Source organism: Lynx rufus, unplaced genomic scaffold (assembly GCF_022079265.1).
Source record: "Lynx rufus isolate CCGP_SWC_20201006 ecotype Redwood Valley unplaced genomic scaffold, mLynRuf1.p SCAF_7, whole genome shotgun sequence".
In the NCBI taxonomy this organism is placed as follows: Eukaryota; Metazoa; Chordata; class Mammalia; order Carnivora; family Felidae; genus Lynx; species Lynx rufus.
In genome coordinates this window covers 117,302,251-117,406,800 of record NW_025814889.1, presented here as the reverse complement: position 1 = coordinate 117,406,800, position 104,550 = coordinate 117,302,251, and the positions used below count along the sequence as shown (strand labels likewise).

Genomic DNA, 104,550 nt, shown 5'->3' with positions numbered 1-104,550 from the left:
TTATATATTTATCCATAAGTTTGATATTCTTGCAGATAAAACATGAAAAAATATATCCAGTAGTTATATAAAATTCTTCTTCCTAGGAAGTCCTAGGGATGTTTCTTCATTTTATTAAGGAATTTGGTATTTTTTTTTGATACTTGAGCACCACCATTCAGATCCTGAAAACTTTGCAATGAAGAGAATTGAAATGTAGAGATTTTGAACCTTGAACACTTATGATTCATCTTAAACTGACATGGTTTTAAAGGTAAGAGAGGATGCGTTTTTGTTTTCCTTCCAAATGATGCTATTAACACACATTGAATATGTCACTCTAGGTGTGTAGAAGTCGTTCCATTCTATCTGGTGCTTTATTATATTTGAAAGACTACTTGTTAACATGTTATAATAATTTGTCGTTTGGGCCCAGGACAATTCGTGAGGTTGAGGCTGGTTTATCTTGCCATTTTTTTACCCATTGTAAGTATACAATTTGGTGGCATTGATTAGAGTATTGTACAGCATTTACACTGTCTTCTTCCATAATTTTTCATCTCTCCAAATAGAAATTCTATACCCATTAAGAGCAACCACCCCACTTCCCCCTCCCCACAGCCCCCCGTAACCTTTAATGTGTAGGCATAACTCATTTTACTGCACTGCACTTTATTGCGCTTTGCAGATACTGTGTTTTTTTAATAAATTGAAGGTTCGTCGTAACCCTGCATTGAGCAAGTCTGTGGGTGCCATTTTTCCAACTGCATTTGCTCACTCCATGTCTCTGTGCTACATTTGGTAATTCTTGTAATATTTCGAGTTTTATTATTATATTTATTATGGTGATTTGTGATTAGTGATCCTTGATATTATCATTGTAATTGTTTTGGGGTGTCACAATTCACACCCATGTATGACAGTGAACTTAATAAATGATAAATGTTGTGTGTTCCGACTGCTCCACCAACAGGCTGTTCCCCCATCTCTCTCCCTCTCCTCAGGCTTCCCTATTCCCTGAGACACAACAGTACAGGAATTAGGACAATTAATTACCCTACAGTGGCCTCTAAGTGTTCAAGTGAAAGAAGAGTCACACATTTCTGAGTTTAAATCAAAAGCTTTGAAATGATTTAAGCTTAATCAGAAAGGCATGTCAAAAGCCAACATAGGCTGAAAGGTAGGCCTCTTGGTCCAGTTAGCCAAGTTGTGAATGCAAAGGAACAGCTCTTGAAGGACATTAATAGAGCGACTCCAGTGAACGCATAAATGATGAGAAAGTGAAACAGCCTTATTGCTGATATGGAGAAAGTTTTATTGGTCTGGGTAGAAGATCAAATCAGCCACGGCATTCCCTCAAACCAAAGCTTAATCCAGAACAAAGTCCTAACTCTCTTCAATTCTGTGAAGGCTGAAAAAGGTGAAGAAGCTGCAGAAGAACAATTTGAAGCTAAGGGAGGTTGGTTCATGAGGTTTAAGAAAAGAAGCTGTCTCCATAACGTACAAGTGCAAGATGAAGCAGCAGGTGCTGATGTAGAAGCGGCAGCAAGTTATCCAAAAGAACTAGCAAGGTAATTAATGGGGGTGGCTATGTTAAACAGATTTTCAATGTAGGCACAGCAGCCTTCTCTTGGAAGAAGATGCCATCTAGGACTCTCCTGGCTAAAAAGGACAAGTAGTAGTGCTTGGCTTCAAAGCTTCAAAAGATAGGTTGACTCTCTTATTAGAGACTAATGCAGCTGATGACTTTAAGTTGAAGCCGTGCTCATTGACCATACTGAAAACCATAGGGCCCTTAAGAATTAGGCTAAATCTGTTCTCCCTATGTTCTGTCAGTGGAACAACAGAGCCTGGATGACAACATATCTGTTTACAGCATGATCTGAATATTTTAAGCCTGTTTAGAAAAAAATTTTTCAAGATATTATTGTTCATTGAAAATGCACCTGGTCACCCAAGGGCTCTGATGGAGATATACAACCAAGGTAAATTTTGTTTTCTTGCCTCTTAACATCAATTCTGCAGCCCATGGATCAAGGAGTAATTTGGACTTTCAGGTCATACTCCTTAAAAATACATTTTGTAAGTCTATAGCTGCCATAGATAGTGATTCTGATGGATTTGGCCAAAATAAATGGAAAACCTTCTGGAAAAGATTCACCATTCTAGGTGTCATTAAGAACATGTGTGTGATTCATGGGAGGGGTCAAAATATCAACAGGAATTTGGCAGAAGCTGATTCCAAAACTTCAGTGGAGGAGGCAGCTGCAAATGTGGAAATAGCAAGACAACTAGAATTAGAAATGGAGCCTGAAGATGTGACTGAATTGCTGCAGTTTCATGATAAAATTTTAATGATGGGAAGTTACTTCTTGTGGATGAACAAAGGAAGCGATTTCTTGAGATGGAATATACTCCTAGTGAAGATGCTGTGAGGATTGTTGAAATGACACCGAAAGATTTAGAATATCACATAAACTTAGTTGATAAAACAGTATCAGGGTTTAAGATGACTCCAGCTTTGACAGAAGTTCTGTGGGTAAAATTCTATCAAACGACATGAAAGGAAGAGACCCCATCGTTTCAGTAGACTCTGTTGTTGTCTTATTTTAAGAAATCGCCACAGTCTAAAAGAAGGGCAGGGAGGGGGGCACCTGGATGGCACAGTCGGTTAAGTGTCCGACTTCAGGTCAGGTCATGATCTCACAGTCCGTGAGTTCAAGCCCTGCACTGGGCTCTGTGCTGACAGCTCGGAGCCTGGAGCCTGCTTCAGATTCTGTGTCTCCCTCTCTCTCTGGCCCTCCCCTACTCACGGTCTGTCTGTCTGTCTCTCTCTCTCTCTCAAAAATAAATAAAAATTAAAAAAAAAAAAGTCAACACAGTCTCCCCCCCGCCTTTAGCAACCACCACCCTGATCAGTCAGGAGCCATCAACATTCGGGCAGGACCCTCCACTGGTGAAATGACTATGACACACTGAAAGTTCACTAAGATGCTGGTTAGCAGTTTTTTAGCAATAAAGTATTTTTTAACAAAAGTCTATGCACACTGTTTTTTTTAGACATAATGCTATTGTACAACTTAATAGACTACAGTATAGCGTAAACATAATTTTTTTTTTAAGTTTATTTTGAGAGAGTGAGATAGCGCGCAAGCAGGGGAGGGGGCAGAGAGAGAAGGGGGGAGAGAGAGAGAGAGAGAGAATCTGCACTGATGATGCAGAGCCCGATGCGGGGCTCAAATTCATGAGCCATGGGATCATGACCTGAGCTAAAATCAAGAGTCAGAGGCTTAACTGAGCCACCCAGGTGCCTCTATACATAATTTTTATATGTACTGGGAAACCAAAAAATTCACTTGATGCACTTTATTATGGTATTTGCTTTATTACAACAGACTGGAACTGAACTTGCAGTATCTCCAAGGTATGCCTGTACTTTTCTTTTTTATTTATTTACTTAAGTAATCTCTGCACTCAACATGGGGCTCACACAACCCTGAGATCAAGAGTTACATGCCTTTCCACCCATGGTAGGCCTGTACTTTTTGTGTCTGAATTTGCCTTTGTAGATATTTCATATACATTGAGTTATACCACATTCACCCTTTTGTGTCGTATTTCATTCACTTAAGATGATGTTTTCAAGTTTTATCCATGTTGTACCATGTATCACAATGTTATTTCTCTTCATATCTGAATAATATTCTGTGAATATGCAGCATTTTGTTTAAACATTCATCTGTTGATTTCACACTGAGTTTTCCCCATTTTTTTGGCTTTTCTGAATAATGCTGTCCTGAGTATGGGTGTACCAGCATATGTTTGGGTCCTTGTTTTCATTTCTTTGAGCTTAAATACCTAGGTGTGGAATTGTTGGGTCATGCATAATCTATATTTACCTTTTTGAGGAACCATCAAACAATTTTCCATGATGACTGTACCATTTTACATTCCTAATAGTAATATATAAGAGTTCTAATTGCTCATTTTTACCAACACTTCTGTTCCTTTTTTAAACAAATTATTATATTCGTTATAGTACGTATGACTTGGTATCTTATTGTGCTTTTTTGATTTGCATTTCCTGAACGAGTAAGGATGTTGCGCATCTCTTCATGTCCTTATTGGCCATTTGTATATTTGCTTTGGAGAAAACTCTATTCAAGTCTATTACCCATTTTGAAATTGTGTTGTTGATGGTGGTGAGTTGGGTCATAAAGCTGTGTAGTTCTTTATATATTCTAGACATTAGACTCATTAGAGATACGATTAGCAGTTATTTTCTTCTGTGCTGTGGGTTTTTTACTTTCTTGAAAGCATCCTTTTGATACACAAGACTTTTTATTTTTTTTAGAGTTCACTTTTGAAAGAGAATGTACTCGCACAAGCACGTGGGGGAGGGGCAGAGAGAGTCCCAAGCAGGCTTCTCGTCAGTGCAGAGCTCGATGCAGGGCTTGAACCCACAAAGCATGAGATCATGACCTGAGCTGAAATCAAGAGTCAGATGCTAAACTGACAGAGCTACCCAGGAATCCCAGGACTTCTCATTTTAAAGAAGTTCAGTGTATCTTTTTTTTTTTTTCTTTTTCTGCTCTTGGTGATATATGTAAGACACTACTGCCAAATTTAAGATCATGAATATTTTCCTCTGTTTTAATATTTTTATAGTTTTAATGCTTACATTTAGGGCTTTGAGTTAATTTTTGTATGTAGTGTGAAGTTTGGATCTAACTTCATTCTTTTGCATGTGAATGTCTAGTTTTCCCTGCACTGTTTGTTAAAAAGACTATCCTTTTCCCATTAAATGGTCTTGGCACCCTTGTTAAGTCAGTTGGCCATAAATGTGAGAGTTTATTCTGTTTTACTGGTCTGTATCTCTTTTGGCCAGTACCAGTGTTTTGAGTGATTATAGCTTTGTAAATTTTGAAATCAAGAAGTGAGTCCCCCGACTTTGTTCTTTTTTTTTCAAGGTTGTTTTGGCTATTCAGGGTCCCTTGAAATTCCATATAAATTTTAGGATGGGATTTTTCTATTTCTGAGGAAATACGCCATTGGGATTGTGATAGGAATTGCATTGATTGACTCTAGATTAATTTGGGAGTTCTGTGATCTTAATATTAAATCTTTCAGTCCATAAATGCAGGATGTCTTTAATTTCTTTTAGCAATGTTTTGTAGTTTTTCAGTATATAAGTCTTGTGCCTCCTTGGTGAATTTTATTCCTAAGTATTCTGTTCTTTTTGATGTTATTGTAGACAGAATTATTTTCTGAATTTTTCATTTGCTAGTGTGTAGAAATACAAATGATTTTTGTTTTGTTGATTTTGTGTCCTATAATTTTGCTGACGTTATTAACTTTTTTTTGTGGGTTCTTTAAGGTTTTCTACATGTAAGACGATGTCTTCTATGAATAGAGATGCTGTATAATTTGGATTTATTTTTCTTGCCTAATTAACTTTGGTTAGGACTTTCGGTACTGTGTTGAAGTAGAATTGGCAACAGAGAGTATCCTTGTTCTTTATGTTAGGGTAAAACACTTTCAGTTACCATTGAGTATGATATTAGTTGCAGCTAAAAGAAATGATCATTTGTTTTTTTCCCTTCCTCATCACCTACCCTATCTTTCAATGTAGAATGATTGGTAAACCTTAAGATTTAAAAGATGAGGGGACCACTTTTCAAACCCATTCTCCTCCCCAACCCTCACCAATTCAACCTCAATAATTGTTTGTTTCATTAAATATCTCTTTGAAGCAGATTACATATACAAGAGCATGTTTTGATGTATCATATTTGAGGCTAGAGGCCAAGACTTATTTTTCAGCTCTTACCCATATAGAAAAGCAAAATTTGGATCGTTCCAAGTAAATGGAAGTAAACCAACCCACTTGCCTCCTTGCACCTTTTATCACAAAGTATTTATTAAACAAAAATAATAGTAAAATTGATACATATATGAAAGTGAATGAAGATATGCACTCATAGAAAAGGTGTGTACAAAGAGACCAACATTTAGGTTATAGTTCTATAAAACCTTAGCTATAGTAGTAGTTTAACACTGATCAAGCAGACAATAAAAAGGAAAAAGTTATTTAATATGTTCTTTGAAATCTATTCTCTGACTAAAATAACTGTTAAAACACACACACACACAGAATGAGGCAGAGCTATAAGAGTTACATTTCAATACCTCCAATTCTCTATTTGTGTCATAGTTTTCTGATCCATAAAAATTATGGTGTTTTTCCGTTTCTAATAAACAGCTAGAGTCCATAGTATTTCAAGGAAGGAAATATAGGAATTGGGTTTATAGTCATTTGAATATTTCCAATCAGCATATACACTTAAAAATATTTTTGGTTGAAGTTTTTGTACATTGATTAACTTTCTCTGTAAGAATCTTCCATTTGGGGTATGTTCTTCACTTATCCGATGAATTTTTTTTAATGTTCTAACATACAGCTTGGGGCCAGTAGTTAGTTACAGCCAGGAGTGGAAAAGCATAACTGGACTGAGCACCAGTCACTGTTCTATCTTTAATGAGCTGTGTGGCCTCAGGCAGCTCCCAGTTGTTTGTGTAATTGCCTTATGTGGAAACAGTGGTGAGAAGCATTCTCAAAGGCCCCCTCTACCTGTAGCATTTCATGTTGGGTACATCTCAGTTCCCCAGACCAGCTCTTTTATTTTAGTACAGAATTTTCCTCAGCCTATGAGGGAGTGACAGTAGTGTCTGTGGATTTTGGAATTTATATCCAGAGTTGTATATTGGAGATGTACAGAGATGCTTAATTCCAATTGAAAAATCTCGAGATTTTTAGAAAATTGCAGAAATGTTTGTGTTTTTACAAGCTTTATTTTTTATGCTTTTCCATAATCCTTGCCACTTAACACCTACTTTGGAGTCAGTTATTTAGCCATATTTCAAATTGGTTACTTACAGTTCAGGATGATAATCTGATCTTGAATCGAAAGTGCCGGACACTTTCCAGTTCTCTCCACATTAGAATTTTCCTACCTCGTGTACAGAACAGTGCCTTAGAGTGGCGCCTGATGTTTGTTATCACTGCTCTAAACTGTGCTACACAAGAGAGTTAACTGCTGAGTGCTCCAAATTGTTACTAATTCAGTTCCATAATGATGAGGTTCCTGAAGAATTTTATATTTCTTGTATCCAGTTTCCTTCATTCTCCCCATAAACTTAGTAATACATAAAGCAATGTATCCTACCTCTCAGTTTCACAGGCAAGGCTATGCCTATACACATGAAGATACTTGGTGTTCTAATATTGTTGTCTGTGAGCCTCTTCCAAAGCATAGGTATTTTAAATGTTAATTATGGTTGTAGGGGTTTACCCTAACTCATAATGGTACAGGAAATATATCAGGGGTGTGATTCTCTAGGGAAACTGGGAGAACCACAGCTGATTATTTGAAATAAGAACATGCTTACATAGATATTTCAAGGGCATGGGTAGAGTGAACTTGATGTAGATTTCCATCTCCGGTTTATGCTTGGGAGGAGTCTAAAAGATTGTAAACAGCTAGGTGGCTAGCCTTTCAAAGTTCATTTTTTAAAAAATGCACTTTAGAACATTTTCTTTTATGAATGTTTATTTTCTAAATATGGCTTGGTTTATTTTATAAAAACATTAACTTGGACATTTACTGAATTTCAGTTCAAAAGAGGTTCTAAGGCAATTCTTATACAATTGAAAGCGAAAAGGAAAAATATGAATATGCTTTCATGTTGCCTACTTGTGGAAAATAATGAAATTCTACTAGAGAGCTGTTTGATACTAATTTTTGTCTTTCAAACATTTTCTCTTAATACTAAAAAATATATAAATCATTTACATAAAACTAAATGCAAAGGAAGGCACAGCTGGTTATAGTGTCTATAAGCATAGTTCAGCGTATGCGGAATTAAAGAGAAAAAAAGCTTCACATCCTTATTAGTTATACTGAAAACCATTAAAAGTTCTTCACTGTCAACAGTGTTCAACACTTAAGAGCTAAGAAGATATAAAACAAAAACATTAAAATTCACTTAATGCCAAACAGATCTTCATATATACTTGAATATAAAAAAAAAAAGTTTTAAAAATGCTAACATAAATCTAGACCATCCATGTTATGAAAAGTGCAAACCAAATTAACAGAGGGTTTCACAATGTCCTTCTCATGACACAGGTAAACTAGCCCAGGGGGACAAATTTGTCTCATCAGTTAATAAGTCTTTAATTGTGGCCAGATGTCATCAGGATTTCTGAGAGTTCGAAGAAAGCAGTACTGGAGAAGCAGCTCTATCCAGACTGGGGATTGGCACTGGCATGTGGCCATTAAGCAGTGTTGGAAACTGTAAGGAACAAAAGAGTTTTAAAATAATTATTGCAGACCCATTGGGAAGAACCTGAGTTCTTTACATTCCTAGACAGACCATGGTGGATCACCCCTGGGAGACAGGTCGGTTGCAAATTATTTTACAGAATGAGATCACGGTTACACAGAGCAAAGAATAGGGCCCAGAAAATTTCCCTAATTATTAAATACCTAGGCCACTAGAAAAAAAAATGTATATATGTTGCTAAAGCATGTTCTAATACTTTTAAAAGGTTCCAAGCTACTCAGAATGCTGATTTGCTTTAAATATTGTTTTTGAAAACCAGAGACAACACACTCAACCTGGTTCACATGTAAAACTTCTAATAGTATTTTGAAAATGGCCATGGTTTGTCCAGAGTACTATAAAGATGCTTCTCAATAACTATTAAAAATAAGTACTTTACCTTAAAAGGCTTAGAAAGCAAGAATATATTTTGGGGCTGAGGAAGTATTCTTTTTAATTACAATGACAAATAATATCCTACTTCACGGTAACAATACTTAAAAAGTTAATTTTTGTATTGTTGGCAACTAAGATGATAAATGGGATAAAGGTACCTGGCTTTGATAACAACTTTCAGGTCTGAAAGAAATACCACAACTATACTCCCAACTGAACAAGAATAATTGAAGGCCTCCCTTTAATACATTACTATGCATAACTAGATTTTCGTTGTCCAGAATGATAGGTGTCAAAATGATCTCCCGGCTATCTTCTAGTTTAATTGCTATTTCGTCTAGATAAGTTAATACTAAATTTCAATACTGAACATCAAACTGCAAAACCTAGCACAAGGTAGAAGTACTGTACAATAAATACTTGTAGATTTGTCCAATTTTCAAACTATTTCAATAATTTATGTCTGGTGCCTTGCAGTTTATCAGTGGTTGTCACTTCAGTTGATATCTAGGATCCTGTAAGGTAAGTTTGGTTATCCCGACAGAGCATGTGGGGGTGCTCTTTAAATACTCTTTCAATTTCCTTAATGGTCATTAACATATTCAAGGATTTGTTTCTTTTCTGACACTTTGGAATTTTAGTTGTTTGTAGAATTTTACCCATTTCAACTGAGTTATCACACCTATTAAACATATAGCTTATACTCTTTTAAAAGATCCATGCTCCTAACTACTATTCTCATTGACTTGATTTTAGAGTAGACCCCGGAAGAAGAGCTGGTTTTGAATTTTCATTCCTTTAGCTTATTTGCAGTCTTATCTCATTTTGGTTTGTGACCATTTTACTGGTCAGCTTTTGGTTTTGTTAATCTTCCTGTTTAAATCTAGATATTATTGATTTCTGCCCTCTTCCCTTTATTTCTGTACTCAAGTTGTAGTTTCTCTTGCCTGGCTTTTCTGGCATGTTTCATCTTTATTGACTCCCCACGTCCACTCTCTTAAGTTGCAGCATTCCCCCAAACTTTACCCTCTGCCTGCCTTTCTTCCATACTGGACTCAACAGTCATTTCCTGCTATCAGTTAGATGTCCCCATCAGTGCGTCTTCCCCAATAGCCTGCAATTCTGTGCTCACTCAAGTCAGTCAGAGTGGTGATAGGAGCATGACCCTAAACTTGAATCCAGGTTTTGCTGCTTATTAACATGCGGTCTTGGGTAAACTGAGCAACATCTCTGGGCCTTAGTTTCCTTAGGTTTTCAAAAAGAACTACTGGGAGTACAGTTGACTCTTGAACAACACAGGTTTGCAGATTTTTTCAGCAAACAGCATAATACTGTAAATGTCTTTTCCTTACAATTTTCCCTAGCTTACTTTTTTATAAGAATACATACAGCATATAATACATGGAACATGCAAAGTATGTGTCAGCTGTTATCAGAAAGGTTTCTGGTCAACATTAGGCTAATGTTTTTGAACAGTCAGAAGTTATACATGGATTTTCAACTGCAAGGGGGGGTGAGCACCCCTAAACCCCACATTGTTCAAGGGTCAACTGTATTAAATGAGAAGCCACGAAAAGCACTCTAAACAATGTCTAACATATAGTAGCCCTCAAAAAATGTGAGCTTCTTATACAAAAGTAATCTTTGTCTCTTCCTAAATTTCACTACTTCTTACTCCTGAAACCCAACTAAAAGTCTTCCTCTCAATTTTACCTCTGGAATGTCTTCTAAATATATTCCCATTTCCACTGTAATCTAAAAAATGATTTTCCCATCAGTGTTTGAAGTAATACAAATTTTTCTCATCTCTTCCTTCCCCCTCTTCAATCCTTTCTCCACATGCTGTCAGCAATATGTTTCTAAAATAGAGATTATATAGGGGCACCTAGGTGGCTCAGTCAGTTAAGTGTCTGACTTTGGTTCGGGTCATGATCTCATGGTTCATGAGTTCGAGCCCCACATCGGGTTCCATGCTGACAGCGTGGAGCCTGCTTGGGATTCTTGCTCTCTTCCTCTCTCTCTGCCCCTCCCCCACTCATGCTCGTTCTCTCAAAATAAACTATAAGAAATATTTAAAATAGAGATTTTTATTATACTATCTCCAGCTAAGAAAGCCTCCCATGGTTACTTAAGAGATTAAGGTGGAAAACTCTGAGCATACTATTCAAGGCCCACAGCTGCTTTTCCAGTCACCCAGTCCCTTCCTGAACAGACGGTGTACCTGCATAGTCAAATGATGCAAATTATCTAGAAGGTGCTTTTCTCTCACCCAAAATCCTGTCCTTTCTTCCCAGCTCAGGTGCCACTTGTTTCCTGGAGCCTCCATCTAGTCCCCAGCTAGAAAATTAGTCCCTGTTGGGTTCCTACAACGTTTTGTTTATATATCTATTCCCATATTGTATATCCTCTACAATCCCTGATAACACAGCACTGCAAATCTCTTCTGGGTTAGATCTGTTGAATTAAAAATTACAGAAAACCTTCTTAATTGAAAACCTTAATTAGCCCTGCCTCGTTTTGAGATATTAACTGTACCTATTCCAAATTTGATCAGTCTGTTTTGAAAGTGGAACAGACATCCTATAGATAAAAGTTCCAAATACCAAACTGTTCAGACCAGAATCACTTTATTTTTAAATATACCTCTTCCAGAAAAACTAGTATCTTCTCTCCCCTTCCTTTAAATTCTTCAGTATCTGCTATAACTTGCCACAATAATTATACCAGTGGACCTTCTGTGCAAAAACTCTTCCACTCTGTCAACTGTTACCCTAAGGATTCTGACTTACTTTTCTAATTATCACAACGGGAAACTTGCCAGCATCATTTAAAGCTTACTGTAGCCCAAGTGTATTTCTTTTATTCCTCCAACACATTTACAGTATATGTGAAAAGTTTGTTATTTTTAAAGAAAATTATTAGTTTGAAAGGAGCACTGTTGATAATCTAAATTTCGAATATTCTTACGTTTTACTTACTGTTTTAAAAACTGCTGGTTCCAACTTCTATCACAACTGCTCTTATCATAGGAAGAGTGATAATATTTTAAAGGGCACAAAGTTGTTTTTCCTTAGTTTTATGGACCCTAATGACAGAGGGCACAAGGCCCTGCCAGCCATCTAAAAATGATTATGTTCCTCATCCTGACCTTGGGTTGTAGTTCTGTTTTAAATGGCTCTGGTGAGAGGAGAGGTACATTTTGTGAAATGAAAATTTTGAAGCAGGTGGTCTTTAAATGCAGCAGTTTCTTCTGCAGAATTCTAATTGTAAATTAGGAACCACTGGTCTGCAGTGGTTCTCAAAGTGGATTCCTAGAGCAGCAGCATCACTGCGATCTCGGAAAGATGTTATTTTCAGGCCCCAACCGAGATGTTCTGAATCAGAAACTCTTGGGTTGGGGCCCAACAAGTTTTTAACACCCCATTTAAGCTGATTCTGTTGCACACTAACTTTGAGAGCTACTGGTTTCTCCATGACCGAAGAGAAGAGGATATGTATATCCACCCAGAGTTCCTATTATCTTGACAGTGTGTAGAAACACTACGGACATGGACAGTTGTCACTGTTAGGAGTGATGGGCTGGAAAAGGTTTAGATTCTAAGGCAAGGGATCCTAAAGAACTCCCAACTAACAGTTTTCCATGGATTCCTTAGGAGATCACTAAGCCCTGTACCAGTCAGGTGGCAGAATTCCCAGTAAGGAAGGAAGGGAGATTCCATTCGTTATTCACAAACATCTAGTGAACCCTACGGAGGCCTTGTTAGATGTAGGACTGGAGTAGGACTTCAGTCCCCAGGCCCACAGAGCTCACCATACACATGCTCCAAACAACTTGTGCTCTAATCAGGAACTCGAATACTAGAAGACTGCTGCTCCAACCTGAATACCAGGAAGTAAGGTCTTTTAACTCTACCAAAAGATTAGTAATCTGAAACTTTGCCAGTACTTCGCTTGCTCACTGCTTTTTGCTCACTGCTTCTAGTTTTGTTTCCCTGCCTGAGTTCAGATGGATAAGAATCAACATGTTGGCCGTGTATGGCCGTAGCTCAATTTCTTGTGATGAGAAGACAGGCCTGAAGAGAAACTTGATTACTCTAGGGATATACAGTCCCTACCTCAACCTTCCTAGGAAACCAGAGAAGCAAGATAGCAATCAAAACCTCTTTAGCTCTACCTTTCTTCCAAGACCCTAAATCCCAGCATGTATAGCCCCTGGCACAGAGAAGGTAAATATTAACTTTGACAAGCAAAATGACCCACTCAGAAAAGCATGGAGACCTGATCTTTTTAACAACATTCTTAGACAATTCTTATTCTTTTCTTTTTAAAATAATCTCTACATTGAACATGAGGCTCCAACTCACATGCTCTACAGACTGAGCCATCAGGTGCTCCAGTTTCTTGGTGAATTCTTAGACATCCATTCATTTAGTCAGTCAGTGATAATTACTAAGCATCATTTGTGTGCCCAGCGATGTGCCCGACACAGGGGGCACACCGCAGTCAACAAGAAACACGATGCAGTTCCAGCCTCCTGAGGGCCCACAGTCTAGTGGAGATTGCCAGGCGAACAGGCAATCATAAATACAGAGTGGTCAGTGCTAGGTGCAAGGGGAGAAAAGAACTACAACTATCTTGGGTGAGCCACTCGGGGGTGGGGGTGGGGGCAGGCATGGGATTTAGGGTGGATGAGATCAACAGGCTAGAGAGAGGGTGTTTTCACTTCCCCCAGCTTTGCTTCGCTCCTATCCCTAGGATTCTATTCTCTTAGTAATAACATCTTGGTCTGTGAGAAACAGTCTTTGAGTCTTTCAAAGAGGAAATACTGATTACCACACGATAGCAGGCAATGCTACTGCGTAATTGCAGTGTGTGAATGAATAATAAACGTGCCTACCTAGTAACAGGACTTGTGCAAGATAAAGCAGCTAAGATTGTTTTTAACCAAATGCCCTGGATGTTCCTTTCTTATGGAACAGGGAGAACTTGAGGACGATTCACAGAATTCTACAGATCACTTTTCTATTACAGTATGGAAATTCTTCATTATTTTTGTTTTTCAGTTTATTTCAAGTAATGTCAATATGTTGATTAATTTTTTAAAGTATGAGCTACTATAAAATCGTTTTAAAGTTGTCCCTTTTCCTGAATAAATTTCCAGTTCTTATAGGCAGTGAAGATATCCAAATACTTCAAGAATTAATTGTTCCATTTGTGGATATCTGACACAAATACGCTATTTCTGCCTCAGTGAAAATGTCTGCCTTTGAAGGCTGGCTTTTACAGCCTCATCATCTCCCTTTGGAAACTTCACATTTTAACCATGGAGGGTAGTGGTCTGTAACCTATGCAGGATTTACTGGGGAAACACATCCCTTAGAAGTTTAGTGTGTACAAGTTCATTTCTAAATGCTCACCTGGAACAGCGTGTTTGGCCCTTGCAACCGGGCAGGACTCAGAGGAGCAACTGGACTAAGGCTGCTCCAGAAATGTATGCTGGATAGCAGTGGACTCGGGGTCAGAAGCAATCCATTTGGTGTCTGGGAAAAAAGCACACAGATTTTGATAAAGGTATCAGCTGACTCTAGCCGTGATCAGCATTGAGGCTAGGTACACTAGCCTTGAACCAAGAAACAAGCCTCACCATCTTAGGAAAATCTGGAAACCATGTTATTTCTGCAAGGCTGTGCACAGTTTAATTTTCTTCAATGCTAACTGTATTAGCAATTTTATAAAGGAGAAAAGTATGGACAAGTTACCTCCCCTAAACATTCTAGTTGTAAAACAAGTTTATAGCAACTTTTGTCCAGGTGGTCTCTTCAATTTGCCTCCCTTCCCCCATTAAACAAGATTTAGTGTACAAAATAGGACTCCATGAAGGGGCTATATTTTTCTCTCTTTTCTTATTTTCCTACAATGGACATCCATTACTTGGGTTACACACACACACACACACACACACACACACTTTTTAAAGAGCCTCTCGAGCTTCACTTTCCCAGAAAGCAGCAGCCCTTTCAGATTTTAGGATTTGCTGTTAAAATACCCTGTAGCAGCTTCTTCAAAAGTTCTGAACTAGGTTTTCCAAATTCCACTCCGGATGTGGGGCTGATGAGAATTCATCTCCCTGGCAATGGTTTGGAGGGGGAAAAATTCTTTCTTGTTAGACTGGGTGTAAAGCCAAAACTCTGGGTTTCCCAGGGGAGTGCCAAGGACTGCATCTGCTCGCACACACACAGCAGGAGTCCTGGCCTGCAAGCCAGCTAGAGGACAGAAGAAACAACTCGCCCAGCTGGTAAGTCTGCATGGCTTTTGTTCTCAGCTGAGGCAACCTCCCGGCCCAGGGTGGTTTTGCACCTTTGGTGACTAGAAGGAGCCCCTCGCGGTTTTATGATGTCAGTAAGGTGCTTTGTGTAATGAGAACCACAGCAAAGGCTCCAGTGTGCACACTGCATCATGTTGGATGCTAGAGTGTTATTTTTTCCTAGAATTGGCTTCAGCAGCTTTGTTAATTATCGGGAACATTTGGCATAAACCTAAGTTGAAAGGTCTGCTGTGTTCAGCGGAAAGGAGACAAACCTCCAAAGGTTCTCAAACTGTGAAGCTACTGAAAGGTGAACTAATTTATACCAAGTCATTTGAATCTTTGATTCCACAGCATTGCCTACACGTGGAATGACCAGCGAGGTTATTAGGATAAATACATGTTCTGGAGGTGCTTCCCAGTTCTAATGCAAGGCCGTTTCACAAATGCACCAGGCCATCTGGTCTGACGATTAAGACTTTTTTCGCATGGGCTCTGCCAGTGTTCCAACCTCAGAACCACTACTTACTACTAAGGTCATCTCTCTATGCCTTGGTCTCCTCATCTGTAAAATGGGGAGGAAAAAAATGCCTACATTACAGGATCGCTAGGAAGATGAAATAAGATGGTCCATGTAAAACTCTATACATGTGCCTGGCACACAGCAAACGCTCAAGAAGTGTTCATAAAAAGTGAACCTGACGTATTCTATGAATTTCATCTGTTCATGGGAGAAATTCTCAATGTATATATAACCGTACTCAATGTCCTGAAACCAGGCACCTGCCGGTACCTTCAAGGCTCTTCTCGGCCATATTAGGCTCAAGTGCACAAGCTCAAGTGATCGGAGAACTAATAGTTGCACGTTGCACTGGAACCAAATTCCCACCACAATATGCCACATTAACAGTGTGTTCAGGGCCTCCTAGCTTACTTACCAATGAAGCTCCCCAAGCTCGAAAGAGACAATAAGCCTGGACTACAAAACCCAGCTAGCTAGCTTTCTCTTATTCATGGCCATAAGTATACATCCACTCCGCTGTGATCTTTTGAGCAATACATGAAGTGTAGAATTTGTATTTTAGTCTAAAATGTGTGCACACTTGTTTCTCAGGGATGCAGGATGTACTCAGAATACAGCAGCCATCTATTTCGCATGTCTGAAATATCTTCCATTAATATATGCAAATAAATATTTTTGAAATGACTTCATTCACTCTTCTCCCTCCCATCCCCGTTCTCCCTGAAGATCTTCTGGCTATAAAGAAAAAACTATTTGGGTTGCTCTTTCAAGGGACGGCCCTCTTAACTAAGCTCACCGTGGCTAATCTCCAGTACAGCGAGTTTTCAGAGCCTCTTTCCACAAGCTCTTGGAGTCAGGCAAGGTGGTATGGGCTGGGCCCGAGGGCTAGAGGCTAAAGAAAGAAGCCACAGGCAAAATGCATGCTTCCTCTTCCTTCACCAAAGGATATTTTAGTAAATGGGCCCTTCGGGATGGCAGACAGGGAGTTCTTGATCCCATCAGCTGTAGGGAAGGAGAGGCCCGAGGACCCAAGGCAAAGGGTATTGATGTTCAAGGGGAAAGACCTTCCTATCGGGATCTTGTTTTCATCTCCCCCACCCCAACGCAGTTCTTCTTCTGCATAATACAGGGTCTCCTAAAAAGCCTGCACATTTGAACTAAACCTGGTGAGCTGGCATTGCCCAGACATACCCCATTTGAGTTCCCTGGTTCAAGGCCCTCTGCCTGGACCGTGCCCTCAGACCTCCTCCTCTACCCTACCCCTGCTTCCCTCTGCCCATCAAAACACCACCCCTTCAAAGGAGACTTTTCTGCTTTTCCCTCAATCTTTCCTCTTTTTCCTGAATCTGTATAACACTCTATAACCACTTTTTCCTTAACATTTTCTACCTCATTATGTTAATTTGCATATTCTTATTATGCCTCTTTCTGTAGCGTTTAAGGCATCTTGCTCATCTTTATTCCTCCTGTGGTACCCAGTTTCTAAATACTTGATGAGCTGAAGTGATCTGTAACCCCAGGTGCATCCCCTCACATATCTGTCACCTGTTGGACGTGTCAACTTGGAATGCCCTGCCTGTTCAAACCGGCCTTCCTCACCTTCTTTCCAAACCTAGTGTTTCTTAGGACTCCCCGTGTCTATCAATACCACCACTGATCTATCCACTCAAGAAATACTGAGCACATGGTATGTATCAGGTGCCAAGGATACAATGATAGGACAAGACACGATCCCCGGACTTACAGCCCTGTCTACAACCCAGCATCCTAGTCACTGAGATACAAAATGCCTCCCACTTGCTACAACTTCTGGGCACGGCCTGTGGATCCTTCTTTGAAGTGACTCTCTTATTTATTTCCCCCATTTCCATTTCTGCTGCATTCAAGGCCTATCACCTTACTAAATGGCATTCAACAAATGCCACCTAAACCAGTCCACCTCTGGCCTCTCTTCCAATCTAGTCTTCATTTTATTTTATTAAGTGTATTTATTTCGAGAGAGAGATAGAAAGCAGGGGAGGGGCAGAGAGAGAATCCCAAGCAGGCTCTGCATTGTCAGCACAGAGCCCGATGTAGGCCTCCAACTCCCAAACTGTGAGATCATGACCTGAGCCAAAACCAAGAGTGGGACACTTAACCAGCTGAGCCACCCAGGTGCCCCTCTTCCAATCTATTCTGAGCACCACTACCAAATCAGTCATCCTAACATACTATCTTCCTTTGAAATTCATTGTTTCCGGGGGAAAAAATTTGTTAGCCACAATTCTAGGTTGCCCCATGACCTGGTTTCATATGCTCCCTAATTTCCTTATATGAACCCTCCTACTTTGCTTCATGTGTCCTGAACACTAAGAATTCCAGCCTACCAGTCCTTTAGCACTTGTTCCAGAACCTTCCCTGACCACCCAGACCTTATTTCCCTGGGGTACCCTATTCCCATGATTTTAAGCACCCCTTACATGTTGGTGACTCCCTAACTTTATCTTCAGTCCCAAACTCCTTAGCTCCAGCTGGCACTGGATGTTCTACGTCATACAGGCTCCTCACACTCTAGATGGCCCAAAATGGACATGTAACCTTTCACCACGAGCTTATTCCTATCCCATGCTCCTCATACTCAACTTCTGGCACTCCCCTACCACCTTCACACCTGTGGATGGCATTCCCTATGTCTCTCTCACATCTGTCCCCTTTAGCCCCACCCAACTGTCACAGCCTTAGATCCCCCTTGTCTTTCATCTGGAATATTATAATAGTATCCTAACTGGTTCCAGCTTCACCCCTCCCCAATCCCCGTCATCAAGATGAGTTCTAAAACACAACTATGTCACTCATGCCCCATCTCCCAACCACGGGCTTCACCTTTGCAATTTGTCCCCACTCCCTACTGAACCACTGTACTGCCCCTCATTCACTAAGCTGTTTCATATCTTTATGGCTTGGTTCAAGCTGTTCCTCTGCCTACAATGCCCCCTTCACCTTATGTGCCAGATGGTTGCTACCCTGCCCAAGTGTGCTCATGCCTTCCAGGAAGCCCTGTCAACACCCTTCCCCATCCCCAGCAAAATTAATACCTTCTTAATATTTCTTCTGTACTGATCTGGGATAGTGTATCAAAGAATTTAAGGCAAGTTATAAGCTCCTAATGATCAGGGACTAATTCATGTTTGTATCCCCAGCTCCAAGCACTGCATCTTACATGTAATAGGTGCTCACTTCCTATATGTTGAATTGGACTGAATGATCTTTCCCCTCTTCTGTTCCTATGGTGCTTCTCTGCACTGTGTATTTGACCCTTGCCACATGCCGTGTGTGTGTGTGTGTGTGTGTGTGCGTGTGTGTATGTGCGTGCCTTGTTTTGGCTAGGTCCTAAGGTCATAAAAATAGGCACTGTACATACTCCTGGTATCCTTTCAGTGATTCGCAAATAATGCTCAATAATTATTTGTTGATAGATTCTAAAGGGAATTTGTTTTTCTTTAAAAATCCCAGCAAGCTGTTAATTTCTTATCAAAACGAGTCTGAATTCCTCATCCAGTTTTCAGCGTCCCCTATAATTTCACATCACCCTAAGTTATATTACCCCATATTCTTTACCTATTGGACAGCAAGCTCATGAGAGCAGGAACGGTCTATCTTGTTCACCTCTGTATACCTCAATCACTAGCAAAGAGTAGGTGTTGAACAGTTATCTCCTAGATGAATTAATTAACATAGTAACTGTTCATTACTGACCAAACAGGATGTGCATGAGCCGCTCAACAACAAGTATATGTGGCTTATTTGACTTGGGAATATGAGATACTGGTAAGTCTTTGGGGCTCTAGAAAATAAAGGAGAGGAGATCAGGATGTCCACTTAACATTCTGTTGTACCAACAAACATCACAAATCTTAGTCTCTCAGAATCCATGACAATGCCATTCTGGGGTTAAAAACGAATCCTCAAATAAATGTCAACTATTTCTGGAAGACTCCTGGAGTTGCCCAAACTCAAGTAAAAACAACGATTTTAAAGACTTTAAGAGAGAAGTTAAATCACACAAAAGTTTGTGTAGCACTCAATGTGCTGATCTTAATGAAAGGGTTCCATGAGAGTTCCAACAGAACTCCATGCGAGTCTACAGGAGGTGTAGCAAGTGGCAGGAGGGGGAAAGGAGTTAAGAGCAGAACTGGGGAGGAGGCAGTGGAACCAAGAAGGCAAAGGAGGGAGATGAGACAGGCCCGGAGGTGGAGAGAGGGAGGGCACTATCACAACTTGTTTATCCTGGGCAGCCCAGAGCCCAGGGAAGGAAGAACCTTCAGCTGGAGTGTCAAGTCACGCAAAACTCTACCAGCAACATCTTCCACTGCCGAGAGCTTCTAGAAGGACCACCTGTCCCCTATAGGGTCAGTATACAGAAAGCTTTAGGCTAAGCTGGAAAAGTGTTGTGGAGAGTGGTATGAAGGGGAAAATCGTTTTTGCTTTTGTGATAATGGCAAAGGAGACAGTAGGATGAGAAACCAGTCCAGAGCTGGGACACGAGGCAATATATCCTCAGTGCTCCTCATCAGACACATCCATTTTACTCCAAATTCCCACCTCATGATTTTGGCCCAAAGCTGTTACCTCCACCAGCATGTGAAGAAAGGAGGTTTTCACATTTCAGTCCTCTGCAGGTTCTCTCCACTCAATTAATGCCAATCAAGGCCGCTGCTAATAAAACAGCCTGGGGCATGCATGCTCAGACTCTGACGAGTTCATGCCCCGATGCCCGCGCATATCTGAGTTCAGCATCTTAAACATCACACGTGAGATTAACAGAGGCCTTGGCATAAATAAAGGGAAAAGCAACGTGGCAGCCTCCGGTTCTGAACTAACTGCACATTGAGAACAGGTGAGGAGGGAGACACCGAACAGAAGAGACAAATGGAAGGAAGAGTGACAGACAATACCACGGTGCAGAGGACGCACGGAACCAGCCAGTGGCACTCTTCCGGTCTCTATGGCGCCTGGCTAGGAACCAAGAGGGTTTCGTATCTTGGCTCTTCCCTCATCTCAACTTCTGTAGTTCATGCCATGAGAGAGAACATCCTTGCTCTTCTACCAACAGTCCAGTGTGACCTCAGTGGCTGAGCTCCAACTACATCACTGCTGGGTACGCAGCTGGCTTTTGTACGCTCTGTCCTCAGTTCCTCATATGCACCCTTGAGGGGTGTTTGGGTGATCATCACGTCCGTCTATATTCATAATCTTGGTTCCCAAGAGTAACCACGACTGGGCAGTACGGGTTCCAGCGGATGCGCCACACATAGTTCGGATTGAAGACGATCCCCGGAGGGAACTGTAACCACATGACCCTGCTCATGCCAAGATGCTCTTAATCCTACCATTCCTCCTGCCATATTTCTGGCTGAAAGTAACTGGGAATTATTCTTGGGATGAGTACAAAATAAATAGACGGTTCTTGGGATAAATAAACTAAATTCTTGGGAATTTCGTTTTCAGGGTATCAAGTTATTATGGCACACCTTTCATTTCTTCTAAAGACAAGGGTTAAGAAAGGTTGATAGGAGGTTCCCACTGGTAACAGTGTTTACGTACAAAGGTGTCGCTGCACACAGCACAGTCCACAGAGGAAAGTGATTTCTGTGATAGAAAGTGCGAAGGTAGGAGGGAAACCAATGAGCTGCAGGAATGAGACATCACTGCTGCCTGTGGGGGCAAAGGCCCAAGTCTCCTTCAGGCGAGGAAACCCCTGGAGTTGACCTGGAAGCAAAGGGAAGGTTTTCACTCCCACCCCCTGGGAGGATTTCGGGGAAATGGGCTCACCCCTCGGGATGAGGCCAGCCGCTGAGAGAGCTGACCTTGCCTCTGACTGTGCACTGAGGGAGAACCGTGGCTCCAGGGTTAGTTTCTGAGGCACCCAAAGCAGTTCCTGGGGGAGGGAATCTCTGAGAATCCAAATCCTACACTGACTCCAAGCCTGCCCTAAACACCTGGAGGACTGTCAAGCCGAGACAGGTGTGACCGTCCTGTCCGATCTCGGAGAAACGACTTGGATGAACACCTGACCCGGGTCCTGCCCTTGCTCTGGCCTCCCTCCGGTTTCTTCCTCCCTGTCAGCCACCGTTGGCTGCACTGGGTGCAGAACTGACGCTGCTGGAAGGTGAGGGAATTCAAGTCCTGAGATTCCACCATCCCCCAAAGGCAACCCTTAACTCCTCTGAGTCCATTCAGAGCACTACCCAGTGGCCACCCCCTGACCCCTCGGCTTGGTCCAGAGGCACTCTCAGCCCGAGGCCAGACCCTGCCCTTGGCCTCTCTCCCTTTGGAAGCCCCGATCCCATTTCTTGGGCTTCCTGACGCCAACTCACAATCAACATCCTACCCTCGCCGCTTGGCTGAGGACCACTCACTCTCATCTGCCCAAGGCACAAGTGGTTTATGAAAGCATCTGGCTTTCCTCTGGTTTCCCCTCCCTGGCTTTAGGCTGTTCTAGTGGGTCGTGTCTCCCAGTCCCGAGTTTAGCCTTCACTTGTTCATGTCCACGCTCTATCCCTTCTCATGTCAAGGTTCCTCCTCTCCTCGGCCCAGCCATACCATCCGTCCTCAGTCCCACTGAGCAGAGCCACCCTAGACCCACCGCGTCCAGTCCAAAACCACAGGGCTAGCCTGAGCTGCGTTCCTGAGACAGCTACGGGACTGGCATCTGTTCAGAGACGGTGACACAGGCTCACAGAGAAAGCAGATACGGAAATCAGAGTTGGCCTTGGCCTTGCTCAAGACCTCTCTAAACCTTACAGTTGTAAACACAAAGGAGGCCAGGGGAGATCATCCTCAGATTGTCCACCCTGGCAGTTACTTCTTGGAGCTACTCCAGGAACCGGTTTCTGAGCCATTTTACTCAGCAGTTCTCGGCCCCTGGACAGTTGTGTTTGATTAGAAGACGCCTGATTGAAAGCACACGTGCTCATTCTGACCAGTAGCTGAGTCCTGCGCCCTCCCTCCGCACAAGGGCAGCATGCTCGTTCTGACCGGCTCACAAGCTTGAGCAGACACAAAATCCCGGTGACACAATCAATTTGGGAGAAGCCATGGAGAGGAAAATGGCCAAGAGTGGCTTTCAGTGGCTTTGGCAGACTCCACAGACTGTTATGATCAGGGACAACTGGGTGTTTTCCCAGAGGGCATGCCAAGAACATTTTACCGAAGAGGATGGATTCTGGAGCAGACTGACAGGGTTCACATTTGCTTCTCCCACCTGTTATTGTGACTTTGGATGAGTCACTTGACTTCACGTGCCTCATTTACCTCAGCTGGAAAAACGGGACCTAACGGCATCTACTTCACAGGCCTGCCATGCAGAAGAACTGAAGTGGTGCATGGCCAGTGTTTAGAACAGTAGCTGGCAGACATGAAAAGCCATGGCGCTGCCTCCCCCGTGATGGTTACAGCAAGGACGTCTACGGCAACGAGTGCAGAGGCCAGAGATGGCGCTCCCACCTGCCTCCGAGTTCCAGGATCATACCTGCCAGCTGTAGCTAGCTCTCTTAGCGTGCCCATTATCCCGTTCGATCCGCACAACAACCCATTTCACAGATGTGCAAACAGGCTCAGGGAGCGAGCGCCCACCGTCACACTGCCACCAAGCAGCGTAGCCAGGAACGGAATCCGGTCTGAGACCCCAAGCCAATATGTCTAACCTCGGCCACCAAAGTGTGCCCCACTTTCCAGAGGAAGCAGAGATGGGGTTTACCAGCACCTGCTCTGCCTTTGCCCTACAACTGCCAGCTGGACAAGAAAGGGCATCTGTGTATCGTATTTAAAGGAAAAGTCCGGGGGTGCCTGGCTGGCTCAGTGGGTAAAGCATGTGACTCTTGGTCTCAAGGTCGTGAGTTCGAGCTCTACGTCAGGCGTAGAGGTTACTTAAAAAACAAAACAAAACAAAACACAAAACAAAACAACCAGCACCTTAGCGGAAAAGGCTGCCTTCTCGCAGGAGTTGATAACACTGAAGACTTTCTTACTCCACAAGTTTGCTTTCCTCCCCCTCGTGATGTGGACCCGTGAAACTGGGTTTTCTCAGAGGAGCACTGCTTTTATTGAAGAATCTCTTTCTCACCACTGGGTGTGGCCCTTACATTTCTTGTCAGAGAATACAGGACGAGGCACATCCACCCTGATGACTGCAGCGGCAGTATCGGTTAACATCTATCTTCTCATTAACGGAAAACAAACAGCTACTTTGTCAGGTGCCCCGAGAGAGGACTCTGTCATACAAATTTCACAAAGCCCAAACGCCTTCTGAAACGTCACTCGGCCTGCTTAACTTTCCCTAGGAAATGGCTGTTTGGATCTCCTTTGATGGCCAGGGCACATGCTCCATATTATGATCACTTTCAGCCACTAACAGCAAGAAACCAATTGAGCGTCACACTGCAGTCGATATCCCAAACCTTTTCTCTTTGAACACCTTGGTCTGGGGATGGAAAAGCAACTTCCCTTCACATCTACACCGTGACTTTGGTCTACGGGCCCTAAGGTGATCTTTCGAAGGGCAGAAGGAAGTTGCTTTGGTTGCTCTTTCTTCCTTTCTGCCCTGCCACTGAGTCTGGCGTGCAGCCCGGATGACAGGGACGGCTCTTACCTGTGCGGTGAAGAAGGCTGGGGTGAGGGATCCCGAGGGGAGAGCTGGGCTGTTGAGGGCGATGGAGCCGATGTCAGTGCCAGAGAGCACCAGCGGGGGCGCAGAGATTTCCAAGCCTTTGGGTTTTTTGGCCTTTGGGGGAAGAGATGGAGACCTGGTCTTGGAGCCCGATGACAGGTTCAAGGGCTCTAGGGAATCGGAGTCATGGCAGGCGGCCTCCAGGAAGAGGCTTCTGTGTTCAGAAGGGAGGGGCGAGCTGGGGGACAGGGACGGGGACCGAGACGAGGAGGGTGAAGCGGACGAAATGCTGGCGGCATTTGGCAACATTAAAGAGGAGACCTTGGCTGAGGCGGACGAGGCCAGGAAGGCCTCAGAGGTGGAGGGCAGGGGCACCACGGGCCTGCTGGTGTGCTTGTCGGTTTTATTGGTCACAAACCTGATGACAGTCCTGACTTCTTCCACGGGAGGGCTGTCTTCTGGCTGCTCCTCCAGCTTCTCTGTCTTGATTGCCTTGAAGGATTCTGGTGGGTTCTGCAGGGAATTAATGGTGAAGGACGAGTACAGGCCTGAGTGGATGTATTCGTTGCGGCTTGCGCTTTTGAGGGCCGACAAGCCGTGTCTGTGTGCCTCGCGGCCCTCGGGAGGCGCCTTGCAGTCGCTGTCCTGCAGCAAAAGGCTCTCCCGGCTGATCTCCACCGAGTGAGGGTCCATTTTCAGTATCTCCGGGAAAGAGACAAACTTGTACACAAACTTCTGCCCAATCACCTTTTTGATGATGTTCTGTGAATACAAAAGGAGACATTGAAAAGATCAATGCACCAGAGATATGGAGTACAACGTGCGTGGTCACGGGGAGTTTTGCCGGCAGAAGCACTATAATATTCCTCCTGGTTCACGCTTCTTGGCGAAGGTGTAGTGGAAAGAGGACTCAAGTTGGAGGCAGCAGAACTGGATTTGCGATTTGCTTCCTGTTCTGACTACTAATGGTGTGATCTTTAGCAAACTGGCTGTCTAAATTTTTAGTTTCCTCATCTGTGAAGGACAATCACACCTAATGTCATAAGTCACCATTTATTCAGCACTTACTAGGGGGCTGGCAGTGTCCACGCATCATCTCATGTACCCTGTACGGCGATCCTAAAAGGAAGGTATGATTAACTAAAAACTAAATTATTAAACTCTCGTTTTAAAACTTCAGGAAATAAGCTTGCAGTGCTTAAATAACCCACATAAACCACACGGTAGGTAAGTGGTAGAAGCAGCATTTCCTCAACCGTGATGCAGTATTGTCTTACCCACCTCTGGGAGGTAATTCACTTACGAGAATTCAATGAAATAATAATAGGAAAGCATTCTGCAAGCTGGAAAGCATTACAGAGATGTAAGCTATTATCACCAAACACCACAATGTTTTCTTAAATCCTGTAGCCATTTTTTCCTTTCTAATTTTCTGCCAAGAAAGCCACTGGAGGAAAAACAAAGTGTCTACTTTGATATTTACATCACTCCCACAGAATTTCCAGTTGCTAGTATCTACTTCCGGTTCTTCAGTTTATGGCTCCAGCCCTCACACATTAAGATGTAAATGAAAACCAATAATCGCTGCAAAAGTTTTCACATCCCTTTGGGAGAAGGGACCTCCTATGAAAGGCTTTATACCGTTCTTGAGGTTTATTAAATTGGAACATCAGCAAATATCTATCAAATGTCTATGGGGTCCAAGGTGCTCCAGGAGACAAAGATGGTCTTCCCTCAAGCACAAAGAGTCAGCAGCGCCATCCTGTGGGAAAAAGATTCAGAGTGGTTCCTTACAAACTGTTCCTAAAACTTCGGTATGAGTGAGGGTAAAAAAAAAAAAAAAAATATATATATATATATATATATATATATATATATATATATATATCATTTTGGGGAGAAGTACTTTAGAAGTAGTAGCTCCTAGTGAGCACCTACTGTGTACTGGGTGTTGCACATAAGCTCTTATCTGCTTTCACACTCACCCTCCTGCAGGGTGGAACGTGTCATCTTATGACACAAGCTCAGAGATGGGGACTCATCTGCCCAAGAACCAAGATCTACTCATTCTGAAGCCTAAGCTTTTTCACATTTCCACAATAATTTGAGTGGAGAGAATCAAAGAATCCCTTAGTAGAGGTAAAATTTTCATTTTTTTTAAGTTTTATTTATTCATTTTGAGAGAGAGAGAGAGAGAGAGAGAGAGACAGCATGAGCAGGGGAGGGGCAGAGAGAGAGGGAGAGAGAACACCAAGCAGGCTCCACACTCAGTACGACGACGTGGGGCTCGATCTCATGAACCTTGAGATCATGACCTGAGCCAAAATCAAGAGGTGGACGCTTAACTGACTGAGCCACCCCGATGCTCCCAGAGGTGAAATTTTCAAAATGGAGATGTAATTGACATGTAATATTGTTAGTTTCAGATGTACCAGTAATGACTTGACATTTGCATATATTGTTAAAGGACCACCACCATAAGTCTAATTAACATTACCACACAGTTTACATTTTTTTTTTCTGGGGTGCCTGGGTGGCTCAGTCAGTTAAACACCTGACTTCGGCTTAGGTCATGATCTCACAGTTTGTCGGTTTGAGCCCCATGTTGGGCTTTGTGCTGACAGCTCAGAGCCTGGTCCCTGCTTCAGATTCTGTCTCCTCTCTCTCTCTCTCTCTCTCTCTCTGCCCCTCTTTCACTCATGCCCTCTTTCTCTCAAAAACAAACATTTAAAAAAATTAAAAATTTTTTTCTTGTGATGAGGGCTTTTAGGACCTACTCTCTTAGCAACTTCCAAATATACCATAGAGACAAAATTTAATTAAATGCTGATGTTCCTTTTGCAATCATTGTTGGGTTTGTAATTATGTTCTTGCCTTCCCTCTTGTTACATCACAGCATTCTGATTTGCAGTTTTCTTCCTTAGACAGATCATCAAATACCAGAAGTGAATTTATCTAGCAGTCAGGAGGGGAGGGCATATTTACTATGCCACTGAGATTTTTGAGCAGGAATCCCTCTGGGCAGGTATCTAAGGGAGGGACACACAATGTCCCCATTCAGTACCGGAAATCCCAGTAACGCAAATCCTGGTGAATCTTTGCTCAGCATCAACACACAGGAGGCTCCCACCCCTGGGCACTTTCAGATTCAAAGCTGAACAATTCTAGTGCCTGGCATCCTGGCGCTGGGGACCGCGATTTAACTCACGGAATGCCACTTATACCCCCATCTGATCTCATTTGCACACTCAACACTAGCAAAGCTGAAAAAGTCACAAACCTTCAGAGAAATTTGCAAAACTTGCAAGTCCCACCTGGGCCTGCTTGGCATTATCTCAGCGGCGCTCCAGCACCTAGGAGAAATCTGCTCCCAGTAGGACAGGGTTAAATAAGGGTGTCACTGGAGCCACCTGACTCAGAGTGGGCTCTCAGCGAACAGAAAGCATGCTCGCCTGGTGTCTACCGCTGCTAAAGTATTTTTGGTTTTCACGAACATTTTTCTCCCTAGGGTTGGAAAACTTTCTTTGTCCTCAGCCAGTCTGAACATCCCTCTGAACTGCCTGAATTATTAGAGCCTAAATAATTACATAGAAGAAAAGAGAAACTGTATGGTCTGAATAGTTTCTTCAGGCACGTCTTGTAAACTTTCTCTTTAAAACCTTTAATTTTATTATGGGTATTCAAAACATAACATCTGAGCAGGGATTATATTCGTAAGGAAACCAAGGAGTAATTTGGGGCTGTGATAAAAATAACAAAAAGGCCTCGCCTCCTGATAAAATGGTTGGGAACTGAAAGGCAGTCTCAAAGAGTGGGGCTTTGATGTGTTCCAAAGAACATAAGGAACAACTCACATGACCGTCAACTGACAAATGGATAACCAAGATGTGGAATATTCCTACAACAGATTATCCAGCCACAATCAGGCTTAAGTATGGACGTCACTGTGGATGCACCTTGAATGCATTATGCTGAGTGGAAGAAGCCAGCCCCAAAGGCCACATATGTGATAGATTCTATTTCTATAAAATGTCCACAAGAGACAAACCTATAGAGACAAAAAGTAGACTAGTCATTTCCTAGGATTTGGGAGGGGGATGTGGAAGAATTGCGGGGTGACACTAAAAAGTAAGGGTTTGGGAGGGGTAGTGAAAATGTCCTAAAGTTTATTGTGCTTTTGGATTCACAATCAATATATTCAAAACCATTTCGTGTATACCTTCAATGGGTCAATTGGATGGTATGTGAATTATACTTCAATGAAACTGTTTCTTTAAAACAGAACATGAGAAATCTTCTCTGTCCAGCTTTACTGAGATATAATTGACATATAACATTGTGAAGTTTAAGATGTACAATATGAAGATTTGATGCACGTACACATTGCAAAATGTTTACCACAATAAGGATGGTTAACACACCTATCACCTCACATAATTACCATTTTGTGGTGATGGTGGTGATAACATTTAAGATCTACTCTCTTAGCAACTTACAAGTATACAGTAGGGTATTGTTAACTATAGTCACCATCTATAACTTAGATCTCCAGAACTTATTCATTTGTGGCTAGAAGTTTTTGCCCTTTGACCAACACTTCCCCATTTCCACCCCCCTCAGCCCCTGGTAACCACCACTCTATTCTCTAAGACTTCTGCTCTTTTAGATTCCACATGTAAGTGATTATACAGTATTCGTCTTTTTCTTATTTCATTTAACATAATGCCCTCAAGGTCCATCCAAACCACTTACATGTTTAAATGGCAGACGGTGGGAGCCTTCTATGGCTGGATGGTGACTGCCTTGACCCTACTCTGAATATAAAAAAGGAGCCTCCGCAAAGGTTACTGAACTCAACCACAGAAAAAGGGCCCTTCAGTAGCTGTTGCCTCTGTGGGGAGAACTGCCAGGACACCACCAGAGCTTTTTGGGAAAAGGTTATAGTGACAGGGATGGAGATGATTTAAGGAGCTGACCAAAAGGAGGAAGAACCTTTGGAAAGAACCAGGGAGGGGCTTGTTGGCCTATTCCATCAGAAAAGATGGATGGGGCGCCTGGGTGACTTAGTCGGTTAAGCATCCAACTCTCGATTTCAGTTCAGGTCATGATCTCATGGTTTATGAGTTCGAGCCCCACATCAGGCTCTGTGCTGACTGTGGAACTTGCTTGGGATTCTCTCTCTCCCTCTCCCTGCCGCTCGCCTGTTCGCACTCTCTCTCAAAATAAATAAATAGACTTTAAAAAAAAAAAGGAAAGAAAAAGAAAAAAGATGGAGTCGATCTGGCTACCTACATAATCCAGAACCTCTGGAAATGAGGCTGGGCAAGAAGGTGTGTGGAGGGTGCAGGAGGGAGGTCAGAGGCACTGTGTAGCCCCACTGTTTGAGAGCCTAACACATCACAGGAAAATCTGCTCAGGAGGGGAGCTGGTAAGGAAAGCTCCCCAACTAGGATGCCCATGGCCTGAGACCTAGGTAGTAGGTAGACTCAGAGGAGGTATGTGCCTGGAAGCTGACGTCACAGCCCCTTAACTTCCAGGACAGACCCTGGGAGCACATCAGTGGCATGTATCTTCGGAGATCTCTCTGTGGTCTCCGAAGGGAGATTTCCTTTCAAGAGTTTGCCCCAGGAGAAGTTTGCTGAGAACAATCATAGTATAGGGGAATAATAGGTAGTAGTTGGTGAGCACATATCATCTATCAGGCTGCGTACTAAGAATTTGACCGCTGTGAATTCATGTAATCCTCCAAGTGACTAGAACTATTATGATCCCCATCTTAGAGATGGGCAAACTGAGGCTCAGAGAGTATAAATTACCTCCGGTCACAAGCTAGTACGCGGGCAGTCTGATTCCAGAGTGCTTGGCCACAATGGAAGGTGACATAAGACTCAGGCTGAGACTATTCAGGACAGAGGAGCACTTGGGGACAGGCTCTTATTATGAAAAGTGATGAGAGTATTTACAGAAAGTCCGGTTTTTTTCACCCCTTCCTCCCAGACCCACAAGTATGTGTTGCTTACAGTTGCCTGGTAACCTGACCAATGCTGTCTGTGTCCAGTTGAGCTAAGTGACTTTCTCCAACATGGTTTTAGACCAACAGTTGCACACATCTGCTGCCCTTTACACATGTGAGATCAGCCTCCCTGCTGGTCATTTCCCATTAAGTATATATTCACAACCAGGGTGGACTCCTTACCCTGCATTCTGTGTGAGATCACAGGCAGCCAGGAAGAGACGGACTTGAGGAGGGGAAAAGAACGTCCACCTGACACACGCTAAGTGGGAGCTCCAGGGGACAGTGGGAAGCTGCTCCCACCATTGCCACTCCCCAGTTGGTGTTCTGAGATTGCAGGAGCCTAAGGGCAAGCAGCCTGTTGGGGGTAGGACTGTGGCTGGCCATCCTGTGCAAAGGAATCCTTCCTGACCCACCAGCTACCTCTGGCAACTGAGGGGCCAGTGAGTCTCCCTTAGTTATTTCATGCTAACAGGATGGAAAACACAGACAGCAAGTCAAATTTCCATTTCCCCCGGTGCTGTCTGTTGCCCTGACAGGGTCCAGGCTTACTGATAAAAATAGAGGTGTCCATAAGTGTGGTTTAAACATGTACACACATACTCAACTCTGCTTTCTCCTCCCACTGAAGAGAAAGAAAGAGCCTGTGTAAATAATGCCATAGAGCGGATAAACTAGAAATGCATCTATTAAGTATTGTGACCTTTTTAAAAAAATGGTAGGCAGTGCTAGGTAATGAAGAGATGCTTGAGGAATTCAATTTGGCCTCTGAATTTTGATGTTATTAAGGATAATATTAAGTTAACTACATGTTTGTTGAATGAATGACTCTCACTGTAAAGAGAATTGACCCGGGCAGGAAACCAGAGGCTTCACCCCATGAGAGATGCAATTTTCTGTGGCTAATCCCCAGGCTGGTTCAGGCTGCATGTGAATGTGTCCCACATGTATAACTACATGTGCTTTCTTGCTAGCATTTTCAAACGGAAAACTCCCAGACACCGAGGGCCATATGCGAAACACTACAACCCCACGCCCCCTAAGAGAGTTTAATACACTTTAATTTCACTCATCCATGGACTCAGCACATATGTGTGTCATGCATTGGCTCTGCCCTGGCACCCCAGTTGTGATCTAAGGTCATGCATCAGGCTTTCCGGTGTTCAGACTTCTTATCCCAGTGCTCCCCTGCCCTCCCCACTGCCGTTCCTGGACCAAGGAGGAGCCAGACTAGTTATGGGTTCTCCACAGGTATGGCTACAGCTCCCTTGATTTTCCACCAATTGAGGGCTTCCAGGAACGGCAGGACTCCTACCCTCTGATTCTGCAATTCACCTGTCTTGTTCTCAAAACTGGAAAATGTCAGCGGCTCACTAACACGGCAGGAAAGGCCGTGCAGGAGATTCTTCCTAACAGCCCAACCTTCTCCTAATCCAACAGCAGCAGCAACAGGGCTGAGAAGAGTGATGGATCCTTCCGCACACGCCCACTTGACTGTGTCACAAAGGCTGTCACTGGGATTATAAGGAGTGGCTCTAGAGTCACTGAATTCAACTACCGCTCCTGTCTCTTACCAGCCACGTGTCTCAGTTTCCCCATCTATAAAATGGGGACTGATCTACCACCTGCCTCATGAAATTGAATGAAATAATCCATTTAAAGCTTAGAGCAGAACACCTGACATAGCCACACACGATAAGCCCACAATACACAGTAGCTCTTAGTATTATTATTTTTACATTCCCATTTAAGCGAAAGCAAAACAAAACATAAAATCCACTCTGTATCCACCCCAGTGACAAATACATCGTCAAAATTAAACCCATAGAAGGCTGCGTGTATTCCCCTTACTTTAGCCACAGTTCTGGGTACTGAGCTGGGTCATATGGAAGAAAGAATTACATCTGGTTTATATATCTCAACCAACAGAGGAAACACGATGTTTTATTTAGTTGGGTTCAGACAAAAAATAGACACAAGGCTTACAGCAGATCATACCTAGCATGGCCAGCACTCAACATGCACTGTGAAAAAAACCTCACACACTCCAACGAATTCAGGGGTGGGGTGGAGGGGGCTGGCCCTCAGGGCAGCAGATGTGGAATCCAAGTGTCCCGCTCAGGAGGGAGAGAGGCAGCCCGTCTAGCCTGGCAAGCGGTACAGACACTAAGCAGACACTCCAGCCGATCTCCGCTGTTCTCCATCGCCTCTCAGAGCAGGAAACACACTGCCCAGACAGGAGGGAGCAGCCCCGCTCTGCAGTGTCTGCTGGGGCTGGGTCCCAGGGGAGGGCAGTGCGGGCTGCTGGCCCTGCACACCTGTCACCAAGATCCTTGGGCAGGGGAAGCAGGATGGAGTTATTTTGAGGACATTCATCTCACCACGGTAGATACCCTACATGAAAGGAACCCGGGGCCAGAAAGAGCAAAGGCAAGAAGCAAGCATTTACGAGAGCCTACCACATGCCATACTCACACAGCCACAGCCCAGCACTGGGATCCCATTTTAAAGATGAAGAAGTCAAGGCTATTGATGGGAAGGGAGGTTATACCCAACTTCCTGTCCCACAGGAGTGGGTTAAATACTGGGAGGGCCCTACAGTGGAATACCATGTGGCTATTTTACTTTAAGAATTTTTTTAATGTTTGTTTATATTTGGGACACACACACAGAGAGAGAGAGAGAGACAGAATCTGAAGCAGGGACCAGGCTCTGAACTGTCAGCACAGAGCCCGACATGGGGCTTGAACTCACAAGTCGTGAGACCATGACCTGAGCTGAAGTTGGATGCTTAACTGACTGAACCACCCAGGTGCTCCCCACATGACTATTGAAGACGACAGTGCATTGTGAACATTTCCTATGCCTTTAAATAAATGTACAGTAAGTGAAGGGGCACCTGAGTAGCTCAGTTGGTTAAACGTCAGACTCTTGGCTTTGGCTCAGGTCGTGATCTCAAGGTTTGGTGAGTTCGAGCCCTGCATCGGGCTCTACGCTGACAGCACAGAACTTGCTTGGGATCCTCTCTCTCCCTCTCTTTCTGCCCCTCCCTCACTCACATTGTCTCTCTCTCAAAATAGATAAGTAAACTTAAAAAAATAAAAATAAACGCACATTAAGTGAAAAAAGCAGCATGCATGGGATGCTTCCATTATTTTACCGAAATAACTATATAAAAGAAAAGAAAAAATCTCAAAAGATGTATAATAAAACAGTGGTAGGATTGCCAGTGATTTGTAATATTTCTTTTTGCTTCTCTGCATTTTCACATTAAATAACATATGTTTCATATGCACTAGTTGTCAAATCAAGCCCTTTGTTTTTCTTTTCAAGAATGAAGCAGGCTCTGAAAGAAACACTTACCAGCCCAAGACCAGCAGCTTTGCAAAGGGTGGAGATGAAGCTTAAACCAATCCTGTCCCTGCCACGCCCTCCCCCAGAAAGCAGCCACTGTTGGCTCGGAGGCTGCTGCTCAAGTCAGCAGGCTGGGACCCTGGGGCTCTGCATTCCAGAGTAACGGGGTGGGGGGTACCTGCAGAGAGCCTGGGAAAACCAGCTTTGTGCTAAGGAAGCAAGGTCCTTAGGAAAGGTCATTTCTGGCTCCTCGTGAGGAAGACCAGCTTTCGCTAAAGTCTATTCCTTAGCTGGAAATACAACTGCCTCTGCCCACCCACAGAGGAGAGGAGGGGCCTGCTCTGACAGGTCACCCTGCACGGACCTCAGAAGCCCATCTCAAAGCGGGTGACAGCCAAGAGATACGGTTGACCGAAGAAGAGCAGGAAGCTGGCATCCACACCCACAGCCTGGTCGTGGCCCCCACTAAGCAGCAGAAGTGCTCGCAGGCGAGCATGGGGAGCACGGACCAGCATCTCTGAGCGTCCACAGGCCGGATCCCGGGGGGGCCAGATGTTAAGGAACCAGCACTGGGGGAATGGACCTGGCTGCAAATCCCAGTTTCTCTACTTCCTCTGACCTTGAGAAAGGTATTGAACTTCTGTAGGCCTCCATTTGCTCACCTCTAAAGGCAGAACAAAAATACTGCACAGGGTATTGATTTTTTTTTTTTCTAAAAAATCAATATATATCAGTGCCCCACTCAGAGGTCCTCAACACAGGACCTCTCATCAGTGCAATTCTGCTTAGCAAGCAATGATCTAATTGTATAGCATCCCCATTGTATCACAGTGTCTTTTCATCGGATTCTGCCTTCAAGTAACCTAAATTCTTTTTTTCTTTAAGATTTTATTTTTAAGTCATCTCTACACTCAACATGGGGCTTGAACTTACAATCCTAAAATCAAGAGTGGCACATTCTACCGACTGAGCCAGCCAGGCACCCCTCAAATAATCTGAATTCCCTATTGGGGCACCTCACCTTATAGTTTACTGAAGGCTTACGCATAATCTCACATAATCCTTACAACACGCTGATACCCATTTTACAGATGAGGGACGTGAGGCGCCAAGCTTAGTTCACAAACTGGTAGCGGAGACGTGTCTCTGGGCCACCAGTTCCCAGCCAACACCCTTCCTTCAGTGCCTCATTTTGGGTTCCCATCCAGACCACTGGCTGACTCACTCTTTCCTGACACAAAACCTGACTGTCCTCTCTCCAAAGTTAGAACAAGTACTCACTGTAGGAGTCAGGCTCAAAGTTCCTCCTCTCTAACAAGCAAGCATTCTTTCAACAACATTTCAGACGCTTTCATATGGAAGGCTCCTTGGTAGGCCCTGAGGAACAGAAAAGGAAGTGAATCCGGCCTCTGTCCCTGAAGCATCTGACGGCTGCTTGCATCTGGCCCCTCTTACTCACTGCCATCTGAACCCAAAGGCACACAGAGCAGTTGGAGGGCCATACGGAGCTCCGCTGCGAATCTGTCGTGGGCAGGCTCACCTCACACCTGCCATCCTAAGGAACAGCTGTGTGAGGACTCCGACCCACCAACTTAAGCTGCCTCTCCCTGGGGCAGTCTTTCCTTTCCCTAGTGAGTTGAACAGTGCCTCCCACAAATTCATTTCCACGCAGCACCTCACAATGTGACTTTATTTAGAAACAACATCTTTGCAAATGTCCTCGGTTAAGGATATTGGGCTGGAATCATCGGGGAGAGAGTAGGCACTAAATTCAACACGTAGAGTCCTTACAACAAGAGGAAAGGCACAGGGAGACACACAGGGAAGAAGGCACAGAAGAAGGAGAGGGACCGACACAGAGGCTGAAGCCACACAGTCACAGCCGAGAAACGCCGAGGGCTGCCGGGGCTACTGGAAGCTGGAAAAGGCAAGGAAGGATTCCCCCCTAGAGCCTTCAAAGGGAGCATGTCCCAGCTGACACCTTGATTTTGGACTTCCGGCTTCTGGGATGTTGAGAGAATAAATTTCTATTGTTTTGAGCCACCAAAACATAACCACCCTCCCTTCTTAAAGGCTCTGTCCAGCAGGGCAGGGAGGCATGGCCCTTCCTGAGAGCTTGGCCTGCCTGTACACGGCCAGGCTACCGAAGGCACCGAGACAGATGACGCCAGGGCTGTCCTCTGTCTAAAGCTTAAGCTTGGAGCACACACACTAGCACATGCACACACACACACATCCGCCTTCCAACTTCTAAGAATAATGTGCTGCCAATAAAGGGCTCCAACTCTGTCTTCGAATTGGCGGACTCCCGGCGGAGGTTTCTTTGTGGTTTGGGTTGAGATTTCTTTATTCTCTGGCACCGCTAAACTGCCGTGTGAACCGTCTCTCCAAATTCGGCCAGCCTGACATTGGAGGGCTCCTCACCCTCGCCGCCCGAGTTACTGTGCTATCCTGGGGGCCTGTGAACAAGAGGAGCCTGGCCGGATGCCCAACCTGCAAGTGGACATTCAGAGCATTTTTCCATCCCCTCCGGGCTTGTGGCTGCTTCCCCTGGAACTGAGAGTCTTGTCTCCCTGCTGGCTCTCTTTCAACACTCAAGGGTATTTTTATTAAAGGCCTCTGGAGTGTTAATAAAACCAAATGTAAAACCGTTCCCCCAGCACATGCTTTCCCGTTTGCCCTGCGGGGCAGGGAGTTGCCAACAATGACTTTGAGCAGCCACCTCCAGCGCTGGGGCCGGGAGCCACAGGTGGTCTGGGAGCGTGTTCTCACCCTGCCTTTGCCATGGATTTTCAGATTCACCTCCTCCTCACTTACTGGAGGGCGGGCAGGCAAGCAGGGCAGGTTTCTTAGGCCCTTGGCAGTGCTGACATTCCACGATGACGGACTTCTTTCTACGCTACAGAGAATCAGGTTTGCTTCAGGCTTGTCCATCCCGTGTCCGTCCTATGTTCCTTTGGCACCCACTGCGTGCCAGGCGATGCACAGACACGAGGAATGGTAAGGAAGACCAGCACCCCATCAGCGAGGCAGGCACAAGGGCGGGGGAACACAGCGGAGAAGACAACGCCAAGTGCAGGCATCGGGTGGAGGAGAAGCAGAGAGGCATCCGAGGATGAGCTATAGTGGGCCAGGCAGGAAAAGCGGAGGGAGAGCCCGGGGAAGGATGAGGTCGGAGTAGGTGCCATGACGGGGTGGCAGGCTGGGGTGGTGCGGGAGAGGCAGTCTGGCTGGGGCCAGATGGTGAGGGAGTTTGGAGTCTTTCCAAGAGGCTGTAGGATGCTGGGCAGGTGCACAGGCAGGGGGGTGCTCTGCCCTGCTCTGGCTTCTTTAGGAAGCATCACTGGACACGTGGGAAGAGGGTGGGGGGGAGGGTCCGGGGCTGCCAAACCTCACATTTTCGGCTGGCTCCGAGAACTCAGCCAGCAGTTCTTCCACTGTCATTTTGAACAAACAGGGGTTAGTCTCCTTTCTCTGCCTACCCTGGGGTAATAACCAGCGATATTAGGAATGCGGGATTCAAGTTTGGGCCCGTGGCTCTGTAGCTGTGCGATCCTCCAGTCTCACAATCCTCAGCATGAACGGGGGGGGGGGGGGGGGGGGCGGGGTGTCAAGCCTCCTAGACGGAAGGTTCTGCTGCTTTACCAGCTGCTCTGTCTCGAGTCTCTTAACCTCTCGGAGACTCAGTATCCCACCACTAAAATGGGCCTGTTGCCAACTGTGACGACAGGCCTTTCACATGTTAGAAAATGAGTCAATAAATGTAAAAACATCTACCACAGGGCTGGCTTAAGACAAATCCTCCACACAAGCGAGCTTCCGCTCCTTATGTCACAAACAGGGGGTAGGAGCCGGGGTAAACTGTTGTCAGAGCACAGGCAGGAGGTGGGGAGGAGGCCCGCCCAGGGGAGCAGCTGGGCTGGTGGGTGGGTGGTGGGCGGTATGACGGGAACGTTAAGGGTTCTGTCAGCGTGTCTACACAACCACTGAATTTTCCTGCAGCGAGAAGCCGCCCAGAAGCAGGAACACTCTCGCCGGCAAACCAGTGTGGGCTTGGGCAACTGCCTGACGTAAGTGGATCTGGCCAGGCTGCCGGGGAGCACTGGCAGCTGAACACGGTCCACAGCAGCCCCGTCAACACAGTGTTGAAGGTCCTCAAGACTCCGGGTGTTTCCTAGCAACAGCCCTACTTGGGGGGGACGCTGAGTGCCACCACGAAGCTAGCTTGGAAGCATGTGCAGAACAGACAGCACCCCCCACCGACGTGCGGTGCCCCCCCTACAGCCCAGCCCCCTCGGCCGGCTGCTCACGCCTGGGGCAGTGTGACCAGGCTGGAAGACCTTCGTGAGGCAACCAGCTCATTCCCCGCCCCGCCCCGCGCCGGTCTCTAGGCAGCTTCCAGGACCAAAAGCTTCCAGAAAGTCCCTAGTTTTCCCCTTGGCCCCCAAGCAAAGTGTAGTTACCATCTGTGGTACTTCAAACCATCTGAGCAGCTTGATGTGACAGGAAGGGAAAAAAAAATACCCAACAGAAACACCAGACCCTTAACACTCAGATCCAGGGCTGGGCACAGGGGGGCACAACTTTGATGTACAAAACACTCCTGAACACAGCCCAGGATACATGGGGCTTCTGTGGAATTTCACAACCAACAAGAGTGTTCTAGAAAGTTCCAGGATGCAAATGCTTGCTGGACTTTTGTTCCTCCTCCACTCTGACAGACAATACATCGTTTTATCTTTGTAAAATTTATTTTGGGGAATTAAAGAACTCTGCCAGGGCCAGGCTTCTTGGCACAGGCAGGCGGTCTCCGATATGTATTATTAACACGAACATTTTCCTGTCGTGATTGCACACCCAATTTAAAATGAATTATCCAATTAAGTTAAGAAGGTGACGCGTTCTACTTCCAGGAATACTCTGCCAATGACTCTGTCTTGACTGTTCTCCCCTGAACTTCTTCCAATTAAGCAAAGACCGTTGGGTACATTGTGAGGATAAGCCGGGATGTTGCTGTGGAGACAGGAGGATTTTTCATCATATCGCCATTTCAATCTCCTGATGAGAAGGGAGCTGGCAAAGCCTCCAGCCTCCCCCTGGGATGAATGCTCACCGCCAACAACAACAAGGACAAGAGCTCTGCTGGACGAAAAAGGACAGGGATTGCGTAAGCCTCCAGGTCTCCCGCAGCCAGCTCAGGGAGTCTGCGGTTGGGGCTTCTTCCACGGAAGTCAGCTGCTGCGTGTGCAAGGGTGAGCAAGCGGCAGCCCCACTGGGCTCCTTCTCCCCCTGGGAGGGGGGTGCACACCCCGACCTGAAGGCGGGATAGAGCCCACTCAGCCAGCCCAGAGAGATCCGTATGTGGTAACTGGCCAAAAAGATCAGCGGGGTGGGGGGGGGGGGGTGGGGGTAGGAGAGGTGCGGACTGGGACAGCATCAACACCAAGAAGAGCAAGAGGAGACAAAGATTTTTATTTCTAAAATGCAAATCTGGCCACGGCACTCTCTCGCTTTCAGCCCTCGCCACGAAGTTCCAACTCTTCAGCATTAACACGCTCCATGCTCTATTCCCCACTCATTCTTCCCTCCCCCTCCTCCCCTTCATTCCCTGGAAAAGCCTGGGAATTCCCCTGGGAAACCAAAAGTCAAACTCTCTCACGCCTCCCTGCTTTTGCACATGCTGTTCCCTTTCTCAGTATATCCTTTCCCAACGTGGTTCAGCCTGAAACCCATTCTCCTTGCTCCACACTGGGGCAGGTGTCTTGCCCTCCGGGGGCTTTCTCTCTGCCTTTACTTCCCTCCCCTGTCCTGGCAGATGCTGGTGTCACAGCCAGGCTAACGCTCTATTATAACTGCCTGGCAGTTGTGTCTCCCTGACCAGCCCTGGAGCCATTCAAGGGCAGGGGGTATGTTTTCAAAGGAAAGGCTGAGCCAGGGAAGAAAAAAGGCAGAGGTGAAAAAAAGGGTGAAAGAACGAGATGGACATGTGACTGCAAAACCACCCAGAAGCTACTCAAGAGGTGGACAGATGCTGTAAATCATGGCAGTGCCTCAGGTGCCTCGACCTTGGGCCCTCGGGTGTGGCTAGTTCACGGGGCCACTTACGGGCGTGCTCTGGGCTTTGACCCCCCTCGCTTCTCCACCCCAAGATGATAGATTTAAAAACCAAGTCTGTCTGATGTTAAAGAGTGAAAAAGAGTTGTTAAATTCGTTAACAAGGAAAATCTCTGAAAGAGATCCTTACTATCGCATCGGATTGTAAAAGGACCTTCCGGAAGATTCAGTTCAGAAGACTCTAAGAAAGGTAAAAAACAAACCCTCCCCCCAAAATCCAACCATCAGAACAACAACGAACAAAGCCATGTCCTAGGACGTACAGGGAGACCGCAGGAAACACGTGGTTTGGGGAGAGTGATTTTGAACTGCCCAAGCACAAAGGAGCTCTGCTTTCTGTGCTCGCGGGCTCAGACACAGGCTCCTCCCTTGACCTGCATGTTTCCAAGCTGACCAGGGGCCTTCAGTCCAGGCCGGAAACACAAAACATGCTGCATCCCAGCCTGGGCATCGCTCCTTTCCTGGGATTCTACGTGGGTTTGCCCAGCAGCCTCTTCAAACGTTGTGCATGGGGCAGCAGGTTCTCGGCAGTGCTCAGTAGCAGATCCTGACCATCCAGCCTTCCCTAACACACGTGTGATGGGCAATCCACAGAAATGCAGGGCCTCACGCCACAGGTGCTGCGAAGCCAGGATTGGAGCTATTAGGGTAGTCTTTGTTTTCCCCCCTTAAGTACACTTCACGCCCAGCGCAGGGCTTGAACTCACGACCCTGAGATCAAGACCTGAGCTGAGACCAAGAGTCAGACGCTTAACCTATGGAGCCCCCCAGGCGCCCCCAGGGTGGTCTCTTCTTCCCATCCAAGTCCTCCATTAGAACTGTTGGCTCTCGCAGAGCAGGAAGGTGCTGAATTCCCAACGACCCTGACTCCTTCCAAGGCCAGACTCATCTTCATCTTTGCTTCCACCCTGGGAACCCAGCACAGTGCCACTGCCATGATGTGCCTGGCACACAATCTAGCTTCACACCTGCTGTTGGGTCTAGCCACTGTGCGTGTCATGGGATGCAGTTTTCCTTCAGAGGGTGTTGCATCAAACCATCATCTCCAAGGCTCCCCCTTTGTAATTTTGTAAAACTAAAAGAGCCTAGTAGTGTCTGAAATACATGTATACATTACAGATTGAAGTATGTCCCCGAAACGAAAATGTGGAAGTCCTGACCCGTGGTACCTGTGAATGTGACCTCACTTGGAAATAGGGTTTTGCAGATGTATTTAAGAGGAGGTCCTCAGGGTGGTCCCTAATCCCGTAGAACTCGTGTCCTTGGAAGAGGGAAATTTGGACACAGAGACACACAGGGATAACATCACGTGACAAGACAGGCAGAGACTGGAGTGATGCAGCTAAAAGCCAAGAACACCAAGGACCAACAGCCACTTCCAGACGTTAGGAGGAAGCAAGGAAGGATTTACCTAGGGTCTCAGAGGGAACACGGCCCTGCTGTCACATTGATTTCGGACTTCTGGTCTCCACAATTGCAAGACGATAGACTTCTGTTGTCCGGACCCCACACTTTGTGGCTACGACAGCCCTAGGACACTAACACTCTGTGAGTTGAGCATGTACTTAATGTCACCTTTCATTACATAAGTGATTTGTATCTGGGTAGCGTCTGCTTCATTACGTTATCCAATCGCTCTTTCGTTTCACATTTACCGAGCAACTCTTATGTGCCAGACCATATACAAGGTGCCAGGACAACAAAAGTGGGTAAGCCGGGAGACCACAGTGAAGATGGTTTTGTGAGGAACACAGCTCTATAACCAGGCGACTGTCACACGATGCAGTACGTTTCATAAGCACAGATCAGAGAAATGACAAGCATATATCGAATGTCTACCTAACAGGTACCTGACGCTGTGCTGAGCACCTCGTACACGTGGTCACATTTAATCCTCACACTATCCAATGAGGGAAGGCGCTACGGTGATGCTTCCTCTCCCATGGGTGAACTGAGACTCAGAGGCAGAGGGACTGCTGGACTCCAGCCCGGAGAGCGGAGTGTAACACCCCTGCTGACTGCTCAGGGAGCACAGGGAAGATGGAGACCGGCTCCAACTGGGGGTGCACGGAGAGGCGTGCACTTTGATTCAGAGGGGCAAGGAAGCATCATTTAAATATTAAAAGCATCTTGGGGGCACCTTGGGGTGCCTCAGTCATTTCAGCATCCGACTCTCGATTTCAGATCAGGTCACGATCTCATGGTTCCTGAGTTCAAGCCCCGTGTCAGGCTCTGTGTTGACAGCACAGAGTCTGCTTGGGATTCTCTCTCTCCCTCTCTCTGCCCTTCCCCCGGTCGTCCTCCCTCCCTCCCTCAACAGTAAACATTAAATAAATAAATAGACAAATAAATAAATAACTATTAAAGCATCTTAGTCGCTGAATTTCAGAACAGCACACATAAATAAAGACAGGCAGTTGGGTAAACAAACCGTGGTCATCCATCTTTAGCCACCGAAAAGCATGACGACAAAGCACTCGTGGTAGCTCATATGCGACAGGAGCTGTTAACCCCCAGACCTCGTGTGCTCGTGCGGGAAGGAGGTACACAGGTCTTAATTTTCTTCTGCGCACCTGTCTCAAGCTTTCAAGTTACAAGGAAAATATCATCTGAATCATTACTCTGGCTAATACTTTGTAGCACCTAATGTATTTTGAGCACTGTTCTCTGAACTGACCATGTGTGAACTCAGCTAACCCCCAGCACCACCCCGTGGCTGCCCCATGGTGCAGGCTCTACTGTTTTACCGGTTTTAGGAAGGAAGCCAAGGATGCACAGGACGGAAGGACGGAGGAGGGGGCTGAGGAAGACACCAAAGGGCAGCAGGGTCACTCTGAGAGCCAGGTCACTGTGAGGAACGCCAGCAGTGAGGGAGGGGCACCTCTATGAGTGTCCATGGGGCCAGGAGCTTCACAGTCACAAAGACTCCTCAATTCTGTCTCTCAGGTTAGAACCCAAACCATGTGACCCTGCCATTTTTGTGGGTCAAAAATAGTCAGACACCAGCAATTTCTTATGGTTCAACATATAGATACAGTCACAGAGTAACTCCGGCAAAGTCGAAAGAAGTGTTCACTGTGAAATGTAAAACCTACTAAAATTTTTGTGACTGTTGCCATCTCTCTTCCTCCTCTCCTCTCCCTCCCCTCTTTTTTTCCTCCCCACTCCAGGCCCTCTCCACTCCCCCCTTCCCCTTCATCCTCTGCCCCCTTTCTTGCCTCCCTTTGCATTTTAAACTGTATCAGGAGCCTAATGATCATACTTACTCATCGCTTGAGAACATTTCATGAGAAAGATTCAAATGCCCATGTGCACACATGTGTATTGTGTACATGCCCATGTATATTGTGTACACACGTGTACTGTGCACACATGCATGTATATTGCATATACTCACATGTGTACTGTGTACCTTTGGATGTGTGTTGTGTATACATGCATGCATACATGCATGCTGTGTACATGCACACATATACAGCATGCACACACAAGTATACTGGGTGTACACATAGTTGTGCATACACATATACTGTGTATGCATATGTGCATGTATTGTGCACACGCATTGTGTGCATGAATGCACACTGCATACATGTACATGTATATCACATATATGCACGCCGTGTACATACACATGTACATTGCACACACGTGTGTATAGTGTGTGCACACAAATACTGCATATGTGTGTGTATTACGCTGTGTGCATGCATATCATGTGTATACATATGTATGTTGCGTACACAGACACGTACATGGCATACAAGCGTGTATAATGTGCACACAAGTATAGTGTGTCCGTGCATGTGTATTACATACACACGTGTATATTGTGCACGCACATGTATAGTGTGTCCATGACACATGTGTTGTGTACACGTGTGTATTGTGTACGCACATAGGTATTGAGCACGCATGTGGAGGGAAGGACATAAAGCATCTTGCCCTGGTGGCCAAGCCTTCATGACACACTGGACAAGAGCTGCTCCTTCTCTGTTAGCACCAGCTGGCTGCTCAAAGGTCACGTGGCCAAACCTCAAGCTCGGCCCCCGTGGGAGAGGAAGAGGAAAACAGGGTGAGTAGACCACACCGGCCATTGGGACCCAGTGCCGTGGGCTCAACCTGAGGCACGGCGCACGCCAGGATTCTTCAGTATTTGATAATAAACAGAAATATAACGTTTGTGCTACCTGACTGCCTACCTGGAACTCAAATATTCAGGAGGCAAAGGAAACAAATGGCCCAGAGGGTAGGGCATATGCCTTTTGGCCAGGAATGTGGGCAGACAAGCCGGGTTCAAACCCTGGCTCTATTACTGTCTCCTGGGGACAGGAGCGCGGGCATGTTTCTCCTCAAAGCCCTCCTGTGTCGTGTGTAACAGGAGAGGCCGTCAGGTCCATCTCGGGAGGCTGTTGTAGTTTAAATGAGTCAAGGGCAGCAGCACAGTGCCTTAGACACAGAAGGTACCAAAACACACCCAGTGACGGGAGGCCCTGAAGTTACTTTCCCTAGACATTTAAGGTCTTCCGAGGGAGATCAAGTATAATTTAAATAGCAATGGTTCTGCTCGTCTTTTGAGGAGTCACTTCCAGCCCATGACCTTCCTTCATGCTGAAGACACATGATCCTCGGCTCCAGTGCCCAAGCCACAAGAAGAGAGAGAACGAGTCACAGATACTGAGGCAGGACTCCATACCTTTGACACCTTAGTTTAAAACAATACGTTTTTTTAGTCTCAAATCCATGCTTTCAGGCCCCCTGCCAAAAGGCATGATGACTGTTTTCCTTCAGAGGGCCCCAATTCCCATTGTGCAACTTAGAACCTGGGGGAAAATGCAAAACAATAAACCCTCTGCAAGTCTTTCAGACCAGGCAATTTGCAAGAAGCGCTTTCACATCTTAGTAGGACTCTGCATTAGGCCAGAACTAATTAATTGCTACATTAAAGGAAAGCACCTTTAACATTTCAATGACATAATCATATGTAATTACGATCATATAAAGGAACACTTTATAATTAATGATGTCTCCACTTCCTGAGATGTGTAATCCTTCTGTCTTGAATTCCAAAGAGGTTGGCAAAAGGCAGGCACTAAATATAGATCAGGAACTAATATTTAAATCAGCTTTTAATTCACCTTTCAATATGAACAGTAAAACCAGAACAAAAGCTTACCCTTAATAGGACTCTAAGTCTTTATGTCTATGGGGCTAAATATACAGCAACAACAGATCCACGCAGAAATGGCCAAAATCACAGGCCTGAAATGATTACCCCTAAATAGCAATAATTTTGCCCCAGCAGGTGCATTAACTGCTTTTCCAGAAATGCAGTAAAACTCACCCCAACTGTCCCTGCTTTGGCAACTATGCTGTGTTATCGCTTAACAAAGCACTCTGACTCATCTCTGAGACTTAAAAAGGAAAATGGTTTTTCTTTCAATGAGAGAAATTTCCCACGAAAGGTGCAAACCCCAGATTGGTAGCAAGCATTCTAAGTGCTGTACGTGTTTAGTCTTCGTAACAATCCCAAGATGGAACTACTAGGATCAACCATTTTATAAATGAGGACACTGAGGCACTAGATTGTTAATGAACTTGCCCAAGCTACCAAATTCCCAGGAAAAGACCCAGGATAGACAGACTTTGTAGATTTTAACATTCATCCTGTCACTCAAGCAACTAATGATGAGGGAGGCCCTAACGATGGGGAGGCCCATCCCCAATCTCTGTTGTTAGCAAAGGTCTGCAGCAATCGCAGGCGAAAACGCAGAGGGAACACAATCTGACCCACAGGAACACCCAAAGGGCTTCCAGAAAACAAATCCCCAGAGCACAGCTCTCCCCTCCACCAGCTGCCACCCCCCTGCATTAATTGCCTCCATTTGATTTTTCTAATTTGCTTCATGGCCCGTGATTACCTGCTTTCATCAATGAAATAGGCAGGTAGCGCTCTGCCACCCACGGCCGTCTCCCGGTCTCCTGTAAGGTCGAGGGCTTACCTTGTCGTAGTAGTATCGAAGGGCTCTGCTCAGCTTATCGTAGTTCATGTTTGTTTTGTTCTTGCGGAGTCCCCACAGTTTGGCCACTTCTTCCGCTTTGAGGAGCTTGAATTCGCCATCGCTGGAGGTCCAGCAGATCAGATGCTCATGCTTCTGGTCTAACAGCAACTGCAACAGGAACTGCCACAGCGTGATCGCGCTCTCCATACCTGGGGGAAGGAGGCTGGGTGAGAACCTGTCCTCATAGGTGTGGCTCAGGGTGCTAGGGAGGGGGTCTCGGGGCGAGCGCCTCAGCTCCTACCGTTCCTCCCCCAGTGAACCTATAACAAAAAAGTCGCTCTCACAGGCCACTTGGACTCAGGTGCCTTCTGAGTTCATTTTCGTAAATGGCCACGATTCAGAAACACAGGGAAGCCCGGTGATCCTTGTGGTCACAGCACACATCCCGTTGGGCAGCAGGGTGGCACTGGGAGTAACTTGAGAGATTCATGAACCGCCCACTTGCAGAATGAGTCCCCAGTCAAGCGATTCCCACTTAACACTATCGTCTGCTCCCACCCGTCCCATCTACGCCGTTGGTGGTCAGCCGCCAGTCCTTGGTTTGCTGTGAAATGCTGGATTCCATGATGAGTGCTTTTAGGTAGGGGACTGGGGTCTATCAGTCACTGTAACTACAGGACGCGCTGCCTCCAGAACTGATAAAAACTTCTGGAACTGAAGAATCACCAAGGCCACTCGAAGAGCCCTTGGCTTCCCCATGACATGTTGGGGACATGTTGATCATGTTGCAGATCAAACCCACTGCCACACACGCCGAGATGGGAAAAGCATTTCTTCCCTGCTTATAAAATACTCTCTGGTGTGGACTTTGTAAGTGTTCTTCCTTCTGTCCAAAATACTGCTCCCTAGCCCTGGAGCCTGATAAAGTCCTACTTATCTGTGATGACCCAGTAATAATGAAACCTTCTCAAAGAAATTCTTCCCCAACTCCCCCAGGCAGTTTCATATCTTCAGACACTTAAGAGCTTTCATGGCAATGTGTACTGATTCTACTACTAATAATAATCCACTTACATTGTCAATATTCATTAAATTAGTAGGATGAAGGAGGTCACTTATCACGATGGGCACTGACGGATGCATGGAATTGTTGAAACCCTATATTGTACACCTGAAACTAATATAACACTGCATGTTAGCTATACTGGAATTAAAAAATAAAAACAATAAATTCTCTCAACTAAAGGGGGGGGAGCCATTTGTTATATTAGGAAAGAATAGTTGGTTGGGCTGGCCTCCAAAGCTTCACCTCAGACCACCTGTCATGGTTGGACACATGAAGCGTCCTGGCTTTTAGTCTGGGCAGGATAGGGGCGACATTCCAGTACCAGGATGAGGAAGCCAGGGATGACCAGACGGGGGGAAACTGGCTTCTGGCCCGAGAGAAGCTTCAAAGGCAAGCTGTGAGGTGGGGGACAGAGTCGAGAGAAAGAGGGCTCATCTGCTATGAGAGCAACAAGGAGATGCTGAAGCCGGGGTGCCCAGAACAAGGAAGCGGTGAGGAGGTGCCTAACTCCAGGAGACCCGGAAGCCAGAATAACCTCCTGCGGCGACTTCTCTGTACCAATTTTTGAAAGGAAATAGGCAGGTAGCGCTCTGCCACCCACGGCCGTCTCCCAGTCTCCCGTAAGGACGACTCACATCTTTCATGCATTTGTCTTAAAGGGGCAGCTTTCAGACTGACAAGCTACATTCCTCCCACTCAGGAATGGACGTGGAAGTACCTAGCCACCCGAGAAGTAGTCACTCACTTCTTCCTTTTCACATGTTTAGCTGAAAAAACACATTTTATTATTTCCCTAAGCCACCATGGGGCTTTCCAGGTAAGAGAACGCAGATTAGGAATGTTCTCCAAAAACCCATAAGGCATTTTATTTACAGCTCTTTAAAGGAGATATCCTTTACAGAAATCAATCTTCACCACAATGGCCGCTCAGTCTGTAAGACAGTAAATCATTTCGTTGTTGGATCAAAACCGCCCCCCTGCATCTCACGCACGAGTCTCGCTAAGCACAACTGCTGGGATACGCAGCCTGCTGGCTCCAGTTCCTAATATGAACCACCCTCCCGACTATTTGTGGAAGCCACAAACTTGTTTCTCATCACTGGCACTAAGAATTGCTAACAGTCGTCTCAAATTTTGGGGTGTTTTTTTGGCCAAACACTTCAGACAGTAAGCTCTAAAATATCTCTGAAACTTCAAGCACATGCTCAGAGGAACCTGCTCCAAAGGGCAGAAGGCTGCCGTGGGTTTGGAGGTCTGGATGGCAGGGTTGGCTGGGCCTGTGGCTCACGTGCCAGGTAGGAAGGTGGTCAGCGGTCCGCACTAAGGGACTCGAACCATCGTGTTCCAGATGGGACAACAGAAACTGATTCATGTATTTGAATGTATTTTACAGTTATTGTTTCTACCAAACAGGACTCCCTGCAGTTTATGTTTCCTGGAATCCCGGTCCATGGCATTCCAGCCCCAGGTATCAGAACCATGTTCTCAGGGCATGACTTAGGGGGATAGATGTTCTCAATCTTTCACCCCTTCCCCCATTCACCGGACGGTGCAGCACTGTGCTCAAGTGGGTGGAGTACTCTTTTCCCACCCACTCCAATTTGGGCTTGACCATGTGATTCAATTTGGCCAATGCAATGTTCAGTAGACAGGATAACCATGCTGATTCCAGGTCTAAGAAGGTTCACATGTTTGCACTTTTCCTCTTGTGCTCCTGTCACTGCTGTGAAGCTGCTGCCCCCAAATGAGACACATGGAGCCAACCTGAACTCCACCCAAAGCCTGGAGCTAAGTTCCACAGCCCACAGTCTGAGGCAGCATCCCTGAAGCTCATCACGAGGAACACAAATGCCGTGGTAAGCCAGTGACTCTTGGGGCTGCCTGTTATGTGGCACCGTTGCAGCAAAAGTTGACTATGACATTGTCTAACATCCTTTTTTTTTTAATTTACCATTTTAACCATTTTTTAAAATGTTTATTTACTTATTTTGAGAGCAAGATAGAGAGAGAATGCAAGTGGGGGAAGGGCAGAGAGAAAGGGAGAGAGAATCCTAAGCAGGCTCTGGGCTGTCAGCACAGGGCCTGATGTGGGGCTAGATACCATGAACCCTGAGATTATGACCTCAGCCAAGATCAAGAGTCAGACACTTAACCACCTGAGCCACCTGGGAGCCCCCAAGTGATTTTTTTTCTAATTTTTTTATTCTTTAACGCCTAGAATCGTTAATGAAGTACTAGGTCTTAAAATGCAGGTACAATAGGGGCGCCTGGGTGGCTCAGCCAGGCATCCAGCTTCGGCTCAGGTCATGATCTCACAGCTTTTGGGTTCAAGCCCCATATCGGGCATTGTGCTGATAGCCCAGAGCCTGGAGCCTGCTTTGGATTCTGTGTCTCCCTCTCTCTCTGTCCCTCCCCTGCTCTCACTCTGTCACTGTGTCTCTCAAAAATAAATAAACATTAAAAAAAATTTTTTTTAAATGCAGGTACAATAAAGGCCAATTTACCTGGCTGCCATTATAAGGAATGTGGGTAATTCAGAGAGCATACTGTGGATCTTTAAGTAAAATGTTCAAGAAACTGTTGATACTTGAGATTTAAGTTTCATACATTAAAAAACAATTTTTTAATGTTTATTTTTGAGACAGAGAGACAGAGTGCTTGCGTGGCGGGGGGGAGGGGGGGAAGGGAGGGAGGGTGCAGAGAGATAGAGGGAGACAGAGGCTCCAGGCTCTAAGCTGCCAGCACAGAGCCCAATGCTGGCTGGAATTCACAAACTGTGAAATCATGACCTGAGGCAAAGGCAGATGCTTAACCGACTGAGCCACCCAGGCACCCTAGGTTTGATATGTTATTATGCAAACAGAGACCTGCTTCAGTTAAAATACTTCATCAGCCTAAGCTCCTGTACTGATTCCCCACAACTCTCTGCCTAAAATACAATGAACACATGAAATTTCTAGAAATCTTTTAAAAATATTCCCTGAACTTTTTGCTAATTAGAAAATTCTTCTCTTTCTCGTTCCCCTGCCCAGACTTTATTTTGGACGTACACATTTTATCCAGTATTGTAATGCCATTCTTTATGCAAAATCAAATTCTGCACTTTTTATATTTAGGAGGAAAAGTCCACTTTTGAAGGCACCATTGCTCTTATAGGAAGAACGGCTTTTCAGCAGTAAACACTTTGTCTTCCATTGGCCCCCCTCAATCTTGCCCCTGACAGTAGATGTTTCCCATCCTCTCTCCTGGAGCTAACCAGAGACAACAGCCTCTCCAGAGAACAAAGCCACCTGCCCTTTGTCCCAGCCCTCCTTTTCCTTTGTAATTTACAGCCTAGATCTACCCACAGTGGAGTTTAGTTATTTAAAGCCATTTGTCCAATTTGAATAAGATGCGTGCTTCCTTTTAAAGGGAAAAAAATAGGTCCCCCATATTGACAAATTATTTTCATTAAAATTTTTGTCATATTCTCCCTTCAGTATAAATAAAACTGGATCTAAGCTCAAGGCTTACGATTCTTATATGATGATAAAATGAAGTTTACAAATTAAATAGCTTCCTCCCCTGTCCCACTCAAATTAACAGTTTTACAGATGACAGATGATGTTTAGTTGAAAGACGTCCCACACTCACAAAAAGGTTATGGCAATGACCGAGCCAATGTAAGCTCTTTTGAGTAAGATGTGTTTATACCACTATTCCCTATAAAGATTCAATTCTCTCCTCGCTGCTTTCAAAAAAATTTTTTTGAGCATCCACTTTATGCCAAGACACCATCAGGGTATTTGGGAGACATCCATGAGCAGAACAGACGACGACCTCTTTCCTCATGGAGCTCCCCCTTCCAGTGGGAGAAGACAGGCCACAAACAGCAAATGTGAGCATCAGAACAGCGCTACGTAGAACAACAGTGCTATGGCCAGAGCAGGTTAAGGGGCTGGGGGCCTGGGGGCGCATGAGCAGAAGGTCACGGAAGGCCTCAGTGAGAAGCTTTAGGTGGAGAAATTCCTTTGTTATAAAATAATTTTCCAAGTGGGTAAAATCATTCTTCTCATGCAGACATAAAAATGAAGGATTTTATTTTACTCACTGACCAAGTAGGAGGGAAGTAGGCAGACCTTATAACAAGTTAAAAAATACCTGAATAAGAGAAGCATTTATAGATTAGAAATATTGAAATGAATGCACAAATGGGGCAAAATCGAGGGTGGGAGAGAAGCCCACTGAACACTGCAGGACAGAACAGGATTTGCATGTCTCTAGACAATCACTACTTTGCTGTCACTTATCTATAATTAACAAAGTTGTCAAACAGCTTCCCTAAAATCAGAATCACATCGCCCAGAGGGGTTTTCTCCTGAATTCTAGACAATGCAGTTTTTCACCAAAGCACAAGTATTCCCTACAAATTGCAGCAGGTGAGGGAGTGAGCCACTTTGTCTATTTAGAAGTCTACACGGTGGGTCGGAGCAGGTTCAAAAGCCAGCCTCCCTGGGTTCCAATTCAAGTACTGGTCCTGTCTGGCTGTGGGACTTTGGGTAAGTTGCTTAGCGTTTCTGTGCCTCATTATCCTCATAAGTAAACTGGGGATGATGGTAGTACTGGGCTGCTCGAAGGATTGCTTGAATTACTAATTAGGCACTTGAACTATACCTGCTACATAGTGTTACTCAAATGTTTACTATTATTTTTCAAGCAACAAGGAAACCTCTTCATAGAGCATGCTGCTTTCACCTGGCACGAAGGCATCACTTAGATACTGTATCGGCTTGGTTGTTTGTTCATTAGGCAAGGACCCCAATACAGTCACTGGAATCCAGGGAGGATCTTCAGTTATTCAGTGACTGCTGTTTATAAAGTGACTCAAAACATGCTTATATTTTTTTAGACTACCATCAAAAAGGAAAGGACATTTTTTTTTTTTTAAATTCTGAGAAAACTCAGATCCCTGGGCACATATTTGCTGACTCCAGCTTAAGAACCACCGGTTCAAAATGCTTAGCCTCCAAGCTGCTGTGAGCCCCTGGGTGCCCACACCTCCCTTAGGGCTAGTTTTGCTCCATCTCTCTTGTGCTCCTGGAGGGTGTGGGGCAGGGAGTCACATAGATGAAAGCTGTTTGGTCAGGAAAAGAGAAGTGTTCTAAAGTGACCACCGAAGGGACATCTGTGACGACATGTTTATGACCACTGGTGATGGAGCCCACACAGGTACGTTCCCCGTGGCCGGTCAGGGCAACAGATGCGGAATGCAGAGGGGTGGGGCTCGCCACGCCAGTAGACAGTAAAGGGCTTGTCTACTGGCACAGACTGGGAGAGAAACCGAGGCAGACTGTTACTTTCCACCCCCAGTCTGTGTCTCCAACTCTGTTATTTTTAAAGAATGCAAATACTACCCTTGATTCAGTCTTTAATCTGGATGGAGCCGCACAGAGAAGGATCCTATAGACTGAACGCAGCGATCACTCTCATTATCCCTGGTGCCCTCCTCTGCCCGCTTGAGAGCCACCAGGCCACGTGCCACTATCACACCTGCGGCATCTCCATGTCTCTCCCTCCAGTCAAGGGCACTAGCCCCCAATCCCACCCCAGCACACTAACTCCAGGCACACTTCCTCTGGCTCCTGGGGGTCTAATGAATGCCCTGCACAAAGAAGTGGACGCTGCTCCCTCCACAGGACCAGGAAAAACCAACACTCATGAAACAGGGAGAGAGCACTTTCCTGTATTATCTCAATTTGTGTTACACCCCTATGGGTCAGATATATTTACCACTCCCACTTTGTAGATGAGAAAATTGAGGACCAATTGTGGAAGAGCTGGTGCCCCCTAGAACCGTCTATGCAGTATGTGGTCAACACACCAGTGCTAACTGTTGGTCACCAGTCCAAGATAAGAAGAGTATAAAAACCCAGAATAAGTATATAGAGATTTCTACTGAAATTTGTCATTATCACTACATCCGATTGTGTGTCAGTGTAGGCTCATCTTACTGGCACAAGCTATGCACAAGTCAGAATCATGAAGTAGGACCATGCTAAGATGTGTGATATTCAAGGTTTTTCAACTGTAACCCAAGAGTATACAAAAAAATCTAGAATTCATTGATTAAAAGATTTAAATATAATTATAACTTTACAGGGAAAGTTGTGGGAACTGGCAACTAATGGATTGAAGATGGAATTTTAAAATGCAGCCATACTTGCTTTGTTTTAGGTTATTAATACTTGCTTAATTTTAGGGGCGCCTGGGTGGCTCAGTCGGTTGAGCGTCCGACTTCGGCTCAGGTCATGATCTCACGGTCCGTGAGTTCGAGCCCCGTATTGGGCTCTGTGCTGACAGCTCGGAGCCTGGAGTCTGCCTTGGATTCAGTGTCTCCCTCTCTCTCTGCCCCTCCACCCCTCCCCTCTCAAAAATAAACATTAAAAATTTTTTAAATACTTGATTTTAGATGAAAGTTAAAAAAAATTAATATGCCAAGTTTGTGGAAATGGGTTGCAAAATCTCTTTTCTAGTGCTGTCAACATACCTCTATCAGACTGGCTTTTCTTCAGTGTAATTGAAACAAAACACAGAAATAGTTTACATACATCATCTCCCACAAGTAGCAGTGTGGTATCCAACCTAGATTAAATTCATCAGTTAGCAAGAAGCAAACTCTTTCTACACTAAGCATGAGGTATTGATAAATGTGGTGTTTGTTTAAAGTGTACTTACAGGCATTTAATACAGGGAAATCACCAGTTAACTTAGAACCTTTTTTGTTTGGTTAAAATTACTGGATGGCAAAAAGTTACCAGTATTAATAATGAACTTCTATATTATTTGCCTTTGTATGCATTTTCAATGAATAGTTTTTGTAATTTTTTTTCTTATTACATTTATTCCAATTGTATATGTTGAAATGTCATTTCATGCCCATAAAATCACTAAGGCTTATATTTTGGTATCTTTGGTCATTATTTTCCTAGTAACCTAATTTTTCTTGCATTTCACAAAATTATCAGTCCACCGTATGTTGGAAATTCTAAAAACTGGTCCTTTTCCCCTGCTGGCTTGAGAAGCACTGTTCCCGAATGCCGATGTGGTGAGTACCAACCTTTGTTTTGCTTGTCGACGTGACTCCAGCTTAGATCAGTGACAGGTCATACTACACACCCAAGAGACATTTGTCACATGAATGGATGAATAAATAAAACTGAGGTTAGCACACACCACAATGTGTACTCTTACCTGCTCTGTAATACCGCAAAGGAACATGCATGAGAATTTGGAGTAGGCTCCTTTGGAGAAGGCCTTCCAGAGGAGCGAGCGTGAGCACTCATCCTTTAAACTAAAGGGTGTGTACAATTTTAAAGGGGTGACTGGAGAGAGGCAGACGTCTTCCACAGGAAGAGGAGCAAGAGCAAAGGCCAAAGCAAGAATTGGGATGGGGGTCTGGAACAAAATGCACCTGCAATTTACCCAGAGGCAACCTCCCCCACTTGAGCCTGAAGAAGTCACCAAGTAGCAGGCGTGATGTGCTCCCTCCAATTCCACCAAACCTCCAGCAGCTGCTGGGCTGATGGGAGAGTCAGTTCCCCCACGACTGCCAGCCCTGCTTTCGCACCTGGAACCTGAGCTCTGAGACCAACTCACGGTGACATTAATAGTGTAAGTTAACGCTTCAGGAACCACCTCATTGCTAGGGGTTCTAGTAATTCTTTATTTCTAATTTGGAGGGAGTGGTACAAAGAGGTACCAAGAGGGTCTCTCCAAACTGCTTAAGCTTCAAGCCCCACAAAGCGTGGGCCTGCCCCTGTAGAGCCTCTTCAAGCTGCCTCTTTACTCAAAGAAGCTGCTTTTCCTCTTCTGGGAAGTGGGCATTCTCTCTGTCTGCCACAAGGTGGCGCCAGACATCTTAATGGGAGATGGGGCTGCGCAGAACCGCTTTATGCAAAGCATGAGGTTTTTGCTTCCATTCTTAGAAGTTGAAATACCAACGTATTTGTTCTTCTTTCTATTGATGGCAACCTATCACTTCTCTTTGCATGTTCCTGGTTTCATTTTTAAAGTTACACTAAGGTGGGAGTTGAGGGGACAGCACTATTTGATTTTCTAAAGCTTACATATTGTGCCAACTAAAGGAATTAGCCAACTTAAAAAAATTTTTTTTCAGTCAGAAATTAGAGAGCTCAAGGAAAGAAGAAAAGTGCCTATGTAAGACCCAAACAGAGCAGGCAGATGCTCAATAAGTACATGTCTTTCTGCTTGCTAAAACCTGAATGGTTAGAGAAAGGAGGTTGAATGTTAACACTTTGTACTGAAAATTCTCTCACCTTCCACTCCTCTGTCCAGAGTAGCATCTAGTAAGCATTTGTATACCATTAAATCATCAAGGTCCAAGAGGAAGGGCAGAAACCATTTCATTATATGAAACAAACCCTACACTTACCAAGAATTGGAAAACAACACTTTGTATTATTTGAGATGGCTGTAACAGTACAGAACACCTTTAAGGCATTAAGTAAATGAGGATAACATTTGGTAACTATGCCCAGACGTGAAGTCTTTTTCATTATTTTTATAAGGTGGGACAAGGATTATTTAAATTTATTTTCAAACGGCATTTTAATTATCGTCAACCCCTGCATTAAAAAAAAATGCCATCTGTGAGGCCAAGTTCAAGTCCCTCAAAGCTCTTTTTTACTTAGTAGCAAATGTTTGTATTCTCATTCATTCTGGGGACGTATACACAGTGTGCATTTTTTAAAGAGCAAGGTGAACAGGAAGAGAGGGAGAGGAGCCATTGCTCAGTCTACTTATTCACGCTTTATAATAAGTTCGCAATGTTTTCGCAAATACAATTTTTCAAATAACTCTTCCATCTGAGGAAAGAGAGGAAGAAGGCACTGTACTAGAAACTTTGGAAACTGTATTGTCTCTGGGTAAATTAGAAGCAACTTGATTGGTTCACTGGATGACTTTTTATAAGTGAGTTTCCTTTGGACAAGTAAATGGATGACTACGTTAACTTGGGCTGGGAAATCACGTTTGAGCCATTCTACTTCCTCCTTCATCTGTATATGCATGCCATTTCCCATGCCACCCCACTATTGCACAACCCTGCCCATCTCATCCCGTATTTTCAGATAGACCTGCACTGAGATGGAAAATGGCCTATTTTCCCACTATGCTGCCTCACATGGGCACTTCTATGATCCCTAATTTGGCAACATCCCCAAATTTCCTAATGTTTCTGGTACAGAGTTTGTTCTTTTCTGTGCTTGAAGAGGCAGCAGGGAGCAATCAAGCCAGAGGATTAATAAATAATTGGCTGCCCCAGAAGCACACACCTATTTCTCTGTACCTCAAAGAGGCAAGTCCATTTGAGGGGGACGGTGATGGGGAAAACTCAGCACGCTGCCCTATCCATTACGAGCCTTCCACAAGGCTTGCTGTTGCCTCCACATATGCCTTCTATGGAGCCTTCAACAAGGCTTCCACAGGGGGAGCTACTCAATGTTGGCCATCATTTCATTAGTGTCATCAGCAATTCCAACATGGCACCTGGCAAACAGGCGTTTTCTAAACAGGTGTGTAGGGAATCTAAATTTCTTTGGGTCTCAATTTCTTTTTAAATGTTTATTTATTTTTGAGAAAGAGAGCACAAGCAGGGGAAGGGCAGAGACAGAGAGGGAGACACAGCATCTGAAGCAGGCTCCAGGCTCTGAGCTGTCAGAGTCCAACGTGGGGCTCAAATCCACAAACCGTGAGATCATGACCTGAGTTGAAGTTGGACGCTTAACTGAGCCACCTAGGCACTCTTCGATCTCAATTTCTTTACCCATAAGGAGGGGATTGTAATATCTGACTTCGGAGGCTCTTCTTTAATGTGCTAATGAGTCCAAACAGAGAATAATTTTTTTCATCTCTTTTTTATCTCAGGAGAAAGATGGACTTACTCACTTCTCCAGTATCTTCTGACTGCATGAGCCCTGCATCTCCCCACTTGGCTCGTCAGGTAGCCACACAAACAGAATGTGCGTTCTGCAGCCTTAAACACACACATCTCCATTTAATCTCTTCTTTGAAAACATCACACAAAATTTTATTGGGCAGTTAAAGGAACACAAGCCTGCTAGATCAAAGCAGCCAACTGGTCACCCAGCCTTCCCAAAGTGAGGCTATAGTTCATTATAGCCACTCGGTTAACCACATCCACCTCCCTCATATATCAACATGCCCAGGAAACAGATTTAGAAATCCTGGGCACTGCAGGGGAAATGTTTTCAGGTAACCAACTGTATTTAAAAAGCAGACCACGTCTTGACAGATGAGTAGGACTGCAAAAAGAGGTACCTACAACCAACCGGCGACAGTCCCCAGGTCTCTCCCCCCCCCCCACCCCCCCATAGAATCTCACAGAGAAGCACAGGCTCTACTGACAAACGTCTTTTCTTTAAACAGACGGGTTGTTCCTTCCCAGACAGTTTTGGACTAAAACCCAAACGTTCACTTTCTTTGCAATTGTTTTTGTTGCCCGTGTGTTTTGAGCACATCTTAATTCTGGCCTGAAGCACGTCGTCCCCCTTTAGTTCTCATACTCGGTAACACTCAGCTTCCTCTTCTGCAGGTTGCAGGCAGGAAACTGGAAAATGGGCCACAGGAAACCTGGCCTCCTACATCTGTCCCACTTTGTAATTGCAGCTCTGGTTTCATTTTGCTTTGTGTGTCAGCTCTGTTTTAACCCTCAATACGACGGCCAAACTCTGCTTTCTGGAAGAACACAGCTATTCTCGTTGCCCAAGAAAACTCACTGAGACTGTTTTTCCCTCCTCAGAGTAATTAACCCTATGAATTCAATAGGGAATAAATACTAAGCAAATTCTTCTTCAACAGTAGCCATTTGGATCAAAAGTGCATGGAACTAGAAAAATGATTCATTAGATGTCGTAAAGCTACCAATAAACCCCTGGGGAAAATCAAGTCTATTTTAGAGTACTGTACACAGAAGTTATTGTAGAGAAATAGGATTACCAGTGGTCCAAGGCTCCCTGACAAAGTTTGACTTGTGAGGCTCTGGTAAATAACGTATGAAAATAAGCTATACTCATACCTCATTATAGTCTCTTTCATTATGACACTGTCTCAAATTACATTACTTAACAATTACCACCATTAGGTTGAACTACATGAAATTGTTGTTTTTATGGCTCAAAAACCAGTCAAATATCCACAATCTCATATAGGCAACTTAAAGCATATAATCATATACATAGAACACACACACACACACACACACACACACACACACACACACGCACAGTCACATCTCCAGAACAGTATCTTCTTCCTGTGTTTGGGTCCATGGATCCCTTTGAGAATCTAAAAGTTCCGGGAGGGGGGGGGGGCGGGGAAGGTAAACTACAAAATACACATAATGTCAACGTGATTCATAAAACACTAAAGATAATTTATAAAGCTCCAAGAGCCCCATTCTAAAGGAAAGGTTAGGTATATCCTCCCTGACCAGCAATACTGAGAGTCCATGGAATAATCAAGAAAAGGGCTCATACCAAAATAAAAATCTGTTCCTTCTCTAAATAGGAGCTTTTCTTTTTTAACACTTAACATTTTGATGATCATTTATCATGTGCCAGGCATTGTGCTCAGCACTTCATACACATCTCAATTTAATCCTCCACGAGGAAGTCATGACTTTAAAAGGTGAAATAAGGCGCTCACGGCCACAGAATTGACATGGACAGAGACTCCTACCCAGAGGAATCTGGCTCCAACGTCCAGCTTCTCACCATTGTTCCTCCAGCAGGGGCTTCATTTCTTGCATGCACATCTCACTGCTGCTAAGCAAGAAGTCTCATTTTAACTCAATGGAACATGTAACATTCCCATTGTGAATCAAATCAGGAAATTTCCTTGTTCATTTCTGGGTTTTGCCTCCTCTGTGACTCCAGTTATTCTGATTGGTTCTGTTTTAAGAAAGAGCCTTTGAACCCATGCTACCATCATTTTTTAAACTCATTTCCCTTTTAAAAAGATCTGCATGTTGGGATGCCTGGGTGGCTCAGACCATCAAGCATCTGGCTCAGGTCATGATCTTGCAGCTCGTGAGTTTGAGCCCCGCATCAGGCTCTCTGCGGTCCTCACGGAGCCCACTTTGGATCCTCTGTCTCCCTTTCTTTCTGCCCCACTCCCACTAGCGCTCTCTCCCCCCAAAACATTAACTTTTTTTTTCTTAACAAAAGACACGTATGTTGGTTTAGACCCACTCCAGGTTCATTCAACACTAAATAATCAAGGTTGGCTCTTGCTAATAAAGACAAGATGTGGGAAGCTGCACCTTCTGTAACTCAGCTCCTCCTCAGCAAGAGAAGTCTTCCTCTCGCTTGGGGTGTATACACAAGCCAGTGGAACAAGAGGATGCGAGTCAAGAATAGAAATTCTATGGACCGAGCCTGGCTCCAGAGATGGGGTCTAAAACCTGCCTGCATTCCTCCAAACAATAAAAGGAATCGTGGGTATCACTTCACCTGAGAATAGGGACAGACTGGGAGCCCCTCTGAAACCACATGATAGGACCTAGAGTGGCACCCAGCAGAAGCTCACATTTGTTCCTTTAAAAACAAACACCTCTGGGGAAAGCCCTGTTTCAAGTTCTAAGAGAGCAATATTTGGGATTTCGTGGAGGATCATAACAAGCACATGAAAACAAAATGCTGCCTTGGGTTCAGTACAACTTACTTAAAATCTTGCCAACCATCCTTAAATGTGAGCTTCCATTGAGTGGAGCTTCCTAATTTCCAGTGGGTATTTTCTCTCCCATACTACCCTTGATTCTTATATTTCATAGGCCTTTGAATAGAAAATTTTTTACCTAAACTTTGTCCTATTCCTATATTTGAAACTTGATCCTGTGCGTAAGAGGAAAAGTTGGAAATCAGAACATAAATTCTCATGACAGCCACGGCCTTAAAGAGTTGCATGATCTCCGGCAGGGACGTCAACTTCTCTGTGTTTCAACTTTTTTTTATCTGTAAAACAAGGATAAGGCCAGCCCTATCCCCTTCCATACATGAGTGCTATCAAATTGAAAGACTTTATATGTTTATTTTGAAAATAAAAATCCAAGTTATCCTTTTGGCCAATACACTGTACAAATTATCTTTAAAATAGGAATGGAACAATGCCTTCAGCTTCAAATAAAACCTTAACAGAGATATTTTTTAAATCTGTGGTTGTCTTAACATCAGGAAATGTTTGTTTGCTTACTTTTTGTTATGATAGTTTTACAAAAGTCAAAAATAAAGGAAATCTTACATACTGCTTTCACTAGGATGAAACCGTAATCTCTCAGATAAACTTGAAAGCTTTTCTTTGCTAAATAATAAGTTGGTAACCGCCAAAAGAATATATACCCAGCATAGTAAGAAAACTTCTGCATGATACAAAATGATGGTGAATTTTCCACATCCAGAAACTAAAACATTTCCTGCCAGAGCATCCTCCAAACCCTTCTATTGTGTTGAAACTGTAAAATCTTTCTAAATCAGGACTTCCTCCTATTATGATTTAGAGGCGTCTTTCTGGGAAGGGTAGATCCAAGGCAAAAGGTAGGAACTCCCGCAGCACCACCCAGTGGAAATGTTGGAAAAAAAATACACACACACACACACACACACACACACACGCACACGCACACGCACACACAAGATAAAATACATTTAGTCAAAGAAAATGCAAGCCTTAGCTCTTCTAACTAAAAATCTGGACACCGCTTCTTTTTCCAATCAATGGCAAGCAGCGATATATTTTGCCTAATAACAGAGCTCTTCTTCCTGGAACTGTTCCTCAAATGCCACCCAGCCAAAGGATCACCAACATCATCTTCCCCGTCTCTCTCACACGTGTCCACACACACTGAGCGGACACCGGGGTGGGGGAGGAAGGAGGCCCCGGTGGGGTCAGGTGTGGGCTGCGACACCATCTCTTCCTCTCTGGAGAAGTCCCGAGGGACCCTGGGGACGGGGAAATGTGCACAGCTGTGCTCAGCATCCCAGACCTGCTGCAGCTCTGGGCATTTCCTGACAGAAAGGTAACCCTGTGTGCGCCTTCCTCTTCCCTTGGCCGGGCTGCACCCGGTCTGGGCCACCTCCAACATCTGCACGGCAATTCTCCCTCCCTAGCTCCACCCAGGGAAAGGTACAGAGCCTTTCCTCTTGGCCCATCTCCCCCGTGCCTCCAAATCTCTCCCCGGTATGACCATTGTTTCTGCTCCCTGTCCTGCCAAAGCCGCCATGGGTCCCACAGCCTCTCCAGGAGTGGTTCAGTCTCTGCTTCATTTACTAGCATTAGAACACGTCTCTCTTCACCAGTGGCTGCTTCTCACGCATGCATGACACATCAGGCTACTAATCTTAGGAACCCTTGACCTTCTCCTTCCAGCTTTCCTTCACGGCCCTAGTAGCAGCCTGGAGAGGGAAAGAAGCCGTGGTCTTCCCAGAGCAACTTTTCTGGTCTTTTCTATAGAACTTAAAGTAATAAAGTATCATTTCTTCTATCATTTCTGGATGGCTAAGTCACTGAGTGGCTCAGTCAGTTAATCAGCGGACTTTGGCTCAGGTCATGATCTCACAGTTAGTGGGTTCAGCCCCATGTCAGCAGAGCCTGGAACCTGCTTCGGATTCTGTATCTCCCTCTCTCTCTGTTCCTCCTTCTCTCTCTCTCTCCTTGTCTCTCTCTCTCTCTCTCTCTCTCTCTCTCTCTCTCTCTCTCTCTGGGTTCGAGCCCCATGTCAGCAGAGCCTGGAACCTGCTTCGGATTCTGTATCTCCTTCTCTCTCTGTTCCTCCTTCTCTCTCTCTCTCTCTCTCTCTCTCTCTCTCTCTCCCCCCCCCAAAATAAACATTAAAAACAAACAAAAAAAGACAAATGTCCCCAACATCTGCACTCCTGGCAAAGTTCTTTCCCTCTTCCTGGAGTAAATCTACAGAAACCATTTTATAGGTCTTTTTTTTTTAAACAGTATATCTAGAAAATGATACTAGTTAATGGATCTTGATATTCTTCAGAAGTATATGATCAGTGTTAAAACTTTATAATCTAGCATACTTGTGCTGATAATTTGCAAATGGCTAATATTATAAACATTCTTTCTTCCTTTCCGTTTCTGAAATTTAACATAGGCCAAAACGTGATGGCTCCTGGAAATGCCGCGATTTAGTTGGATAATATGGGCATCGGCTTGTGTCTGGGTCCTGCTGTTTACAGTACTGGTGTAAATATAGTTACGAGTTACCGGTATTTGTGACATCTTTAGAGACTGCTGAGAAGCACAAGGCGCTGCCTTACACGGATGGTTAGCTAAGCAAGGAAATGGCCCCTCCGGCTTCTAGATTCTGTGGTCACTTCAGCTGCTCAGCTATCGTTGGGTGCTCTTCTCAGCAAAACTCTTTCATGGTTTAGGAAATGCAAATTCTAGGCATCACCAGTTTTACATAATCTGCTGGGATAATATATTCACTTTGCAAGGGATCTATAAAAACCGGTGACTCTGCAGTCTTCAAAATGTCATCACCTGCTCATGTGGTGGACACCTGTGGGGGATTTTAGCTGCATCTCAAGCCGTGAAGGTAGACTATCCCTTTTATGCTTTTACGGTCTCCACATGCACGTTTCTCTCACATTTTTGTACATTTTGCTACATATGGTGATTATGGTACCAAACGCAGAGTTTCATCTAAACTTAAATAACTTCTAATCAAGTTCTTTTTAACACAAAGCAAAAATATGATGGCATTAAGATAAAGTGGCACACAAAACGCATCTCATTTTCCACTGAACGTCTATTTAAAATCGAGCCCGACTGGTCGAGAAGCTACAGTAAGTGGAGCACATTTAAAATATCTTCATGTGGAGTACAGTTATTTCTAAGAAAACTGTCGCAAAAATAGACAAAGAGTGACTTCAAAACTAATCTTCGCCCAATGCCATGTTATTTTAAACCTATTTATCAACCCCCCAAATGTACTGAATAAATGAACAAAAAAACCATTAGAACTGTCATCCAGTGAAGACCGATGATTTATTCATTTGTGTCTGGTTAATGCAGACATATTAACCTTCAAGAGCTCTGTAAAAACATCTGATGGAAGAGAATGGCTGTTGGTGGCATCAGAAACACACATCAGATACATACCCCAAAGTGTCTTGATGGCCCTTCCTTCCCATTCAGAAAGCTGCCATCCACTAACCTGGCTTGGCCCTTTCCTGGAATGTCACATACAACTTGATACTCTACTCTTCCAATTATTGTTCCGCAAGAGTATAGTAACTGTAAAAAATAAAATAACAGCAAGATCTTGCTATAGATGATCTTCTCCCTCTTGCTAAAGAAAGTCACCCTTCCTACATTTTAATCAGCTGGAGCATATATGATCTCCTATGTCAAGGTCTTAAAGTTTCTACTTTCCCAAAGTCAAATTAGTAGGTCTTAATATTTAGGTTAAGAAAAAAAAAAAAAAAAAGCAAAGGATGTGGCCAAGGCTGGAAGAGGATGCTGTGCTTGTGGTTCGGCTCTGATTTAAATCAGAGCAGGGCAATGCCCTTATTTAAGAGCAAACACTCTAAGCTCTGGAGAACCTCCATGTACGTGGGTCATTTGTTTGATTCAAGGCATCTAACAGCCCATACCTTTGTAATGAAAGTAATTCACTTTAAGAAAATGTTATCACCACTCAAAATTGCTCAATTTATCCAAGTATCCTAAATGCCAAACTGAGAATTAGCACTAAGGCACCCAAAGAAGTGAATGAAGCGAAGTCAGGGAATGTCGAGGGCTGAGTGGTATTTTTGCCTTGACTCTCAAAGATGAATTTAGCCCTCTGCTACAGGCTCAGCATGGATAGGACAACCTAGGTCTGCTTGGGGCTTAATCAGTTCCCAACCTGCACTCAGAATGTCACCTGTAGAATTTGGAGATATTCGTTCTAAAATACTTTTAAAAAGAAAAAATGAAATAGAAGTAAAAAGTAATTCTCTACCACCCAACACCTTCTGGTCTAAGTGATCAGTATCTTGGATCAGGGCTTGGATTAGCAGAAATAACTTCCCTACTAACGCTCATGGATTCTAGATTCCAGAAGATTTCAAAATGCAAAACCTGCATCCATATATGGTCTTCCAAAGACTATGAAGGGTTTGGTCTCTTCTTGTATGTTCTTAATGGGACCTGCTGAAATTATCAGGAATATTCACTTTCTCCTCTCCTATACATTATATTTTTTAAAAATCCAAGTTTTCTCTGGGTTCTCACAGTGAAATAATGGTGCTTTTGGATGAGAACTTTAGCAAATGTTCCCTTATGCTCCCGTCCTCTGTACAGAATTAGGGCTCAGATCCTACAGGAGAACAGTGGCTCTGGATGTAGAAGGAGCACGAACTGAGATTATACAGTACCAAGAGAACAGTACCATGTTCTCTTAGATGCCTGCCTCTTATTGCCAACATATGTGGAGGCATACCCACACAGACAGACAGACACACACACACACACACACACACACACACACACACACACACACACACCTGTCAATGCTTATCTTTTTCACTTTCAAGTGAACTCCAATCACCAAGGCTTATATTTTAGCCTTTAAAGGAAAAATTTCCAAACTCCAAAAAGGAGATAGTGGGGAGACTATATTTCCAGTTCACTGAGTATTAACCAGAGAAGCGCTCTTCTTAACTCTAAGTGTTCAGAAACTGGATGACCGTCTACCCCTTTTCTTGCTTAATCGAGCATTCTGACCTTTCTGGGCCTTGGTATCATCTTACTGAGGATGAAGAGAACTTGCAGGTGCAGATAGTGTAGGAGAATCCTGGCAATTAATTCCTACAGAGAATTCCTGAAGTTACCCAGGAGCACATCCTGGAATAAATTCTGGGGCTTATTCTGCTGTTGTTGTTTTGATCCTTCTCTTCTGACAGTTAACTGCAGACAGAGAAATCTGCTTAATCATACGTTCTGGTTAATCAAGGTTTGACTATCAACAAACTGCTATTTGGCAAAACCAGCTGAAATTCACAGCAGAGCTAGCCTTCCTCCACTAAAAGCAATGTAGATATTAGTCATTCATCCCTTCCAATACACAGGCAGAGTCTTTTGTTATTTTAAAAATTAATCAGAAACATCATCCGTTAATTACAAAAAGTTACAAACAAAAGCTACACACGCGGGTTTTAGTATAAGTGAAGGACTTGGAACTGTAAATATTATGGAATTCAGCCTAAAGAACTATGAAAACTTGGTCAATTGAAGTCCTGATAAAGACTAATGATGATTGCTACAGAATGATCAATTTTAACATGGAAAGAATTTTACATCAAGATCCTTCCAAGTTGTACTGACCTATGAATTAACTGTTAGCCAACCATTCCAGGAATAACACCGATATCAGCAACAGGGCTGAGGTTTGTCCTCTCAGATATTAACAAACTTGTTTTCTGTACCGTTCTTATAAGTCTGGATAAAAACTCTGGAAAATGACATATCCTCTATAGAGTTTCTTCCTGGCTGGCTTTATGATTTAACCAAGAAATATGCCTCTTATTAATCCCAAATAATTCACTGTCCAGGAGAGGGTTGGATTTATGCATAGCAATAAAGTGCTTTATCAAGTCCAGTGGCAAGTTTTTTCCCCTTCAGATTGTTTCTAATTCAATGAATGCCAGGTATTGGACAACGTGCTGGGATAAATACGAGGATGAGAAAAACAGAACAGGCCCAGAAGGAGCTTCCAGACTTCACAGACGTGAAACACATCATGGCGCTTTCATGCACGGGTACCCCTCACTCTCCGAATCTAATGGATTCAAGGGTTTGGCAGAGACTTCGGGTAACAAGGGAGGCTGTGCCATCAAATCTACTTGGCTCCTGAGTTTGGAATAATGAGTATCAACGAATAATCAGGGACACCAGACCCATCTCCAGAAATATAGATCACAAAGTGTTCACTACGTACGTTTGGATAGTAAGAATTTGGAGAGGGAGAATTCAGGTCAATGAGAAAACCTGTAAATAAAGGTGGCAGGGGTTCCAGAGGCCAGGGCTGATGACCAAATGACAGTGGGAGCTGAGCCTTGAAGGATGGCCACAAACTGGCAACACAGAGTGAGAACAATCTATGCGAGTGGGGGCAGGGAAGGGAATTCCCAGGAGAGAGAACAGCATTTGGAAAGGCCCAGTGGCCAAAGAGCTCACGACTGGTCTGAGGAATGGATGAAAAGCTAGGGTGGCTGGCCCAAATCACAGCTTACATTAAGGATTTGGGTCTTTACCCTGGCAGAAACCACTGGGAGATTTTAAGCAAAGGCGTGAGGCAGTCAGATCTGTGTATAAAGGATCACTCCAGCTTGTGGGTAGACAAGGGACTAGAGAAGGCAAGAAGGAACAGGGGACCCCCTCAGACACAGCAGTGGAGGATGGACACCATTTTCAAAGACTATAGGAAGGAAGGAGCAGGGACTAAACCTTGTGATCAAAATCCCATCTGGGCCTACTCAGCATATGACCCACACACAGTCACTGGTGTCTCCAAGAATGACCCAACCGTAAGCCATTTAGATATTGTGATGCTGGTCACAAACCTTAAGAAAAGAAGGAAATGAAGCACAGCAGCTAATACCAACCTTTCCTCGAGTGTTCCTCACTCAACAAGGGGCCAGAATGGGATTGAAGGGGAAATTTATGGGGAACCCCTTTTCCAACCACAGAATACTTCACTTAAATCGCTGTGTTATGTCTGAAAGTCGGCTGTTTGCAGAGGACAGCAAAAATTTTCACATTTTCACAACTTTTAGAAGAATTCAAGTTCCTTACTCCAAAAAAATAGTACAACACAACTTTTGGCTTGAAAGGGATTACCCCAGTCTCTACCTGGATCACTTCACCATCCAGCTGGAAAACTGAGTTCCAGGAAGATGGAGGGATAGTGTCTCAACCCAACTGTTTTTTTTTTTATTATTATTTTTAATGTTTATTTATTTTTGAGAGACAGAGAGAGATGGCATGAATGGGAGAGGGCAGAGAGAGAGAGAGAGAGAGACCCAGAATCTGAAGCAGGCTCCAGGCTCTGAGCTGTCAGCACAGAGCCTGACACAGGGCTCGAACTCATGAGCTGTGAGATCATGATCTGAGCTGAAGTCGGACGCTCAGCCAACTGAGCCACCCAGGCACCCCTCAACCCAACTGGTTTTAAAGGAATCTACTTTTTTCCTGCAGCACACAGATTACTTTGGGTTAGCTTAAGTGGCATTAAATAATGTAGAAGGGACTTTTCCTCCTATCCTATTGCTGAGGAAATCTACACATTTTAGTGTTTAACCAAGCAGATTAAATAAAAATACTGCAGTATTTTATGAAGGTGTTCTGGGGTTTAATAACCTACATGGTGGAATCATGAAATTGTCAGAACAAAAAGAAATAGCTAGGGCATGTTTTGGGGTGGTAGAAATATTCTATATTTGAAGGTAAGGGGTATAGATCTCCTGGATGTATACAAAAACACTGAAGATCTGTCCATTTCCATGTATGAAATTATATCCCAATTAAAAAAAAAAAAGGACACCTACGATCTCAGATTCCTTGTTCTACTGCTTGGAGTAAAGGACTCCTGACCCCAGTCTAAGAGAAGGCATTAGGTAAGTGTGTTTTATATCTACCCCATCATTCCCATATTTATATGTGGAAAATTAGGAATTATTATTAGATATGGAATCTTTAAAGATACTTATGATACCATGTGCTTTAGAGCCTTTTTTATTTTTTAAAATTTTTTTTCAACGTTTATTTATTTTTGGGACAGAGAGAGACAGAGCACGAACGGGGGAGGGGCAGAGAGAGAGGGAGACACAGAATCGGAAACAGGCTCCAGGCTCTGAGCCATCAGCCCAGAGCCCGACGCGGGGCTCGAACTCACGGACCGCGAGATTGTGACCTGGCTGAAGTCGGACGCTTAACCGACTGCGCCACCCAGGCGCCCCTAGAGCCTTTTTTAGAGCAGATATGTGAGTAAATTAATTTTAGTCCAATTCAAATTAGAATGTTAGTATAACCATCATCTTAATTTCTTTAAAAGTATACAAATAAGTCTTACGAATTATAAAATAACCCCATTTAGTTCTTAGAATTGAATAACTACCTTCCAGGAAATGCAAATTGAAAAATATCATCGATGAGTTACTGATTTCTAGTGGCAATTCACACCAAATTACAATTTATTGAAATGACCAATTCAAGGTTTATTTTTAAACTGCTGACACATATGTTAAGTTTCAGGTAATGGATGAAAGGCCATTTTTATTTTGGTTATAGGCAGGAGTCATAAGGAGTCAAATTTCTGCCCAGAATAGTTACTTAAACTGAATGATCTACCATTGTTGAAGGCCTTTAGGATTCGTTAACAGATGGTTTTATACACACACACACACACGCTGATAACTCAATTTCCTGGGGCTGCACTTTTGGTGGTAAAGACAGTTGTCATAGTCTCACTGCTGCAGTTTCAACCAAAAAGTTGGATGATCTTAATTCAAACTGGCCATGAGCAATAGTAATCTTGAGATACGAATCCATTTAAAACACCAATTTCAAAGTTTGGAAACTCTCTGGATATAAAATGAAACACTAATAACTAAGAATTGTCTCAGTGTGCAAGAGACCTCTTCCTCCCTCTTTAAAGTTCAAGGTATATTTTCGGTTTAACCTAGCTTCTCTTTTTTCATCATCTAACATTCTATTTTGATGTGTAGGGCCCTGGACTTCCTGTTACTACATCTTGATATTCTACTGCAAATCATGACTCATTCTTAAATCATAGAGAAACTCATCAAAATCCCAAATTTCACAGCACATATGAATTCAGTCTTTTAAGAGGTCAGCATTCTTAGGACATTACTTGGAGCCGCAGAGACAAAAACACTGAACAAGTCCATGTAGAAATTATGTCAATCCACTGTTGAGTCAACACATTTATTAGATCAATAAATATATGCTCTATGTGTAGTAATTTTGGTCTTGGTACTAGTTATGAAAATGTGTTACATGATATGTTAGGTAAAAATAAGTTATAAAACAGCAAGGATAGTCTGACTCCAATGAAAAGTTTTATGTATGTGTGCATGTACGTGGGTATGTGTCCATACACACACACACATTGTAGAAGACTGAAAAAAATATACACCAAAATGTCCACGGTGGGATTATGGGAGATGTTTATATTTTTCTTCATGGTTTTCTGACTCTTCCTAACGTAATTCACATTAACTATTTTTTAAAACAGAAGTAAAACCTCCTGACTTTTAGAAAATATTGTTATGCTAGTGTGATCTCAAATATACTATAAATCAATCTACAAAGACAAAGGGGGAATTATGGATAACCAGGACATAAAAAGCTCTTGCCGGAAACATACAGAAAAATCTGACAGGAGTGGGGTCCTTCATTCAAATGACCTGTGTTGCTCCCGTGTGTGTGTGTGTGTGTGTGTGTGTGTGTGTGTGTGTGTGTGTGTAGGTGCAGGCCCTCATGAAGGGGCAGAAGCCAGCTGCCTGCAGCCAGGGCACAGCCAGAATAGAGAACCCATTTCTTTTAAAGTTTAATGAGGAACCCCAGGTCTGGAGAACATGGAGATGGCTGAATCATTCCCTAGGACTGGAAAGGAGCAAAGCAGTATTAATTCATAGACAGTAATTCACCATCACCAAAAAAAAAAAAAAAAAAAAAAAAAGGACTCTACTCCAGGAAGTCACATCCTTGGACAATTTTCTGTTAGTGTTTTGGGTTTGTCAGTAGGTAATGTTCTATAACCATATTGGTTTTTTGAATTGGATAGGTATATAAAAATAATTGGGTAGCACAGAACACACAAAACCCAGTATCTGACAGCTAAGAAAGGAATATTTTAATTTATATGCACTGACTGGAAGGACTTTAAAACCGATTTCAGGAAAAGATTCAAGTTCCAAAAAGTTATTACAAATATAAATTTCAATATATGATCTCAGAGTTACATTTACTGTATATTACAGTTTTGAATTATTAATTTTTTTAAATAAGAAAAAGAGATCTTTAATAAATGTTTTAGGAAACTCCAAAATTCAAACAGGGCTGAAAAATCACTACTTTCCCTATCTGGGCTATTGCCATTCTGGTCCAAAAAGCATTAGTATCAAGTGAGCGAGGTTCAGAGATGGTCTAATTCAGCTCACAAAGGTAAACCATCACAATTCGTCGCTTAAATGCCCTTCTATTACGTATTACTGACCAAAAAGACAGAAAGGGAGAGAAAATTCATGCACACTGTATTACATATGTGGCAGAAAAGTACAACTTATAACTTGTAAATGTCCTATCCATTGAATGGCTGCCTATAAAAGACTTATCATCATTAATGTAAATAAAGCTTCTCAATCTGGCCACTACTGACATTTGGAGCTGGAAAATTACTTTGGGGGGCTGTTCTGTACTTTGCCAGATGTGTACCAGCATTCCTAATTCTTTACCCCACTAGATGCCAATAGCACCCCCTCTGGTTAAGACAACCAAAATGTCTCCAGATATTGCCGAATGTCACCAGGGGGAGAAAATTACTCCAGAAAGTCTGTTTATCCAGACTGTTTGTAGTTTGCTCCAAGGGGCCTTTCTTGAGCCTTTGGAAAGCTTTTTTCCCCTTATCTATTTATTATAAGTTCTGTTATCCTACTCACAGCTTTCAATGCAACAATTTATTGAGCATCTACTCTGTGCCAGGCACCATATTAGGGACATCTGTACTTGTGTCCACTGACTCACACCCTAGTTGAGCTGTTTTCAGGACATGCTTTGTGACCATAAGAGAAACGCCAACACCTCAAAAACCCTCAAGAGTATGTCCCCAGCAACAGGTTCTTGTCAATAAAGCAACCCCACAGTTCCAACCGGGTTCCTTAAAATTCTTTACCCTTTTTAGCAACTCTACACATTTCCAACATTTAAAGGTTTAAAAAGGAAAAAAAAAAGGCCAGAAGGCCTTTGCTATTTTGCTATATTTGGCACAGAAAGACCATCAGGGGGTTTTGCAGGCAGGATCATTACTGGAAACTCTAAAAACACTTATGGACAGTCTTCTTAACTGTCTGACCCACATGCCCTCCTAACACAATTTGTAATTTTATAATCCCCATAAATTGAAACCCATAACTGACCTATCCCAAATAAATGTGTGTCACAGACAGAGAAAAAGGGAGAGAGATCAGAGGGTATTTTGTTTGGCAATAAAGCAATAAGGCTCAGAAATCGATTTGAGTTCATTAATATATGCCTGGAACATGCTTAGTTTCTCATCTCCTCTGGCTCCCCACCTTCCACACCCCCTCCAACAAAGACATAAGCACAGAAGAGAGAGGATGGGTGTGTTTAAGCTGCTTGGGCAATAGAAATTTTACACACACACACACACACACACACACACACACACACACCCTACACACAACTGGGAAAGAAAAACCTGTAAGTCTGAAATCCAAAATGGCCAAAGTGACTTCAAAGTTTCAAGATAGTGCCCTGAAAAGGTTGTTGGCCAGCTGCACCTCTAAGTAAATAAAGCCGTAACTTGTCTCCCTCTGCAGCACAGGGCTCCCCGGGCTGACAGTGGCTGCACAAAACCCCTCCTGTGCCGAGCAGCGGAAACTCCTAATGAGATTAGTTGGTGTGTGTGCAGACATTACTTAGCAATGACTAAAGGGGCTCTCTCTTCCTGCAGCAGCCAGTGGAAAATTCAGGGAACTTTTTCCCCCTGCAGCAGCAGAATCCCTTTAACCCTCTCCCCAGCCAACTTCCAAAAACAACTCAGCCTCCCCCAGCCCCCGTCGGGCTGGGGTGCTGGGGGTAGTTAAAGACCGGCCAGGGGCTTCCAAAAGCGGGAGGGTAGGAGGGGGCCGGCGGGGAAGGGGCGGGGGACCCCTCGAACACTACAAAGGAAACTGTAAAAGGCACAAATACATAAACCTGAGAAGGAGCAAACCAGTTTCTTTGTGAGCTCCTCTAGTGAGTCATTTTCAAGATGCTGTCTGCTGCCAGTTTCAAAGCGGAAGCGCATGGCAATTAGTCTTGCCGTTTCCAGACAAGCCAGAAACTCTCCCGACACTCGTTTTTTTTTTTTCTAAAAAGCCCCTTTTGCAGTTTCTGAAATAACATTTCTTACTCCCACCCCCACCCGCCACCTAAATGCAGCTTGTCCTCACGAAGGTTCGGTTCAGAAAATATAACAAAACCGAGACCTCTTATTTTTCTTTAACTCTCCAAAATTTTAATTCCTCCTCCCGAAAGTTACAGTAGCATTACAGGCCAACATTCAGTTGCAAGCTGAAGAGCCCCTTCCTAAAGAGCTGGGGGCTCCAAGACCGTCTCCTGCCCCGAACCTCTGCCCAAACCGTGTCCAGTAAAGACTCCACTGGCTTTTAAAGGTCCACCTGGGCGTGCGCCTGGGGCGGTGACCCGGGCGGGGGTCACCTGCCGAACGAGAATGGAAGCGACCCCCAGCCCCACGCCTTCGCTCCCCACGCCCTCCGCTTCCCCCTCTCCCCGAATCGGAGCGTCGGTGCCCACTGCCACCCCAGGGGAATGCCAGCCCCGGCTGGAAGGTCGGCGGTGGTCCAGCCTCCAGGCACGCAGCCCGTCCCGCCGCCGTTCCTCCCAGGGACCCCAAGTCTCCACGTCCCCTCCTCCCCCCCCCCCCCCCCGCCCCGCGCGCCCCCTCCACCGAGCTGCAGCGCAGCCCCAGGGCAGGGTGCCGCCGGCGCGGGGTCGGACGCGGCGCGGAGCTCCCGCCGGGCGGGCGGCGCGGGCGCAGGAGCATCCCCCTCGGCGCCCCCTTCCCAGGCCCGCAGCCCACCCCGCGGCGCCCACCAGCCCCACCCCCACCAAGCCAAAGAAAAGAAAGAAAAAGCACCCCCGACGAAACTTTGCAACTGTCCGAGCAACAGGCAGAAACCCCTGCTACCTACCCAGATGTGGGGGAGCTTTCAAGATCCTTCTTCGGGGGAATTTCTAGGAGGAACCGGGCGAAAGCCCCCGACTTTCCATGCTGACAGGCGTCTGCAGACGGTCTGTTGCTCTTGTAATGAGATCCTGATTTTTCCCCCTTTTTTTTTCTTTCTCTCGCTCCTCTTTTTTTTTTTTTTTTTTTCCTCTGGTGTGTGTGTGAGAGCAGGAAGTTGGAGCAGTCAGGCCGAGCCGGCTCACTTCCTTTACTGCATTATTCCCCAGGCGGTGTGCAGTCTGTGTAAACAGGCTTTTCCGCCCCGCGCCGCGCGCCCCGGCCGCGGCTGTGCGCCGGGGCTGGCCGCCGAGGCCCGCGCATACTCCGCCGCCTGCGCCCCGCGCGCTCGCCCCGCACCGCGCCGCGCCCCCGCCCGCCGCGCGCCCCGCTTCCTGCTCGGCCACCCCAGGGGAGGAGCCTCCGGACCCTCTGTGACTCCGGGCGGCCGCAGCCCCTCCCCAAGGCCGGGGACTGCTTGGCCAGAAACCCAGAGAAGCGGCCCCCCGGCGCGCGGGTGGGGACCCCCGGCTGCGGTGGACCCGGGGATCCCTCCTTTCCCCTGAGCGGGGAGGGGGGGGGTGGGTCTCTGCGCTGAGCACTGCAGTGGGGTCGTGTCTTGCCCAGCTGGCCTGGGCTGGAAGGCCCAAAGCGAGGAGGCCTCTAGACTTGGCTGTTTTCTGTTAGCTGGGATGGCTGAGTTGTGGGGCAGTGGGGCACGGGGAGTGGGGTGCAGAGTTGGGTGGCTTTGGGCAAAGGGCTGCTTTTATCGTGGGTGGGGACGTGATTGCTTAGGAGGAGATGTTTTGATGTCCAGAAAAGGAGGCACGGTTTCTGTCTAGGGATGGACACAGTTTCTGTCTAGAGTTTAAAAAAAAAAAAAAAAAAAAAAGCCAGAGCTCAGAGTAGGGGGCCCACTTTGGGGAAAAGAATAAGGAGCCATAAATTGGAAGCCAGGATTTGTCAGGAAGAGACCTTTCTGGCCGTTTACTATGGCCTACCACAGGCCCAACCTTGCCTGCCCTGCAAAGGAGCTCCGGAGGGAAAGGAGCAGCCACCAAGGGGGCCCGAGTGACTGAGGCTTCAGAAGGAGGCTCTGTGGTCGCCAGACAGGACTATACGCCACAGGATCTCTCAAGGACCGCCCACCCAGAGGACTCAGGCCAGGCTGTCCCTGGAGAATTTGTCCATTGCCCTGAGACTGCTCTTAGGAGGAGGGGGTCTGTGAAAGGGTCCCTCGCCCCCAGCACTGTGCTCCACCCCAACTGCTCACCTTCCAGAAGCCCTCCATTTCTGTGCCTCCACCCCTTAGCAGGACAGCCGGATGGTTCTCAAACTTGAGTGTGTACCAGCATCCCATGGGGAGCTGGGGCTGATAGACTATGGGCCACCTGGGTCTCACCTGCCAGAATTCCTGATTCAGTAGATCTGGGGCCGTTCTCAGCCCAGCTTCCTGTGAGAATCACCTGGGGAGTATTTTGAAAAACTACTGGTCTCTATACACAACCAAAACCAATCAAGTCAGATTCCCTAGGGACAGGGCGTGAGTCCTCTCAAAAGGAACACACACTAAGAGTTCCTCCACTTGGTTTCTTATTTTTGCAGTCTTTTCTAAAGACTATTTGTTTGTGAATCTCTCACTTCTGTCTACTAACTATGGGCTTCTAAAGGGCAGGCATTGTATTTTACTCAAGTGGGTACCAGCTCTCAACCCCTAAGTGCCTGTCAGAGCACCTGAGTCCATTCCAAAGCGTTTGCTTCCTGGCTGGTATGGATAGTTCAGAGAGGTGAGACATGACCCACCAGGTCTCTGAGAAGGGTGGGAAAACGTGAGGATAGGGCAAGCTAAGAGGGCACAAAAGCAGGAGAAGGAATGGGGAGGAGAGCTGTTTATCAGCCCCTGATTTTCTACAGCTAATTTTCCACCTTAGGGATTATTATAATCCCTAGTTGGCTTCTCTTGTCACTCAGGAGAGTTCACTCCATGTCCCCATGTGATCCAGCAATCTGTGGACTGGGAGAATGTAAACTTATTTTATTATACTTCTCAGGGAGGAAAAAAATCACTCACACACAATTGAGAACACCACATCGCTTTATTTTAAAAAGTATAAGCCAAAGCCAAACATAAGTATATTCGAAGCCGGTAGCTTTCATGATTTTTATTGTATTTTTTTTTTTCACAGTAAATCTTTGGAGAATCCTAGTATGTATGAGAGAAAAGGTGTACATGCTTTCATCAGGCAGTTTGATTGTTCCGAAGAAATGCATCCCTGTTTCAAGTACACATGAAACATGGACGGCCCTAGGGTTTCTCAGGCCAAATGAAGACCTCTGAAGTTTTTCTGGTGTTTTAGATTCTCCACACCACTACTCCCAGCTCTCCATATGAATGAGTAATTCAGAGCTGACTCTGCTCTTCCTCAAGACACAGGGAATAACTTTTACTTTTATGTGTTTCCAGGTTCTGTCCTTAGCATTCTAAGGGAAAACTGCTGTTACTTGGACTGCTATCACAAATACCATAGACTGGGTGACTTAAGTGATGGACATTTATTTCTCATCATTCTGGTGGGTGGGAAGTCCAAGATCAAGGTGCCAGCAGATGTGGTTCTAGGTGAGAACGCTCTGCCTAGCATGGACCCCATATAGCCTTTTCTCAGTAGACACATGTGGGGAGAGAGAGAGGAGGGAAACTCTCTGGTGTCTCTTTTCATGAGGACACTAATGAGGGAGCTCCACCCTCATGACTTCATCTCAAGCTAATTACTTCCCAAAGCCCCCACCTCCTAATACCACCACATTGGGAGTTAGGGCCTCGATGTTAATTTTTGGGAGATACAAACTTTAAGTCCAAAACAACTGCTATTTGTTTTCCATGCTTCCTGCCCACTATCAAAAAGTAGCCAAGAAGTGTGGCATTTAGTGTCATATGATCCACACTCTTCTTTCTATGCTTTTCTTGCAAAACAAACAGGAGTTAAGACTAGATGGGTTATGAGTAAGATTTCTGTAATTTCTTTGGGACCCCTTTTGAGCAGGTAATGAGGCCCAGAATCATTAATTTCTGCTGGCCAAGAAAGTGTTAGTCTCTCTCAGCTTTGATGAGAAGAGCTGAGATCTCAACAGAGATGGGAGTTAGTCAGCATAATGTGTTGGAGGGTGCTGAGGCTGGATGGAGGAGGGTCAGCCCAACTAAACCCTATGGATAAAAAGTGGAGGAGGGCTGGGTTTCCAGAAGAAAATAAAAACCCTCATTCCAAAAGAAGGGATGTATTAGTCAGCTTTTGCTGGGATAATACAGTGTAACAAAAAAACTCCAACCCTCAGTGAGTTGGGTCTGGTTAGCTGGGTTCTGGTCTGCTTCACCTATCTTTTCCTTTTGGGACCTAGGCTGAAGGAATGTGTTCGACTTGAGATATATGGTTCCCTAGGAAGCCAGGAGGTCAAGAGAGATGAGTAGAGACACATGAGGTCTCTTAAAACCTCTGCTTAGGACTCTCACACCCTCACTTTCACTCACAATCCATTGGGGAAAGCAAGTCATATGGCCAAGTCTGAAGTCAGTGGGACTAGGGGAAGGACAAGGAGGGAAGGGAGAATTCTAAACAAGTAATACAATCTACCACAAGAAAAAAATGGATGCTGGATATACAAAAATAGCAAATCTGTCAGGTCCTTCATAATTTAACATTTCACAATGTATAACAGAATGGGATGCGATGAAAAGTAAAAAAAAAATACAGATGGATGAGGAAGCATAATTAGATAGGGCAAGAGACGAAAATGAGTTTTAGAATATATCAACTAAAATATTCTAGAATGTAGCAGAACAAATCATATATAAAACTTATGAATTGATGGTATTAAACATGAATTAATAAATTTTGGAAGAGACTCAAAAGTGGGTTGCCATCACTACTTTGAAGACTGCGTCTATAATGGAGGGATATTTAGGGGCTGGGAATGGAGAACCAAAGCCCGATGGAAAGGCAGCCTATTTGGGTGGAAAGTATACATTTGGAATCAGGAATTTGGGGATCCAGTCCCATACCTGACTTGTTCTAGCTATGGGACTTGACTAAGTCACTCACCGTCTTTGAGCCTGCGTGAGCGTCAGTTTTTACTGATTTTTACAGTGAATGCCAATTTTACATTAAAACAACATGTGTTATAGACTAGGATTCAAAGACATTCATGAACTTCATTTGAAAGAGTACTTAAAAGAATTTTATAGACTTGTAGGCAGACCCCTGTGGGAGTCTGCTTTCCTCCTTTTGTGTTGTTAGAGGTCTTTCAATGGGGACATTTGAGAAGCATTGATTCAGACCATCTTTTTTGCCCTCGGACTGGCCACCCATTGGCAAGAGTTTGGCAAATGACAGCCAACAGGGCCTGCTGCCTGTTTCTGTATGCCTTTCAAGTGAAGAAGAATTGACTTCTTTTAAGAGTTTTTAATTGTGGTAAAAAAAAAAAACAACATAAAATGTGCCATTTTTTTTTCTCTTCTGAAATGGTACATGCCACTTCCACTAATATTTCATTGGTCAAAGAAAGTCATCTGGCCAAGCTTAACATCAACGATGTGGGAACTGTAATGCTCCTACAGGGAAAGCCCGGTAAGGAGGAGCTAGTAGGAAACAATGATGAATGTTTTCACATTAATATAATATATCCAAGAATTATTCAATGCTACAAGCTTTTATTCAGTCACTCTTGCATTCTCACACTTATTTAATTCTTCCTACACTCCTTTAAAACTCCAAAACTTCCTATCCCATCCTACTCCCTGTTGATGACCTTGCAATCCCATTTCACTGGAAAAAAAAATCAAAACAATCAGAAGAGAAATCCCACATGATCTCCCTACCTGTCTACCTGCTTTTGTAGCCATATATGCTACCTTCCCTTGGATTCACTTTCCATGTTCCTACTTAGGGCTGACCCTTCATTTGTCTACTCCATCAGATTGCCTCCATCTACTCAAACTCATTGCCCCAGCTACTCTTTAATCACTTCCACATTGTCAGTTTCTACTCTGTACTGGACTATTCCCAACAGCATGCCAGCATGTTGTAATTTTTCCAATCTTAAAAAAAAAAAAAATACACAACACCTTGACCACATTCCCTCTCATGATACACCTCTATTTTTAGTTCTCATCTTTGAAAGGGTGGTTTATGCATGCGGTCACTATGTTCTCCCTTCTAATTCTCTCCTGAACCCACTACTCTATCAATGCCTCAGTGACCTCAGTGTCGTTAAGCCAATAGTCAGTTTTCAGTCCTCATCTTCCTTGACCCATCAGCAACCTAGAAATTTCTCCGCATGCCATTTATAAATGTACACATACCTGGTTTTCATTCTCTCTGACCACTGCTTCTCAGTGTTTTTTGTGTTCTCCTTGCCATTTCCCTGATTCCTCCATGGCGGAGAACTTTAGGAAGCAATAATGGATTTTCTTTTCTCTGTCTCATACTCTCTCCCTTGGTAAGTTCATCCAGTCTTATGATTTTAAGCACATTCTACTCATTGTTCTCTCTCAAATTTATAACTTATGCTTGGACCCCTCCCATTAATTCCATACTTGTAAATCCCATGCGTATTTTACATCACCAAGTGGATCTCTGATAAGCATTTTTAATGTAATATGTCCTAAAATCATCTCAAACCTCCCCCAAACAGCTCCTCTTATAGACTTTCTCATCTTAGTAAGTGGCACTTCTATTCATCCGTGTGTCCCAGCCAAAAACCTGGCACCTATTCATGATTCTCCTCTTTCTTTCCTTTAGAATACCTGTCTGACCCACCCACAAATTCTGCTAGCTCTACCCTCAACATATATTGTAAAAAATTGATCACTTCTTTCAAGTACACAGTGCAATTCAGTGTGTTCCTGTTGTTATGCAACCAATTTCTAAAACTTTTTCATCTTGCAAAACTGAAGCCGTAGATCGATTGAACACAGCTTCCCACTCTCCCTTACCCCATCCCCTGGCAACCATCATTCTACTTTTCTATGAATTTGACTACTTTAGATATCTCATGTAAATGGAGTCATACAGTGTTTATTTCTTCATGACTGGCTGATTTCACATGGCACAATGTCCTCAATATTCAGGCATTTGTATCACGTGACAGGACTTCTTTCCTTTTCAAGGCTGAATAATATTCCATTGCGTGTCGATACCACTTTTTTTGTAAAAAACCATGCATCTGTTGATTGATATTTGGTTGCGTCCACCACTTGGCTATCATGAATAATAAGAATTTACCTTTTTAAACTGTTGAAAACAAATCAAAGGAAGAATAATATGTTATAGCACGTAAAATTATATGAAATTCACATTTCAGTGTCTATAAACAGAGTTTTATTGGAACATAGCCACGCTCATTCACTTACATGTTGTTTAATGCTGCTTTTGCACTGCAATGGCATAGTTGAATAGTTGTGACAGAGACTGTGTGGTCTATCAAGCTGAAAATATTTACTTTCTGACTCCTTACCAGAAGAGTTTGTCAACCCCTGGCATAGGGCATCTGAGACAAATGAGATTCTGCTGTTTTGGTTTTTGGTTTGGTTTTAACTGCATTTTCTTCCATGTTCCAGAGAAAGCCCTTCCTTGGCACACTGGGTAAAAATCTTAGTGCCTTTAACACACTTCACATCCAGGAACTTCATATTCAGAGGAAACCAAGTTGCTGTGCTTCATTTAATTCCTCTTATTTGGTCTTCTGACAAGGTGGAAAATACGGTCCCAGCATCTGAGACAGCCTTTCAGGCCCTTCTCTCGTCTCTGACCAGATCTACGCCTTTGTTCCTGATGATTCCCAGCCCTGGTTACACATCAGAACCAACGTACCAGGGCCTCAGCCCTGAGAGTCTGAGGTTGAGCCTAGGAATCTGTGTTTCTCCACCCAGACAACCTCTTTCCTCATGAAACCTTTATAAATGTCTTCTTCATCCTTTGGAGTCAGCTCAGACCCCATTTCCTCTGAGAAGTCTTCCAAGATCCACCAGATGAAGTACAAGGCCATTTCTCCTGAACCCCCAGAGCATAGTGTTATGACTTAGCATTATTTATATGACTTGTTATTCTGCGCCCCCCCCATTCCATCTCTGTATCACCAATGCCTGCCCCAAAATGCTAATTTGTTGCTGTGGAATCAATCAATTCATCAATAATACCTTTTTGGTTGGATTGTTCAGCGTATTGTTTTTTTTTTTTTTTTAATTTTTTTTTTTTCAACGTTTATTTATTTTTGGGACAGAGAGAGACAGAGCATGAACGGGGGAGGGGCAGAGAGAGAGGGAGACACAGCATCGGAAACAGGCTCCAGGCTCCGAGCCATCAGCCCAGAGCCCGACGCGGGGCTCGAACTCATGGACCGCGAGATCGTGACCTGGCTGAAGTCGGACGCTTAACCGACTGCGCCACCCAGGCGCCCCCAGCGTATTGTTAATACAAGGAATGATATACCACAAAAGATTGTGAGTGATGTTGGACAGTACTGACTGAGATGTGAACAATCACCGGGAGGAAGACAACTGACGACTCTCACAGGGCATTAAAACTGATTCCCAGCCTCAGATCTTTTAATTTCAAAACTCATTGAAATTCATTAACACTGCAACCTCCATATCCACCCCAAGTTTACGTTGCATCAGTAGAGGGGAAGGGAGAATAAAATACAGCGTTAGGGTGTCACAACTCCACCAACCGTGAGTCACTGCTGTAATTTCCAGGATGAGTGAAGCGGAGACACTGTGCTGAGCTGCTGGTCAAAATCACTTCCTTCATTGTAGAGATGTGGCGTCCAGAAAGATGCAAATGGTCTTGGGCCTTTTCTCTTTCAGTGATGCCCAGAGTTCCGGTGTAAACAACTGCTTTGGATTTTAAATGTGTAGATCGAGAAAAAGAGGGTATTTCAATCTCTTGTTTTGATCCTACGGGTTGCATACGACTTTGTAGGAAACTGCAATCCTTCTTTTTCAGGCAGCATCAGACAGAGGAAGCCCAGGAGATACCTGGTGGGTGGGTAGGACGTCATGCTGTGCATTAATGGCAAAGATGGGTAAGCGGCTATTTAGGGGGTTTCAAAACTAACTCCTTAATGGTAGAAAAAGCTAAGGGACCGGAGGTTGATTATCACCTTTTAAAAATCCCTGAAATTCAAAAGAGAATAGTAATTTGAGAGCAGGAAAGGAAGGCCAGGGGCCACAACTAGGCTTGCCAGAGATAATAGTAGAGTAGGAGTCTTCAGAGCAAGTAAAACTCCAGGGCCAACCACAATGATTCAATCCCTTCTCAAGGGTCTATTTGCATGGGTTGATAGGCTTTGTCTGGGGAGGCTGGAGCCAAGTGAGAGATTTGACACAAAATCAGAATAAATGAAGTTGTTTCACCTGGAATTTCAGGATATTCTGAAATGGGGAGAGGGCGTTTTCCCCACATTGGCTCTGAACCTCGTACTCCTTGCAATCAAGAGGAAGCCCCCAAACAAGGAAGTCAGATAACTCATGCCCCTAAGACACAGGGGGACACCTTTATTCCCTCATGTTTCTGTCTGGGAGAATCTCTAGTAGGAAAGAGAGAGAGAAGGTCTCTGACTGGCAAGTGTAGGAGAAGAAACTTCAATGTTTGGCCCAGCTCCTTCCTTCTTCCTCTTTGGATCCAACTTGTCTGGAGAAGATACAGTCTCTGTTCTCCACACCGGGCGATGCTTCCAGTTTTCCAGCTCGGCCCAGGTAGGTAAGTTTAATCTGGGAATGAAACTACATCTAGCCAACTGTGCTCATCGATGGAAGGTTCATCCTTCACTTTAGCTTTTGTAGTAAGACTATCATTTGGATCTCTATCCATCTGGCTCCTGTGCCTCTATCAGTTGGTTCTGAGATGGGACAGGAAAGAGAGGTGTTATTTATTGGGCTGGGGGTCTACCCAGCCAGCTCATGCTAGACACCGCTCTTGGAATTCCAAGCAATAACTTGAGAATACTGTGTTTGCAGGGGAGAGGGGCACAGTACTGAGTTCCCACAGGAGCAGGCAGAGGTTAGACAATGTCACAAACGAGGCATCCCTGGTCACAGGGCCTCACGTGTACCCACAAGTTGATGAGGCTATGAAGTAACCCAGAGATGGAAGAGAAGAAAAACACTATTCTGCAGGCTGCTGTCAGGAACCAGGCACCGTGGTTTGTAGGTAAGGGAAGCTGGGTGATGTTGTGCTATTGAATTAGCTTTAAACTAACTTCTGTAGGGCTCTGTGAGCGCTCTAAGGACAGACGCTAGGGTGAAATGAAGGGGAGTAGCATCTTCTCCCTGGAAAATGTCAGTAAAAACTCTTACAAAGGGGTGAGACTTGATAATATTACATTCAGCCTCCTTCATCTCCATAGCAATGTATATTTGTTGAATAAATACCATGGATACTCAAGGAGGAAAAATTATTATTAGAAAATGTATATAATGCCTCAGTCCAAAAAGTGCCATTGAGAAGATGAACTCAGTCGGCCCTAATAGCATGAATCCTGTTTTATATTTGATACAACCTGAGGAGTAGAGATATTAAGTGATTAATGAGTTCAAGGTCACATAGTAAACGACAGACTGCAATTAAAATCCAGATTTTCTGACCAAAATATAAATCCTTTCCACTAATCTTTGCTGTGTTACAACAGAGGACCACGGGACCTAAAGAAAAAAAGGCCAAGAAGGAGAGGTGGGGAAACCACTGGCAGGTCAGGTCCTACCACTAACAAGTCTTCCTGCATTTCTTAGTTTCAGCCTCTGCGCCTGGAAAACGGTGAGCCAAGGGCATTGGACCAGAAAGTGTCTAAGACTCTGACATGCTATGAAGGTCCTGGATGGTTCTCCGTGTTAGCTCACCTATCTCAGTAATTCAAAGCAATTCTGACTTAGGAAGCCGGTGCCCAGAATCTGCTCAGTGGAAGGTGGGGCATTCAGTCTGTTACCTAGAGCAGCAGATTGAAAACTTTAACCAACCTACAGCAGGAAATTAAGTTTACGTCTAAACCCAATGCACATGTACATGGACTTGAAACAGGTTTCAGAAAACAGTTTTTCTTCTTAACTTCTTTTTTAACATTTACCCTATGATACCTTATGACATTTTCTATCCTATTTATTTGTTTGGAAGATGTTGGTTAAAGCCCACCGATCTGATTTTATGACCCATGAATGGTATGAGACACACAGATTGGGAAGCTGAAAACTGAGAGGTGGGACAGAGCATGGGAAGACAGGATCACAGAAGCCAGAGAGAGCAACAAAGAGAATTGGCTATCATGCCAAGGGAGAGTACATGGCTGTGTGCGTATGAGCCGGCGTCCTGCTAAACATCCCTTCATGCTCTCACATCATCAACTATCACACCAAGTGCTTTCCCACCTCTGCCGAGAAGGTATCCTCCCCAAATGCAATATTTAAAGGGTACTTTTGAGCGTCCTAGCTTGGTTTATCCCTGGCTTGACTTATCAGCTGGTCAGTCAACAAGTTTCTTGAGGAGCACTTCACCTTGTGTACACAGCAGGCTGCTATACTTACCATGGGGGGAATGTGATATTTTAAGGGGGTGGCACATGACATGGTCAGGGGGTTGCCAGGTAAAGGCTGATTTAGGTAGTGGTCTATGGATGGCATCACCTTTGATGGTGTGAGCCTCCACCAAACCACGCTGCTGCTTCCTGTTTATCTGTTTAGGACAGATTTCTTGGTTTAGAAAGTGGGCCTAAACTTCTGCACGTGGTCCTTTGGTCTTGGTCCTCACCACACAAGGCCTCATATTTAGCTCTGATATTATCACCAAATGATCTTATTTATGCAGTTACAGAGATAGCCTGACAGACTCCATACAAGGCATTCATTGCACATCTTTAAATTTCCATCCTGTTCTCCAAATACCCTGCTTAAAGTGCACTAATATTTTTGTGGGTCCATAATTTATATGCTACTAGCACAGTAATAGTATATTGTGTTTTCTATGTAAAAAGCCACAGTTGGTTCAAGGCAAACAATGAAAATACACCACAAGTTTTATAACTGTCTTTTAGCATTTGTTCAGTTTGCAATATACTGAGAACCTCAAAAAATGGTCATGGTCTATGCCTTTCTCAACTGTGAGAGGCCCACCTCCAAAATTTGGTGACACAATTTTCTTGGAACATTTGCAAGTGAATTCACTTATAAGAGAGAACATTCCTTTCTCAGAGTGGCTGATATGCTTACCTCTCCTGCCCAGAGGATCCTCCTAGGTAATGAGAAAGCCAAGTTAACATTTGAGAATTTGTTGCTTGGTGATCGATAATTAAAGTACTATGAAACGAATATCTTATCATAGAGGGTACTCTCTGGAAACCAGAAAATGCTCATTCTCCAAATACATTGTCCCCAACTCTACATTCTGTTAGACAGTAAAGCCAAAGATGGCCTTTCTCTTTGTGCTCCATTCTTATTTCTAAGTTTATTTATTTATTTATTTGAGAGAGAGAGAGAGAGAAAGAGAGAGAGAGAGAGACAGCACGTGTCAGTGCATGCATGGACACATAAGTGGGAAAGGGTCAGAGAGAGAGGGAGAGAGAGAGAGAACCCCAAGCAAGCTCTGCACTCACAGTGCAAACCATGAGATCATGACCTGAGCTGAAACCAACAGTTGGATGCTCAACCAACTGAGCCATCCCAGTGCCCCATCTTTGTGCTCCATGTGCTTTCTTCAGACATTAAACTTCAGTCAAATAGCTGTTCCAGGAGACCATGATGATATCTGTTTTCTTCCCATCACATGTAGATTTAATTTGTTTAGTTTAATTTTCCAAGAGAAAACTTACTGCCAAGCCTCAGGTTCAACCTCCCTGTAGGTACCACACACTCCCAATATGACATGGTACAAAAGAAAATAGACACCATACCTGACCTTGAGGATTTGCCATGCTAAAATGGTAGGTTAAACCAAGAAATCTGTCCTAAACAGATAAACTGGAAGCAGCTTTGGTGGTTTGGTGGAGGGACCCATGGATTCAACAGCCTAGGCTTTCTTCCCAGCCCTGTCTTGTGATTTTGGGGAAGACAGCCTCCCATCTTGAAAATGGTGGGCCTGAAGTGGGGCTGGTTCAGGAAACCTCTCATGACTGGAACCCATTCATTCATTCATCAGATATATATTAGTGCCTCCCATGTACCAGGGTGTGCCACAATTAAATGGCAAGATGAGTAAGATATGATTCCTGCCTTCAAGGGACTTCCAATCTACAGCCTCTAGCTCTAAAATTTCACACTTCAAAATACAATGATAATCAGAGAAATTTATTTGCACAGGGGCAGGTTGACCAGCTTAGTAAGGCCATGTGCTACATGGGAAGGGCTCCCATGGGATGAAATTTGGTCAAATTTGAGAAAGTGCCTTTATCCCTTGCAGTCTCCATTTTCTCTTCTACAGAATGGGCATAATAAGATCTACTTTGGAGCATTGGGAGGATTAAAGCTAAGATATAGAAGGTGACCCACACATGGTAAGCATTCCACACACCCCCTCTCCCAATTTCACTCTTGAACTTCAATGTCCATTCTCCATCCAAGCAGTCAGAATGATATTTTGATTGATCTTAAAAATATAAATTGTGTCATATCACTTAGAACACTCCCATGTGCCCACCCAGATGTGTAGGCTCCTGGTTCCACATATGGCAGCCTACAAAGATCCTGCATGATCTGGGAAGACAGGATCACCACTTTCCCCTCATCACTCCCACCAGGAGACCACAAGCCTCCCCTCTGCTTTCTCAAAAAGATGAGTTTGCCTCAGGGCCTTTGCTCTTTTCATTTCCTGAAGAATTACTGGTTCTTCACCAATCAGATTTCAGCTCAAAGGTCAAAGAGGCCTTTTGTGGCCATACACCCCTCAGCCCAGTCACTTCTATCACATATTCCTGTTTAGTTTTTGTAACATCGGCCCCAAATTCTCTTATTTGCTTCCTTGTGTATTGTCTGCCCTACCTCCCTCAAGAATATAAATTCCCCAGAGGTAGATTCCTTGTTCTATTCACTATATCCCCAAAACAGAGGCAATGCCTGGCACTTAACAGGTGCTCAATAAGTATTTTTTGAATTTAAGTTGCTGTTTTAATGATTATCATTATCATCGATGGCTACAATTTATTTGAGTAAAGATTTCTCAGATAATGTCTGAACCTTGAGCCAGAAGAAGAAACTAATTTTATGCCTGAAGCACAAAGCTGAGGAGGACTAGTGGGAAAGTCAGGAAACTGGAAGGAAGGAGAGTGTGGGCCTAAAGGGGGCCTTTCAATGTAATAGAAAGAGTTCTGGATTTTAAGCTAAAACCTCTAAATACTAGGCCTAATTTAATCACAAGTAACCTCAACCCTCAACTCCTCACGCCTTAGTTTCCTCATATGTATAATAAAGGAAAGGTTGAACTAACTGGCCTTAAAATTTCCCCAGCTCTGTGCCTTGAGGAGAAGGCCACTTCTGTGGAAGCCCAGAAAAGCATTTGCATGAGATGCTACAGGAAAGCGGCCAAGAAGGCGGTGATGTGTGGGAGGCCCCTGCTGCACGCCCACTCAGACATACTCAGCCCTTCCCAGGGCTTGCTTCCCGGACAGGGCCTGGCACAGGGCAGCTGCTCACAAGGTATTGACTGAGTGAACGAGTGGAACCACAGAGAGGGGGAACTGACAGTTCAGTGACTCAGAAGGAAGGACCACTGAGTCACCGAGCCACTTCCTGTCTTGCTCAGTGCCTTCACGCCAAGTCCTAACAGGGTGGGAAAGCGGCAAAGGGTTTCAGCTCTAGCGGGTCCACATGCAACAGTGCCACATGGAGAAAGCCCTCAGGGTTAAGGGTGTGGGGCGCAGGGGAGGAAATAAAATAGTCACCTAACCTTTGTTTGAGTTGTGGGCAGCAGACCCTAACATACAACTAAAGTCATACAGCCTGATTCCTTTTTCAGAGCAATAAAGTCAGTTTCTAGAACGTCAGCTATAAAAGGGGCTGTATCAGCTATCTAGTCTTGTGTAACAAAGCACCACTTAGTTGATGAAAGCAATAGCCATTTTATTTGCTCACGGTTCTGTGGGTCAGTGATTTTGGCTGGGCTCAGCGGAGCAGTTCCGCCGGGCTCTTGCAGGGGCTTGCTCACCTGACCGTGTTCATCTGGTGACTTAACTGGGGAAGGATGGTCCAACATAGCTTCACTCAGTGTCTTCTGGTTGGTGTTGGCTTCTGGCTGAGCCTTTCTCTCCACGTGGTCTCATCCTCAAGGAGGCTAGCCTGGGCTTGTTCACGTCGCTGCAGCATCTTATCAGGAGGTTGGTAGCAGAAGCCGTAAGGCCTCTTACTGCTTAGACTCAAACATAATGTCACTTGTTCTCCATTTTATGAACGAGAGAAAGTCACAGGGCTAGCCCGGATTCAAGGGAAGGGGAAAAAGATGCTATCTCCTGTTAGGGGAATGATTGCATTGCAAAGGAGAAAAACATATAGGGATGCAAGAAACTGTGGCCATCTCTGTCAACAACCTACTACAGAGGCCTCAAGGCTCATGCAGGGATCTCATCACACACACATAGGCTAAGTGACTTGGTCAAGTCCGGAGAGTTAGCGGCACATGCGGAATGGGAACCCGCACTTCAGTCCCAAGTTCCACACGTTGAAAGACCTCTTCCATCCGCAGCCTTATCTTCTTTACCCAAACCTTCTGACAGAGCCAGTCTTTGGGAGCACCGCACTTCTCAGTCTTCCTGCTTTGGATTTGCTGACCAATCCAGTGACAGATTTAGGAACAGAGTCCTGTTTCTAAGGCTACAGCTGTATTGGTTCTGTGGGCCTCCTTAATAGAAAAGGAGATTCCAGTCCATCTTCTGGTCCTTTGGGAGCCTATCAGGCTCCCAAGCCACAGGTAGATTTGGCAGCAAAATCCCATTTCACTGGGCTCTGTTATAGTCATTTAATAAAATAGCACTTTGTAGTTATAGTTTTTAAAGCAATATGCCCCTAGAATATATTGGAAAGGTAGTAAAGCAATCTTTTAGACACAACATGACTACCAAGAATTAGTTCACCAGAACAGCTTCTGAAAGTGAAGGCTGAGGGAATAATCATCATCATCTAATATTTATTGAGTTTTAACTACATCCAGGCACTGGCTCAGTATTTACACGTACCAGCTCATTAATTCTCATAACTACCATATGACATAGGTATTATTGCTATCCTTGTTCATAAAACTGCTCTTAAATGTCACCTTTGTGTCCAGTTGCCAAATCCAAGGTCTTATTTACAGCTTTTAGCCTTTTCAACTCTGCATAATTTGAAAATACTTATTCATTCATTCATCCACACAGTCATTCTACTGGGTGACAAGACCTGGTCTAAGTGTAGGTGGTAATTGCAGTAAACAAGTCAAAAACACTTCTTGTGCTCAGGGACCTTCCCGTCTAGTGAGGTGGATAGACATTGAATAAGCAGCAGCCTGCAGGATGCATGTTGTAAAGAGGGAGCTGGGGAAGCCCTCTCAAAGGTGAGTCTTACTTCCCTTGGTTTCTAGGAGTTGAGACTCCAGATTCTACTTCCTTATTTCTCTGACCACTCCTTTGCTGGTTCCTTTTTCTCCATTCGTCCTTTAAACCTTGGCATTCTCCAGAGATTTGTCCTCGTAACTCTTTCTTCTCTAACCATTGGTGAACTCACCAGTCCTGCTTCAGCCATCACCCCTGCTCCACCCAGGGTTTGGATCTCACCTTCTTCTCTTCTGGTCCATATGCTTTCCCCTGGAGCTCATCTGCACTCTGTGGCTTCAACACCTGCTGAGGGTTCCCAGACTTGATCTCCAGTCCCCTCATATTTCCATCTCACTACAGGATGTTGTAATCCATACATCCAGAATCATGCCTTGGCCATTTATACCCCCTTGCCGATATTTTTAGTTCTGCCTTCAGCTACCCTTGCCTTTTCAGCCAGCTATAAACACCGTTCACCTTCCAGGGCACAGGGAACAGCCAGCTCCTCCAGGAAGTCTGCCCCACCCTCTTCAGATGGAACCAGTCATTTCTTCCTCTGACCTCTTTTCTTTCCCTACCCCGCCCTCCTCCCCTACCTATCACCACCTTACAGAACGATTAGCTTTGTCTGGGTCGGCCTCTGCCACACCAAGTGCCCCCTGAAGACATGGACCACGTCTTGTTCATCAATACATGTCCCTATGTTTCACCACCCAGTAAACGTCCAAATACCATTTGTTGAGCTATTGAACTCAGTTTGGATCTAGAAAACTTTTACAATTCCCCAGTCGAAAGCCATGCCTTTTAATGAGACCACAAGGTGTCTTAGCATTTCTGTTAGGGTTAGCTCAGTGTGCCTGTGTCAGTCACAAGACTGTGGGCAAACTATCTATTTGCAGGCAACCCCCCCCCCCCATTTTTTCTTTTATCCATGAACACCCTCCAGTACCAAACATGTAATGAAAATGTTTGTGGCCCAGAGTCATTTCACTACCTTTGTCCATCCTTGGTCAAAGGTTCATTTTTTACTTAACAAGTACTAATTGAGTGTTTTCTTTGTGCCAGGTATTCAAGGCACAAAGAAATTTAAATTCTAGTGAAGGCACATGGACAATAAACAAGCAAATAAATAAACAAGATAATATCAGATTGGTAAGTGCTGCAAAAGGAATAAATGGGGTGATAAGATACAGTGTAAGAGGGTGGGGGCCATTTTAGCAGGCATGATGGAAGGAATCAGGCACAAAGTTCCAGGAGGCGAACAGGAAGGGTAACAATCCCAACGCAGGAAAGAAAAAAAAAAAGGGCATCTCTGAGAAGTTGAGAGGAATGTAGATGTGCATTGGGTGGAATGAACATGAGGAACAAGATGACATTGGCGAGGCAAGCAGAAGCCAGGTCAGGTGGAGTCCTGCAGGCATGGAGGGACTTCTGATTTTATTAAAAGCAAAATAAGGAGTTATTAAAGGATTTTATACACAGGAGAGACACAATCTGATTTATTTTGTAAAAATAGCTCTCTGAAAAGAAAGTACAGAGGGTGGAGTGAGAACAGAAAGACCAGTTCCAGGATTGTCTTAATGGTCCAGGCAAGTTCACTGGGGGCTTCGAGCAGGTGCTGGCTTCGGAAAGGGAGATGACGGCTCCCATGAGCACCTGCTCAATTCTGTCTGCTCTCACTACCATTCTGAACCATCAGCCCAGCCAGGGGAGTGACGCCACTGCACGCCCAGGGCCCAGGAGAAACCCATGTGTGGTGGGCAAGAAATACCCAGAGCTGGCCAGCCGCCCACATCCTCTCATCTCTCGCTGTCTCCTCGGCCCCTTTCCTTCTGGCTCAGCCCCACAAGAAGGAAAACTCTGCCTCTGTGCCAGCCCTTCAGAGGTCTGGAGAGACTGGCAGGGCACAGGAATGCCTGAAAGCTGAGGCGACTGCAGGATCCAGCAGGTGTGGGCAGCAGCCACAGTTGTCTCAGGTCCTACCAGCTGCCTTACTGTAGATCCCCATTCCATTTACCTGGGGCTGCTGTCCCTATCTTGATTTACCCTCAGACTATCCAAACGCTTCATTGTTGCCCTGACTGCTAAAACACAGTTCATGTTTTTCCCTGCAAAACAGAGAAGTGTTTTAAATTCATTAAACTGAGTTGAAGCGAACTAGCCAACTGTTAGGAGGAGCTCCAGTGTGCCCAGGGGCACTGGCCCCAGCCCACCTCTTCACCTGCTACCTCTCACCCCCCGAGCGTGCACACTCCTGCAGTATACCAGCCTCCTTCTCCCCTCCTGGGACCTGGTGCTCTCCCCTGCTTACCTAACTTCTCCTTCAGGTCTCGGCTCTAATATCACTTCCTTCTAGAGGCTGTCCCTGAGGGCTGCCTGCCAGTCTGCGTTAGATGCCCTGATTAAATGCATTCAAAGCACTAGGCACTTTTTCTTCATAGGATTCACAGTAATTATAATGCAGCACTCTTACCCAGCAGAGTGGAAACATATGCACCACGGCTCAGGTGGTTTTTTTCAATGCTTAGCTTAAATTTTCATTTATTTATTTAATATATTTATTTGAAAGAGAGAGAGAGAGAGAGAGCAGGGGAGGAGCCGAGAGAGGAAGGGAGAAAGAGAGAACCTTTAGCAGACTCCATACTCAGCATGGAGCCTGATGCGGGCCTGGATCTTATGACCCTGAGGGTGAGACCTGAGCCGAAATCAAGAGTCAAGCGCCTAACCGACTGAGCCACCCAGACGCCCCATAAGTATTTTATTTCTATAAGTGGTCTCATTTGCTCCCACTCATGCTGATGGTGGTAGTGGGGGTAGGGGGAAATCTTCAACTTGCCAGTGAACAGTAACAGCCTCTCCCAGTTTAAAATAATCTGTTTTCCCCAGGCAATTAATTCAAGGTTGCAAGTTGCTGGCCTTGGGCACTATCAAGACGCCTTGGGCTACCATTGCCTCCACGTCTGCAATCTGGGGGTCAGCTCCACCCTCCAGCCTTTGACTACAAGGCCACCTCTTAGTTTGCTGTAGCCGGCTCACAAGCTAGCATTCTCAGACGCCTTGGGAGTATGTCTTGAGGAACTTCTACATCCCCTACGTGCCACACACAGGACAGGAGGAAGTGGGGCGCAATCTCAGGCCCCCTTTCCACGGAAACACATCTGCCACCGTGTCGACTCCACTGTGGCTTCCCCATGGTTTATGGGGTGCCCAGAGAGAGAATTTCCTCTCATATCCAAGCGGAAGGCAGAGCCCCGTCTCCTGTGGTCTGACTCCCCTTCTGCTACCTGGACTATTCTGTATCCCTGCCGTGTGCTCAGGATGGAGAGACACAAGTCTTTCTCTTCCTCCGTTCTCCTGCTAGTGGAGTTGGGCCTTCCCTTTCCTTCCAGTCTTGTGGGACCCTGTGATCTGTGATGTGGTCTCTGAACAGCTTATGTATGGCGGACGCCGAATGAAGCCCACGATGCAGGTTTGCCTCTTCATATGTAAAGGCAAGTTTTGGGAATTAACCACCACCTTCCCCCTGCCCGCCACGCCCCTTACACTTTTTCTTTCTCCCACAGAGTTTGCCTTTTAGGATTACTTTCTTGCAGATTTAAAAAATCAAGTTTGACTCCCTAAAGCTGAGGAGTGACCTCTTTCTCCTACCTTGCTTCCAACCTCACAGAATCCATCCATTCCTGGGCGGGGGCCACACGGTTTTCAGGAAACAAAAAGCACCCCGGCTTAATGTTTTGTTTTGTTTTAACTTCTTATTATAGTAATTTGTGTGAGTCTTTGCTGAAGGTGTATCTCTATAATCTCTTTTGCTCAGCGCTGTTTTCTTTGTGACGAACACACATACATGTGATTAACATACACTTTGTCGCATGACTTAAGCCAAGGATTAAACTTTGTAATAATGATAAAATGTCAAAATTGTTAGGGACCATAGAGATCATTTAGTCCAATCCTTTTATTTCAGGAGAAGAAACCTAGGCCAGAGTGATTAAACATATTATTCAAAGTCACATCAATAATGGCAGGTGTGGATTTGAACCTCTGATTCTTCTGCCCCCAATTTATTACTGTTTCCCATTTCAGACAACCGCCTTTGCATGGGATTTCATTTGCCTATTTTGCCTAAACCCAAACTATGTAGTTTCATCGAGAACCAGTTGCCTTCATAGATATGTTTATGGAGACAGAAATTGTCTCCTCATTTTTTTTTTCATCTAGCCTATATAGATATGTCATTTTCAGAATGGAAATAGTTCACTTTTTCATGATTACCAAAATCATACCTTCTCACTGTAGTAAAAAAAAACTGTGAAGAAATCTTTACTTTGTGTTTCTAGCATTTAACATAGTGTTGGTAAGTGCTGAATTGATGTTGAATGAATATTAATGAAATAAAAAGTCATGCATAGTTGTGCTACCCAGAAATAATTATTCAGTGTATGTGCTCGCTATTTGTACACGTATAATAAAAACAGAATTAGATATTTATTTTTCTTTTACCAGGTTCCTTCAAAAGAACACATTGAAACATATTCAAATAAATTGTAGCCCATTCAAGGAGGTCACCTGGGGAGGTGATATTCTTATTTCAATAATGTTATTGTGCTAATACACTTATGGAGTTATCTTCCAAGGTTGTTGCTAATTATTTTATTCTCAGTATGAACAAATATTAATCCTTCGATGGATTTTATTTGGAACAGGAATGGCACTTGAATGATGGTGGAAAAGGTGGGTGTTACTGTTTTGGATAAAAAGCAAGACATGAATATCAAAGAATGAGATTGACATTTGCTGGATGCATGCTTAGAAATTGCTTTGAAGATTGGCCCCCATAAGGAGTTCCAAAATGTTTCTTGCAGGGGCATCATAGGAAAAGATGCATATCTCCCAAGGGAACAACTTAGAAGGTAATGGTTTGCATCTGAATGTAAATATTCCAGTGAATGGGTTTTAAAGACAATTATATTGGTTTATGGTAATATTTTGTACAATTTCAGACTCAGAAAACTGAAAAGTGTAGTTGTAGCGAATTTTAAATTTAGCTTAATGAGATTGTTTTTTTTTTTAATGTTTATTTATTTTTGAGAGACAGAGACAGAGCGTGAGTGGGAGAGGGGCAGAAAGAGAGGGAGACACAGAATCCCAAGCAGGCTGCAGGCTCTGTGCTGACAGCTCAGAGACCCAATGTGGGACTCAAACCCACGAACTGTGAGATCATGACCTGAGCTAAAGTTGGATGTTTAACCAACTGAGCCACACAGCCGCCCTGATTTATTTTTTTAATTTTGTTTTTTTTTTATTTTAGAGAGAGAGAGAATGCATGAGCGGAGGAGAGGGGCAAAGCGGCAGAGAGAGAAAGAGAGAGAGAGAGAGAGGGAGAGAGAGAGAGAGAGAGAGAGAGGGAGAGAGAATCTCAAGTAGGCTCCACACGCAACTCGGAGCCTGACACAGGGCTCAATCTCACAACCCTGGGATCATGACCTGAGCTGAAGTCAAGAGTCTGGTGCTCAACTGACTGAGCCACCCAGGGGTCCCTGTTTTGTTTTGTTTTTTTTTAATTTTTTTTTTCAACGTTTATTTATTTTTGGGACAGAGAGAGACAGAGCATGAACGGGGGAGGGGCAGAGAGAGAGGGAGACACAGAACCGGAAACAGGCTCCAGGCTCTGAGCCATCAGCCCAGAGCCTGACGCGGGGCTCGAACTCACAGACCGCGAGATCGTGACCTGGCTGAAGTCAGACGCTTAACCGACTGCGCCACCCAGGCGCCCCAGCCTGTTTTGTTTTTAAGCAGGCATTTTTAGGTCTTCCATGATCTTGGCTGAAGGTGATCAAGGAGTTTCTTACCAATTGCAACAAGCTTTCTCTTGTAGCTGCTTTGAATTTGTTCCTTACTGCTTTGCTTTTCTTCTCAATGTCCACCTTTAATTTTATGATACTTCATAACAATTCACAAGAGAAGTGAGCCTGTCATATACGTCTGCACTTCCTAAGTTATAACGTGTTATTAGAGCAAAAATGTACCCCATTTTCATTTGAGGGGGCACAAGTGTCTACAGGAGCCAGGCAGGTCATACACAAGTGTGAACAGAGTGTCTGTAGGATAACAGTGCCAACCTGATGACAAAGGTGAATAACTGACGGCCTTGGTGTTGGAAGGCAATAGGAAACGGTAGGGGACTGGGAAAGTCAAAGAACACTTCTGCACGCAAAGGAGACCAACTTTTACCACAGGGGAGTGAACTCAAGGTTATTAGAACTCCTGATCTTTGGTTTTGACAAGGTGGAGGTCTAGGTTTTTATCTTAGTTCTCTTGATTTTTAAATGTCGACAAATAGTTCAAACACGCCAGAGGGGCAGAGGAGCATAATGGTCAACAACTTGCATTATGGAGCCAGACTGCTTGGGCTCAACTTCCACCTCTGCAATTTTTTAATTAACTGTGCCACTTTAGGCAAGTTACTTAACCTCTCTGTGCCTTGGTTTCCTCATCTGTAAAATGAGGACAGTCATATAGTACCGATCTTGTAGGTTTGATGTGCAGATAAAGTGAGTTTATATATGTAAAATGTATATATGCCTGGCCTATAGTTAGTGCTACAGAAATGTTAGCTTTTATTATTTAAAATGAGAAGCCATTGTGTGGGCTAAATAAAACACATCTGCAGGCTGAATTCAGCCCATAGATTTCCAATTTGGGCACTGTGGTCTAGAAACAGGAAAGAAAGCTTTTGGTAATCTAAGGCAGTTTGTATAAAATTATAGTCACTATCTCAGCATACTCCAAAGTACACTAAGAGTTTAAAATAGGCTAGAAAAGTCAATCTGACCCTTGGTAACTCTCCAATTTTCTGATAAACACAGTGGTCACTCAGCTGATCTACAGGAGGTTGGGGGGGGGGGGGTTTCCATTTCACCTGTGCAGGGCTCTATAGGTATGGCAGGCTGAGTGGTTAACATATTGAAATAAATGAACAAATGAAATAAAAATCCATAAACAGATGCTCTCCTAGCTGACCCCATCCATGACTTGGCCAATCCAACTACCCCAGCTTCTGCCCCAGTGACTCCTTTCAGGCCCTGCTTCTGTTCCACGGCATCTGTTCTGGTTGGTTAGTGTTCTCTCCATACCGGTCGTTAAATATTCTGTTTGTCACCTCTGCACTTAGGTGCAGCAATGCCAAATAAATTGCAGATTCAACCATTAAAAGGTTTGTCTTCCTACAACCTGTTATTTAACCCTCTTTGAGCCTTAGTTTCCTTATCTGTAAAATGGGGATAACACTAGTAACTATCTCTTATTATGATAAATGAGAGAATCCATGTAAAGTGTTTTGCACAGTGCCTGAAATATGTCAACCCTCTCCATAAATACTAGCTCTCATTGGTATTAATTTGCATACCGTATCACCAGGTGAAGGTCATGTCTTGAATCTCTTAGAGCCTCAGGAAGGCTTAATCTAGTTCAGATGGGCTTGCTATTCAAGGCCTATAGATTTATAATTATATATAACTATATACAAAATTATATTTTATTTATTATTGTAGATTATTACAGAAGCATATAAACACATTAAAATAATTTGGACAATAAGAAAATGGGGGGAAATCTAACAACTCACCAGTCTAGAACATTAGCTTCTAAATAGCATATTTAAATAGGATTATGTAAGAAGAAATTTTCAAGTGAATCAAATACAATGTGACACCTCTCTGTCATTTGGCCAGACTAATAGCCCCCTGAGGGCAGGGTCATGTCCATCTTGGTTACTACTACATCCCTGGCACCCGCAGAGAGCATGGCCATGATTGGCACTTAATTATTTATTGAATGAATGGGTGGCTCAGTCGATTGAGCGTCTGACTCTTGATTTCTGCTCAGGTCATGGTCTTACGGTTTGTAGGATCCAGCCCTGCCTCGGGCAGTGTGCTGACAGTGCAGAGCCTGCTTGGGATTCTCTCTCTCCCTCTTTCTCTCTGTCAAAATAAATAAATAAACATAAAAAAATAATTATCAAATTAATGCACAAATGTTGAATGAATGAATGAATGAATGAATGAATGAAAACGGGGGAGAAAGCAGGCACAGAACATTAGAGCACAGGGGAGCCCCAGGCTGGGTATTTGTTAACCAGGAGTTGACTGGCAGGTATCATGGATCAGAATTCAGTTTCTGGGAAGGTAGAGTGGGGAAGAAAGTGGGGAGTCCAGATCTAGGAGTATACACGGGGAAAGAACAAAACAGGATCTCAATGTTCAATGAGAAGCCCCAGCAATGAGGTGGAAGCTTGGAGCTGCGTGGTCCTGCTCAGCTGGTTGTTTTAGAGACCCCTAGCCCCACCCCTGCTCAGGCATCTGCTGGTCTTGGAGTGTGGTAGGTCTGATTCCATAGGCAGCTGCACCCCTACTGGGCCAGGTGGGAAACAAAGCACCCATAGATAGCTGGGTAGTCCCTCCCCAGGTTCATCATCCTCAGCGTAATTCCCCTGTTTGTTTCAGCTCCGTCTCATACCCAGCCTTTCCTCACTCCTGCTGCTACCCTTCAGTGGGAATTAAGGCTCCTTCAGTGGAGCCTATGGAGGACTTTAGGCTCAGGTCAGCTTGAGACTAAAAGATCCTTGTAATATGTCTCTCTGTGAGCTGATCCTGACTTACAGAAACCGGCCCTGCGTTGTTGACTTCTAGAGATGGGGAACTGTGTTTAGTATGTCGCCTTGTTCGGTGATATAACGGCTGGCATGCAGGGGCATAGCTGTGGTGGTTACTAAAACATTGAAATAAACTCAGCAATTGGAGGGTTAATACTGGGCACAGAGAGAAGGACCTCCAATAGAATGTCCAGCAAGTTCTCCAAGGGCTAATGCCTTGTTATGAAATGTATTGAAAATCACTGCTGACTGTTCTTAAAATGTAACCCAATCCTTGGCATATTATTATATAAATGAATGAGTGAATGAACGAATGAATGAATGAATGAAGGCAACAGTTGTTCCATAAATTTGTGTTGCATGAACAAGTTTTCTCTGTCAACTGTTTTTTGAAAAGGCATGTATCTCTCACATGCAGCAGAATGTCCTGAATACATCTTAATCAGCGTTTGAAACTAGTCTCAGAAGTCAAGGTCACCCTCTTACTTGTAACTGGGCTTTTATATAACACACTTCAATCACCCAACTGGGGCGACTGTCAGAAAAGCTTTCTATGGTAAGTAACACATCCAGAGCACAAGTCGTATTTTGCTTTACATACTTAAGTGAAGAATTGGTCCCTGGCTGAACATAATGGAAGTCATTTGTTCTGGAAAAAGCAATTCAGAAAAAGATATCACCTAAAAAGCTAGAGTAGTCTACTCAGAACTCTCTCCTCTGATGGGCTGTGAAAGATACTTGGGCTTAAGCGCTATTTTTCGAGGGGTAAGGAGTGTTTTAATTTCCCATAATGGCATCGTCTAGGAAGTCAGTTTATTCACGGTAACCATTTGCCCCTGCAATGTGTGATTGGCCCCATCTGAGAAGTAACGGATGCTCCTTTTAGTGCCTGGCAGTTAAAGCAGTTTGGAAGTGATTTCCACAATTCCTAGCCAAAGTTGAAGGGGTTTCAATCAGTGGGAAAAGTGGAAAGAAACTCCTTGCATTTCAGAGGTTGTCCTTGAGAAGACTCTCTCAAGCCTCCAATCAGGGATCTGGTAACATTTTTTCTATCATTCATCGTCACCCATCTCTGCAGCGAGAGGAGCCCAATTTTGGTCTCCTATATAAGGACCAGCAATAAGGGGAGGAGAGTCCCTCAAAGCCACTCTCTCTCTCTCTCTTTTTTATTTTAGCCCCTTTCTTTCAGATTTAACCATGGAATTACTTCTCCCTGTTAGAACTGTAGTTTTCGTAACTCAGCCCTAATGCCAGAGTGCCATGTGGCCTCAGAATGGACAGCACACGTCCTTGTAGCAACTTCCTCGGAGCCCCGGAGGGTGGAGGAGAGAAGAGGGGTGGGGAGGGAAAATGCGAGCCCTCCCTGGAGTGGGGGTACAACTCTTCTCACATCCCTTATGAGTGAGCTTCTCCAGGCACATCTCTGGCCAAAACGGGGAAGCCAAACCCAAACCCTTGCCTTGTGGGAAGTGGAGATTTGGTCCCTTTCAGCTTTTGTTCAAAGTCTCCTATAAAAGGGAGCCGCCCTGTCCCACCCGGGACTTCAGGGAAGCTGTGCCCTCCCCAGAAATGACAAATGGAAAAGACAGAACGGACTCCAGCCAGGCCAGGATACAGTCTCTGGAAAGAGGTTGTTTTTGTCTCCAGTGCCATAGAAAACACATCCTCTTAACTTATTAAGTAGGGAAACAGCACGATCACACACGCTGGAGGTTACCAAGGTGAACAGAGTCCAAGATTAAAATCTGCCAGCCCAGTGGTGCATGGAAGCATGGAAGGCCCGAAGAGGAAATCTAGTTCACTGTTGGTAAATTTTTTTGGATGCTGTTTATGTTTGAACTTTTCTCTGTTTTCCTGTAGAAACTTCCGTACCCTCTTCCTGTGTCCCTACAAAAGGCCTGGACAATGCAGTCCCAGCACCGCTGTAGGACATGGGCAGGGCCCCACCTTCCTCCTTCCTGCAGGGATATCCTTTCCTATAGAAGAGGTAAGAATGTAAGGTTCATGTGAAAATGTTATTATATTCCTTATCTCAGTCATTTCGTGATTTGCTGTTTGGCGACAATAAGTCAGCCTGGCCACATTCACAATAGAGGTGGCCCCAGTTCCTAGTTTTGGCTCGTGCTGTTTTCTCAGCTGAAGAGGGCAAACGGCTGTTAAAAATGCTGCTTGTTTTCCAGGATCTTATCAAGAGTTCACGTCTAAGGCCAGAAAGAGAAGGGAGGGCTCCATTTTTTTTTCTCTCTCCTCATTGTTTCCAACTGATTTGGCAGGAAATGGGAGTCCTCTACCTGTCCCTCCTGGGAGTAAAATTGATTTGATTTCATTTTTCAGATGTATCCGTTACCACCAGGAGTTGGGGACATTTCTGCTCTCCCCAAAGCAAATGTGCCCTGCATTTACACAAATGACATCTTTCAAAATTGGAAACGAGTCAAATTTAAATGGGGAGCTTTGGGATTGGTGATTGCCATAAATTGCCTCAGAGAATCTCAGCTTTGTTTTATCTTCTAATTCACCCCTTTGTAAAGTGCCTTTTGGGGCTGTGGACTTTGGCTGACTTCAGCAAGTTTGTGTGTGTGTGTGTGTGTGTGTGTGTGTGTGTGTGTGTTGTATAGCATCATTGGCATAGACACTCAGAGAATCGAAATCCTTCACACAGCGTTTCACATAAATTAGGGCAGTTCACATTAACAGCTGCCTAGGAGCATATGTTACAGATGGGCAATGCAGAACTCAGGAGAAGGTGAGTCAGTTTCTCAAGAATCATAGTGTATCTGTGGTTGACCCAGTATTTTCTGTTTAACCAAGTTCAGCCAATTCAGTCAATTGGGACAAGAATCAAGGTCCACCTAGATGCTTCATCTCATATAAAATCAACTTCAGACGATTACATTTTGAAGGGCTGGGTTGTTTTAGTATCTCTAGATAAAGTTTAAATATAGGAATTATGTAAACCACAGTTTTCCCTAAACAGAAGGATCTTTCCTTTCAATGTCAACACTTCACCTTAAAGCTAAGACACAGAGCCTGGACAGTTACTAGATGGAATCATAAAACAATCCATCCTTAACTACCCTCAAGACTACAAGAACTGGAAAAAGCAACTTTATTCTGCTCTAGTGGGATCTCGGTTTTCCCGGGCTACATCATCCTCAATCCAGGACCCTGCCTCTGATCCAAGAATCTCTATCCCCACCCAGTCTCGTTATGGAATTTCAGCTCCTCACGTGCACTGCTCATGCTGGCGGTCGTTTGCGGCTCTTCTGCTGTGTGAGGATGTTTGCAGTCAGGGAGAAACCCTCCAGACTCTCTCCTACCACATGTGGGTCCTAGGTGGCCCACGGGGTGGCTGCTGCTCCCACACCTGCCTGCTCCCCCACCTCCTTGGCTGTGTTTGATCAGAGCCATACTTACCCTCTGTGTTCATCCTGGGGTACCCAACTGCTGCTTCACATACAGATGTCTGATAGATCTGCCAAGAGCCACCCCAGATAGTTTTTCCACCCAAGCGAGACAACCAACTTTAGACCAGCCTCTAAGGGATTACATTTGTGGGAGAAAAATATTTGACATCCTTGTATTGTATTAACCAATGCTTTCCCTCAATCCCAACATTTCCTTTCTCTCCTTGGTGCTTCCCCCATGCCCCTAACTCTCTTTGAAGCAGTTGGGCAATTCTGTGTTGACTGCCTCAGAGAAAGGATGTTACAATGGAAAACAGCCGGGAAAAGACTCTTCCTGACTTTTGAGTTTCAAAAGCTTAGGCCATTAGGGAAATGGAAAAGACCCACAGAAAGGACAAAACATTTGGCAGCAATGTCATGAGTGAGAACAATCCCTCACTAGCCCCACTCCCTGAGCTTCAAGAGTTGGAGAGAGCCAGAGGGGAGAGAAAAAAATTGGTGAAGTCTGGGACAAGAGGGCGAGATCTGAAGGGGCCACATGCGCATGAACAGAAACAGCATCCACAGTATACCCATAATCTACTCAGAACTCTCTGCATCACTCATGCCCACGGGCTATACCAGTTGACATCCAGTGAGGGTTTCTCACTGACTGTTTAGCAGGAATAACAGCCGTCTGTGCTCCCAGCTTGGCTATGATGTCACAGTTGGACTTACCCCATCTGATCAACCCAACAAACAATATCTTAGGGCACCAGTAGGCCCCCAACAAGAATGGTGGGGCCCTTGGGCACCTGGCAAGTTATTGCAGTAGGAGGAAAAGTCCCTGTGTCTACAATTAAAAGCTGAATGAAATCAGCTCAAGATTTTCCCAGACCAAAAATCATAGTTAAGCCTCACCTCTATCCAAGCTCTCCTAATTATATGATTCCTCTAATCTTCTTTCAACATTTATTTATTTTTGGGACAGAGAGAGACAGAGCATGAACGGGGGAGGGGCAGAGAGAGAGGGAGACACAGAATCGGAAACAGGCTCCAGGCTCTGAGCCATCAGTCCAGAGCCCGACGTGGGGCTCGAACTCACGGACCGCGAGATCGTGACCTGGCTGAAGTCGGACGCTTAACCGACTTCGCCACCCAGGCGCCCCTCCTCTAATCTTCTTAAGGGAACTACATTGCTCTTGTATGCTGAAGATCTTTGAACTGTTTCCCACAGAGGTGGTCCAGTGATCTATTTGAGTGATTCTACCTTGTGTTGCAATTCTAGCCTCTGACAAACACTTGACCTTGATTTTGACTGTAGGTAATTGCCTGGCTTTCCAGGTTCTCATGCTTGTCTTCATAGAACCCTGCTCTCCTCAGCTCCCAGGACAAGAGGGTTTGTGCAGCTTTAATGTCTCCAACTTCACTAGAGTGTCAGTCTCAACACACCAGCCACCCTCCTTCTCATGGGCTCATCAGTCATATCAATCACACACCAAGGCATTCTCTAACTCTGAAGACAATCAACCTCTGTCCCATCTTCTCTAAGATTGAGTGAGTTACAGATAAAATGGAGTCTTCAGAGCCACGCCATAAGTACCAGAAGGTGGAGGTTGTGCCTGGGATGAGTCAATGTATGAGATCAATGGAACTAGGTTGAGCGTGTGGCTGGTCTGGATCACTTCTCATTAACATGGGGTCCCTTCTTCACTCTCTTTTCTCCCATGTGACTGGTACCTTTAGACCATCCTGAGGACAGTCCCATTCTCTTCCTCACTTAGGGAAGGGTAGTAGGGTTGCTCCAGACCCTAAGGAAAGGCTTCTCTTTTAGTCTAGAGGTAAGTTCCTGAGGGTCACAAAGTGGGCCCGAGAGCCAAGTGCCAGCAGTTGAAGTTTTAAACTAGAGAAGGAAGGGTATAGGGACACCAGGTGAGTCCTCAATGCTAAATTTCTCTGATGATGTCTACACTGAAAGATGACAATGGAAAACGTAGAATAGAGGTGTCACTTCTGATTTATGGCACATACTTAGCACATTGTTTATTTTCATCTTTGCTTTTTCCTTTGCCCACCCTGCTTCACAGAGGTGTTGTGAGGCCTAATGTTAATAAAGTGTTGTACAGGTCTCAGATACAAGTTATAAAGAAATACAGGAATGAGCACTATCACCGTCCCTAATTAGCCTGAAGCCAAAGGAGTATTAACTAGATTTAAAGGTTAAAGGTATAGGAATATTAGTGCGTGTTTCAAAAGCTACCACATGGCGGGGGGGGCGGGATGTACCATAAAAGGTGATTTTTTTCATGGTGAATTTATAAAAGCATTCAGAGGAAAAAAAAATGGAGAGGAGCAAACATCAAGGGATTATTAGGAGTGACCATGAAAGCAGACTAGTTAGTAAAAACAAAGCAGGCCCTCAACCAAGGTGACAGCATGACTGATTTTTATGTTAAGATTTTCACATCAGGTCTATTAAAGGAACTGTTGGCTCCATGAGTGTTTATTGGATTGAATACTAGCTGAATTAATGGGGCATTGGGTGGGGGGGTGAAAATTTTTTATTAAAATACAGAGGTTTTGTGGTAAATTATGGCAGCCATGGGTTTGCAGTTGGGAGTGGGGGATGCTTAAGAATATTCCTTCTATCAATTGCCCTAGCAATCATATCCATCCTAGGAGGCTCACTGCCTCACTTCTGATCTTTGGTGACCTTGGGGCAAGTTATTTAAGCCTTTTGTGTCTTGGTTTCCTCATTTGTAACAAGGAAATAGTGAATAAATACCATTATAGTGTTACTGTGAAGAAATATCAGTTAACATATGGAAAGCACTGGCACAGGGAAAGTTACACTAAAGGGCTTACTATCCTTGTGATGATTTTCATCATTATAACTTCACTCTTGTCCTTGGAAACATCTTGAACAGGGAATCAGTTGGAAACTGAATGTGCCTCATATAAGCCCCAGAGAAGGTCTAAGGACCTAGGGAAGAGAAAATTGAGAAGACAAGACACCAAGTGGAAGGAGAGTGGATCTGCCATGATGATTTTCTTGAACAGGTTTTCACACATTCTAAACACTTTTATAGGCTGTTCTACCTCATCCAAAGCCATTCTCAAAATAATATTTGGCCTCATAGAACCAGACTGTTCCAAGCATATTCAAGGCTTGTCTTTAGCCCAATATTTTGAAGCAATGTTAGATACCACAGTATCATTCGGTCCTTCTCTCTCCATTGTCATGGTATTTTCTGAGAAGGATATTTCAATAATGGAAAGGAGATGGTTAGTGGTGATGATTTGTCAATTATTTTTAGCTCTCCTCCTGCAGGGCATGTGATGGGATGGGATTATAGTTCTGGGCCCTTTGGGGCATTGGATAGGGTCAGCTGGCTACTTCTGGCCAGTGAGTTGAGAAAGACAGTGAAACGGGTCACTTCCAGGCAATGTAAGACTTACCAATCATCTCCTTCCCTCTGGTTTGGAAGTCAGCAATGCTGGAAATGGTGACTGTCCGTCTGCCTGCATCCCTCAATGGCTCTGATAAATGACAGACAGAACCAACTCATTGCCACCCCACTTCCAACCAGTCCCTAGGGGACAGGGAGCATGAATGAGAAATCAAATTCTATTGTCAAAAGCCGCCATTTATGGGGTTATATGTTATGGCAGCATAACCCAATCTCTTGTGACTGATGCAGGTATCTTTAGTGTAAAATCTACTTGCACACTAAACAGTGAACTACAATAGTGATAGTCTATTCTGACTATGGTCCCCAGGTAAACCTTTGAAAAACGCATCTTGTGTTATGAGATTCATCCTTTGGCCTGGTTTAAAATCCCAGCTCCTTGGCTCTGCTCCTCTAATCTTTCTTTTCCAAGCTTTAGTTAACAAAACCTTCTTCTCAAATCAGACCACACTTCTCACCATGGACCCTCAACAAGCCATATTTATTCCTACCTCCCAGAGTACTCACACTATTTACCTCACAAGAACAGCTACTGGTCTCTGCCTTCTTAAATCCTATTCTTTGATTGTAATTGTTACTATCTTTCCAGATAGCAAGGGAGAAATTACTGTGAAACTCTGGAACATGATTATTGCGTTATTATTAGCAAACATAGATCA

At 44.4% G+C, this 104,550-nt stretch overlaps 1 protein-coding gene across 2 annotated transcripts; it reads right to left on the bottom strand.

Moving 5' to 3' along the window:
* Positions 1–5,877: 5,877 nt before the first annotated feature.
* On the bottom strand, positions 5,878–73,160 carry ELK3 (ETS transcription factor ELK3). Of its 2 annotated transcripts, XM_047065459.1 has the most exons (5): positions 72,820–73,159; positions 45,718–45,926; positions 24,217–24,996; positions 14,178–14,300; positions 5,878–8,334 (listed from the first exon to the last, which is right to left on the bottom strand). In XM_047065459.1, the coding sequence occupies exons 2-5, from the start codon at positions 45,922–45,924 to the stop codon at positions 8,236–8,238; spliced, it is 1,209 nt and encodes a 402-aa protein (XP_046921415.1). In that variant the 5' UTR covers positions 45,925–45,926; positions 72,820–73,159; the 3' UTR covers positions 5,878–8,235. The 2 variants fall into 2 exon arrangements, with proteins under 2 accessions (XP_046921415.1, XP_046921416.1); XM_047065460.1 differs by lacking the exon at positions 14,178–14,300 and having other exon boundaries at positions 72,820–73,160.
* Between the last annotated feature and the right edge of the window lie 31,390 nt (positions 73,161–104,550).

What these genes read in the sequence shown, in the direction of transcription:
- ELK3 (XM_047065459.1), bottom strand. Translation starts at nt 45,924, where the DNA reads ATGGAGAGCGCGATCACGCTGTGGCAGTTCCTGTTGCAGTTGCTGTTA. An exon ending in TTCGATACTACTACGACAAG is followed by an intron (nt 24,997 to 45,717) that starts GTAAGCCCTCGA and finishes TTGTATTCACAG; the next exon opens with AACATCATCAAAAAGGTGAT. An exon ending in GGCCAAACACGCTGTTCCAG is followed by an intron (nt 8,335 to 14,177) that starts GTGAGCATTTAG and finishes TGTTCCTTACAG; the next exon opens with TTTCCAACACTGCTTAATGG.